The sequence below is a fragment of the Centroberyx gerrardi genome, chromosome 1, assembly GCF_048128805.1.
Source record: "Centroberyx gerrardi isolate f3 chromosome 1, fCenGer3.hap1.cur.20231027, whole genome shotgun sequence".
NCBI lineage: Eukaryota > Metazoa > Chordata > Actinopteri > Beryciformes > Berycidae > Centroberyx > Centroberyx gerrardi.
In genome coordinates, this window is record NC_135997.1 from 11,339,165 (window position 1) to 11,479,115 (window position 139,951).

Consider the following 139,951-nt stretch of genomic DNA (forward strand, 5'->3'; position numbering starts at 1 on the left):
GGCTTTTATTGCAGCTCCTAGAAACCAGCAAGAAATGGATTTGGGGTGAAGATAAAAATGGATCCATTTATGATTTTCAAATTTCAAATTACTGAAAAATGGAACTGAGAATTAAAGTAGAAGTCCGGATACTTTCACAATCACAGCAGGGAATTTTCAGCTTTCATCCGATTGAGGAACTATTGGGTCTAAAGTAAACATGCTAATAAAGGATTTAAATTTGTTTTACATTGCTTCCTCTGTAGTCACAAGTAGGTGAATGTCCTTTGTTGGAAAAAACCTGGTTGAAATATGCCAGCAGAATGTAGCAGGGTCCTGATAAGTCTTGGAGAGCAGCATTAAGGCATTCGCTGCGTTCCTTCGAGGGTTTCTGCACACCCTCGTGAATTGATGAAAGCCATCAGCTGACTGGCCACAGAGCGCAGACACTTTGCACTGTGCATGGGGCTGCGCGTGGAGCCTCACATGCTGCTGCTGTGTTGCAAGCTATATCTACTGCTCCAGATCATATATTCGACATATCAGTTGATCATTGCAGTTTGATTTTTGATTCACCCACCACTGTCACTACTATATCAGCCAACTGGATATTTAAAATATATAATAGGACCTTAAAATGGTTGGTTACCCACAAAAGAGGCAGGAAGACAAGTCACAGTGAAGCATTTCCAGTATTTGGCTTGTGGTTGGTGTTATTTTCTCACCCTGCGTGTAACCATTCAAAAGCTGTAGCTGTCCAGTCCTGCACACAGCATTTTAAGCACTTTTCTGTTTCATTTGCCTTGAAATTGATGTACCAGACTGTGACATGAGGATGCCTGTATTACTTTTTTTTTTAATCCTGCAGAAGGCCTAGGCTCGTGCTTAGTCTCTTTCTCCAGTGAATTATGAATTATTACACTTTTTGTGCATTTTTGTGTCATTATATAAACGTTGCCGTTATGGATGCCATTGAGGACAGTAGCCAGTTTAATAGGTTTCTGTACAGTATTATGTTTTGGCAATAGAGAGAGGAGGGTGAAGAGGAGGAGGAGGAGGAGGAGGAGGAGGAGGAGGGGAGGGGGGGGGGGGTGTCTCACGTGACTGGGCAGATCTAAAAGCTACTAGTTCACATGACGAGACATTCCTTATTCTGGGCATGACCGAGATCTAGTAACGGTAATGCTCGTTTTCTTCTATACAGCGTGCTCCAGACACAAGTCATGAATACGAAGAGGATTAAATAAACTGTATATGAGACGGTGAGTTGCCGCTCGGTTCGACGGCCCCGCTGGAAGAGCGACAAGGCGTCAAGTGCGTTTTCTGCCGCGCCGACCCACCTGCACCTGCCGCCTGTCCTGACTATCCTGCTGTCCCCGGGTTTATTTACCGTGACAACTCTGCCGTTTGAACGATGGCACGCTCGCACGCTTTGGTCGCACTCGTCGCCTGGTTTGCGGTTCTTCAAGGTGAGTGATTTGTATGTTTTGTAGGCTACGACATCCTGCCGCTATACCGCCGGACAAAACGACGTCACATAACTCCCGGCGTTATGTAGCTTTATTCCTCACATGACCGTGATAGCATGAGGCAGCATGTACATGTTCATATAGCCTGATGTGATGTTATATAACTATATGCTGTGTCTATTATCTAAATCTATCTATCTATCTATCTATCTATCTATCTATCTATCTTTATGCACCTTGCTTAACAAATTTCACTAGTTTAGGAAATTAGATTTATTCTCGGCATTAAATATGAACAAATAAACTTGTCATCCCCCATAAGTGATGCAGACCCGTTGGGCCAATCAGTAGACGCCCCAAGTTGATCCAAATCGGACCAGTGTTGTAGCAGTTATGGCCTTTCAAAGTTTACAGTTTTGATCTTTAATTACAGCGCCCCTATTAGGCCAACCAGAGTATTTTTTTTATTTTATTTATTTTTTTAAATCTGAGCGAAGATTTATCATCACTCCATACTGCTTCAAAATCAGACCAGGGGTGTCTGAGTTGTCACCTGAGATATAACAGCCCCCCCCCCCCCCCCCCCCCTCCTCTCTACCATTTCAATAGTGCCATCAGTGACTGTTCATATTATGGACAAGCAGAGACACGCGCTCCCAGAGCCGCTGCATTGTCTCCATTTGAGTGCTTCACGTGACCGCTTTGAGTCGCTTTGTGTGGATGAACAGTGGGCCTTCTGAGGGTTTTAGTTTATGACCGGTTTAATCCCCCTCCCCTCCCCTAAAACACACGCACGCACACACACTCACATGGCGCTGCTGACACAGGAAAACAGGCCAATACTGTCACAGCCCAAACAAAAAAATCATAATACTTCTATTGGGCCTCCATAGTGAGTTTATAGCTACCTTATCTTACTTTATAGTATTTAGAGTATTTTTTTTGTTTACTTCATATGGTATCACTTAGTTTATTTGCCTAATATCCTTCTAAAATGACTTAAAAAATGACTTCTAAAGACTTAATTACTGTGGATTACTGTTGGTGTGATGTTTGTTGTCCCCTCTGCAGCCTGTTGGACTCATCCACTGAAGGCCTTCCAAGTTGGCTCATTAGCTACTTTTTTTCCCCTCATATTTCCTGATAACACGAATGTCAGTGGGATAGTTTTCCAGGCTCGTATGTTCTCTCTCCAAACACTGACTGAGGGAAAGGCTTGTGTCTGTAGTACACTGTGCAAACTAAACCCCCCTTTTTCACTTCAAGTAGCCATGATCTGATTGCTGTGTTGTGTCAGTCTGTGTGTGTTTACAGGGTGAATAGAGAGGTGAAAACAGGGTCAAGTTTCAGCCAGGCGTGGAGGGAGGGAGGGAGAGAGTGTGTGTGTGTGAGTGATAAACAGAAAGTACCTGATTGAAGCACAAGCCACTCTCCATGGGTTATATTAATGGACGAGAAAGCTCGGTTACTGCACCAAGCCACATAGACATCAGTGGAAACAGGATGCACTCAAGATGGAGGGAAGAATAGAGAGGGAGACGGGGGGAGGGAGAAGAGAGATGGAGTTTAGTCGGTCTGCTCTGTAATGGAGTGAAAGTATTATCAGTAGTGTTGCTTTATTGATCCCACAGCGGGCAATCCCTTTATCACTGAATCACCACAAGTGAAAACACAAAGAATAAAGCACTGCTCACATAGAAAGCACAGAACATGCTGGTAACATACAGTGGAAAACAATCAGCGTCTACGCTACTGGAAAGTCAAATAAACCGGATGGTTCAGCGTGTTCGTTCCACAGCCTCTTCACACTCAGAGCAAACCGCTTGAACCTCTTTGTAGACATTCTGGGAAGTGTAAAATAACAAGTGAAACTACTTCTGCATTGTATTTAGTGTATTGTAAAATGGGTGGGAGAGATTTTCCAGGTTGATAGGAGCTGTATGGGGTTAAGGTGTGGGATCAAGGTCTAACGGTTGTTAATCACACTGATTAAAGCATGATTTATATAGCACCTTTCACAGAGCAAAGCCACAAAGAGTAAAATAGTTGAAGTAAGACCAGAAAACAGTAAAAAACAGTAAGACATAAAAACATAGAAGACATAAAAAGACACAGAACTACAGACACAGAGGCTAAACAAATGCCAGTCTGGACAGATGAGTCTTTAGCTGCTTTTTGAAAGTGTCAACAGAGTCCGCAGATCTTAAGTCCAATGCTGTGTCTAGGGATTACAGCCACCACCATCCACACACACACACACACACACACACACAAACACACACAGAGGAGTGAGTTGGCAGCTTCCGGGGCAAGCTGGTATTAATAGCCTGCAATGCAAGTGTGTGGGGTGCCAGGCTAGGCCGAGGTGGTAAATACTGTTTGGTAATTCTGTCAGTCGGAGCCATGCTCAGGAAGGAGGATGGGAGCGGGGAGGAAAAGGAGTTAGGGAACTTTTTTTTAACAAGCATGACTCCTGACTCCATCACTCTGGGAGAAGTTCAGCAGCACCTGTCACAGGTCTGGAGTGGAGCAGCAGCTCTGGGATAATAGGCTCATACTTCTTTGTGAAACATAAATATGAGTGTGTGGGTGCGGACTTGGTCTCTCACTTGTAGCTGTCCAGAGCCCTCTGCTGGTCGCTGGTGTGAACTGCTTTATCGTGTAGCTGGACTTTGACATCATGAAACCGGTTATGTTGTAATGATAATAATAATAGTCATCGTCATCATCATTTACATTTTTATTTAACTAGGCAAGTCAATTAAGAGCCCAGATAACTAACACTTATTCCACATAAAACTGTATGAGCTTGCATCACAGTAATAAACTTGGTTACACCCAGCAATTACAGTAAATGTGTTTTACTGCCATCCAAGCATGGCAATTCTGCCCTAATGATGTCTTCCTCTACAGGTTTCACTCAGGCCGTTACTCTGGAGGTGAGGGAGGGGAACGCCACCTGCATCAAGGCCGAACTCTCTGCCTCTTTCTCCATCACATACGACACCTCCAATGGCACGGTGTGTACAGTGACAGCAATACTGTGGCTTCCATCTGTGCAAGCACTTTCGTTTCTAAATTGTTTGTTTGGATACACAATGCCATGATATCCCCTTTGATTCATTACCAGTGCTGTATCTGTTACTGTAAACACCAATATGTATCTGACTCTAAATCAATACTGTTTCCCCTCTCCTCTCCTCAGAGCACAGCGCAGGTTTCCCTCCCGAACTCCACCACAGTCGACACCAGCAGCAGCTCCTGCGGCAGCGATGGCAGTTCGCCCTGGCTGGTGGCCGTGTTCGGAGCGGGCCACGCGCTCGGCCTGGGCTTTTCCACCAACGGGAGCCTGTATAGTGTTGCCAACCTGACGCTGCAGTACAACCTCAGCGACCCCTCGGTCTTCCCTCAGGCCAACAGCTCTGGTGAGAGCAGCACTGCACGACACACACACGACACACTATACAGTAAAGTGTAATAGAATCAGCATCAGACTCAAGTTATTAGCCAGGTGCATTTACATGTACCTGGTGGTTGGTGCAGACAATCACGTACACACCAAAAAGATGTAAACACTAAGGTAAATGTAGAAAATGTAAAATATTGCATTATTTTATTATATTCTGATATCAACAGTGTAATGAAGGTATAGGTAGAAATAGAAGAGAACACATCTATTGTTCACAAGAGGTGGAAATTTGCCTTTCGCCTCTATTGGCATTATTATTAATTATCACAGAAGGTCATGTAAAATATGCATAAAGGAGTCATCACAGTGAGTTCTTATAACTGTTACTACATGTCCCACATGTTGATCAAAGGTTTAAGAGGCTGATAGGATTTGGAACGAGTGACTGGCAGCAGCATAGAAAATGTGTTCATGTTCATTTAATTATTACAGTGTGGTTCAGTGGGGTAGTGCATCGCTGAGGATCATTATTTTCTGCCTCGGATTTGGTTGCAATGAACTGTCTGGGTGTTATCAATATTAATTTCATTTTAAATGAATCTAATTATTGGTAACAGACTTCTCAAGCCGGTGTTAGTAACAGGGTTCCCACACCTTTTCACTGATGAAATTCCAAAACGTTTCCATGACTTCTCCCCATCTCAAATTTCCATGGCCAAATTTGAATGACACTGAATTAAACCATCAACTACACTAACTTTAAGCATTAGTTTGTTTTTCACTTTGAAATCAAGGATTATAATATTATTTGAACTCAGCAACAGTCAGCAGCAAAAAATAGTTCAATATATAACAATAGTTTCCTTCAACAGGGAGGTCTAGACTGCTTCAGAGCCAGCCACAGCTTTTTGTGACATTGTATATTACAGAACAAATGGGCTATAATTCCGCAGGTATTTTGGGTTTCTAACTAATTTTACTCATCATGGTTGTTTGCCCTAGATGTGGTCACTGTGGTGTCGACCTCAGTCGGGATCTGGGCGAGGGTCAACACCACCTACCGCTGTCAAAGCCCCGCCTCTTTCGGAGTAGGCGGCGCCACTGTCACTTTCTCTGATATGAAGATGGAGGCGTACATGCCCGGAGACGATCTGAGTCCTACCGGTACGACTGTGTGTGTGTGTGTCTGTGTGTGTCTGTGTGTGTGTGTGTGTGTGTGTGTGTGTGTGTGTGTGTATCTATGTCTGTCTGTCTGTGTCTGTGCGGAGCTGATGGTTTGGTCGCTGCTCTGTTGTCCGATAACATGATTCTGCATCTTGTCTCCCTCACAGAAAGTGTATGTGTGGCAGATCAGGTCAGCACTACAGTTCCACCTGCCCCTGCCAGTACGACGGCAGCCCCCGCCCCGGTCCCAACCCCTCCAGGAACACCCGAACGGGGAACCTACTCTGTCGCCGACGGCAATGGCACTGTATGTCTCCTGGCCCAAATGGGACTGCAGCTCAATGTCTCCCACTTCTCCGTATCTCAAAATAAGGTATTACTAAACTTTACGGGCAAGAATAACACAAACTAACATCAGTAGATAAATCAGTATTCAGTACATATTATGTGACAAACTTACTACATGCAGTGGATTGTTTCCAGAGTCACAATTTTAATTGCTTGAGACTTGACTTGATACACGACTTGAACTTGGGTTCTGGTGACGTGGGACTTGACTTTGACTTGTACTACTATACTACTAAAGTTATGAGATTTGTTCCACCAGACAGTTGAACTTTAATTTGTTTTGAATGATTGAATTTATTGAAGTTTAAACTGATTATAGAAATCAAATCATGATGCACTTACCAAGTTTTCATACTATTAAAACGATACTGCACTGAAAAGTCCTAGATATTTTGTTTTCTTTAAGATATTAAATTGATAAAGGACTCTTGCTTTGTTCTCACTTGACTTGGTGTTCTACATTTAGACTTGAGACTGACTTGGGACTCGAGCAGAGTTGACTCAGTCACACCTCTGATTGTTTCAAATAAACTCAGATTTATCTTTCTGTCTACTTTGCCAGACTGTCCAAGACATTGTGAACCTGAGACCCAATCTGACAACGGTCTCAGGATCATGTGAAGCCAGCAGCGCTACCTTGGTGTTGATGCAGCAGCGAACCACAACGCTCAACTTCGTCTTCACTCTGGTAACTTCATCCCTCTCCTCTGTGTATTTAGGTATACGGACGGATGTTTCTGTGTGCGTGTGTGTGTGTGTGTGTATGTGCGGGGGGTGTGTGTTCCTTTCCCCTCTTCCCTCCCTCACGTTGTTGTTTCTGTCTGCAGAACTCCACGACCAACAAGTACCACCTGAGCAGCGTCTCTCTGCTCGCTTCTTGGCCCGATATGGCTGGTAAGAACTGTCACAAATAACATTTTTGTCGTAGCTCTGAATTACATCAGTATAAGTAATGCTGATCCATCTCTCTCCCCAGTTCCTTTCTCAGCCAGCAACAGCAGTCTGGACTACCTGCGGAGTACGCTGGGCCGCTCCTATATGTGTAATGCGGAGCAAACTCTGGTCGTAGTGCCAGCCTTCTCTCTCAACACCTTCAGACTGCACGTGCAGCCCTTTGGAGTCACTACCAGCCAGTTTGCTACAGGTACACCTCCCTTTCTCACCTCTCAAAACTCTTATTTGCCTCTGCTCTTTTCCACTTTTTCCCAAGTTTTCTTTGTTTGTTAGCAGCTAGCTATAAGTCACTCTGAACCCCACCCCCCACCCCAAAAAAACAAACACTGCATGTACAGCTGTGGGATGCAGAAATCCAATAGCTATGATGTTCTCAGCTAACCAGACTGGTGCTGTAGCTCTCTTGGTAAAGCAGTGGTCTAATTCCCAGTTACTGGCAAATTGGGCTTTTGTATTTGGTTTCACAGAGCCAAATACGTCGCAGCTTATCACAAATTAAGTGCTTGTTTTCCCTCCATTTTGAGCGCTTGTTATTGACCGCTATTAGTGATACAGTTTGTTAGGAGCAGGTGGTAAGAAAATCTAGGGTGAGGAAAATGAATGAGTAGCCTAATGTCCTCCCCTCCCACAACAACTACTATTGCTGAACAGGACATTTAACCCCTAACTGGCCAACAATAAAAAGTTATGGTTGAACTGGGCCGCTCCCAGTGATGTGGGGGTTGCAACTGTATGAATGTAGAGCAAGTTATTGCAGAAAAAGAAAAGTTCCTGGATCCAAAATATTTGAGATGAAACTTTCTCTTTCTCCTCTGTTCTGTTTCCCTCCCCTTCACCTCCGTCTCCAGCGGAAGAGTGTCAGATGGACCAAGACCAAATGCTCATCCCCATCATAGTGGGAGCAGCGCTGGCCGGCCTGGTGCTCATCGTCCTCATCGCATACCTTATAGGCAGGAAGAGGAGCCATGCTGGATACCAGACCATCTGAATGGACCTCATGTAGCCTCAACCTGACTGACTGACTGACTGACTGACTGACTGACTGACTGAATGTATGGATGGTGTAGAGATGAACCATCGTGTGTGTGTGACTGAGTGAGTGAGTAATAGACTGTGTGGATGCAAGCATGAGTGAATGAAAGCAATTGTTATTCTGCAGTGTGCGCTTTTGTTTGTGTGTGCGTGTGTTTGCATTGCCTATGTGACCTCTGAATATTTTTTTCTCTTTGACTTTGTCCATGGATGATGAAGAGAAGCCCACTACCTGCTACTACTAACCCCAGTTTAGTAAAACCTAGCAGCCTCTATTGTAGATAGTACACTGTTTGCATCCTGGGGAAGCCGAGGAGACTAGATCGAACTCTCAAATCTGCTGTAGCGAGTTCACCGCCACCTGTCTGCCTCTACTGTACTCTGCCCTGTGCTGTTCTTGTTTAAATATGTTCTTCAACTTGGTTGAATTTGCTTGAATGTCTGTTTTGTTGTTCTTAGTTGTGTATTTGTTTTGTAAATGAACCTTGAATATCACATACAGTTAAGAGGCGGAGAGGCAGCGTTACCATTCCTGGCCTGAATGGTAAATTATTTTTTAGACATAATCAATATATGGGTCAGATCAAACTGGGTTCCAATCAACCCTGTCCAGCCAAAAAAATATTTCCTGTCTGTTATACATTGTTGTGCCACTGCAGTCAAATGAGCTGTAAGACAAAGATTACTTTTTCAAAGTGTCAATTTCATGGCTTGCCTGCTGTTGGTCTGTGGTTTGCAGTAAACAATGACATGAAAGGAAGTCTTTGCAAGTTTAAAGTTTGATTTTGCAAGGTCAAATTGGGTTATTTTTTTATTTAATTTTTAAAAGCATCAATGAATATCTCTCACCGCAGTGTGCTCACTCTATTGTTTATTTTTAGTGACCATGAGTTTACCTACAAGGCCCAATTACTCGATGAAAAGGGAAACCTCTGAATGTCTATCATCCCCTGTCACGTTCCTCTGCAGTGGAAAATGATAGAAGCCTGAACAACTTTGCCATGGAGGCACAGTTTGATTGAAGTAGTGGAGCAGGGTTTCATAACTAAGGTGATTAAAGCATGCAGGTTGCTGCTTTGTGTAAACAAATGTATTGAACAGGACAAGTGGACAGGTGCAGGGGCTAGTTTTAATTTTCTTCAGAGGCTGTGTGAATTATTGCCCCCCCCCCCCCCCCTTCCCATAAAAATGTTAATATGAAGTGTAGTGATTTGATCTTTTATTTTTATAGGAAATGCTTTGATCTCGTTTTCTATTATGCATCTTACTGAAGTCAATAAAAAAAACTCTAGCATTGGTTTTATGGTATTTCTTGCAATAGTAGTCAATATAAAAATTATTTTAAAAACTGAAATGTTCCCTTTTGTGCTAAATACACACGGCTCTTTACTGAAAGCTATGTCATTTCACAGAATACACACAGCTGGGCTTGATATCAACACCAAGGTTATTTTTGTCCCATGCAACAAAAATTGATATCAGTGCTGCAATACTTTCAAGAAACCGAACCCAAACACAACAAACAGGTCACACCACTGTTAGAAAAAGAGAGCAGCCCTTTTAATTGTGCTTGAATCATTTCACCATAGTGCACTTAAACGGACACTTGAGATCAGGACCTACAACGCTTCCCCAAGCCAGACTGAAGACCGAACCACATTGTGTGTCCGACACTGGCTGGAAAAACTACTGCAAGCAAGCTCAAACAGCTGAACAAAACCTACAGACTGAGAAAAATCTGATTTTGAAATGTTTGAAGGAATAAAAGTTTCTGTCGTAAAGTCAGTATAATTCATATTTGAATAAGACAGCAAGTACACCATGTAGTGACGTGAAATACAGCAGGTAGGTTCCTCTCGGCTTCCAGTGTGCAACACAGATACAATTTATCCAACCTGGCATAAGCTGCCAAGCTTTATCTCTGCAGTGTCTCACTGCTAGGAGTAAAGTGCATATTTATGCATTGAAACACTTTCACAGAAAAAATATGTTTTCATTTAAGACAAACCACATGGTCAAAATGTCAGTTTCAAATGGAATCTTCAGCTCATGTAGACGACGTTGCTGAGTGTATACAAATATACACATATATTTACACTTAGGCTGTACAATTGTCTCCATGTATGTTTAAGACGCACTAACTAAATGCAGCAATCACTGTGACAATAAAGTCAGTTATAAACAACCTCAACACTCTTAAAAAAAAAAAAAAAAAGGTGAAAATGAGGTGTTGGGTGGTCATCCCAAAAGTCAGAATCATCTCTCTCACCCTCCCAAGCTCATTCGGGACAGAAAGTGAAGGAAGACGACGGTGGAGTATTGGGATACAGCGCTGGAATGTGTAGTGAGTTGGACTGCCAGGACGTCAGTCACGGGGTCAGGACTCTTCTGCCATGATGCGGGCACGACACGCTGCCCGGAGCTTAGTTACGGTCGCCATGGACAGACTTCCCGGTTCAGCGAAGATTTTCTAGGAAAGGCAAGAAACAGACGGATTATAGGATTAAAGACAGCAATAACCAGGGAAACCTCTTTTACTCTCACTGACACCGTATCTCAACTAGATACGGTGGAAAACTTTTTTTTTTAACCTGCATGAAAGCGTGGCATTCTTCGACAAATGGTCCATGTGTGATCTGCTTGAAGTTCTGGCAGACGTCCGGCAGCGACTGGGCCTGCTGAATCAGATCCTGGTTGTGGTGGATCAGTGTCAGAGCTACACGGAAGAGGATTTTAGAACCCTCGTAGAACAGGCAATCCCAAATCCGCAGAACTGTCTGTGAGAGAGGAGGATCAAGGGGGTGTGTCATACTGGTGAGCAAAATCAGACTGACCTGTACAGTGCCGAGCTAAGGTACTATACTCAAGTGTTGGCACAGTAATATCATCAAAGAATTTCACGTGAGATATGAGAGTGTGGAGAATATTTTGAAATCTGCTTGTGTAGAATGGTGAATGATGGGCTTCTACATGGAGCTTTCCATGTATGAAATGTTCAAAGCGGATTTTAACAACAAAACTAAGTCTGAGTGTCTTTTTTTAGATGTAAAGCACCTCATGGATCCTGAAAGTAACTCACTCGCATACTCATTCATCTTCACCAATTCACTCACTCCCGGTTAGCCTATCTGCCCCTAGTGGCCGTTAGGAAGCATGGCACACAGGATGCTGAGAATCACTGTTTGGTCTTCAATACTGCTGGACTGTTCGTGTCTATGTTTTCACATCTATCTGTTTTGTGTATAGTCCCGAAGGAAGCCATCGCATCAGAACCCGTCTTTGACTAGCTGCCTCTTGCCACACAGTATGTTGCCAAGCTTTAGCTTTCCAGAGGTTTTGAATGGGTCACATTCAAACTCAAGATGCAAGTAACTGCAAATAAACTGTGGCAACATCTTGAGGCCATTTGAGCGAGAAGCAAGGCTCCCCGGCTGCCCCCACCACAACACACAAACACACACACACACACACACTCACCTCTGTTGGCAAGATGTCTATGTAGAGGCAGATGAACCATCGGGAGACCACCAGGGTCCACATGACATTGTGCTCCACCATCGTCTGCCACACTCTGGGGACTTTAACTTTCACCAGCTCCCCCAACACCTCCTGGTCCGTCTTCAGCCCCAGCATGGCAGGACTGTAGTAGTCTGGTGACCGGACACATTAATGTCAGTAATACAGTTCTCTTACTTAACCGTGAATTGACGTACACAAATCCTGCACATTTGGAAAAAATAAATCCGGTAGAAACATGTGACTGAATACTGTGAGTATTTTTCCTTCTAAATGTCAGGTCATTCTCCATCATGTTCACCTGTTTGGCCTAAGCACAGTTAATAGACTTTAATGTGTGCATGTGTGTGTGTTTGAGTGACAAGAGAAAAACGTAGGTCTTAAGCTACAGACAGATAAAGACCATGTGACCTCCTACAGGGTTATTCTTAGCGCAGAGCACAGCAGACGGCCAGAACACCTACACGCGCACACACACACACACACACACACCAAGAGATCAGAATAGTGATGCTGCTACTGATGGTGCAAGAGTGTACACACACATACACACACCTGGTAATATCCTGCCCAGTAGTGCATCCATCAGCCAGAAGGATTTCTCCTCATCTTTAGTGATGATAAGTAGATATCCAGCAATGAAGTTCATCCCCTGAACAAGAGAGCGAGAGAGAGACATTCAGGTTACAAACACAGCAGGTCACTTCAATAAAGAGAAGAGTGAAATAGGCATAAGCAGAAAATACACACCTCATCATTTATGTCCCTCTGGGGATTAGGAGAGAACAAAACCAACAAAAGTCTATTCAAGCTGAAATAGGCTACATCAGTACGAATGGAGATGAGTGGAGCCTAGTTTGACTGTATGAGAGATGAAACCATCAGATACAGACAGTCCTGCTGCCCGTTTGAATTGCAAACCAACTTGCCTCTGCTGTGGCACACAAAATCTGCCTTTCAAATGCTAATAATTAATCTATCTTGTACTACACCGCTTTCCCAATGATACAGACATAGGCTTTTCATAAGGACATGCACTGACCCACCAGCACAGCACATGGCTTTGCCTCATAAGCCATTCAAACTATAAAATGTCCTTTTAGGAACACAAAAAGCAGATTGAAAAAGGCAAAGATTCATAAATAAGTTCGTAGTTCACACTATGAAAATAGAACATATATTTGCCAAATGTGTCACAAATGTATATATGGCAGGAACCTCAACTGGCCAATTACATCAAGTTTTTGTTTGTTCTAGGTGACAGTATTTATCTGAACAGGTTATAGGTATGACCTAAAGATATAAACATGTATGTATGTACATACAGCAGATACTATGAGTGATGTGGAATTAAATTGAAATAGTGTACAGAGTGACTGTGACACCACGACTGGTAGTGATGTGGAAACAAAAAATATGACAACAGGCAATGCTAAATTTGCCTTTTAAACGTCTTGAAATGCTTGAATAGCAGAACACTGCTCCTATGATGTTTGGGTGAGCATCACAATCTATCACAATCACTGGGGCACCAGAATAAACTGACATAGCAGATGGTTAAACAGAAGCGCTTGTCATTCAGGCTCTTGTCTGAAGCAAACAGGTGACAGGTGATGAATTTGTCTTTTAGTATCTGACTGAACATATGGGAGAAAGCATAGACTAACAGATGGAAAGAGGGAGAAGTTCAATCAAGAAGACAGACATGGAGTGGGAAGGGAACATTGAAGGGAAGGGTGGAAAGCAGGGATCAAGAGAGGCACAGGGCAAAAAAAGGCTTTTTAAAACCATATAATAGGGCTGGGTGGGAGAAAAAAATTATACACCAATACACTGCCATTTTAATTTTTCTGATACAGAATGGGTTCTGTAAACCCTGTTATTAATACTTGTAACCCCACTGTTTTACAGAAGAGCAGGTTCTGTTTTTCAGTTCTATAAAGACCTGTGCTCATGCAGGTATGACTCTAGCACACAAGGGACCTTTGTTCCCTGAGTTACGACTGGAGGGTAGCCGCCTCCTCCAAGGCGGCCAGCCATGGGTGCTGCCAACAGACAACAACAACAACAACTTAGCTATCCAAAAGCCATGTGGCACTGTGCCTTGCTCATCTCCTCAGCCAATGATTGAGCCTTATTCTCCCCACTTGGTGAAATGGTTGTAAATCTTGTCAACTGTTTTAACTGTTTTATGTTAGTGAACGAGAACTGTGTTGAGAACATATTAACTTGATAAATCGAGCTAAAATTGTCTACAAACGTGAACATGTGGCCTAGCTAGCTGCTAGCTGGCAAGGCTTCGATAATGGCAAGGGTGTTGTTTGGAGTTTGGACCGCTCGGGGCTCAGAGGCAGTTACAGAATCATAGTAGAGGGATCGGGGGGCATCTTCTCATTTTACATTTCAACAGCAAAATGCAACAGTTGGGTGCACTTTGATGGGTACATAGGTCTAAATTACGCAGCACAGTGAACACTTTGAACAGCAGGTCTACAGTAATGTATTGTAGTGTGCTGTCAGTCTTATCTGTTGCTGTCTCTCCTCATTCATCCCCTTCTGAATTCGGAACGGACATGTAGTGGGATCTAAAAATCGCAGCAGGACCGCTCACGCCAGAAGCTTTTTTCTACTCAGCCCAGCAGCCTTCCCTGAGTAAAACGCACTACACCCAGGAGAAATGTCCCATTAAAATTGGCTGCATTTACATTATACTCCAACAGCTGAAGCAACAACATCCCAAGCCTCGTCTTTGTTAATGTTGTCTTTATAGAAGCAATGCTGACAGTCATATAGCTCCCTGTATTTTTTCATTTCGGTGATGAACGTTACATCCTCCATCTTTACATCCTCTATCTTAACTTTCTACACAGACTCTTGTGCATCAAAGCAGTCACATGGATTTGTTTAAGATTATTTTTGACTTGTAGTTACAATCTCTCCATCTCTCCCTCCCTCTCTATTTATATTTATTGACTAAACATTTAATCTTATTTTAGTGATAATTCAATAGCAGACCCGAAGTTCAATTGGCACGTAATATTTAACAAAAGAGGCGCTGCTCATCATCCCACAGTGACTCTCTTGCTTTTAAAATCTACATCAGTGCACATCTATTAATCAACAACAGTAAAGACATTGGTAGGTTGATGATTATATGACTGTATGACTGTGCTTCTGTGGTGATTAGATGCAGATATGACCATTTACAGTTTATTTCCACTGTGTAGTTTCTGTGAAATGTGCATGGAAAAACTAGACTACGCCGAAACTATTGCTGCAGCTCCGCAAGCTTAGCTCATCGTATACACCACTCTGACAGCTTTTGGTGAGGAGGTGAGCTGCCCATTCCCCCACCCCCCACCCTCTTCCCCTGGTCACAGTCAAGTTCCACTCCCCCTGCATATACATGTAAGTTGAATTCAGTGTGTATGCTTCCGTGGACAGTTATTTCCATCCACTACAGCACACAGTGTGCATTGTTAACATTTAATTTGCCTAATAAAGAGGAATGGAAATATTAAATAATTTTTTTATGTAAATATTAAATCATTTTTGTCCCATAATCCATAACAACAATGCACATAACCCTTCACTGCAAATTTTATATAATCTTGAAACAATGTATTGCATTGTTTTGTAACCCACAGTATCAATACTTGACAGTACCCAGTCCTACCAGACATTTTTCTTGTAAAGAGTTAAAGATAAACATCATGTTATCAAGAGACAAATCCCTGAGACTGATTTTTTGGACTCATTTAATGTTTGTTTGAGCCTTCACACCCAAATGAACCTTATTTCATAGTACTAATGAAAGAATGTGCCTAGATCCCTGTAAATAAATAAAAACATAAGAAATAATTACCTCATTAATTAGCTCACTATGCCCTCAAAAATCAGCCACACACTCAGCTCTCATTTCCAGATTTGTGGGACATATTCATGTAAACAAGTCTGGGCTCAACTATCCAAGGACATAAGAATGGTATTATTATTATTGGTACAAATTCCATTTTTGGGTGGATCGTCCCTAGTCCAGCATTACCTGGCAGTAGCCCACAGCTGGATTGTGGTGACCATAAGCTAGCAGCACATTGTGCAGAGCTTTCTGCAGACATGGGCTGGACGTCTTGCGGAACTGGACATTGTCTGGAAATGTTCTGTTCAAGTCTGAGAGAAAGAGACCACACAGATACACACATATTATATTTTGTGTTGTGTGTTTGTATGTATATGTGTGTATATGCATGACAGCGAGAGAGTGAGAGAGGAAGCGAGAGAGAAAGAATCCCCCTTTACACCTGACATTAACATCAGTCTCGTATTCGGATTGTGTCTAGATGCAATGTAGCTGAATAACTTTTATGCAAACTTCAGTCTCCGGTGTCCACATTGTAGTTAGATAGCTTTTTCATTCGCAAAGCGCAGATTGCTGCACACATCACTTCCTCTTCCTTCCCAGAATGATGGCAAGCGCTTGGGAGGTCACATTAGTTTATGCATTTTTTCTTACTTTTCAAACAGCAGAAGAAGTTGTTTTTGACAACAAGTACACTACTGCAGGTATAGCTGAGGAGAGGGCAGTTCTATGCTGCTTTTGTCATCACTATTAACAGTTTGGTCAGGCCAAACCGACAGCAGAAACACAGCCTTGCTTGTTCCATGCATGACCTAACTATCCATTTTGGATAAGTTACTATTTTCAGGGTGGTGGCTCAGTGGTTAGCATTGTCACCTCACAGCAAGAAGGTCCTAGGTTTGAATCTCTGTCTCTTCTGTGTGGAGTTTACTTGTGTTGTTGTGGGTTTCCTCCAGGTGCTCCAGTTTATGTGTTCGCCCTGTGATGGACTGGTGACCTGACCAGGGCATTTCTCTGCCTTCTGCCCAGTGCATATAAATGCCAAGATTTTGCTTAGTATAGTCGTCACGTATTACCATGTCAATAAACAAAATAGAGGATACATAAACCAATGTCACTTAAAGTTGGAGATGAAGTTATCTATGTACAGCCACTGATAAGCCTTCTATTGGGCTACAGTACACCTACACTCTCAAAATGGTGCACTAATGTTCCTCACGGTACAACTTCTGTTGTTCATGGAAAAGCAACGCTAGATTATTGTGTTCACTTACCCATACATAAAACGTAGATGGGCACAACGCAACCGGCAGACCGCTGTGGAACAAGAACGGACCTGGTGTCGCAGATTAAAATGCCGTGCTGCAACTGGGCCGCAACAAATTCAGATACACAAAAGTTACGCATGCAGTCTAGTTTAGGCGTTACTCAAGGACACATCAGCATGGCGGCTGCTAGTTGACACAGGGGTTTGAACCCAGGTCCGGATGAAGGACAGTCTCCCTTACTCACGATGCCACCTTGCAGCCCATGTGTTAAGCTCTATCCGAATACAAACTGAACACCCAAGGTAATGCCAGGTGTAAAGGAGGTCAGAGTGAGTGGATGAGTGAAGGAGAGGGACTGTTCACAGCCTGACCTGTGCAGATGGTATCCACCAGTTTGGGGTCGTGCTGGGCGTGCAGCAGGGACTGGTAGTAGCCTTGGTTCTTCTCCAGCTGCTCTTGAGCTCCGCTGGCTGCCATCCAGATCAGCGCCCGGTGCTCATTGGGAATCCCCTTGCGTACGTAACGCTTCACTGAAGGAAAGGTACAACATTTCAATTTAGTACAAAGTTTTATTGTGTCCGAGAAGAGAGTTTGTGAGTGTATTTGTGTGTTCGGTTGTCACACTCACGTTTCACATTCTTCTCCACCTTGCCTTTGCCCTTCAGTAGTTTGGACCACTTGATGGATCGTCTGGTGAGCACAACTAGATACTCTGACATCAGCTCCTCATATGACTCATAATCGAAGTCCTCTGAGCGCACGAAGCCGTATGGATCCACACTAGACCAACAAGCACAAAGTCAGAAACTATTGACAGCATTAATAAAATTACTGAAAGTAAATAAATTATATCACAATTCACATCATAGCATTATAAAACTGATGTGTGCCTAATATTTCCTTATTTCATTTTAATAGATTTCTTCAAAACTGTTAGTAGACTGCTCTTTATAGTATTTTTTTTTTATATTTAGAAACTTTTCATTTCATTATTTTTGAAAGCATCTTCACTTTATGGATTTTTTTTTTTTTTTACATGTGCCTAAGACTTTTGCACAGTACTGTAAATTCCAAATAAGTAGGTGTTTTATATTTCACTCAGTGTTATAAGCCAGTGATTGTATGAAAAAGAGGTATTTCTTCTTTCCTTTCTTTGAAGACCAAATATTATTGGCCTTCATAAATCCATTATCAGTCAACTGTTACGGTTCACACAGAGTTTAGGCCTTGTCATGAACACTTACTGACTGCTTTGATCAAGCATAACTAGACTGGACAAAACCATTACAGCACAAAAGAACATTACAGCACAAAAGAAAGAGTAGTAGTTCTGTTCTTTTAGTGCCATGTTTCACATAGCCTTTATCTCCACATTGTGTACATCTAATATCTGGCTCCAGATAAAAAAGTTGTGGGAGTAGGTGTCTTAACCCAACGCCTTAAAGATGCTTATGTAACACTATAATCTTGTTGCAGCTTACCCTTCACAAGAGCGAAAGAAATGCATGAAGAAGGAATGCACCTTACATACCAGCAATGTGGTAGCCTGCTGTAATAGATTGTTTTGGACATGTTCAAGCACAACAGCCTTTACAGCACTTAATTACCCTACACACAGTCATGGACTTGGCTTGTATGGATGTGCAAATACTGTATGAAAATAAAGGTATGCAAATGTTATGTTCCCCAGCAGAGAATGCCCTTGTTGCCAAAACAAAAGCAAAGGTACACATTAGAGATATCCCTGTGAATGTGGTGCCTGAATTTCAGGTGTTGGGTTGCGTTATCACAGTTTTTTTTAACAATGTACTGGCCCTTCTCATACTGCAAAAAATACATTTCATAAATACTGAATATGTGCAGAGATAAATGCAGTGCAGAGATTTCAAAAATATATAAAATGCATTATGGCCAGAAATGCATTATTTCTACATGTAGCCTAGATGTGTTGCACTTGTCAAGAGTCAAATATATATAGGATATAGGCTACGTCTAGATATATGTTGTCAACAGCTCATGGGAATAAAACGTATTTCAAGGGTTCACAATATATTTCAAATCATTGTCTAAATGTACAAACAAATGTCTGGCAAATTTTAGCACATGTTGAGACATCTCTAGCATAGGCTATAGGCCTGTATGGCTAAATTTGTCCAACTTCTAATGAAAACTAGACACCAAATTAAAACGTGACCACACTGTTCATACACTCACAGTATGAACACCAACAGGCAATAAAGAAACAATAGAGAAAGTAGTTATACTTCTCTGGGGGTAAGTCATAATAACCTGAGTCAGTTTATTCCAGTGACCAAGCTATAAAATGCAGTGTTGGGAAGGAATGTTGTTACTCTTTCCCTGTAATGAGTAGTAGTAGCCTATTTGTCCCATCTAAATAGCAGATTGAAGTTGAAACAAAAAAAGTATCTGTTAGTGGTTGAAACAAGTTAACTATCCACAAACTCTTTCAACCCTATCGTCCTCTCTTTGACGCAGGCACACACTGAACTAGTTAACATGAGAAATGGAAGAAAGTTTACTTCTTGAAGTACGTTATTCCCACTCACTTGATTTTAAGGAGCAAACGACTGATAAGAACTTTGGACCCTCAGGGGAGTTGTCGCGATTTCGGAAAGAATGAGACGGTGTAACCGCCAATTTTGGGAGTGTAACGGAAAAGTAATTTAACAAAGTAAATGAATAAACTAATAAATTACTTTTGGAATGACTATTGGCTAAGTTAGTGAATTACCTTTTCAATAACGAGCTCCCAACACTGATAAAATATGCTTTTGAGTTTGAAAATGACACAAGACCAGAGCCAACAACATTGTAGGCTAAGTTACTAAGCTAACCGAGTTAAAACAAACCTATGTTAACGTACCTGTCCACTCTGTCTTTTGCTCTACCGTCGGGGGAGCGGGTCCCGTTCGTCGCTTTGTTCCTCTTCTGCTCCATATCTTCTTCTCCAGACGGTTAATATGTCTTGGAAATCCGTGCTACGGTCTCACTGGACAGCCACCTTGCTGTTTTTCTTCAAGAAAACAAAATCTTGCGGTCCTAACGTTTACAACAGACATTCTCCAAGTCAGTGGTTAAGTTGCACTAACTTTCTCCATGTGTGCGCACAGGCAAAACGGGACAAGCCGCTGCTTTTACTCGGACTTACATGCTGCACTGGAAAGCCATCACTCGTTTTTTGTCCCCCAAATCAAGCAGTTGTTCTAGTTTGGTTGTTTGGTTCTTTTATCAATCGACCGATGCACAACAGTGTGGAGAGCGGTGGATTTGTCCTGAATGTGAACACCATCGACATGCACCTGTCGCTAGCCCCCCCGCCTTATAGCAGTACAATAACACATTGGCCTTGAGTATTATTAACAACATCCAAAATACAACGGCTGAACAGATGCCATATTTTCACATAAAGTATCAAATAAAGGTCTCTGGCACTCTTCACCTCCTGCTCGGACTCCGGAGTTCTCAATAGGAGATTTCAGAGCCGTGTCGAACCCCGTGACGTCTTCCCGGGACACACGTCAATCAAGCTTAATGCTGCCTTCGCGTGCTTCTCGTAAGCTCCCACTTCAGAGCTCTTATGGCGTAAATACGACGTGTCTCGTCGCTAATCGCTGGAAATAATAGCACAGTCGACCTTGTAACAACAGCAGTTTTTGGTGGCTGTTGTTTTATTTTAGAAATGAAGCGGCACATAGGTACATTTAATAGAGGTTATAAGTACTTTAATAGCCACAATTGTTGTATCATACATCAAGTTTACAATCAGATGTCGTGACACCGTTTCCATGGTCTCTGCTACCTAAACATCACATGTCGGCAACTTCGGTATCATAGAAAAATCCGACTTTCCCAGTCGTTCCGCTCAACGTTATTACAATATTTCCGACATTACATGAAGGCAGCAAAAAATAGTATGTAGCCACGCCTTCTCTAGCCACGTAGGCGTAACTACCGCAAATAAACCAGCCATCCTCTAACCTGGTCCACTGCTGGACCAACATGGCAAATCTTACGAAAAATAAAGTCTCACGCCTCACACACTACTTAATGGACTTACGAGCAAACCATGAACAAACTACCACGCAGATCATCAACCCACACCCACATCAACCCAGGCAACTGTGGACGGAAGCATATTCTCCTCACTCATGATGTCTGTACATTGGTTCCAGGTGCAAGGAGAAACAGACAAGCAAATCTGAATTAGCTGACTGCAAATGTCAAAGCATAAGCAGGCAGTTTCATCCAAAATAATCTGTAGAACACTTCAGCAAAAGGGATACTGTGGTCAGGTTGTGGTCCATAAACCCCCTTTTACAAGCATTTTTTTTTTTTTTTTGCAAGTGAGGTGATGCAGTAAACACAGGCAGTCTCCTGAGCAGTGGAAAAAGTCATATGGTCAGAGTTTTTCTTCTTCCTGCTCCTTTTTGGCCATGGTACATATATATACTGTATAGGTATAGGTATGTGTATATAAATGACATTAGAGTTGAATATTTTGTGTTTATAATGCATATATGCTTGAGTTGGATTATTATGGTACACAGCCTTGAAAGAAAGAAAAAAAAAAACATCAATCAATTAATATGGTCAGATATGGCATCCTGAACACCATCTGCCGTCTAGGCCTAAAAACAGGGGGGTGAAATCACCTAGTGAAGTCTTTTGCTGGAATGAAAACCTGCATGGCACAGCAGAGCAATTCTGAGTGAACACATTCATCCTATTGTGAAGCATTTCCATCCTGATGAGATTTAGGTTTTTCCCACGGCGCAGCCAAGGGCATCACACGGCAAATTCAGGTCATGCATTCAGTCAGTCATCAGTCAGTCAGGTAGTCAGTCAGGTAACGCTTAGTGAGATGTGGCTTCGTGAGATGGCCTCTAGAGGGCATCTCTGACTAAGAGATGGCCTAGAGGGCATCTCTGACTAAGAGATGGCCTCTCACCTATGGGCTAAATGCCACATTCAGTGTCATACACTGATAATGCCATATTGGATCTCACTAGCCCCGAGTCTGTTGACAGAGGAAACAAATCTAGGCTATATCCAGGGGGTCATTGGGCCGGAATGCACCAGTATGCCATTCCGGGAGTGAATTTGATGACGCCGTTCCAGTTCTGAAAAAATAAATACAGAGCAGTACCGGTGGTTGTACCATGGATGTATTAAACTAGGGTTGTACCTGTTTTAGGAGCTTAAACTACTGGCTCGGTTCGTTTTATGACCAAAGTTTTCTGGCTGGGCGGTGTTTGGACCTTCGAGCCAATCACAGTGCTTAAAAACGGAAAACTCCACTCAACTGGGAAGCCGGTCGACATTAAACAATTAAACGCACAATCAAATAACAGCCACAGACAGTTTACTCTGAGCCGCGGAGCTGACAGGTTGTGTTGTGAAAATGTCGACAAAGAAGAAACGAGACATTCTTTCCTATTTTCAACCCAATGTGAGTGATAAAACAACATGTTCAAGTGAATTTAACTTGTTTCTATGAAGTAGCACCGTTATGAGCGAAGCTAGGCTGCTGTATTTCTGCCTTTCCATCATGTTGATGTTCCAAAACAGCCCAATGGACAGAAATCTATCCGTCAATAATTCTGTCCATTTTCCAACGGATCAGTGTGGCCGCAGCTAGTGGAATTCAACACACGCGCCGTGGGCCTGTACAGGATCTGTACTTGTTTACAATGTCCCCATCCCCAGGGCATGAGAGGTTACTGAATGGTTTGATGAGCATGAAGATGATGTAAACCTTATAAGCTACCAAGGCCATCCCAGTCACCAGATCTCAACTTAGTTAAGTATTTAGGGGAGATTCTGGAGCAGAGCCTGAGGCAGGTTGTCTCACCACCACCATCACCACCAACACTTTATTGCTGCTATTACAGTGGAGTTTCAGACACTTGTTGAATCTGTACCAAGGTGCATTGAAGCTGCTCCGGTGGGATGTTGCTGTTTCATTTGTTTTGGCTGTGGCCTTCTTACTGTATTACTTTTTTGGGGAGATTTAATTAATCAGTGATTTTCCAGAGGTGGAAAGAGGGACGATTATTTCATGGGGGTTGAAATGCGGTTACTTGAAATTTTATTCAAGGAGTAAGAGAAGACTACTTGCTGAGAAAATTGCTCAAGCAAAAGAGTTATAACTGAAACGTTTTGGGTGGTCCTTTTTGGAGACGGTCCGTTTTCTCATTATATTTTATTTGTGTAAGTGACAGATAAAAAAAAAAGTAGTACTACTGAAAACAAAGTTAACAATAACTACAGCAGTTGTAATTAGTTTTTCAGCTCTGATTTTAGGTGAGAAGGAACATTACTGTTTGTCATGAACAGCCCAGGCCGATCATGACACTAAAAGACAAACAGAAAAGAGAAAAATGAATGATAAAATTAAGTGTGTGTGTGTATATTTATGTGATGTCTGCTTTGTATGCTGCATGCTGTGTGTATGTTGTTTTAACCGGTGTTATTGGAATGAGTGTATACACTAATCCACCGGGACAAATTTGTAGAAAGTCATGCGTAGCCCTACCTAAATTAAATTACTATAAATTAGATTAAAGTGATTCTGCCCTACACACAAACACACACACACAACAAAAACACCGCAGTCTACTCCTCAGCACTCATCACCATAACGCTTATCAGGATAAAGCCTTGGGATGGACAGATGATGGATCATGTAGGTCTACACCTCTGATCCTCTTGTGAAAAAGCCAGAGTAAGGCCAAATGCAGGCTCATGTTCCAGCAGTGTAATCCTCATCCTTTGATCCCGCAGGCGGGGCGGGGTGTGTGTGTGTGTGCGTGTGTGTGTGCGTGTGGGGGGGGACTGTAAATTGGATGCTTGGCACTGCAGCACGTAGCCATTCATCTGCTCCGGGCTGTCATCACTACGTCCTTTTAACAAACACTCCCAGTGTGTGTGTGTGTGTGTGTGTGTGTGTGTTTGTGTGTGTGCCAGGTACTGTGTCCACTATTCCACAGGTTGGTGCACAAGGTCATCAAGTCTTTTCACAGTCTTTTCTGCTAAACTATTACATGAAAAAAAACAAAAAAACACCTCTTGGGACAGCATTGGCAGATAAAGAGCTGTTATATTTACATATTTTGGCTTTATTCAGATGGTCTATTTTTTTTATTTATTGTGTGTTAATCTATCACTGTTGTCATTATTGATAAGCGTAATGTGTTTAGCTTGTGTTGGTTTGTTTTTTACTGTCTATGTCATTCAACTGCTGGCTACAACAACTGAAGTCCCCTTCCGGGAAAGTTATTCTATTCTATTCTATTCTATTCTATTCTATTCTATTCTATTCTAAAGTTCAGTTGTTATGGGCAATACATTGTTGTCTATGCTTCAGGTGTGTGTTCATCGTAACGTCTGTGTTCATAGACAAAACATGTTGCTTCCTGAAATGGCTTTGTGACCTTTATGAGCATGTAATTGGGCAATTCTCCGCACAGCGCTCACTCTGTGATAGTGTTTTTAATTTTCTCACACTGCTGAGCTCATTTTATGATTTGCAAGTCAAGTGAGATGACCATATTCCGCTGTGATGATCATGAGTGAATTAGGCAGCATTTATATTATGAGACATTTAAGAAGTTTGTTCTCAAAACTTAACAAGCTACAGTCATTAAAATAGAAACTTATGTTACATGTTAATAGTTAAAACAGAGCCAATTAGAATAAGGATTCTAATTTGGCAGTAAAATTTGAGTTTTAGGAGTTTTGCCAGTAAAATTGTTAAAGATTTATTTAACCAGAAAAAGCCTCATTGAGATTAAAAATCTATTTTTCAAGAGTGTTCTGGCCAAGACAGGCAGCAGTACAATTAACATATTACAGACAGACAACATGCAACAGATTACAGACAATATAAGTTACAAATTGCACAAATGAATATAAGAAATCACACTCTGAGACATTAACAGTAGCTAAGGATAGGCAAGTCAACATTGAGTCCAGGAAGACACAGGGGGAAATAGACTAGCTAATTAAAACATCAACAACCTGATGTGCCTGCCTGCAATTCCTTCAACATAGCTTTAAATGCATCTAGTGAAACCAGCTCCTCGAGTTTTAAATCATTTTGCAACAAATTCCAAGCCGAGGGAGCAGCACACAAAAGCCCTTTTCCCCAGTTCAGTACAGACTTTGGGGACAGATAGCAAAAATAAGTCCTGGAAACGTAGACAATAACTTCCAGCACTTCAAGAATTACCTAGACAAGAATGTACCAGTAATTAAGTCTACAGGTGGACAATGCAGGCCAACCAACCCGAGCATACAGGGTGCAATGGTGAGTAAGAGCTTTAGAATTAATAATGAACCACAATGCTCCATGGTAGACAATATCTAATGCATGAAGGCACTGAGAAGATGTATGCATGTATATAACATCTCCAAAGTCAAGCACAGACATAAAGGTAGCAGCAACCAGACTCCTTTTAGCCTCAAAAGAAAAGCAACATGTATTTCTAAATTAGAAACCCAATTTCAGCTTCAGTTTTTTCACAAGATGCTGGATGTGAGGCTTAAAAGAGAGGGAATTATCAATTTTAAGATACCTGGATATTTGTATACAGATACAGACTCAATCTTATTGCCCTGAAGCGTAATAATAGATGGAAGGTTAAGTTTAAGGTTAAGGCTTTTTCTTTGAATTTGAAAACATCATGAATTTGGTTTGTCAGTATTCAAAACAAGTTTCAGAACATGAAGGGTGTGCTGAACAGTATTTAAAGCAAGTTGTAGCTGACAAAGAGCCTGATTCTGTATACGAGCAGAGCAGTAAGTAACGCTATCATCGGCATAAAAGTGAAAGTTTGAATTGGGTACATGACAGAGATCGTTAATATAAATAGTAAATAAGAGTGGTCCTAGGGCCGAACCCTTGGATACGTAAAGGGAGCTAGAGGTGATGCCTTCAGCTTGCACACACCGTGATCTGCCTGATAAATAATTTTCAAACCAACAGATAGTTTGTTCTGACACTCCTATACTGAGAAGTCTATGCTCATTATTACATGATCCACAGTATCAAAAGCCTTGGATAAGTCAATGAAGAGGGCTGCACAGTGGTGCCTGTTATCTAAGGATTCAATAAAATCATGAACTACTTTTAAGGCCGCTGTAGTTTTTTTTTCTAAAACCTGATTGATAAACAGATAAAATGTCTGTAAATAAAAACTCTTTTAGTTGCTCACTCACAAGGGATTCCAGAATCTTGACTAGGACCGACCGTTTGGAGATGGGCCTGTAATTATTTAACAGTGTGGGGTCTCCTCCTTTTACCAGGGGAAGAACAAGAGCAGATTTCCAGATAATTCTCAGATTTGGGTCCAAGAGACAAAATCTCATCAAATGGGGGTCCGTGGCCCTAATGTGGACTAAATCAGGGGTCCTTGATATGAAAAAGGTTGAGAAACACTGTTCTACTGTACAGTCTTCAGTTCATATTGTGCAGTGTGAATGTTTGTTCTCGCCCAGCCTGTAGGCAGCCTGCTGCGTTAACAGTGTTGACACAGCAAGGAGCCATTTCAAAACCTTTGCTGCAAGAAGAAAGGACAATGTTGATTCATTCCTGTGAATGAAGATCCATACAGATTGGTCTCCAGACAAATACACTAAACCAAGTTGGTCCATATTTTTAATGCATTTTAACTTACAGAAAAGTTATAGCTATTTTGATACGCCGTACTGTATGCAACAACTGAACCTTGATAAGCACTTGCTCAGCCAGTTTAACTGCTGTAGGTTAGTTGGAGGTTATCGCTGCTGTTAAAAAATCACTGGTGAAGTTTTTTCCCCATCCTGACATAATAAATCCTCTTTATGAAGCAATATACAAATACATTTCTCTGATCTATGAAAGGCATTTTAATACAAGCCCATGTAATGAAAAAACAGCTTTAAATGAAAAAGATGTTGCTAAATGTAACACTGAATAAATGTAAGCGACATTTTATTAAATAGGTTTTTGACCTTGCAGGTGTGGTGCATTGTGGTCCACTGATTGTACAATCGTATATTAGCTTTCACTGTGGAGAGAGATTGAGATGAGATTCTGTTTCACCTTGTTTTTCAAAGCAACCTAGAAGGTAAAAGTGTCAGTAAAACGTATGATTTTGGGCTTATATGTGTGTTTCACTGAAGGATCCCCGTAGTTTATAGTTCTGTATTTTGGTCTATCCTTCTGCTTGTTTGTCTGAGATTGAATCTGATTAGGTAGTGCCAGGACCGGGGTCTTGCTTTCTTCAAACAATGCCTTAGTGGTAGGGATCTCAGAAAGTCTAAAACTGTGCAGCGCATCTGTATCTCTCCTGTCCTCGGATGTTACTCTTCCCTCTTTTCCCTCCTCTTCCTCGTCTCTCTCCTGCAGTTCCCCCTCTGCTGCTTTGTTTTGTGTTGCTGTAGTGAGGGTTTGCACTTTGATGTCAGGATGGTGTGAGTGGAGGGCTTTTAAATTTCCTGATGTCATGCACCCAGTGTTAAAATCAGTCATTGAAGTATCAGAGGTTGAAGGCAACATGGTGACCACAGTATCTTCAGGGTGCGGTGCTGATTGGGGCGAGGAGTCAGTCTGATCAGCTCCTTGTAGATGATCTAATCCATAACCTCGCGGGATGAGGTACTTGGGCAACCGTCTTTGAGTGATCACAGCTTGGGGTGGATCCAGCTCTCCCATTGCCCTTTCTAATAAGGGGGTGTCTGAGGTTGAATCTGTGTACGTACAAAGTCCCTTGCTTTGGGGTTTTGTAGTGCAACTCCCTTGACGAACTCTCGCAGAAAGTCCGCATGTGCTTGCCTCCATGTGAGAGCACTGCAGGGCCACATGAGGAGCTTCTTTCACCACGTTAGGTATGTGTTGGTCAGGTGAGTTTTCTGAAGTCCCAGGTTTGGGTTCCTCGAAATATTGTTTAGTTGAGGACTCGGCACAAGCCAAAGACCGCACAGAAGGGCAGGGCAGGACGGTTGTGCTTGCCTCCATGTGAGAAGACTGTAGGGCCACATGAGGAGCTTCTCTCATCAGGTTAAGTGACTTTTCCAAGTGTGTTCTCGGTGTGTTTTCTGAAGTCCCAGGTTTGGGTTCCTTGAAATATTCTTTAGAAGAGGACTCGGCACAAGCCAAAGACCGCACAGAAGGGCAGGGCAGGACGGTTGTGCTTGCCTCCATGTGAGAAGACTGTAGGGCCACATGAGGAGCTTCTCTCATCAGGTTAAGTGACTTTTCCAAGTGTGTTCTCGGTGTGTTTTCTGAAGTCCCAGGTTTGGGTTCCTTGAAATATTCTTTAGAAGAGGACTCGGCACAAGCCAAAGACCGCACAGAAGGGCAGGGCAGGACAGTTGTGCCTTCGTCCTTGTGAGAACACTGTAGGGCCACATGAGGAGCTTCTCTCATCAGGTTAAGTGACTTTTCCAAGTGTTGACTCAGTGAGTTTTCTGATGTCCCAGGTTTGGGTTCCTCGAAATATTGTTTAGAAGAGGACTCCGCACAAGCCAAAGACGGCACAGAAGGGCAGGGTGGGATGGTTGTGCTTGCCTCCATGTGAGAACACTGTAGGGCCACATGAGGAGCTTCTTTTGCCAGGTTAGGTATCTTTTCCAAGTGTCGACTCAGTGAGTTTTCTGATGTTCCAGGTTTGGGTTCCTCGAAATATTCTTTAGGACAGGGCTCCACACAAGCCAAAGACCGCACAGAAGAGCAGGGTGGGACGGTTGTGCTTGCCTCCATGTGAGAACACTGTAGGGCCACATGAGGAGCTTCTTTTGCCAGGTTAGATGACTTTTCCAAGTGTCGACTCAGTGAGCTTTCTGATGCCCCAGGTTTGGGTTCCTCGAAATATTCTTTAGGGGAGGGCTCCGTACAAGCCAAAGACCGCACAGAAGGGCAGGGCAGGATGGCTGCCACACACCAGTTCACTGAGGCCTCTACTTGGGGAGAAAGCCTCTGAGGCTCTGGGAGTGACCACTCCACGACAGAAGTTGGACTGAGCAGCTCTAGACGCCCGTATTTTAACTTGTTAGCGATGCTATGAATTTCCTCAACTGCGCCCTGAATTTCACCATATTTCCCTGAACTCCAAACCTTCACATCCTTATCATAAACTTGACCTTTTACATCTTTCAAGGAACCACAATCTTCAACCTTTCGATCTGAAGGCTGGTCCCTCATGTGCTTTGCTCTCAAATTAATTTGTCCTCCCTGATTTGAATTTTCTCTTGCTGAAACATCTCCTGGCTGATCTGGTCTTTGTTCTTTCCCGTCTGTAGTTGAATGATTTCCTTTTACTTGTTGTCCCACAGATTTACTTTTCATGTGCTTTTGCTGTCTTTGTTTCTGGACAGTTTGATCGACCTCCTGTTGGTGCCCTTTTTCATGACAAGCTACCATCTCTTTTATATAACTGGTTACCTTGACTCCTCCAGAAGGCCTTTCATTCGAACTTTTCAAGTCACCTCCCTTACGTACAGTTGCCATGGTTTCAAACTTCTCCATCAATGAAGAAAGAAGGAGCCCTTTCCCAATGAGTCTTGTCTTGATTGGCTGTTGCCCCTCCATATTCACACCCATTTCCTTCTGCTCAGCCGCGGCAAACCTGGCCACCATGTCCTTCACACTGCCCCCTCTCTTCAGTCCTTGCCCTCTTTTAGCCTGGTAACTCTCGCCCTTGTGCACGGCAGGCTCCCCATCTTGGTTCTGGTTCCCATTACCGCTCTCTCTTCCTCTGGAAGGCAGAGCCCCCACCTTCCTTTGGTGGGTGATGGGGGGTTTGGGTGTGGACCTCGTGAATTTGGCCTGGAGGAGCTGGAATGAGGTGAGGCGCCGGGGTGTCATTTTCCCTGCTGTTTGATTTCCTCCATACTTGTCCGGGAGCTTCTTTTCTCTTGGATCCAACCCACATCTTCTAAGGTTCTTTGCACCCGTCCCACCAGTCTTGCCCTGGGTCAGTTTCTGTACATCAGGGATCTGAATGGCAGTGGAATTTGTTTTAAGTTGAGTCTGTTTCGTTGGAGCCTCAGCCCCCAGACCAGGCCATTCTCTGTTTCTTGTGTTTCTTTCAGCTTTAATACCCAACCCAGGCCTTTTCACATTTCCATTCATGGTTTTGCGGTCAGGCAGGTCCTGTGTTAGATACTGCAGGAGACTCTCCAGAATCCCTCGGAGCTCTGGACGGCAGGTCCGGTCTCTGACCAACTTCCTTGCCATACTGACATCAGGGCCGATACTGGGTTTCTGGTAATCTGGTCTGTGGAGAATAAAAGACACGCACAACTAAATCCCTGGAGCTGTCTTCAGCTATTACCAAGTATTACTGAGAAAATAGTTACAGATGTTTTACAGCGGAGTGGAGGGATGCTTTTCAATTCATTCAATTACCTGAACTGTTGTTGGGAAATAGTGTCAGTGTTCGGTGCATGTTTGTGAGGAGAACATGTTCTTTTATGTCAGCAGAGAAGAAGAGATAAGATGTTTAGACTTGAAGTATTCTGGCAGTGCAGAAGCTGTTATAGCTGATTAGTTCAGGGGAAGGCAGGGCGGGTGGGGTAAGAAGAAGGAGAAATAGGGTAGAAACTGAGGATATGAGGAGAAGATGTCAGTCAAAATAAATATTTTACCCTTATAGTTAAGATAAAGAGAGACAGGGACTTCGAGAGTGGTGTATAGTTGAGTCCATTTTAATCTCATTTCATATTTAATAATCACCATGTAACGGGGACTTAACAATTTACAGTACACCATACATAAGTGCAAATAATAACTCATCACAGTATAAGAAAATTTAATTACTACAGTCTATGCAAACAAGTTTAAATCATTTGAAAATCTCAACCAAATGTTACATGCAGTGATCAACTAAAGATAGATAAGTTGAGTCCAGAAAGAAAAGTATTGATTTTATAAAGCACCTGAGATTCAGGTAATATTTATTGTTACAAGCTTCTAATAACCTTCTGAGGACAGGGGCTTTTATTAAAAACTATTAGGCTTCGTCAAAACCCTAACCCTAACCCACAATAGACAAATTAAAAGAATTTGCAAAAGCTTTTATGCTGGTTTTCATGATCAAGATATTCCATCAAACACCATAACTGTATGTGCTGAATGTTAATACAGGTTAGCTTTAGAGGGGGAAAAGGTCAGAGAAGGAAGTTATTGTCTGGTCGTAACTACTTTGAAAAGTTAACAAGGATCCGGTCACTTTTTCCCCACAATTCTATCATTAAATATTAGCGGGAGTCATAGCAACGGAGCTATTGGAGCAATTAGCAAAAGTTATTTTATGGTACATCCCCTGCCATCAACAGAACATGATATTTGTGTAGAGTAAACTGATCCCAGATCCAGGGCTAGACAGACGATCTCACAGAAAAGCGTAAATATCAGAACCAGGGCTGCAACTCAATACTCTAAATGGTCTCCCTTTGATTGTTTCCTCTCCCTCACATCTACAACAACAGGAGTATGCTTTTAACTTTCCAGTTCATGTTCGCAGATCTTGGAGTGCAAACAAAAAGGAGGAGAGGAGGAAAAGAGAGGAGAGGATAGGATGCCACTTAAGACTATTGAGACACTACCAAGGAGGACTTGGGGGGTGGGGGGGGGGGCAGTGTGGGACAGAGGGAAGCAGCCTTTTAGAGTCATGTGCAGTTCCTCTGATAGCCAGTAGGGTTCAGGCCAGTGAAGAGCAGGTTTACTTCTCTATGCACTTCTCAGCAGACGCTGCCTTGTACAGCGCAGCTCCCAGCTCTTCCAGGCGCTGCCGTTTGTCCAAATCGTGGTGCAGCCCTGTGGGGACCTGGTTCAGGCCGTGGATGAGGCCGTAGAGACAACCTGCTATCAGACCCGTGGCTTCACCCTCACCTAAAACAACAGAGTGTGTTACAGAAGTCACGCTAAGCAGGCAGCGTGTTTGATTTGGCTGTGTTTGAAAGTGTCTTGCAGTTGCAGGACGCCGTAGTAGCCCTCACCTCCGTGGAACATGGCCCGTCGGCAGAGGTCGGCCCAGTCGCTCCCTGCTGCCAGAAGCGCGTCGTAGGCAATCATGGGGGCGTCGTGGCCCCTGCGGCCCGCACGGCCCTCTGAACTCCAGCGCTTATACATCTGTATGGACAGGGATATGGAGTATAGAAGGAGCATACAGGTTGAGAGGGAGAGAGTTAAAGAGGAAAGCCACCCATTTTAAGAATTCACATATGCTATTCCTCTGCCCCAGGACAGTTCAGTTAATACTTTTGAACATGCACTGCTCTTTCCTAAAGCTAGAAAGTGGAGAGCAAACCCTTGAATTTGTGAAATCGTGCCACTGTGATGTAAAATCTGGCACTGCTCCATAGACAATGAATGGGGCACTGACTTTGTGGAGTCATAAGCTTTTTGTGTGAGTTCTTGCACCCAAATGAGGTTTAAATTCTGGTTCACACCTGTTAGCAATGCTAGAATATGAACTTCCTTAACATCTTATGGCTCCACAAAATCAGTGCCCCTCATTCTCATTCTCTCCTGACACAAATTCAAGGGTTTTCTCTTATTTCTAGTGGTGTAAGTTGACCAACATTGACTGTACTGTCCTGGGGCACAGAAACAACATATGTGAATAATTAAAATTGGTGACATTCCCCTTTAATTGTTTAAAGGCCCTGACACACCAAACCGACGGTCGGCCGTCGGCCAATGTCGGGCCGTCGGTAAGCGTCGGTGTCCCTAGTTTTTGCGGTGTGTCCCGCACCGTCGGCACTAGTCGGACCCTGTCGGCGTCTTTTCGGCCGATTGAGCATGTTGAATCGGCGTCGGAGCCCGTCGGTGAGAGAGATCACTCTGATTGATAGTTCGTTGTTTTGCCTCTGGATGATTGGACTGATAAATTCCTTCAACAGGTGGAACAGAACAGGAAAGAGCCGAGCGAAATTTTTAAAATCGGAGGTTTCATTTATCTCCAGCTCTCGACACAGGTTCGGGAAAGCCCCTTGAGCCTGTCGCTGGAGTAACGTTATTCATGATTTCACCCATTTAGTGCGGTATTATTTATTTTTCGCCTCCGCCTCTTCCTTTCTTCTTCCACAACCAAAAGACCAAGGGCTGACAACGCCAGTGCCATTTGCAACTTCTTATCAGACATATGGTTATTTCCCCTCACGCAGGCGCAGAATGTACGTGCTAGTTGGCCGTCGGCTGTAGTCTTTGCGGTGTGTTCAAGTGCAACTTTTTGGACCAGACGCAGGCGACGTGAGGCGACGCAACAGTCGGCCTTCGTCGCCGCTGGTTCTTTGACGTCGGTTTGGTGTGTCAGGGCCTTAAGAGTTACCTTGTCTGTCTCCTCGGCGTCGTAGCGATCAGGGAGCAAGGGTTTGTTCTGCCCTTCCTCCTCTATCCCTCTCTCTTCCAGGTAAAACTGCCACTTGGCCTCAAAGTAGAACCAGTTTTCCTGGTACTCTACACAGGAATGCACAATTACAGACATCACAGGTGTCAGCTGAGATACCTACACTGGTCTACTGATATTCTTGCTCTCTCACTCATACAGCACATACATACTGAAGCCTTACATAGATGCACAAGACACACACGTACTAATATTACAGATTTTCTTATATATATAGAAGCTGTAATCGGCCTGGATTAATAAACCAAACTAATAAAATGATCTGCCTCTAGTACAAACACACAGAGAAACACAGTCTGACCTGCCATGTGTCGTATGGTCTTCTTGCAGTACTCCTCAGCCTTTGGGATGACCTTCATGAGCTCGCGGCCCCAAGTCACAGGGGGTTTCCCCTGGATAGCATAGGATGCGAACAATGCCGTTGTCAAGGAACCTAGGAAGCCTGAAGCCAAGAGTCTCACCTTGAGTCACTATGGCAACACTGCCTACTGAGAACTCAAACTCATCGATTAAATGACAAAACCATGAATCAGCTGTTTACTGATAGCTGATGATGATGTTAACTGATGGCAGAATGCAATCAGAGATACAGACAGGTAATCGTCAAGACAGTTAGTCAACCATATTATAGTCGGACTTGTTTGGCTGGGTTAAAAACTGCCAACAGTGTCACCTGTGGGGTGGTTGTGGGTCATCCTGCCTGTCTCAACGCTGACCTCCACCAGATTGTCCAGTCTGTCAGGTTGCCAGTACCTCATACCGACACACATCGACTTGGCGGCTGCCCCAAACCCAGACCCTGGACACACAGACACCAATGTGTGCACATTCAGACACAAAGCTTTTATATTATTATCTTGAAAGCCTACTCATAAAATGTTATATTAACATATGAACCAGGGTTGGGGCCATTCATGAATTGAATTGAGAATGCATGGTAAATTGCAATTCAATTCCTGGAATTGGAATTGTACCCAGTTCTAAGGAAACAGAATTGTAATTGAATTGGAATGACATGAAACAGAATTGAATTCCATGAAATTCCATGAAATTCCACTTCTAAGAGAGGTTGTCTTGATTTGCTAAATATTATAATATATTAAACAAATCAAATACATGCAATCATAATGTATGTATTATAGCTCCATGTTATGCATCAAATACCACCTGAAAGGTACCTTTAACATTTTATGATATTGATAATATAAAACACTACATGTAATCTCAGATATGTGGTAAGAAAAAACAAAATTCCAACACAATTCCAATTCTGTTTCCTGTAGGTTTTTTCAAATTCCAATTCTAATTCCTCCGCTTGAATTGGGTGAATGAGTTCATTCATGACTTGACCCCAACCCTGATGTGAACAGGCAGTGAAAAACAGATATCTGAGATTTCCAGTGACCTTTTTCATTGAAGGGAGTATGCCAGGCCAGCAGGAAGTTGTGAGGTTTGAGGTGAGCGCAGCCCTCCACTGTGGCAGGATCAGGGGCTCGACCCTGGAGAGACACCATGGCCTCCACATAGAGACGCACCAGCTCCCGGTACAGGTCCTCTAGGCACCAGTAGTCTGGATACACACACACACACACACACACACACACACACACACACACATATATAGTGACTGAGAGTCATTCATGATTGGCATGCAAGGCAAGATGAGTGGAGCTGTGGTGGGCTAAGTTTAGCCTCGGCCTGCTGGACCGCAGATTAGGAGCAGAATGCCTGCAGAGCGAGTGGAGTTGTTTCCAGACACCATGGGCTCCACTGAGATCCGCCAGCAGAGCTTACAGCCGTCCTGCTGGAGTGTGTTTATGTGCGTATGTGAAAGAGAGAGAGACAGTCTGTGTTGACAGGGAAGCATCACTTCTAATTTAGCGGTGTAGGACTTTGGCGACAGACAGGGGCTTTCGCTCTGTTGACTGGGCTGCGATGCAGATGGGTCACAGAGAGGTTGAGGGAGGATAGAGGGCAAAGTCATTGATCTATGCTTTGATAAATACTATAATAAGTGTGTGTAGTATAGTCATTCTTGTTTTGTTTTGTACTACCTTATGTTCTCAATCCCCTATTCTATACAAGAAAGTATAATATGCCCTGACACTGCAAAGGGCCTTTCACGCACTGTTTTTAGTGGCTGATGCTTTAGTCATTAAAATGCCTTTTTTCTACCTTTTGTTGTGGGATACAAATAATAAATGTAATATTGTCAGTACTGGTGTAAGCTTTGATCCACGGAAAATTTGTTTTCACATACTGTACTTCTGTATGTTGGTAGATCCAACAAATACTGATATTTGATAACATTCATTCCACTCTGTGTTTTTTTCTGGTTACTGTGTGTGTATGTGTGTGTGTGTCTGTGCACATTTGTGCGTGTACACAGTGTGCTGGCATGTCGGAATGCAGCTAAGCAGGGCTTCCTAATCTCAAAAGATGTCATCACCATTTCACGGGACTGCTGTCGCTGGCTTTGAGCCGTATCCGCAGCCAAATATGATACTGGTAGATTATGGAGGAGCTTGGCCTGCTATTGTTTAGCGACCAAGAGATGAGGCTCAGGTTTTCCGGATCATTCTATTTTGGACTCTTCTGTCCCGGCAACTCCTGGCCAGCCTTCAGAGCTGCTTGAGACGACATTTCAGTGACGGCATTTACATTAATGCTGCCGTTGGGATTTTGTCTCTGATGATGGGTCGTTTATGGCTGCAAGGATTATGGTGTGTCGGCAGGTTTTGCCGTAAAAGAAATATTGTCCCAGGAAGTGATTAGCAGCTTCCATGGACTCTATACAAGAAGTTATTCTGGTCCTTCTAAATGCAGAAGGATGAAAAGCCCAGTTGGACAGGTGTGATGCTGTGAGTGTCTGTATTTTAGGACTGGATGGAGGAGTGAATGAATGAGTATGTAAGACCTGCTAAAGGTTGTAAAGATGGATGTAAAATGAAATTAAACAAACACCTTGGAAGAGAAAGGCGTGTTAGTGTATATAAATTTACAAAAGTGCTGGGTTAGTCACAATATGAATTATCTTTTCTTTTAGCCCCATGCAAAATACAATCTCTTCCTTGCTGTAATTGTCGTTCTGCAATCTTCATCTCAGCAGACAATAGTCTTTCTCACTCTTCTCAACATCCATGTCCCACCTACCTGTTATAAGTGCCTCTGCTGTGGTCATGTGCATCAGCGCTCCGTCACTCAGGGGCCAGTTATCGGGGTCCAGCTTCAGGGCCCCCAGACCCCCCAGAGAGGCCAGCTCCTCCTGGATCTGCCGGCCTGATGTGCAGCCTTCCCAGCGGCCTTTTCTGTACCCCAACGCATCGCCAACAGCACCCAGAACCATGGCCGCCTGGAATTTCTCCATGATGCTGGGCTCCTCTCTTTTTACAGTACTCAGGACACGCTGACTCACCGAGCTAAATAGGACAAGATCTCCTGAATGAAGCCGTCACACCTCTTCTGTGATTCAAATTGTCCTTGTCACGTACAAATACAAAAATCTGAACACCTTCAAGCTATAAGTCTTTTCGAGAATGCTCCACCACCACTGATAGCAACTTTACAAGCTGAATCCAGGACTATCCTACCACAAGTTCAACTTCCAATAACTTGTGTTTTCGCAAAAACTCTCTTGCCCCAAAAACATCCCCCAAGGACCTCACACAGCCTCTCTAACGCTCATGCTGTTGCTCTCTGATGATGAGATTTCCTCTGGATGTGGAGCGACCACAGACTTCTGTCTCTTCAGCTGGACATAATCTCTCTCTCTAAAGCTCTACCACCTTCCCAGCCCCAAAGCTCTCTTCAAGTCGCTCAATTTATCAACGGTCTCTCACGAGCCTCTATCAGTCTCTCACAACTCAAACACACTCTCTCTGTCCCGAGGGTGGGCGTACACACACACACACACACACACACACACACACACACAAACACGCAAACACGCATGCATCATCTTATCAGCCGCAGCTTCTTTGTATTGGGCGGCAGCGAGTTCAGCTGTGATCAGGTGTCTCCTAAAAAGGCAATCCCCATGGCTCCATGAGCTTCGTAGCCTAAAAGCTGGATGGCTGGGTGTGGAGTGGCGGTGGGGGCTGGACAGATCAGCCTGTGGGGGGGGGGATGCTAATGGGCTGCTGGGCTGGAGTGCAAGTCCGTCAGCTGGTGCTGCTGGAGCCTGTTGACACCCATGCCGCCCCATGGGAGGAGGGTAAGAATGGAGCATCATCCCGGCCCGGCCGCCGCCCCGTGCTCCTGCCTGCCTCCCTCCCTCCCTTCATTGAAGCTCAACTCTCTCTGATCCTAACCCCACTATTTTAAACTTCTTGTATTAATCATATCCTGTCAACACAGCTAATCTCCTGTACTGTGCACCGCATCCAAGAGTCACCTCCCTTCCGTTCTTTCAATCCACATCTTCACCCAACACCTTAGCCTTTTAGCCGTCTGTCAACATCGAATCCCCCAAATCACTCAACTCTCCTATCCACACCCCTCATACTCCCACTGCCTCATCTTGGTCCAACCCATTCTTTTCTCTCAGTTTCAGTCTTTTTTTCATTTTACTGTGTTGGTGAATGTGGCCCTAAACGTACTCATTGTAACAGGAGACAAAGCATTACCAGGAGAGCTGATGATGATGATGATGAGATGCAGCAGGAATGCAACCTGATAGGGGTCAAGTGTTGCCATGCTGATATTTTACACACACACACACACACACACACACACACACACACACACACACACACACACACACACACACACACACACACACACTGTAGGGCCGTGGCTCTCAGCTGTGTGCCATCGTGACCCAAGAGTGTGCAGGTTTTCATTCCAACCAATCATAACACCAGGTGATTTCACTGTTTAGTTCCCCCTCTCTCTGGTTGCTCAGAGGAATAGACAGAACCAATAGGTGGTTACTTTGACACTCAGATAACTGAGTCACTTTTATCTATATTAGATGTGTTTACTTGTTCTTAGCTGGGCAGTTGTTGTTACTAGTTGTTTTGTCACTAGATATGTAATAGATGTCACTAATAAGCTGTATGTGACAGGAGGTGTGTATGGTGTTTGTATGTCAACAGTATACTTTTGTGTGTGTGTGTGTGTGTGTGTGTGTGTGTGTGTGTGTGTGTGTGTGTGTGTGATAAGTATATACACTTATGCTATGAGTTTTATTTTTATTTTTAATCTATTAGGACTTGGCTGAGAAACAGCACTTTTGGAGCCGAAGACAAATTTTCCCACAGGGAAAAATTGAGTATATAATATCCTTTCTTATCTTATCTCTGGTTGAAGGTGTGCAAATTGGTGAAATCAGTGGGTGTAGTGTTTGGATGGGATGAAAACCTGCATACTTTTGAGCCTTGATGGGACATGACTGAGAACCACTGCTGTATGGGGCATATAGTAACACATTATTACACTTGCATTCATCATCTCCAACCAACTCACATGAAAATGAGTTTCTGAAAACAAAGAACACATTTGTTGTCAGGTGTAACTGCTATACTTGGTAGATTGTAAACATACAATACAGATGCCATACTTTGTTAAAAACAACATGCTTTATTGACAACCTTCTTTTGCCAAAACAATGTGCTGTATGCCTCCATGACAAAAGATAATATGCTGTCAATATTTTTTTCTTGCCAGCGGAAATAATACTGATTTGAGAAGAATGATCTGCATATGACTAGAAACACAGTTGACAACACGTTTGACAACTAAAAACGTACCACATGTACCATTTTAGGACAACGAGGGATGTCGCCTTTCCCTGCTGCAGAACCACAGACGTTCTCTGGTCTTAAGTCAACTACAATCAACTGGGGAAAGTTTTCACAAAGTCTTGCTGTCTTGAACAATTTGTACACAGCCTTGTACTAGATGGACAGACCTCCTTTGAAAAGAAAAGTTGCAAAGTAGTCAGAAACACCTGAAATATTTCGGTGGATCAAAACAAATCTCACTGGCTGTTTACTTAAATTAAAATGAGCGATACATTTTCCAGCTTGTAGAGTGACTGTTTTAACAGTCACAACAGAACTGGTCTCTCCGCACCTCATCTGCATCAAACCATTGACAGTAGGCGTAATAAAAAATAATTGCCTTCCCACCTGATTTGCCAACCTCTTAAAATCTACATTCCTGCATACTCCCCCAGTTTAAGACTGACGTAGGTATGTATATGTAAATGAGAGAACTCTGATTCTGTCAACCTAACGGACAGAAAGGGCAATTATTTCCCCTGTAGTTAGCCGCTGACAGGGCAAACAAATTAGGTGCATATGTTACTGTACAACAGGGGTATAACTTCAGTCACCCCTTGTTTCTCTTCAAGACACAGCATAGGTTTGACCCAGTGTATCCATGGCAACAAATAAACAACTGGCAGGGCAACATCAGTGTGGCTGGTTGGTGTTTAGCACAGAGAACATAGCAAACACTGATGTAACTACAGCAAGCCTCCTGTTGCTCACTGAGGCTCGGAGAGAACTACTGGTACCTGAGTTCTATTTTATGTCACACGCTTTAGCCAAGACAGGATTGAATGCATTTAGCATATGCAGAGTTGTTCAAGTGTTTATAATCCTACTGAAGTGAGATATGGTTTTCTCTGTAGTAGTGAAATGGTCTCTTCACATGCCACCACTGCCCCGCTAGCTAACACCACAGTGTGGACTTAGTTGTGAATCCATGAAAAGCAACAGACCGAAAACTCCGAAAACAGTGTAAACAAAACGTTAAAATACTTTGAACTAACTGGGATGTACACGTTCATTTAAAAAAAGTGTAGGATGTGAGTGAAACCTACTGTCATGTAAACTGAATAGCTCTGTAGCTGTGTGCAGTGCTGCCTGGTAAAAGACCTACAACAACATAAAAAGTGTCAATCAGTGCAGTTTGTAGAGTTGGCAAGTACAAGACATCACCTGGATATTAGAAAACAGTCAATGTGCCAGTCAGTTCCTCCTTGTGTACAACAGTTTACACACTGCAAAACCAAACTGAACTAAAAATTAACGCAGTAGCGTTGTAAAAACTGAGGATCTCATATGCTTCTCAGGTACTCATGATGATTATAAATTTAATTTCTTATTTTCTCAGATATATATTGTCATTCTTCTAAAGCTCTATCTATTTTTTTAGTCCTATGGGTGCAGTATCTTAGAACTGCAGCAATAGTGTATCTGCTGGTGCTGAGCTCAAAAAGCATGCTGCTCTGTCCAATTCTCAATCTGAATACAAAATGTGGATCTGAACTTTTACACTGTTGCTCAGTAAGAGTGGATCGTCATTTCGAAACTTCTTCGCATAACAGTAAAACCAAATGAGAACTTTTTAACATTATGTCGTAAAGAGGCAGAACCTTGAACCCACAAAACACACGCATACACACAAACACACAATGGCAAGCAAGCACACGTTTTCTCTGCTCTCCGTGTGATTGTATGAGAGCCACACATTCTCAATCTCAGTGAAAATAATGTAGATTAATCCTCTGCAACTTCCATGGCACTGCTTAACGCTAGCTGACAAAAACATGCAGATTTTAACATCCTATTCCATTCACATTTGGCAATGCGAGAGGCCACATCCTGCTGCGTCTTGATCACCTGCTTCTGCTGAAAGCTCACTTTCTGTTATTGTCCCTCTTCACTGTGCCAGGGGGGCAGGAAAGGAGGGTGCAAGGAAGCGAGCCAAGTCCACAGCAGCGGTTCTAAGCCACACCCATTTGTGGTTTGCTCATGAGTGAGGAATATTAGGATAACCATCATTGCCTTTAGCAATTCCAAAGTCCTTCCTTGTCAGTCCACTTGCAGCAAACTAAAAAAAAACAAAAAAAACAAAACACTCTTCTCCTGTTGTTTCCCCTCCCACTTTCCTCTCTGAACTGGCTGTCCCAGGTCTCTCCCCAACCAAGGTCTCTTATTCAGTTGGAAGAACAATCTCACCGACAACCTGCAGACAGGCTTATTGAGAAGTAGTCTCTTTTTGGCTCATGTGTATAAAAATCCTCAGTCAAAAAAAGAAAAAGAAAATTGGGAGAAACACAAACTCCACCCATGGCATGGAGCTGGGACGGAGACTATATGGTTTTGCGCTTGCTCCCTGTCACGATTGGCCGAGCAAACTCCACAAAGTCGTCTATGAGGACGGGCCATGCCCCTGCGGAGAGAGAAGAGAACACAAGATTAGTTACCTTTCCAAGTTATCTAGTACAATGACATGATTCATCCAAGCAGAGTCTAGTGATGTGGTGGTTTGGACCTCTGCCAAAGCATCCACAGACGCCCCCTGCTGGCCTGGAGGTTGCCCACATTGGATCCTTATCTACGGTGTTTATCCCTTTTCCCGACATCCCTCTTATTGTTTTTGTAGTTATTGCTTTGCCACTGGTGGAGGAAATACTTGAGTGTACAATACGAATAATAATAATAAAAGAAAAGGTTGAAAGCTTGCTGCTTTGCACTGGTTGCGCAGCTGCATTCAATCTTTCTATTGGGCCAGAGGCAACAAAAAACAACTGCATGCCGCATACGTATGAAGAAGAAGTCTTACACGCAATACTAAGTAACTTTGAGTAATCAGATTAAAGTGGTAGTTTGAGTGAAGTCCAAGTAATTCGATTTCCCGCCCAATAACCAGGTTTACATGATCTTATTTGATAGTTTACTCAGAGAAGGACGTGATGCAATGAGATCCAACCCATAGTCATCTGGATATCAGATGAAAACTGTTGGAACATTTTATCAGAAGGCATTGATGCGCTTACAAAGCAACTTAGCCACTATTCTCACTGCAGAAGACGCCGTAATGTACTCATGCAGCACACAAGTGTTGATTGTCTAAACAAACTGTCAACAGGGACTTTTTGACACATGCACAAAAATCAGGCTAAGGTCAAGGCTATGGCTACGGACAAATACATTTAAAAAAAAGGTGTTTACATGACATTGTCTGAGACTGAGTTAATCAGGATAAGACTAAATTATCAGCATGAATTCAAACGTATCCATTGATTGTTTGGGTTTAATTAATGGGCCTGACAGCAAGACACGGCTTCATCATGGAGCTAATCACTGAACTGTATCTTGAGGGACTTCATCAGCTCACCTTCCTCATCATAGTTTGACATGTCATCTGCGATCATATTGCCAAAGTCCAGAAGGAGGTTCCATGTGTCCTTTGGAATTGACCGCTTGTGATGCTCCTGAACACAGAACAGGGAGAGGACCAGAGTGAGAGTTCAACATTATCATCAGCAGAAATACTGTCAAAAGAACATAGAGATGGGAAAGGACAGATAGTGTGTTTTGCTCTTGCAGATCTTCACTTTGACAACTAGAAGGCACTTGGAGAGCGCAAACCTCAGGCAATGCTGAGCAATTCTCAAAACTTGTCATTCCTATGACTTGAATTTTAGATTAAAAGGAAAAATCCTGAAGGGATTTGGAATCAAGACTCTAACTCCATTAGTTTAAAAGTTATGGCTAAAAAATGATAATCGTCTAACAGAGGAAATCTCAGATTATGATCACCGCGAACATCTAATAAAATTGTCCTTTGGCCCATAGCCTATCTGTCCACCAAATTGAATCAAAATTTTTGAGATATCCTGCTGACAGACAGACAGAGAAACAAACAAACTAACAAGGGCCCAATCATAACCTCCTTGGCGGAGGTAATAAAAAAATCTTGGTAGATAAAATAAATCATAATTTGTTCAGGGGCTCCACACTCACCAGTAGGAAGCGGTTCCAGAGGTCCAAGAACTTGAAGCGACCTGTCAGAACTAGATTCCAGTAAGCCACGGCCATCTCTAGGTCTAGGGGAACAAAGTAGAATTAGAATTTCAATGTTTTGGAAAAGGAAAAGGACACAGATATCACACCACCAAGGGAACCAAGCCATCAGTGCTGTCCCAAAGGAATTCAACATCTGAGTTAGGAAAACAACACCAACTTGGTGAAGTCTCTCTCAAACAGCGCTACCTGGCAGTACAAACTCAACTCAAACAAAAAACTTAATTGCAATGATGTCAAAACCATTATTTCTTCTATTTCATTTAGAAATATTCCAACTACTGCTGTGCAATGCCAACATGGGGGCTTTCTTTTCTTGTAGCTTTAACCTCGCTGCCCTCTCCTACATGCTCGGCTCGTCTATGCTCACCTAAGCCCTTCTGGCCGGGGTTCTTGGCAAAGTTGAAGGTGAACTGGTAGAAGTCTTTGAACTTCCCCGTGTCTTTCAGCTCCTGCTCTAGTCTGGGAAGGATCGCCTTGAGTTTCTCAGGACTGTCACAGCTGGAGGAGAGATTGAGGACACACAGACAACAAAATCAGATTTCCAAAATCCTACTATTGTAAAATTATACAGTGATGGATTGTACATGCTATGAACTGTGGAGCTGGTAGACCTAACTTTAAAGCCCAATCTGAAGTTTCGGACTATATAAACTTAGAATATAAGTTTACTACATATTTATGTAGTATTAATATTTGATGTAGTGGTATATAACATGTATATGATGGTATGTAAAGCCCTTTGAGACATCTTGTGATAAAGGACAATATACATAAACTAGACTAGACTAGATATCCAAATTTGAAATTCTTGTTGGTTAGAAAATGCTGTTTGAGACTCATAATTTTTTTGGAAACAACAAATTAAAAACATTTAACTTTAAAAACTCATATTAAGCTGATACCTAGTGCTACCCTTTTTATGGAGCAGTGTCATTCAGTTTTAAGAATGCTGTAGTGTCTCTGATCCAATGTTTTAGTGTAGGGCTGTAGCTACCCTTTTGTTTACATTTAACAAATGTAATAACGAATTGTGGCTTTAACGCTGCATTAACAACAGTCAAGGTTTGTGGCGTGTGTGGCACCAACCGTATCACTTGTTGCTCACCCAAGCTCAGCCATGCCGTCCAGGAACTCTTTCCTGCTGAACTCGCACTGTGTGGCGGCTCTGAACTTCCATGCCACCACCAGAACACTTATGCTGGCCGGGTCCAGGGTCAGGTCATCACAGAACTGCTGGATCCCATCGATGCCTATCTTGTTTTCATCCTGGGGGTCTGCAAAGACAGTCAGAGTAAGCAAAACAGCGCAGAGAAGTGCAACACACAAAACGAACAAGACAGCGCTGGTATAAATACATGTCTTGCTTTGCACGTCAGTTCTGAAACACAAAAACAGACACTTGAAGCTGATCCCTACAGCTTGCCTTTGTATCTGTTGTAGAGCTGTTCCAGCTTCTTGCGGTCCACAGAGGTTTTCATGGATTCTTTATAGTAGAGGTCTGGGTTTTGGAAGTAGTTGTCTGTGGCAACTTCTAGTTTCCAGTCATTCTGTGTCAGGCAGTACACGGCTGTCCTCTCGCCTGCCTGTGTGAAGGACATGAACTGCCGAACCTTGTCCTTCTGTGATGACTTCAGCTTGTGCTGCGAGACAAATCACGCACACAAGTAAATGGGAGGGATGCAAAGACAAGCATGTGGAGTTTGCATAGCACATGCATGCACACACACACACACACACACACACACACACATACATAGACACCCATAAACTTTCTGAAGCTTTGAATCTGAGTGCAAGCTTAGCATTTACATGATAAAATTATTTATTGCAAACTTGTTGCTGTCATCCATCTGTATACAAAACAGTTAGATGCGCATACTCATTAAATGGCCCGCCAATACAGACTGAAGTGTCAAGAACACTACTGTTGAAAATATCGGTTATGTGTGCATGCAACTCACAAAGTAAAAGAACCATAACAAGCTTGCTATGTATTGGCATAAGTTATTTTTAGGGAAAACGTTGCTACTTGCAAATGCACCGCCACAAGATTCCGTTTGTTTACAAGAAATGCGTCGGCGTGCTAATTTAACCTAGATGGCCATCGTGAGAATTGCACCGTCTTTGCAGAATTGCAGACCTGACCCACCCGATGATCAAACAGCAATTCACCGTGACAGGCCAGTCTTTGGCGACCCAGTTTCCAAAGCAGGGGCGTGTGAACCAGCAGGCTGTCTCTCCTAACCCAGGGCAGCATAGGCCAGATACCAAAAAGGGAAAGGTACGTGCCGCAAGTGCGGGTGTCCGATCTCAAAATACCAACAACTGACCTTCCATTTCCCTCATATTCCCTTAGTGAACGACACATCACTCTGACAATGCGACACTTAGCAGAGGACACCCCGCTCCCCCACATCTGAGTGTCCCCACTCCGTACATCGAACTACTTATCAGTATTTGCACTTGTTTAACAGGGCTAAAAATGGTCTGGGTTTGTCATTTTTGATCTTACCTACCATTTTATCACCCGCTGTTTTGGCCAACTTGATATCCAATTACTCCTGCTACGCCTGCGCGAAAAGCACTGCGCTACTGTAGGACACTTGAATGGTGGGGATTGTAGTTCCGTAGCATTGCTTACAACCTAGGCCTTGTGTTTTGGATGCCCTTGGGTTAATGTTTACACAGTACAGACAACTGTCTCAACAAATGGATTTGCTTGATTAGTAATCAAAGCACTTCTTAGTTTACCGAGACCCATTTAAGTTAAAAAGATCACATTACGCATCACACCACCGGTGTATCACGATATAAAGACGTGAATTTGAGTGTACCAAAGGATGTAAACATTACTTTAAACTACTAAAGGTCTTGCATGACTCTAACGTATTTCTTTTATGATTTGTATGCAACCATTTAGGTGTCTCGACATATCATTAACCTCGCTAACGCTGTCAAAGTTTAGTGCACTTGACACGGACGAGCTAAAAAAAAAACACACCTGAAAACTACAACTCCCATATCAAATCAGATAAAGACATGTTTCGGAAGTAAAGTTAAGATGATCAAAGTTATAATCGTTTCGCGACAACCTAAAGGAAATATTGTAACTATCGCTAAATTTTTGATCCATTTTACTACGTTATGACATGCCACAATGACTCGTTTCCAAACAAGTTGCCGGAGTTTACGTAGCGACAGCTAATTCGCTAACGTTAGCGAAGTTAGGGTTAGCTTAATGTTGTGTCATGGAAGTCCATGTCAACTCAGCTGGCTGGAGCTGGTCTGACAGCTCTCAGGAATTTGAACCTAGCTTTAGTTAGCGAAGACACTGCTCCAGAACAGAAAACAAGTTGAATTTAACACAAAAACTGCTTCAACTCGCTTGGTGTTTCACGCTAGATCGTATTCCAACAGTTAACGTTACTTACCGGATAGACGGAGCCTAGCTAGCGCTAACGTTAACGGCGGTTAGCCGTCGAAGTAAATATGAAGTTGGTCGTCCAGAAGTAGTGAACGCCTGCCCCGACGCTGGCTTCAGCTATGTGGCAGGGGAGGGGTGGAGGTGGTGGTGGTGTGGTACAACAGCATGATTGTTCCCTTCTTCAGTCGTGGAGTGGAGTTCAGAGCCAAGACAGTGCAGATATTTCGCAGGTAGCTATAGCCTCCGTTATTTATCGTCTACGCGGTGTGTTTATAAACTGTTGGCATTGTAATTCCCATTGAATTCTAATCTGTGTTTTGGACGTTGTACAAAATAATGATTTCACTGCACGTTACTTCCATGTAGTCTCTCTGAAATCCCTCACTGTGTGCATGTGTGCGTGCGTGTGTTTTAAACTTGGTACTGAGGTAAACGTGCTATAAAATCTGCCCTATGGAACACACCTAATCATGAATTGTCTTGATTTTCAGTTTAGGCATTAATCTCATTTCCATTTCAATTTTATCCTATTTACATTACATGTACATTTTAGCCGTTTTGCTGATATTCATATCCAGAGCAGTTTACAATGTGTGCATCAATAGGATGAGCTTCAGTTCCTAGATTACCAAAAATTCAGAAGCAACCAAAATTAACAAGTGCAAAGGTCCTTAGTGCCCTTACAGTACTCCTGTGGCCATAGAGCAATCCTGCAAGAAATAGAATAAAAGATAATGATAGAGAGCATGTAGAGTTTTCTTTATTTGGTGTATGAAAATGTTGTCTGCTGTCTGGCATAAAGGGTTGGAAATATGTGTAATCAAATGTCAGGAACTTATATTGAAGAACCTGAACATTTTAGGGGGACTCAGGTCATTATAATGACTGTGATGTGTGTGTGTGTGTGTGTGTGTGTGTGTGTGTGTGTGCCCGCCCATTTTCTTTTCAGCAGGCAAGCTCTAAACAGTGGTGCTATTGATTATAGCAACAGTAGCGGAGTAGCTGCAGTCCAGTCATACGGAAAGGGACAGAGGAGTGGTTTGGAAAGTAAACATCACTCAGCCTGACTCATGCTCACAAAGGTGCGGACTCAGCTGGATCTAAATTGAATTCATTCAATGTAGGATTCAATCATTATGCATGTGTAGTAAAATGATAATGGGCAAGTGCATGACTTGTCAGGATGGGGAGGACATGCAGTTGACAGTAAAAAGGTTTGTCAAATTGGCTTCATGCTTTGTCTTTTGTGTTCAAGGCATGGATGAAGATCATAGTGAGTGCTGGCAGAATAGCAAGCATTGCACAAATTTGAATTCATACCAGTGACATGCCCATTCAAGTCAAGTGTACTAGACGGAGTGCTACAAGGTACTATTAGCCACTTAAACCTGAAAGTATGACAGGTCACTTGTATGCAGGTGTGTTTCATCCGGAACAGATAACACAGTCAGCAACCTAGTTGGCAAAGCTGTTCAGGTGTAGACCACACCCAGTCTAAACAATAGCCTTGTCTCTTGAGATTGCACTCAAGAGCAAAAGCACTCACATTGTATTGGAATAAGATTATCTAACACTGTCACATGAAGCCTTTGGTAGAGGGAAAAACAAGAAACACTGTCGCTGCCTGTGCTGTCGACTCTCCTGACATCTGCTCTTCCTCCTGCTGCCTCTCCTTAGTCACTGCATTTTGACGTTTTTCTGTCTCTTTTCATTCTTGTTCCCTCTCCCATGCCTCATCCGCCATAATCTCACTCGCTGTCTTTTTTTTCCATTTGTCTACCTGCTTCTCTGTATCGATCCCCACACCCTAGTGAAGACAGACACAGAGGTTTGGATGCAGGTTGTGTGTTCACTGCTGTGCCTTGGCCTGGTGGGGGCACTCGCTGTGCTGCAGAAGGACCAGGTGGCCCAGCATGCCATCAAGCTCCACCGGGGCCGGGGGGCCACACACGGCCACACCTGGGTGGCCAGCAACTGCAAGCGGCTGGTGGGCCTCCTGCGGCAGAAGAACGTGGTGGTCAGGAAGCTGGCAGTCGCAGCAGATGCTGTCGGACGAGACCGGGCCCTCTCAGAACCCGAGAGGCTCTTCCAGGTAGGGAACCAGGCTCAGAACAAAAGCAAAGACCCTCTGTTTGTATCCCAGTGCAGTGATTTGTTTGCCACAACTTAGCTACGTTTTTTCATTCTGCCATCATGGTACATGTTGTGTGCGTGTGTGTGTGTCAACACATTCTTGTGAACACAATAACTGAAGAACAATACATGATAGAAACTTCATACTTACACCACAGGTTACGACCGACCATACGACCGACCATACGTTCGACCGGTGTTCAGTCTGTGCTGCCTGCTCAGGATGAGCTACCAGTAGTTCAGTTCAGTTCTGATAAACTGAGCTTCTCACTCGTAATGACCTACCCAGAATGGGCTACTACCTGTATAAATGTGCTTAAGACTAGGGTAGCCCATCCTGTTGGGTAGGAAAATGTATCAGAATAGGCATGGTGTAAAGCTTCCATGGAGATACTGAAATGCGCACATTCTCATAGCACGTTCTCTTTTTTACAAATAGGTCTACTAATTTCTGTGGAAATAGTGGCCGTGTCTTCTGGAATGTTTTTTCACCCTTTAAAACACACTGTGCATGCACACATCATCATGTTGGTAGCTCAATCCGAGTGATAGCTTGGTTTGTCAGAACACTGGTTGAACGTATATGATCTGATTAAATTTTGGAGCACCTTGCTGCATACATTTGCATAATAATGAAGAAAAACTGATTTTCTTGAAACTACTATTTCATATTAATACCGCACATGAATTATGTGATGATAAGTATGTTGACATATTTGCTAATTGATGCATTAATTAGCTTAATTAATAGCCTCATTAGCATAAGTGGTTATATTTAATATATCATGGTGATTAGAGCGGGACATTAGGCAGCTCAAGTGCCTCTTGTTAAATCCATGATAGAGCTTTTCAAGCCAAAGCAAGCAGAGTTTCTTTTTTTTTTTTTGGTAAGATTAATGACCATTCTACCGTTGTTCCTTATGTTGTCCACATTGATTTTGCCCCATTTTCAAATCCCCATCCCTGCTGAAGATATGTACATTGTATGTCTCCTACAGTGTTTCAAAATGTTGCGTGTGTACCAGGCTTCAGTGAGAGATGATGTCAGATATCTTGCTGTTTTCTGACTGATGACCTGCGTCTCCCTGCCTGTGTTCAGGTGCACACTCTGGAGGTCTTCCAGAGGGAGCTGAATGAGAGCGAGCGCTTGGTGTTTCAAGCGGTGCACAGCCTGCAGAGGGCGCTGCAGGGAGACTACAGGGATGTGGTCAACATGAAGGAGAGCAGCAGACAGAGACTGGAGGCCCTCAGGGAGGCAGCCATCAAGGTGAGATGGAGGGAGTCATGGTGGTCAAAAGTATTTCATGGATATTTCCTCGGTTAGACTAGAACAGGACAGGAGAGATGAGACAAAAAATATCAGATGGTAGACAAAGGCGAGGTTGTTCCAAGGTAAGGGAACAAAGTCAGTATTAATGACCATAGAATAGTGTTCCTGATCTGAAGCATGATAGTAATCTAAAGTAAGTAAAGTGTCTATATATAACTATGTATATGTAGTGAATAGAACCATTCACATCTTGGCAAAGACAACGACTGCCTTCATAAGAATGCCTTCATTTTTTTTAGACAGGGGACTGAAGAGTAGGTCCACAACACAGAGTTGAAGTTTCTGTTTGTATAACTGTGTGTGGAGATAGTATTACTTTGCACAACTCAAACATCTCATCTCATTGTTTGTCTGTCCTTGCCCTGACATTAAAGACCCCAATAAAATTGTATCTTTACTTCCTTGATTTGATGTATTTCCTGTTGAAACAGGATGTCGGGGCAGGACATAACACAGGGAGGGATCATTCAAAAGTCTAAACCAATGGGATATCGGTCAGGGAGAGAAAGGCGGAGGGGCAGGATTGTTCAAAAATCTGTGATGGTTTTATTGGTTGGAATTTGCAGTATGAGGTCAGCATTAAAGATACTCTGTTTTCCAGGAAGTAAAAGTAATAGGAGTTCATTTCATGGGGACTTTAAGTGAAGAGTGATTTTTATCCTTTATGTCCTTTGAGTGCATCCGAATATGAATTTTCTGGGTGTGTGAACTGTAAGCTATTGTGTGTGTGTTGCCTGAGTGTATGTCGTCACATTTGTCTCTGTTAATATGTTTGCATGTCCTTGTCCTGTCTCACACACACTTGGCTGTGGGTTTGTTCTCACCCTTCAGGAAGAGCAGGAGTATGTGGAGCTGGTGGCAGCTGAGAAGCACCAGCAGGAAGCGGTGAAGAGCGCTCTCGCCCAGAACAAGACTCTGTCCATGCTGGATGAGATCCTGGAGGACGTCAGGAGGGCAGCAGACCGGCTAGAGGAGGAGATCGAGGAACACGTCTTTGACAACAACAAACAGGTCAGCAGAGAACAGCAATGGCTCTGCATGAGGTTATTGGTTTTTTTTTTTGGTTTAGCTGATTTTACACACTCTGAGATTGAATCCTACGAGGGTAGTCACGATACGAGCACCAGTACAGAAAATCCTGCCATTTAAAATAGGTCCCAGCAAGTCTTTGCACAAGCTCGGTCTTTATGTAACACATTCCAAAATAGCAAAATAAGTGGGGCAGCCGTGTGGCGTAGTAAGTAGGGAGACCACCCTTCAGCTGGAGGATCTGGAATCAAGCTTTGGTGTCAAAAAGCATCCGCCCTACTGAAGTAAGACACTGAATCCCTACCAGCTGCTTGCGTGCTGCTCTACAGCTGAAAAGAGCATAACCCTAACCCTAACCCCAGGGATCAATAACGTACCACATTATGACTCCCTCCTTACGCTGCTCTGCTGTGTAGATGAAAGGAGTGAACATAGAGGCCGTCCTGAGAGTGGAGGAGGACGAGGAGGATGGAGGGAAGAGGAAGAACATGTCCAGGCGGAAGGAGGTGGAAGACAACCTGGGACTGAGCATGCTCATTGACTCCCAAAACAACCAGTATGTCCTGACCAAACCGCGAGACTCCACGATGCCAAGAGCAGACCATCACTTCATTAAGGTCAGATATTCTCACCTCATGTTACCTGAGACTGTAGTACCCACCACTTTATCCAGGTTCATCTTACCTCTGCCCTTTAACCAAAGAACTCACCTGAAAACTCATCTCACATCTTCATGAGATCAGAATTGGAAACTTCAAATCCCTCATCCCTCAATATTTACTTGGCTAAAGCCTCAATATTAAAGAATACAGAGTATTATTAAGTATATTTCTTCTAATTTTGTGCTGTGTTTGCTCTGTGTGTGTCCAGGACTTGGTGTCGGTGGTGATGCTGTCCCTCCCTTGTGGTTGGCTTTGCACTCTGATGGGTCTACCCCCAATGTTTGGATATATTATATGTGGAGTCCTGCTTGGTCCCTCTGGCCTGAACAGCATCAAGGTGTGTGAGTGTGTGCAATGTCTGATCAGACTAAACACTTTGAAAAGACCAGGTGCACTGTCAAGTAGCCAGCAAGCCTCTTTAGGCAATTGTCGCTACACTAGCATAAAAAAATCCAGTCAGTCAAAGTGTGGTGCATTGCATGTTGGACTCAAACTGGTTTCAACTTAACAGCTGCATGTTCTGCACTGCAACATTACCAACATTTGTGAAGTATGCTATTTATGGTCTAAAACCATAGAAAGCGCCAGTTGATTATACACTTCTGCTTCAGCTTGTCATCCTGAATGCTGCCTAATTGTATCTTGCTCTGTGTGTTGCAGTCGATGGTGCAGGTGGAGACTCTAGGGGAGTTGGGCGTCTTCTTCACTCTCTTTGTGGTCGGACTTGAGTTCTCGCCTGAACGCCTACGCAAGGTACGCAGCAGGGAGAGGGATGGGGACTCCAGTTTGAGACTCGCACTCAAGTCATAAAGGGGTCAGAAAGAGATGAGTTGCCAATGCCTGACATATGAATGGCTCAATAAGGCATAACGTAACCAGCTGGCTGGTAAATTTCCTTACTGTGGTGTAAGCACACTTGACTCAGGCTTTTGACCAAAGACTTGAGGCTCGACTCAGACTTGTCCCTCAAACACTTGAAACCTGACTTGAACTTGAATGAATGAACTTGTGAGTATCTTTTGTACACAATACTGATGTTATTCGTTCAAGACCTGTTTCTTCCTGACTTCATTGTTTAAAGAGAGCTGGTTTCAGTTATATACATCAGTTGTTTGCATTGCTTTACCACTTCAACATGACACTAACTTCTGTAAAGCGTGTTTTTTAATAGTGTGTTATAAAACTCATACTGATACTCTGTGTGATTATTGTGTGAACATAGGTATGGAAGATATCAGTGCAGGGGTCGTGCTACCTGAGTCTGCTGATGGTGTCGGCCGGTTTGCTATGGGGACAGGTCCTGCGTATTCGACCCACCCAGACTGTCTTCATCTCCAGCTGTCTCTCCCTGTCCAGCACTCCTCTAGTGTCCCGCTTCCTAGCAGGCGGGGCCAGAGGGGAGAAGGAAGGTAGCTGTGTGTATCTGTTTCTGTACTTGGTCACCATTGTGTTTAATTTCTGATTTTGGGGTTATTCTCAACTATTTGGGGTAGTCAGGGTATTTGGGGTTATTCACTATCTCTACTATTCTCTCTACTATTCTCTATTCTCTACTCTACAACTATTGGAGCCATGTTTACATTAGTTCTGTTCAACCTGGCAGGGGCCTGCTGTGGTTTGTTATGGTTTGATAGGTGTCTCCTTTGATTACCCAGCTAGCCCAATTACAGCAGGAATTAAAAATGATGTGCACATCTTGAGCATCCTGAATTAGCATGAAGTTTCAACACTAAACGGTGAAACGGTAAAACTGTGGAGCAATTGACACTATTAAAACAAATGCTGTGCCAAACTTTGTTACCTTATACAGGATGCATTCTGTTAGAAACAATTACTAGTAATCTTCAATTATACAGTTGTATAGTAATGTGTCTCTGTGTGTGTTTGCATGTTTGACAGGTGACCTGGACTACAGCAGTGTTCTCCTGGGGATGTTAGTGATGCAAGATGTTCAGCTTGGCCTCTTCATCGCTGTCATGCCCACTCTTATCCAGGCACAGAGTGGAGACTTGGACAGGTCAGTTAGCCTTCTTATGCTTGCATGACACACACACATACACACACACACACACACAGTGTTTTAATCTGGTGTTCCCTCTGTGTCCCGCAGCTTTCTGTTTGGGGGTCTCCGTGTGCTCGTCCTCCTGGCTCAGGTCCTGGTCTCTCTGGCTGCTGTGCTGCTGCTGTGTGCGCTGCTCAAATCATTCCTGATTGGTCCCTACTACAAGAAACTACATGCTGAGAGCAAAGGCAACAAGGAGATCCTGGTGCTGGGGATGACCGCTTTTGTCTTTTTCATGCTGATGGTATGCCCTTTGCTTTTTCTCTCACTGGTTTATTCTTAGATAAAAAGCTCAGTTTTCAACTCTTCACTCTCTACATGCTGTATCTCTTTCTTTCCTTCAGATTTCTTGGATTTTTCTACAAATACCAGATATGCGTCCTCCAAAGTAGCATTATTTAACCTCCCTTGAAGAAAGTTAATTGTGTTTATTTTCCTACTACTGACTGTTCCCTAGGTGACAGAGTTTCTGGATGTTTCTATGGAGCTGGGCTGTTTCCTGGCCGGAGCGTTGCTCTCCACCCAGGGTCACATGGTCACTACGGAGGTCATGGGGTGCATCGAGCCAATCAGAGATTTCCTCGCCATCATCTTCTTTGCCTCTATTGGTCAGATCCAACATAGCAATTTAGCTTTATTGTCACATCATACCGTCAGCACCATTTATATTGAGACTTACTAAGACTTGTGTGTTTGTGTGATGCTGCAGGTCTCCATGTGTTCCCCACATTCGTGTTGTATGAACTCACCATCCTGCTGGTGCTAACACTCACACTCGTCATCATGAAGGTACAGCGGTTTTCTTTATTTCGCTCTCTCTCTCTTTCTCTAGTATCTCTCACTCATTCACTCCTTTCCCCTCTCTACTCATTTTCTCCTAGTTCCTGATGGCTGTGGTGGTGCTGTCGGCCATCTTGCCGCCAGGCTCCCGACACATTCGCTGGATTGTGTCAGCCGGCCTAGCGCAGGTCAGCGAGTTCTCCTTTGTCTTGGGCAGCCGTGCGCGTCGTGCTGGCATCATCTCCAGAGAGGTCAGTAGCACCTGGTAACCAAACTGGTGAGATAAAAACACAGGGATTTTAGCCTTTGCACAGAGAGAGCTCAGGTGGTGTGAGGTGCTACAGTCCCTTTGTTATATTTTGGTCTGTTGATGAGTGTTGGGCTGAGGGTGATTCAGCCAGAGTGCCAGAATATTTTTATTCCAGTGGTGGACTGTAACACAAAGCCTACTGGTTAAATTAAGTTTAAGTTTATTTAACAGGGACCATGCACAATAAGAACATAAACCTCCAAGAAGTCTGATGCATTGTCTGGTGAACAAAAGCACAACATACATATACAGCAACAAATCTTCAAAAATAGGATGAAATATACCTAAACAAACACCTCTCTCCACCTTCCTCCCTCCTCCCAGGTGTACCTGCTGGTTCTCAGTGTCACCACTCTGAGTCTGCTCCTGGCACCGGTGCTGTGGAGAGTTACCACACACAGATGGGTTCCCCGGACTGAACGCAAGACAGTCACCTGACCAGACCGGCTGCAGGGCTTCAAAAGACTTCCCCACATACTCCTGCAAAGGCCAGAGCGGCGTCACGAGAAGCAGACGTTCGGTTCATTTGGGCATTCAAAAACGCCTTCACGCCAACACACAAAAGAGTGTGATATGGCCTGTTGTGTGTGTAATCGTTTCACATCCTATGGACCAAATCTTCCTCTTCTCCTTCTTTGGTTTAAAGACTTTGGCAGATGAATTACCACCAACCCCTGGATCTTTTGATGAATTACCATGCTGCTTAATGAGAGAATCTGTGGAGGAAGAGAGAAAAAACACTTAAACCTCTTCAAACTAATCTTGCCTCCTACTCATTACTCACACATGGACCTGAGGTTATGGAAATTTCAAAAGGCTCTGAAGATCTTCTGCCATGAGTCACATTGTCTCCATATGAGTTATTTCATGCACATCTGTCACATGGAGAAACGCACCTCCTATATTAAATGAAGGAGCATCCATATTCTTGACCAATATCGCATCCAGTTAGATACAACAGACATGGTCTCGCTTGATAACTCATACTAAAATCATTTCAAGTAATGACTGCATCAAAGTACATCACTGACCCGCTTTCCTCTTTCACTCTTTCAATATAAATCAGCAATCTAAAAGGCTTGAAATCATCTACAACTGTAAAGAATCTACCATTGTGTACTCAGATAGGAACCCCACCTTTCATTAAATAGAGAAGCAGAAAACAAGACACTTGTTATCCTCACAGTTCTGATACTTTTAATGCACTTTGAATCACCTTTTTTACTCGGCAAGTTTATCCGTCACAACCTACAGAACTGCATGTGTATTAACAAAAACAATTTCCCTCTCCACAATCTTCAGTCCCACAAGGATGAATCATCATTTTTGTTCGGTTTGCCATTGACGCTCTTCATTCTCTCACTCTTTCTTTGATCATCATCGTTTCTTTCATCCTTCATTCGTAATCTTTCTTCCTTGTACCAAGCAGGTGGACCAAATCTGAAGGTTAGACTCCAGATATTGTTGTTGTTTTTTTCATGTATGGGTAAAATGTTAGGATTTTTTTTTATTAAGAATGCACTTGTCTATGTCTTAAAACAGCTTCCATTTTCACTATATCTGACCTTTGTCCAATGTGTTACTGTATCTGCCTGGTTCAAATTTAGGTGGATTGAAAATGACTGATTCTGATTGAGCACATCTTCTATCTGCTGTATTTGATAGATGTTACTTGTAGGATTTTCTCATTAATATGCCATTGGGGATTTAGTTGTGATGACACATTCTAATGCTATCTAAAAAAGGCTACAACTATTGCTTTGACAAAGAGTATGACCTGCTTTATTCTCTCATTTTGTCGAGTGGAGCTCCATTTCTTGCAGACGGTCACAATTTACTCAGCAATGTTATAACTAGAGGAAATCCTGCACAGGCTATCGTAGAATGTCAAACTGATGTGCCTGCTACCAAACACAGACCTACAAATAAGACTTTCAGATCTTAACATATGCAGGGTGACGCTCATTTGGCATCCAGTGCTGTAAATGTTCTTGTCTTATCATTCATAATGTGCAATGTAAATGTATGTAGCACAGGTCCATGTCATTTTGTTTCATATTTAATGTTGTTGTCAGTTTCTTCTTGGAGTGTGTTAACAGAGAGGGTGTTTATCTTTATTTTGTCAAAAGGATGAGTTTACATATTTATAGTGTGGGTGGTCATGAGTGAGTCCTCCAGGGCGAAAAGAGATGCTATTTTCATCAAAATGTTGTACATCATGTATTTTCAGATTGTTGAATTGTTAATTCATTTATTTATTAAAGGTGGTATGACTAAGAAATATCTAGTCTTTGTGTTTTGAGATGCAGTGCTTTTCCTGAGGAAGCGAGAACATTAACTGCCCAACTGGGAAGCATAGTTACATATCAGAGGTCTTAAAGCCACGTTCACACCAAACGCGAAGCGAATCTTCGCCTCTCGGAGAACCAAACGCCGTCATGTCTGGGTTCATAACATCATCCGGAGGCGCACACAGCTCGGTGAATTTCATTTGCGTCGCATCATCCACGTCATACACGTCATACGCGTCACCCGGCGTGAAATCGTGTCTGTTCGCATCTTTGCATTGACTTTGTATGTAATCGCGCCGCGCGAAAAATTTGCTTCGCTTTTGGTCTGAATTGAGCTACCTCGCTGCCTATCTGTACTGCTTCACCTAGAGGGCGCTGTCAACACAGAAAGCCTTTGTTTTGCCGCTGTATGTGCCACATGCATTTACACTATTTCACAATCCTATAATCTGGATATGCAGTAGCCTGCATTTCCTAATCTCTGTCTCATTCATCTCATCTCATGTTGGGAGTCACAAGTGTGGAGAGGGAAATTGCTAAATCAAAGGTCCCTGGTTTTAATCCAGTATTAAGGTTGTGTTTGTCATAGGTTAAGAAGAAATAAATCTTAACAGTCTTCAAACTACTAAACAGCTACTTTCTGATGAAGGCATTTCTCCTCCCTCTTCATGCCTCCTGTACTGAAACAAAAACACAGGAATGGGCGGTTTGATATGAGCGGATCCATGTGACCAAATCCTAGTTATCGCATCATACAACAAAATAATCTCCTTTTTCAAGGAAACGTCTGGCTTCCAAGATCTCTAAGTTGACCAAACTCCTTCTAATAACCATCTAATAACCACCAACGACGAGACGGCTCGTGTTGGAGTGTGTGTGTGTGCATGTGTGTGTGTGCTACACACATACTACGTAAGCTGATAACCCACAAAGCTTGCAGTCAGCAGAACTATGAGAACCCCCATCAGCCTCATCATCCTATTAGCGGAGGTGTAGGTGGAAGGTAACTAGTTACAGCTACTTAATGTACTTGAGTAGAGTTTTAGAGTTATGCTACTTTTCTCTAGTTATTTCTTTTCTGCACTGGGATCTGGCATTTACAGTGAAATAGTCACAGAACTTCATCTCTCACTGATACTTTCAATTTTGTTGATATGAGCTAAAAAAAAAAATCCTAAACCTTAGACCATAGCAAAAAAGGGAAAGAATTACTAGTATTACTACCATTATTATTATTATTGCTAATTAGAAATGTTAATTCAGTTGCATAAACTGTATGTACTTCACGGGATAACCCTCTAAGGACACACTCTGTACATGTTTAATCCCAAATCTACCTCTAGAATGTATTTGATTGATTGATTGATTGAGACAAATGAGCACTCTCTCTCTCTCTCTTTCTCTCTCTCTCTCTCTCTCTCTCTCTCTCTCTCTCTCACACTCTTTCTTGCCCTGTGTGTGTATGTGTGTGTACACCAGGTTCCATAATAAGCATTGGATTTTAATGTTTAATTCAGTTATGGAAAAAAAAAACTGATACAGATTGTAACATGAATCAGCGAAGCAGGACAAATCATGTTTATAAAAGCACCACATTCGGCAGCCAGATGCATCTTCACTGTAAATATTCACGCATTCCAGATTTACAAGTGGGCCTACAATGTTAAGTTGAATAATAGTAGTTATAATAATGCTGTCAAAGAATAATTCCAGTCACTATTGATCAGTAGAGACCTGATATATCTTTGATACTGATGGGTAAGTTGTTATTATGGGGTGTCTAAGTTCCCCTTTCTGCCCTAGCTGTTCTGTTTCTCATTTCATAGCCTTGAGGTAGAAGGTGACTTTTCCCTCGTAGGGGTCGTAGAAGTTGTCGTGGAGGACCCTGTCGGCGACCGCTCGGCACTGGATCTTGGCGTGCTTCTCCCCGATCAGGCTGATCCGAACTGCCACCAACGGGTTGACATAGCTGGGCTGAACAGAAGGAGGAGAGAGGAAATGCAGACCATTACTTATTAACTTACTCATTTTTTTAATCTTTTCCTCTCATTTACCAGGACATGCTGCTAATATTTCATTCCATAATGGGATATTCACCATTTGAAAAATCTGACACCTACTTTTTTCTAGTTTTTGAAATATTCCAGGTAGCAAACAAAATAGATATAATAGTGGGGTTTTTTTTTAGTGCTTTTTATTCTCATCAAATTCATTTTTTATAGTGGATGTAATCAACTCAAAACCGGTTCCTTGACTCTTACAGAGAGGACATTTTAATGGGATACAATAGATTTTCATGTATGACAAATATCAATTCAAGGTCTTGCTAGCACTCATGTGTATGTTGTGGCTTTGGGTAGACTTGCTACTTTCTTCGACTTTCTTGTTTACCTGAGCCAGTCTGCCGTAGTAGGGGAAGTAAGAAAAATCCATAATTCCCTTTTCAGGGAAATACTCCATTTTTGCCACATTTTCTTGTCCCTCCTACACACACTCACACACAGAGACACAGATTGTCAGCAATACATGTTTAGACAGTATGTAAAACCTCAGATTCATTTTCTTGAATGCATGTGATTGAAATCATTTTATGCATTTGTTGCTCACCAGCACAGTGCAGTTGACATACGGGGGCTGGCCAGTGTTATTGGAAGGCAAAAAGTCAATGATCTGGAGAAATACAACATAAAATTAGTACCTTCAGTCCTGGTTATTTGTATGTGTGATGAAAAAAAACCCTATATTATAAGTAACTGCCCATTTCCTTCATAAGTGAGAATGGTCCGAACGCACCCTGTTCATCTTAACGATGAGACAAGGCATGGTGCAGTTGTAGCCAAAGGTTGGGTCCTCAAGTCCTGAGCAGGGTCCCAGCATGCTTTGAGTGAAGGGGCACGCCCACTTGGTGTGATGAGGGGCAGAAAAGGTCTTCTGCATGAAGTACTTTCCCTTAGTGCAGTTGTAGGTGTTACATTCCAGCTGCTTGGTGTCGTTGTATGCTGAAGGGTGGAGGTGGGCAGGAAGAAGAGAGAGAGAGAGGGGGAAAGATTCAGAAATAACACGTTTGTGGAGGTTGGGCAATGTCTTGTTAGGTATTAGATTATAGATAAATGCCCACTGGGGTGATTTGAGTGACTACTAACGCTTCAGGAAGTCATGAAGGCAGTTGGCCTTCTTCATCCAGCTGGCCTTGTCTGACGTGTTGTAGTTGATCTCGAGCACCTCCTCTACGTAGCTGTCTGGCCACACCATCACCCCTGGACAGACACAGACACACACACACACACACACACACACACACACACACACACACACACACACACACACACACACACACACACAGAGAGAGAACTGGTTGAGGAGTACTGAGATCTGGTTTAAGTCACTGCCTTAACTCCTTGTTGTTGTGCTTGTTACCCGGAGATTTGAGTCGATCCTGGTAGTCCGGGGCGTACGGGTCCAACGTGTACATGAGCACCCAGATGGCCAGAGAGAAGAGTCCTGACATCACTACATAGAAGGCCACATAGTACAGACTGATGTACACTGTAAGGGAGGGAGAGAGAGAGAGAGAGAGAGAGAGAGAGAGAGAGAGAGAGAGAGAGAGAGAGAGAGAGAGAGAGAGAGAAAGAGAAAGAAATAAGTGTTACATGATCATGGGGTATTCAAGTAGCCCTTTCTGCCCTATCGCCTGTCTGGCACTGTAGTATTTCTTATTTCAGAGCCTTGAGGTAGAAGATGATTTTTTCCTGGTAGGGGTCGTGGAAGTTTTCATAGCTTATTATGCAGACTGATGTTCACTGTAAGGGAGAAAGTGAGCGAAAGAGAGATGACACATTGCTTTGTTAAATGCTTCCTGTTCTTCCACATTAGCAAGGCAGTTATGCTTAATGCGGAAACACTCATGCCACAGAGAGGAGTGTGTGCTGACTGTGACTGTGGTAATAAAGGTAAATGTCTACACTGCCAGAGGTCAAGGCGTCCTCTGTCGATGTGAGCTCAATTTAATCTGATTGTAAGATCAAACAGAGGAGAAGGAGTCTCACAAACCCCAGAAACCACAGCTTACTTATCACACCGCCCTGCTTATCTCTCTCTGTCCACACACTGAAAACACACACAGCTCACTGTGGTGATATTAAAAGGACATGAAAAGTCATACAAAGTGGTACGCACACGAGTGCGTATGTGTGCTGGATATGTGGGTTTATATGCGTGAGCACACAGGTGTGTGTGTGAGCTCACGTGTCGATGCGTGTGCCTGTTTAAGTGTGTACACACACACACACACTTGCATCTATTTGGTGCATCATTTAGATAAGTCAATTTAAAGCCTAAAAAATCTATGGCCATGAATCACGATCCATGCAACCCATTACACACATATTAAACCTGCACAGATCCCCTGATGGTTCTGTTTCTAAGCTTTATTATAATATAGCGCATCACATCAAGTCAAGTCAAGTTTATTTATATAGCCCTTCATCACAAAGCATGTCTCAAAGGATTTTACAGAGAACAAGCCTGCCGAGATATAACTAATCAACAATCAACCACAAAACAAAATGATGCAATACAGTATGCAAACAAAATTAAACAGAAGGAAACAAAACAAAGCACAAGACACAAACGTGCATGTTGGAAAGACATAACAGGCCGACCTAAAATACCTAGGCAAGTCTAACCAGCACCACCAACCTTCGACCCTCAGTGAAGACAAGGAAAAACCCCTAAGAAAACCCCTTTAGGAAAACTTGACTCACTTGAATCAACTCATCAGTGATTCATTTGAGCACACTTTTGCAGGTCTTGGCGTCAAATATTGGACAAGCATTGGTCTTTTCTGATCATTTAATGTGTCATGTTAATGCTTCACTTATATTTCAATGTGGCATGAGGGAAGTAAATCAAGGGGGTCTCAAATATTATAAACAGTATTTTGAGGGAGCCTTCTTTTGTTCCTACCCCATCTCGCTGGCGTTCTCCCCATAAACGTCCCATTGTCCGAGTTCCAGATGAAGCGTCCAAAGTCTTCACAGCGCTGGCCACAAGTCCTCTTCTCCTTCAAGGTGGCCATGTTGAAACTCTATGCTGACCAGGATCCACAGCAGAGTTCTTCTTCTCTCTTCTGTACTCTACTCAACTCTACTGCTGCACTTCTCTTCCTCTCTGTTCTTCTCTTGAATCAAGAAACTAATGTTATTATGTGTCTCTATTTCTCCCCTCTCTCCTGTCCCTCCCCACAGATGTTGAGGTGCTTTCAGCTTTTTGTGCTATTGTCTTGCACCCTATCTCAGTTTCTTTTACTGTAAATGCCAAAACTCACTCCCTGGATCTCGCCGCGGAGTGTGATGCACGTGTTATCTCTTATTCCGTATTTATAAGGCCAAGATAAGGTGGGCATGTAGCAGGTACGGAAACTCAGGTTGGCTCAGCATAGAAACATGTAAATTTCCCTCCTTCAGCACCAATGTCCTTCACTCCTTCTCAGAGGATCACCTTGAGCAGCCAGAAAGTCTTCAGGATACACCAAGAATACAACAGGCATCTTGGTTACTAATCATAACAGTCAAGGCCAAATATATGACCTGCACAGACATAAATTGAACTGAAATGAATTGAACCCATTTATACAGGGTAAATGATTGGTATACAGATATAGACAGCACTTTCACAGCACAGTTCCAGATCTAGGAGACATTAGTCGATGTTTTCCTCAGAGTATTATGGGGTTGGGGTCAATTAATGAATGAACTCATCAATTCCAATTCAACTGAGGAATTGGAATTTGAAAAAACCTACAGAAAACGGATTTGGACTTGAATTGGAATTTCAGGAAGTTTAATTTAATCCAAGGAAATTCTGTGTTTTTCTTAGCATATATCTGAGATTACACATAGTGTTATATATTATCAATACTGAATATCATGAAATGTTAAAGGTATCTTACAGGTGGTATTTGATGCATAACATAATCATAATACATACGTTATGATTGAATGTATTTGCTTTGTTTAACTGTCTTTTGTTTGATTCATAATGTTTGGTTTATACTGTTTAGCAAGTCAAGACAATCTCTCTTAGAAGTGGAATTTCATGGAATTTCATGGAATTCAATTCTGTTTCATGTCATTCCAATTCAATTCCAATTCAATTTCCTTAGAGCTGGTTGCAATTCCAATTCCAACTGAACTGAATTGGAATTTACCATGAATTCTCAGTTCAGTTCATGAATGGCCCCAAACCCTGGTAAAAAGGCCAATGCTCTCTGCAGTTGATTTGGTGATATGCGCCTGCATAAGCATGATGTTATCCACTATGAACATTTCTACTTTGACAATGGCTGCTGTGTGGCTCTTACAATCTATCTCTCACATTCACTGCATTCCACTCATTGCCAACCCACTACATGAATACCACATCTCTCTCTCTCCCTCTCTCTCTCTCTCTCTCTCTCTCTCTCTCTCTCTCTCTCTCTCTCTATCTCACTCTCTCTCTCTCTCTCTCTCTCCCTCCCTCTCTCTCTCCATCATTTTCCCTGCGTCTCTATTAGTCTATCTTCCGTCGTTACGTATTGTTTTGCAGTGTGCTATGGGTTACTACAGGATCAGGTATTAGTGCTAGTGGATAAAGCCCTTAGGGTAAGGTGATGAGTCAGGCAGATCTGCATCTGCAAGAGACGGGGGGGCAGGGGGGTAGGGGGGGGGCTACACCTTTGAGTCTCAGGTCCTGTGATAGCCTTAGTGAGGGAAACCCTGAGCGCTCACTGTCCCATGCTGGCTGTGACTGTCTATCTGTCAGGCGGACAATATTCTCCACTCCTGACTCACTGGAACAAATCGGGAGCAAGACGAAATCCTCATCCTGTTTCTTTCCTGTCAGGACTTGAGTCATCCATCCATCTGCCCCTGTCTTCTCTCTCCTCCATCTTTTCTCTACAGTGAGACTTCCTTACACTTCTGTGTGATTTTCTTCTGTAACTTATACTGCTTTTGCTTTTGCTTGCTGTTTCGCCTACATTTCTCCCTCCCTCCTCCTCACCTCTCCACTGTGTCACCATGGATATTGGTGGCTTGACGACAGTGGTGGCCAACTCTGCCTACATCTCGGCCCGCGGGAGCTTTGATGGCACCGCCAACCCAGCTGCCAACCGGGACAAGAAGTACCATGCCTGCCTCAAGCTCCCACACATCACAGTGTGTGAGGGTCTGAGGGAGACTTTAGACCTCGGCTTCCAGACAGTCTGTGTGGACCAGCCCATCGGCAAGCGTCTCTTCCAGGAATTCCTGGACTCCAACACTGAGTATAAGGGCCCTTGTCGCCTGTGGAAGGATATTGAGGAATACAACAATGCTGAGGACAAGGACCGGGTCCATAAAGCCAGCAAGATCTTGTCCCGGTACATGGAGCCGGGCGGCAAGTACTTCTGTCCCTTCCTGCCGGAGAACGGCATCACAAAAGTAAAAGAGAAACACCAGGAAGCTGGAGACGACCTTTTAAACGAGACGCTGGACAATGTGATGGACTTCCTCAAAGAAGTGCCCTACACTTTCTTCCTGGAGAGCATGTACCTCAAGAGGTTTCTGCAGTGGAAGTGGCTGGAGATGCAGCCCATGGCAGAGGATTGGTTCCTGGATTTCCGTGTGTTAGGGAAAGGTGGCTTTGGGGAAGTGTCCGCCTGTCAGATGAAGGCCACAGGGAAACTGTACGCCTCCAAGAAGCTCAACAAGAAGAGGCTGAAGAAGAGGAAAGGCTATGAGGTGAGGGCAGCGAGGCGGCCCAGGACAGTGAAGTGGTGGCTTTGAGTTCTGTAGATGCATCTAGTTCCTAGGAGTAAAGAGAAACTAGAGCTTTTTGTGTAGTTCTTATGCAGAGACTTGTTGACATGCAGTCCTAACACAGACACAAACACCTTGACCTTCTGCAGAACATCTCAGCAATCTAGATTATGGATCTAATTGCATAAGGCTATTATTCAGGGCTATTACACAATGCAATAATTGTGGACATTACATTTGTCTGGAACACATTTTAATGATCATGAAGTAGAGTTGTGGTCTTGGCATGGCAAATTAGTTTGTGTCTGCCTTGTCCTCCAGGCTTTTTGCATGTCTGTGTGTTCCTTCCCTCCAAACAATGGCCAGCAGTTAGATGTTGCAGAAAACATTATGGACCTTTGGCTTATATGATTAGTGGCCTCAGCATTAGACCGATTTGAGCTCCTTATAAAGCGCCAATCCGTCCATGCTTATAAATGGACCAGCTCTGGACTGGTTTTCCTTCTCTCCAAAACAGAAACACTAATAATAATAATAATAATCATGATAATAACTGATAGCTCTCCATCAGAGATGGAATGATAACCTTCTCAACTTTTTTTCGTAAAGAAAACAGGCCAAAATGACAGTTAATCTCTACGTTGGAGGCTTCAATAGTGTTATGTAATGGTGAAACTGAGGGAGGCTTATTATCCTTACATACTGTATATCTATATATATATATATGTACGTATATCTTTAAGAGAATTCAATTGTGGCCATTCTTTGAAATAACCATTCATGGCCTTCTGATATTTCAACATCATTCAAAATGTAATTTATTGTCATTGATTGGCCAACCATTTATATTTGGCTTTTCTACACTGTCTCTCCATTGAAGGACTATGCTTACTGAATCAGGGCCATGGGTTTGGTTTTGATATTTTAAACATAGTTATTAATAGATGTAATTAAGTCTTGGCATATAAAGTAATGTATGGAGAAGTATGTCTGTGTGAGTGTCACTGCTGTTTCTAACATCTAAAGATGATAACTTAGTGTGCTTATGCCATGTGTGTACTGTACAAACTGGTCCTGCTCATATCAGATGCTGTCTCTTTGTGTCCGTGTGTATTGTAAACTTTTACAAATCAAGAGTCAGTCGAGTTGCTCCACCTGAGATCTGAGCTAATATGACAGCAGCTTTCCCCTCCTGTCCTTTAGGGGGCGATGGTGGAGAAGAGGATCCTGGCACGAGTCCACAGCAGGTTCATCGTCTCGTTGGCTTACGCCTTCCAGACAAAAACAGAGCTCTGTCTGATCATGACCATCATGAATGGAGGAGACCTGAGGTTAGATCACACTCCTGACACACTGACCACACCATCCCCTTTCCATATTTGTCTCTTTGGTTTTCGTCTCTCTTTCAGCCTGTCCTTTGACCCTACACCTTCTCTCCCACATGACTAGGTATCACATCTATAATGTGGATGAGGACAACCCAGGGTTCGAGGAGTCCCGGGCCTGTTACTATGCTGCTCAGATCATCCAGGGCATGGAGCACCTCCACCAGAAGAGAATTATCTACCGGGACCTCAAACCAGAGAATGTGCTGCTGGATAACGAAGGTCAGACACTGATTTGCAGGAAAGATACATCTAGTTTCTGCTGTTTGGTCCTGAAGTGCAACCTGAAGACTTTTTTTGTACTAGTTCAGCTATTCCTGCTGTATCAGTGGTATTTTGTCTATGTCTGTACAGAGCCTGCAGTCAGCTTCATCAGTCTGAAGTAATGTAACTCTAGAGTCAAGCCTGTAGTTGGCTCCCCTATTTAGAAGTAATGTATTAAGGCAAGAGCCAATCCCGGCTCAGCTGGCTTGGTCCAACATGGCAGTGCGACTGTGAATTATGTTGTACTGTCCGATTTTGAACCATTCGATTATTGAAACAATGAAACTGAAACCCCTAATTAACATCACATCTATACATTTTAACCCAATTTTAAACCTTTAAAACAGATTTGCTAATTTATACTTTTACTGGCATAAGATTGGCATTAATGTGTGTTGGGCCCGGCCCCTACTACAGCATTCCCCTGCTTGTCAAACCTTGACTTTAAAAATATGCCCCCTTCCCGGCCGCCTGAGGTCAAAAGACCCCCTCCACACACACACACACACACACACACACACACACACACACACACACACACACACTGGTCTGCACAAATACATTGAAGCACTCCATTACATATCTCCTTCACACTTTGATCCCCTCTCACTTCTAACACAAGGACATCTTTGAGTTATCGCGCTCCTCGAGGCTCATGAGTCAGAGGCGGAGTGTGTGGGCCAACATGCGTATCTCTGTGACGTGTGCAGTGCTTGGCATTGGCCTGGTGTTTACTCTCACAGGTAACGTCCGTATCTCTGACCTTGGTCTGGCTGTGGAGCTGGCTGATGATCAGTCCAAAATCAAAGGCTACGCTGGGACTCCAGGTACAGTGGACACTTTACCATCTCACCAATTCCCTGCCCCTTACCTGCTCTAACAAGAGAGAGGTAAAGCCTCTACAGACCCCAAATGTTTACTTTTCTCACTCTACAATTACCTTATACCGTAACACTCAGGTCAGTTTCCTCCCATACTGTACAATACCACACTCTGCAACATATGCAGTACATTGTGCCTTAATTGTTATTACCTGTCTGCACATGAATCTGTTACCAGAATGGCTTGAAACTATTATGCCATGTTATTATAGAGTTCAGTGACTATTAAAGCAAAAATCTACCCTAAAATAGAATCTGTATATGCTTTTAGCATTAATTATACTTAATATACCTGCTACCCTTTTAAAAAAAAGTGCCATAAAGCTTTTTGCACATAGTGGAAAACTCATTTTGGAATGAAACTTTGTTCCATCGACAACAAACAAGAGACTTATCCCAGGCTAACTTTCTTGAGATTTGGGTACATGCTGTAGTTTGTCTGTTATCACTAAAATTATAGAAACAAACAGTTATTATTATTACTTTTAGTAGTAGTAGTATAGTAGTAGTATAATAAGCTTATTCTGTATTGTTAATAGAGCAGCTCCAAGAAAGTGTCTCATGATAACATTACAGATTAGATTCTTTGATCTCTTTTGAGCTTCGAGAGAGAGTTGTTCAGATTTAAGTTTTGATTATAATACTGGCTGAAAGATCTTTAGAAAAAGTGAATTTAAGATCCAGGTTACCATTTCAATTGGAGATGGAAGAGAGGTTGTTTTCAAAGGATTGTTATTTGACATGACAAGGAAAGGTCATGACCTTTTCCGTCTAACCTGCAGGTTTCATGGCACCAGAGCTGCTGAAAGGGGAAGAGTATGATTACTCTGTAGACTATTTCACTCTGGGTGTCACTCTGTACGAGTTCATTGCTGCCAAGGGACCCTTTAGGAGCCGTGGAGAGAAGGTAAAGTTATATGAACTGTTTTTTCCCCTTCTCAATCCCATTTTTAAGCTGTTGTCAAACTTTGAACATGCTCTGTTTCTTTTACTGGATACATTGTCTCTGCCTCATTCCTCACAGTCCTCTAGTTTCTTACCTCCCTCTGTCATGTGCTATTTAAACCTGCTTTTGCTAAATCTGTTTGACAAATGCCTCTTTCATTTGAATACAGAAACAGTCTTCCATGATTAGATAGCTCAACCATGCCCACTTGTGGCTTGATGCTGATATTGCTATGAAACACAAAGCCCTAACCTCTTATAGGTTCATTAAACAAACCTGTCATGCCATTTTGCTGACTGATTTTATCTAAACGGCCTTACAGTACGGTAAGTGCATACATTTTCGCATTAGACATGTCGTGTATGTACATAAATATAGATTTTACATTACAGAGCGTTTACAATGGTGTTGTAAAGCACTGTAATATCAATATGCATTAATATTGATCTGAATGGCTTGAATCCAAGCATGGCCTGACAGAGGCCGACTGCAGATAAATAATTCTGGTGTTGTTAGCAGAGCTGTGCAGGTGAAACTCAACCGGTGAAGGTCTGGATTTAGTTTCTCTCCTTCCCTACTTAAAAAAAAAAAACTAGAGGAAAAAAAGGCTGAGGCAACAGAGGAGAAAGAAACTTCAAAAGGTCGTAGAAGAGGAAACAAGTGGAAATACTTCATAGATCACAGATTCAGAGAGTTTACTGAAAAAAGTGTATTAGACCACTGTGACACCCAAGCCATGGACAGGTTTCAACCTGAGTTTAAACCTGAGAGTAGGCTAACCCAAGTGGGATATGGAAGTGCTGTGAAAGTGTGTTTTTGGTGTGAATTCATCTCTACTGCTCACTGTGCTGCTTACTGTCCAGGTGGAGAAGAACGTGGTGAAGAAGCGGATCCTGAACGATCCGGTCATCTATCCAGAGAAGTTCAGTGAGAACACCCGCTCCATCTGCGAGGGTCTGCTGTCCAAAGAGGTGGACAAGCGGCTCGGCTTCAAGGACGGATGCTGTGACGAGATCAGGGCGCACCCCTTCTTCAGCGAGATCAACTGGAGGAAACTGAACGCAGGTGTGTGTGTGTGTGTGTACGTGTGTTTCAGAAAGACAGAAATGCAGTGTCATGCAGTGTGCCATCAGACACTTCCACTATCTATTTCACAAGTCATGTCACTTCCAGTCAGTGTTTTGTCCGCTTGCTTCAAATTGCACCAATTCACATACCTGCTTCTTCAGTTTTCACACATTGATATATTTACTTTCTGCATACTAATAATATTTTTTTTCATAAGGGTTCCGCTTGGTTTCATACTGTGTACATATTATTTTTTTCATATTTTACAGTGTCGTGTTTATACATACCTATATTTATACACATATTTATAACAAATATGTTCCTTCAAATATGTTACTTATAGATCTATTTTTTGCTCTTATCATGTGAAAATATCTGAAATTTTGGTGCTTTAACTTCACTTGAAGGATTACAGGGTTTTGCAAGCCTTGGGCTGATGAAACCCTTCCAAAACCCCATTGGATAAATTCAAAAATTGCATGGTGGTCAAGCTTAAGACAACAACAACACACAACGATTTTCTTGAAAAGTTGATATTTTGGAAATACGAGGTTCATGTACCTGCAACGTCCAGGATTCGAATCCCACCTGGGGCGTTTGTCACATGTCATCCCCCTCTCTCTCTCCCCATCTTTCCTGTCGCTCTCAGACATCTAGTCAAATTAAAAAATCATCTTAAAGAGTAACTAAACCCCAAACCCAAATCTGTGTAAAGCCTGACATCTAATGGTAAAAAGAATGCTACTGAAATGGCCATCTGCTATTGGCTGATCTTTTGTGTCTGGTGATGTCACTTTCTAGAGTACAACAGGTGGTGACATCACCTGGCACCAAAGATCAGCCAATAGCAGATGGCCATTTCAGTAGCCTACCATTAGATATCAGGCTTTACACAGATTTGGGTTTGGGGTTTAGTTATTCTTTTAAAAAAAACAAGTGCCTGACATCAGCACCCCACTATGTTGTGTCTCCGTAGGGATTCTTCCACCTCCTTTCGTCCCAGACGCCAAGACGGTTTACGCCAAGAACATAGACGACGTCGGGGCCTTCTCCACGGTCAAAGGCGTGCAGCTGCAAGACCCGGACAGCGAGTTCTTTGACGAGTTTGCCTCGGGGAACATTACTATCCCCTGGCAGGAGGAGATGATCGAGACGGGGATCTACGGCGAGCTCACGGTCTGGGGGACCGGCGGGGCGTTGCCCAACGACCTGCGCCGCGAGTCCATCCTGGAGCAGCCGCCCAAGTCTTCCACCTGCAGCGTGTCATAAGACGGCAGACAGAGGAACATTTACTGTTCATGGATGATTCTGCACGACCTGTTGGTTCAGTCAGAGGGGAGCGGTGGGGCGGGACAGGTTTGGTGATGCGTCAAAGAAAGAAAAGAAAGTGGTGAATTGCAAGTGGAATGATCGCAATGTTACTGATGATGGTGAGGATGAAGTTAATTGAAAGGGTCTGTTTACCAGCAGTGCAGTCCTAATTGGTAATCAGATACTCATGTATCCATCATGAATCCTTTTTCCCCTTTTTTTGCTGCAATGTATGCTAGCCAAGTTTGCACAGTTCAGTTTTATAATTCATCAAAGTCTGCTGAATGCTTTGACAGCACTTTACTGTGAAATCTATTCAGTTCGGCTTTTACTATAGTGCACACTTTTTCTCTGCAGTGCTTTTTATTGCATAATCTCACTGCCTGTATCTAACATTGGATTTTTGTTGGACTTTTGAGGTCTGGTGAGTGAGTGAGCAATTACTGAAAGAGAGAGTGACTGAGTGAGAGAATAAGTGAGTGGTGTGTGTGAATGTGTGTGTGCAGTTAAGTGTGTGAGTGTGTGGGTGAAATGAAGCTGCAGATGAACTGAGGTGGTTCTTCCATTCACAAGAAATGTAGATAGTGCAGAAGTCATAAACTGGTTTTATCTGGCTGCCGTGTGCAGTGACTGCTGCTCTCACTCTTGTGCTCGCCCTAAAGCTCAAGTCATAACTCTGTCAGATACGTTTTATATCAGAAATACACTGAGGTAACAAGCTCCCTTCTCCGTATCTTGTTTTGCTATATACACCACACACTTAACTACACATTTGTTATATGTAGTACAAAGTGTTTGTTCATATTTCCACTGTTTGCTTCAGCAGAGTGTATATTATTTATACCAATCATTTCACAGGAACCTTATGCGAAACAGTGGTTTAAAAACATCTGTATTTAAGAATTCCTATAAGTGAATGTATATACCAGCTCCAGAAGTGTAAATAAGCTTGTATCAGTGTTGCAGAGATGTTTATAAGTTCAAATAAATATTTTGCCATAAAAGCACAAAATTTGTTTTTTTGTGCCTTAGATTTAAAAGACGGAAAATAGGATAACCGTTCACTTCCATTTATTCAAAGGATCCCATTATGCTTTTTGCTAAATGTTATCCTATATCCTAACAGTGCAGAATAGGGAGGAGTTGCAATTCCCTCTATGGCCGATGGAGGGCGCTATTGACCCATATTAGCTACTATTGGCTCTCTTTTCAACATCATGACCAGGAATGAAGTAGGCTAGGCGGCAAACCCACCAAAACTCAGTTTTCGCAATTTTAAGGGAAAAGGTAGAAATTAAATGATTGTTCTTTATATTGATGGTTGTTGGCCTAATGATGATCACCGACAGGAGGACACCTACCTTTTTCTTACCTTACCTACCTTTTTCTTTAAACACTACATCACTGATCATGACCATTGATCACCTTAAACTGAATCCTCATATTTTATTTTAGTAAGTATTTCATCCATCAGTCTTTAACCGATCCCTTGTATCAGTGCTAGAAATGTTTCACTGCTGACAAGACTTCTGACTTGTGTGTGTATGCATGTGAAGAGTCCCAACAAATTGCTTATTTATCATTGAGGTGAATTCTGGGAGCTGATTGGATCCGGGCTCACCTTTCCTCTCTCTCTCTCTCTCTCTCTCTCTCTCTCTCTCTCCCTCTCTCTCTCTCTCTCTCCCTCCCTCCCTACACACAGTTGGTCGGAGCCTGTAGGAGTGTCAGGGTCAAAAGAAAAGTTGAGATCTTCTGCCGGTCAGACTCAAACGTGCCGCATTCATAAGAAATCACACTCAGGAAAATGTTTGGATTATAATATAAACCCTTTAGGTCGCACCTTGGTACCTGTGGCCGCGTTGAGGACGTCGAGGATGCGGATGCGTTGAATCAACAGGGTCAACGACTGCCTCGATTAAGACACTGACGATTAGCTGAGTTAAGGTTTTTCATCCTTACCTGATCTCCTTTTAATTTAGGGATTTAATTCATCCCGATAAGTCGGAATGCAGCAGCCAACCGACCAACAGACAACTCAACAGACAACCACAGAAATACAGGATCCGACAGGTATTGTATTTATTTACAATTATCCCCTACTCCTCGGATAAATTAACTTTTAACGTTTCATTTTGTGAATTAACTGTTCACTTGATTATAAACGCATGACCTGGGAAAATGCACAAGGTTCTAATTTCACTGTTATAGCAGCATCGACTGAGTCATTACAAAACGAATTATTACAAAACATGAAGAAGTATATTTTGTGCTTGAGATGAATATACTGCTCTATTGAAACATCAGACTTAAATGTTGTGTGTGTGTGTGTGTGTGTGTGTGTGTGTGTGTGTAGGCTACTTGTATTTCTATACTTGTTAGGACCAAATGTCCTCTCAAGGATGGAAAAATTACAAAAACCCTCCAAGAAAAAGTGAGGACATTGTGTCTGTCCTAACTATTTCAAGGGGTTAATTTAAGCTTATATAGGGGTTTGGGGTTTTGGGGTTTAGGGTAGAATTAGGATTTAGGTTTAGCCTAGGCATGTTAAGGGTTAATGTTAGGGTTAAGGGGAATGAATGTATCAGTCCATGTCCAAATGTCCGCACAAGTAGGCTATCCAATTATAGGACTGGGCGATAATATCATTTATGGTCTTTCAGTAGAATCATACTGTGATGATGTGGTGATTTGGGGATATCGTGACACACAATTGTGCTGTCTTAAATGATGAAAACAAGCAAATTTTATTTGAAAACTCTGACAAAGTAAGGTATGAAACATTTTAAGGAATATTATTGGAAAATTTCAGTTTTGTTTGACATCACACCTAACATTACTATTCAGTTGGATGAACATTCATTTGATTAATTTGATTATTTAACATGTGATTTTGCATACATGAGCCAAATCGTGATATATATCGATATTGAAAAACATCCTTATGATGATTATTGTGATATTGATTTCAACCATATTACCCAGCTCTATATCCAATCAAGTATCTGCTCTTCCCCCCCCCCCTCCCCCCCCTCAGTCCAGTACCTGAAGCGGAGGAAAACAGCGCTGTATCTGACCGTGGGTCTGCTGTTTCTGGCCCTGGTGGTGCTGGGAATTGGCCTGGTCTCTGCTACACGGACCGACAATGTGCCTGTTGCTGGTTACTACTCCGGCATCACCGTGAGTCACAGTTACCCACACCTCTGCCTTTACCCACATTCCTGTCCAGATCCTCCGTTAGTGTGATCCTTTTTTTGTTCTGACACTGAGAATTTCATATCCTGAACCCCTTTTTGAATGACAAAGATAAGGATGATAAATTGTCCATTCTAGTGATTTTAGGAATCACTTTTATTACACAGATTCTGTGATTGTGAGATGGTATGATATTTTTTTCCTCATTGTTTCTCCATCTCCCCTTCCTCTGAATCCTTCTTTTTCTTCTCTTTTCAATTTCTCTTTCTTTCTCCAGCTGAGTTTTGGAGCTTTCCTAGGTATTGTTGGCATCCACCTGTTGGAGAACCGCAGGCCCATGGTGAGTCCGGTTCCCCAGCTCTTATGTCTTCTAGGGCAATATCTCACCACTGATCTAATGGCAATAGGACAGCAATTGTACACCATGCCTAAAACAAAACAGAAAATTAGTCCATGCTAGTAATAGCATGGTGGTTTCAGCTGCACTGCTCTGCCAAGCCAAAGAGTGTTAACTGTGTCAAAATTGACTCTGTAGCAACTGATAATGTAGTAATTGCTTGGTAATATAATACGCTGTCTAAATGTAATAAAACATCACTCTAATGGGTCAAAATGTCAAAATTCTGACTTTTTTCTGTCAGAATTCTCACTTTTTTCTGTCAGAATTCTGACTTTATTCTCAGAATCTCAGAATTCTGACTTGAAACTCAGAATTCTGAATTTAATCTCAGAATTCTGAATTTAACCTCAGAATTTTGACTTTATTCTCAGAATTCTGAGATTAATATCAGAACTCAAATAAATTTTTCACATGTGGCCCTAATCCTCTTCCGTAATTATTTAGTAGCATCCACGGGTAAATTTCTTTTGTTGATAAGAAATCTAACCCTAGTCATTAATTTTGACCTTTAAAACTGCTGCTGTTAGCCTTTATAGGGCAGTATAGTAGTCAAATGGCATGCAGGGCACATAGATAAATGTAATGTAGATAAATTAATAATTTATTTTATGTAATTTAATTGCACACTCATACAAATTTGCGTACATCTTGGTTGGCTTCAATAGTTGTACATTGCCCTGGAGCACTTGGCTTAGGGGGTCAAGTGGCACAGGTCTGTTTTCCTGTTGTTATAGTTAGTCTTTCCCAGGTAAAACGTGAATCAGTTAGTTAATCATTTCAGCCATTTGTTTGTTCTCTCTCTCTCAAGGTGACTTGTGTCATCCATTTGAGCTTCATGTTCATTTCCTAAAAATGGGTCGTTGTTCTGGGAAAATGGCACATACATACCATAAATAAAAGGGTTATGTTACAGACTTTGCAAATTCACTAAACTGTTTATGGGAAATTGCTCTATTATGAGCAAGAAACAAATCAGATTACTCTATGCCAGTGTAATGCGCTCTTGGTCCTTGTGTCCTGGTCAGTGCACATGACTGGATTTGTGGTCAGGGAAGTGAATGTGATTGGCTCAGGATTTCAATGACAAGAGAGGAAATTGCGTTAGTATTGGCCAGTTGCTGACAGGGCCCCTTTATTTTAGACAGGGACATAGGTATAATAACATCGCCTTGTCAAAAGCAGTTCTCTCTAGACTAGGGGTTCCCAAGATTTTTCATGTCAAGGACTCCATCGTAAAGATGCTTTGGACCACAGGCTATGAAAAGATTTTAGATTTCTGCCTATAATGTAAGTGGGGAGAGTGTCGCCTCTGATCAGAATAGTCATTCTTTACTATCTCTCATAATGCTAACTTCTGCTGAATGAAGTAGCAGTGAAATTGAACTAATCCTCATTTTTCTGGGGTCCCTACTCCTCTAAAAGAATATTTAAAAAAAAACAGTTGGTGAACAATGCAGTAACCGATCTGAGATTTGAGTAAGGGAATCTGCATGAACTGACCTCCAATCAGCATCTAAAAGTGACTTCAGCCGGTGTTGTGACATTGGCCCAGAGACACGATGACTGCAAGGCCAGCGGTTACCAGAAGCTGAAGCTGTAGCTCGGTGTTACTTAAGTTGTGTCATCGGTATCGTCTTCGCAACACATGAGACCCAGCATGAGGATTCTTTGTCCTGTTGGCTGTGGAAAGTCCCCGCAAGGTGCTGAAGAAGACACAAGTGGCACAGAAACTTCAGGGGAGATTACGAATCCTTGTTCTCTACCACTAAGTGCGCACTAATCGTTCAGGAGGTTTCCAAGTTGAAGAGTATTGTGACAAATGTCTGAACTGGCGCTATGACACACGTATCATGTATGACAAAGGTTTTTTTTCACATCCCAGTTCAAGCTCTTGTGAACATGTGATGACACACCTCTCCTTTATCCTTCTCGATTTGACGTCAGAAATCTCCTAGGTGGAATATTTTTTGCTTTCCAAAGGGAGAGCGGTCCACTCACCATTAGCATTTTTTTTTTAGACTTTATTTAGAGTGTGGGAAAGTTGTGAGGGAGACAATATACGTGAGAAAAAGGAGAGAAAGCTCTAGCAACATTCAATCCTACTGTAGGTCAGCTGGGGGACTTTAAGTACTCAACTATATCTGGGCACTGCTCAGTAACACTGAAAAAAATGTATGGAAAATAACACTGAACACATAAGGAGTGTAACTCAAAGATGTCCTTGTGTTAGAAGTGAGAGGGGATCAAAGTGTGAAGGGGATATGTAACGGAGTGCTTCAATGTATTTGTGCAGACCAGTGTGTGTGTGTGTGTGTGTGTGTGTGGGTTCTGATGCCGAATAATGTTTATCTTTTCTACAGTGACTTTCCAAACATTTTAAAGACTTTTACAGACTTTACTCAATACAGAAAAATAGAATATTGGGCTTAGCATGACAAAGTGATAAACTTGTTGACTCTACCTGTTTTCTTGACTGTGGTATATGAGAGTTGATAGTGTGTGTGTGTGTGTGTGTGTGTGTGTAATGTAAATTTTTCATGAGGTGTCCAGGGTGTTGTGTGCCTGGTCGCATCACTTTGTCTTACGTTACGCTACAGTGTACCGTATCTAATGTGGCCTACATACATAGATACCTTTCCCAGAACTGTTCATGGGTGTGGAGAGAAACATTATGTGTGTGTGTGTGTGTGTGTGTGTGTGTGTGTGTGTATGTGTGTGTACATGTACATATATAACTAACATAGCTCAAAATTAAGCATTGTTTCAGTGTAATAGTTTTAATTGAATATACCCTGCTGGTTTTCACCCCTTCTGCTCTCACACAGTTTCCTCCCTGTCTTGTCATTTCCCATGCTGTGTGTCGGTAAGTGTGAACTACATAGAGAGAGAGAGAAAGAGAGATTCAGGGCCTGTAGTTGGCTTCTGTCCGCTTCTCCGGCATTAGTCCCAGTTCTGTGCTTTAAATTTTAATGGTGCGATCGCTGCCACACCAGCGCACGGCTACGATGTCCCTTATCAAGCACACACACACACACACACACACACACACACACACACACACACACACACACACACACACACACACACACAGGTACCTTCTTCCCTCCTCTGAGTCTGTGGCTTGTATAGTAACATGATAGGAGGTTGGCAGAGCAAGGTTGCTCATTAAAGAACAACTAACCACACCGCACAGTGCAGCGGACATCTGATCGGCCTGCAGCATCGCTTACTTCCTGGATCTCACAGCCCAGTGCCCTCTGACCTCTCATAAGCAATAGATGCATGTTTTGAAGCTGTGTTACTTGTGAATAATGGTACTGGAAGTTGCCGGTTTGAATCCCCAGATTGGCTGGGAAAATCTGTCAGAGGAAAGTGAATGAAAAACATTGATCCCTTGTCTCAGTGTCTCCTGTCGAGGAGGCTTTGATCAAGACGCCCTCTGCTGCTCCAGTAGATCTTCACAGTGGCCAACAGCAGAGGACTGGGTGTACTGGGAAGCTCCCAGTTGTGAATGTGTGTAGCTAGCTCCAACACAGTCTCATACAATTTTGTGAAATGAGCACAAATTCTGAAAAGCAGATTGTGGACATGAATTATGTGAAGATTTTGTTTATCCACCATGAAAGGGTTATATGACAATAGCATGAATGGGACACACAGTTTTCACCTCTTTGTCATGTGAACAGGTTAACTAATAGTTCGGTTTAGGCAAGTAAAACAACTTTGGTTATGGTTAGGGTAAGGCTTAGGAAACTGTGTGATTTTGGTCATGGTTAAATGAGAAAACTATAGATGAGAAACACTAAAAATTAAAACTTCACTCATAGCAGAAAAGCTTCTTGGCATGAGTTGGGAATTGAACCCAGGTCATCAGAGTTGAAGGCAGATATATACGCCCATCCACCACCCAACACCCTTACTTTCCACCATGCTACTTCAGTGTCAAACTGCTGCCTGTTTACCGGATGTCGTGTCTCCTTCACATAATCCTTCACATATTTGCATTTTAAGACATTGTGCTCATTTCATGAAATGTCGAGAGACCAGGCTCCTGTATGAATGTGAGGCGGGGTGTGGCTGAAAAACACCTTTGCACGCTTAGTCGACTTTCCCTGGATAAAGTTAAAAAAAAACAACTTAATGGAGGTTTGAGTCCTATCTCTACTTCTCATCTTGTCTTATCTTGTCCCGCAAAATGTTTCAAAGGATTGTTGATTGAGCGTGAAATTCGGTCTTTTCCACAAATGAAACTCCCGTCCTCTCTGCCAGGCACCTGTAATAGTCTTGACCAGTCTGATACACTGTGTGGTCGCTTGATGACTGAATGCATCATGTAGTTCATGTCCGCTGCTCCGGTGGGCTCTCCCACAGTGACCGGTTGTATTTCACAGACTGCCGTCCTCTTGGTCACCTTGCGGCTGGAGAGCAGAACAGCGGACCTTTTAAAGGGCCGTATTTTACCCAACAGGCCATGGGACGTCCAGCCCTCATTACAAGCGTGTCCGGCTGCGGTCATGATTGGTCACTTGACCACTCAGCAGTGGACGACCTTGGAGCGGTCAGCGGCTTTAGTTACGTTTAGTCATGATAGGTATCTTTACTCTCTGCTATATAATTCCTCTTTGTGTCTTTATCCCTTTGTCACTAATTCTCTTCCGCTGAATCTTAAACTTTTATACCTTAATTTAAAAGTGTAAAGTGAAACGTGTTTCAAGGAAGGACAGGGGAAGGACAGGGGAAAAGAAAATTAAAGAAAAACATATGGGTTCACTCACAATGTGCATCTAAAAGTGGGAGTATTTGTTGTGTTCTTTTATCTTTCTATTTTACTTGATTTGATTCTTTTAATGCAATGCATTTTGCTTGTTCTTTTATATGAATTTTATCTTTTTATCTCTTTTATCTACCTTTTATTGATGTAAAGCACTTTGAGCTGCATGTTGTGTATGAAAGGTGCTATACAAATAAAGGTTATTATTATTATTATTATTCTTTACCTTTGGCATGTATTTTTCCCCGTCTTTCTAATCTTTCCATACGTCAGTGATAATCTCGTTCTTTCATACCTGTCTCTTCATTTATAGCTCCCTCACTGTCTGTCTTTCATTTGCATTATAGAGTATTCTCTCTCTCTCTGTATCTCTCTCTCTCTCCCTCTCTCCGTATTCCTCTCTCTCTCTCTCTCTCTCTCCCTCTCTCTCTATCTCCCTTCAGTTGTATCAGGCTCACATGGGTAAGAAGGGGAGACAAGGGGTTTGGATGGGAGAGTGTGTCGGGGTGTTTTATGTGCTGGCAGCTGGTGCTAAGGTAATGTGAAGTAATGCAGTTGTCAGGGTCTATTGTCTGCGCTGCTCAGCGCTGGCCTCATCTCCCACTTGCAGCCCATAAAAGCAGAGTCATTTAAACCGCTAATGAAGTGGAGAGTCTGGGCCGGTGATAGATAAAGCCCACAGAGGAAAAGCTTGTTTTCTCAGGCCGGTTCTTATTCACTTTCACTGAAGGAAATTCATTTTTGAGGTCCCTCATTTTACACATGCACAGTTTGTCATTTTCTATATAACACTTATGCAAGTAGGCTAGCTAAAAATGACGCTGAATAAAATGAATTTGTTGAGCATACTTGATCTGTTTATATTAAAAAAAAATTTACACCACTGGATTAAAAACCTCCTTAATTTCCTCCTTACACCCTTAATATTTTTGTTTTTGTTTCAGGGGGGCTGAAGTTTTAGGCTCTTTGGCAGAGTGATAGACTAGCAATAAAGAAACAAATGGAGAATAGAGGGAATGGGATAAAAACACACAGCACAAAGAAATATTGAGCAAAATACCAAGGCAGGTGTTTACATTAGTTAGTTTGTGAGATAGATAGATAGATAGATAGATAGATAGATAGATAGATAGATAGATAGATAGATAGATGCATACATACATACATACATGCAGGCAGAACGAGAGAGAAAGAGAGTGTGAGAGAGAAAGAGAGAGAGAGAGAGAGAGAGAGAGAGAAATAGAGAAAGAGGAAAGAGAGTGAGAGAGTTTCATTAGTTATCTCAGGTCCAGTCCTGGAGGAGGGATTGGCCAGGCAGTAAAGGATGCTCAACGATAAACTTTATGATCAGACATCTGTGATCAGCCAGCTGGGTCTGCTGGGCTTTGGGTTGTAGCAGTTGACATGTGCACGTGTGTGTGTGTGTGTGTGTGTGTGTGTGTGTGTGTTATGTGAGAATGTCATTCTTACAGTAAAAACTGTATCTATAAGACTTTAGCAAGATAGGGTTGAAGAGAGAGTGGTGAGGCAGGTGATAAGTGCGTATGTGTGTGTGTGTGTGTGTGTGGTATTGACTGACGTCAGGTGATTAAATTGTAGTGTGTATTATGAACACCGATTATACCATTAGGCCTCCTTCAGACAGACAGAAAGACTTAATTGAAAAGTAAGGAGTTTGATTTACTGATGTGAGATAAGGCAACAATCTGGTTTTGATTGTTCTATCTAGGCCCATGTGTGTGTCTGTTAGTGTGTGTGTGTATAAGTGTGTGTTTATATGTCTGTTAGTGTGTGTGTGTATCAGATTGGGGGAATTAGATTGACCTTGCTGGTACAAAAGGTTGTCCCTCTGTCCCACGTTGCCTCTGTGTCTGTAAATTACCCACAAAGCACCTCTGGGTTGGCGGAGCAAAAAGCTGTACGTTTTCTTTATTGTCCTGCGCCCCAGACACCGCAGTCAGCCAATCAGAACACACACCAGGAGAGAGACCAAGGGAGCTTATGTACGTGTGTGTGTATGTGTGTGTGTGTGTTTTGTGTTTATGAGAAAATTTGGACTTTACTTGTGAATGCAAATCACAAGCTGACATTCAAATAATCAATTTCTCTACCACTTAAATTTTGTTCTCTCCTTAATTTTGTGTTATGTGGAAATACTTTGTTTTTTATAAATCATTGCTCATAAATCTACCCTTCTGTGCCCTTTCTTCATCTCCATCCTTTGTCCTTCCTTCTCTTCCTCCTCCTCTTCTTCTGCCCCCCCAGCTCATGGCAGCCATCATATTCATTAGTATTGGAGTCATCGCATCTTTCTTCTGTGCCATTGTGGACGGGATCATCGCTGCAGAGTTCATAGTACGTATCACACGTTAACGCACAGATTCACATGCTTTGGTTGAAAGAAAGCAAATAAAACAAATGACCTTTTTTCTCTTCTAAACAAGCACACACTCACACACAACCTCACCCATACACCCATATACTGAATTTTAATCACATAAACACACAAGGATTTCACTAATGGTGCCCATGCCATGTAAAGAGACACCGCACTTACAGTATCAACATACACACATTCAGAACACACCGCAGGAGTCAGGTTTTCCTAATGAAACTTTGTGGATGCAATCAGACAGAACTGTCACCGCCGCTCCATCATGACTCACCACTGGACAGTTAGACCAGACCGATCCATCTCAGAGCCCGACCTGCGGCATGCTGGGTCGTCCGAAAATCTGGGGCAAACATTCAGCAAAAGCAGGGCTGATTGAATTTGTCCTAAAAATTCCCCGTCTTTCTTCTAGTCAAAGATAAGTCTGTGCGATTATCATGCGAGGCATATCCCATACTTAAGGGGGTATTTAACCTATAATACGTCTTCTTTCAATACACCTTCAACTGTATTTCATCCCAGATTTTGGTGCAATTGATTTTCTTAGAAAGATTCTTTAGTCTACTAACATTTTCATTTCAGTGAGTTGTATTATCACGGAATAAGTGTTCCCCCGAGGACATCAAATTCAAACTCTTTAACTTTCAGTAGCCTAACTCAAATTAATTTGTGCAAAACTGTTTCAGGATAGATCTGAGATTATGTCTATAACAAATCAGCCTTGCTTTTCGGTGAAGTGCCCCTTTAAATCAATACACAGTCTGGTTGTTTTGAAGGGGAACTGGGTCATCCAGGCCTGCGCATTTATCAGAACCACAGATATCTGAATTGACCCTGGGCATAATAACTAGAATATGCAGAGCTGAGGATGTGCAGGGTGTTTTGGGATGTGTGCATGCATACCAATGCACCTCACTTTGTCACATCAGCTTGCTGAATTTTGATTAAACTTAGGGCGAGCTCATCAACTGCCAACTGACTTACGGGCCTGTCGCCCCAAACCCTATCTGGTCGGCCATCTGTTTAAAATGTAAAACAATTACAAGTCTAATTCTAATTTAGTATTTAAATAAATTAAAGGGGTATTAATGAGTCTAAGACTATTAATAGCCTCTATTGGAGACCAAGGAAGTGCAGCAATATTGACAGGTATTGACACAAGCTAGCTAATTAGAGCAGAGATCCATCAGAAACATCTAGTGAAGAGGTAATATACCATGATGCAAAATACTGTAATAATACTGTGGCTTTGAGCAATGATGCTACTTTGAGCATTTGAAAAGGAGGGGGTGGGTGTGGGGTCTAAAACAGAGTCCAGGCCCGTTTTAAAAGCCAGTTTTAAAAGCCAGACAATTCAGCACCTGGCGAAGTAATTGTCGAGTCACTGGTATTGATCAATAGCCCTATCAAACCCCCATAGATATATTATGATCATTTTGTGCTATGGGACAGTACAAATCTTATTTATTGCACCTTTAAACTTTTGACGACAAACATTCAAATTCTTTTGATTAGTCCCATGTTAAACAAAGTCCTATGAATTTTTAATACTGTAGGTCATGTATTCCGGAGCACTGGACCGTTCTGACCAGTCCCACCTTGTAAACCTCCATGTCTTAAGGGTTTGGATTAGCACGCTTCTTCTACTAAACACATTGGTATACACAGACAAACATGTGCTCTGTACAGTACACCAGACACAACACACTACATCAACAAGACCCTTAAACAAATGAGATGCACTCTAAAGGGTTATCGGTTTTAATTTTCTGTTTTTTCTTAACTTGCCTCTTGTTTTATGTCCTTTTGTAAAGCATTTTGTAACTCTGGCTTGGAAAAGTGCTATATAAATAAAGTCTTACGTACTTACACACACAGATATTTAATAACACATTATTTGATTAGTTCTATAGCTGCTTTGAATGTTTTATTAGCTTATATGTCATCCAACTGTATCATAACCATCATGTATCATAATGTCTCCACTTTGCTTTCTTACTCATCTTTCTGTGATGCTCACACAGGACAGAGGACCTTTGCTGGAGGGCAGATGTAGGTTTTACGCCAGTGGATCTAGTTACGTCTACGACAACTACTATACTGAGGTGATTCTGAGCCTACATACATTGAATCACACACACACACACACAGACACACAAACACACACGTATACCATGGCTTATCTTGCACAAACATCTGGAGGAATTTCTAAATCAACAAATATATGAACAAGAATAGAGAATATAGAACAAGAATGTACTTGTGGCTTGAAGATAGCCTTTACTTCTGCCTGTGAAAGTTATGAGGCATATCTTCCCCTTCCTACACGCTGCTTTACGTTTGCTTTATATGAGTTTTCAATAATGTGTGTTAGGTTTAGGGTCTGTATGGTTTTAGATAAATGGGTTTTGGGTTAATGGAGTGTTATACTGTGCACTTTTGCAGTGTTTTGGAGCAGAATAGACATGGTAGTTTCACTGAGTGTGTAGTGGCATCTAGTGGTCAAAAGATGTTACTGCAGAGATTTGCTGGTACAGTGACAACACTGTAGATAGCCTTGAGCAACATAATGCGATCTGGATGCTATCCAGTCTACTCTTCATCAAACCAAATTAAATTAACAGTCATAAAGTAGAATACACTCCTATATTTATTTGTCCGAACTGCAGCCAATTACTGACTGTGTGGCTGATGTATCTGTTTTCATAGGGCTGATGAAGCTTTTACAAATGAATGATGCTCAACGCACTTCTTAAACTCATTACACCTCTAAAACCGCAGGTGACGTGCCGTTCACTCGACACTTCATGCAAGCTGAAAGTGAGGAGCAACACCTGTTACTGCTGCTACCTGTACAACTGTAACAGGTGAGATGCACTGGAGGCCGTCGGAGTAAAGACTATGCACATTAGGGGTCCACCTGAACCCATTGGAACACATTAGAGAGCGAATCTTTGTGTGTATGTGTGTGTGTCGTGTTTGCACTATCCTCGATTCAGATGATTCAGCTCACACTCCTCTCTTCCATCTCTAGCCCAGACCGCTATGCATACTACTATGAGTTCACAGGGGTGAATAGCTGCTGGGATGTGATCCACCTGCAGCGCCTGCTGTGGGCGTCTGTGGTGCTCAACGTGTTGGGCTTGTTCCTGGGCATCATCGCCGCCGCCATCCTCGGCGCATACAAGGACATGGTGAGCAGGAATCGGATGTGGTTTCCTTTCCTCGCCGCCTAAAGGCCAAATCTGACACCAGACAAACCCAATCCAACCCTCACATCGGTTTCTAGCCTGTATGTACAGTAACACCTCTAGGGGAAGGCACCTAAACCACTTATCTCCAATATGCATCAATATGTATGTTTTTGGAATATATTATTAGAATGACAAATTCGTCTTTCATTGGAGCTCATTATAAAGCTGCCAAATGGACACAGTTCTCACTGAAACTCTTTGAAATCACTTTTCCTCGTTACCGTTGTTCCTGTTGTTCCTGGGTTTACTGTGACTTACAGGAAATATGTCCAAAACCACAGAGTTTCAGTGCATGCATAAGAAGACCATGTGGTCACATTGTAAGGTGAGGTGTTTTTAGGCTTTGAACTTTTGATATAGATTACTTCACTAATTGTGTTTTGCTCATCATTACTCAAGATATTTTGAAGGTCCTATCACCGAAATGTAGTTTATTCAATGTCCAACTATAGTGCATTCGTTTACTTATCAGTGCAAAATTTACTGCTCACACATGACAGTACTAAAACAAGTTCCCGAAAAACTCTAAAAGTGATACATATATCCACACTTCTCAGGCATGAATGGTAGTCTGTGTCTGGTAACCTATGTCATGAAGACGTGAAAATCTCTGATCTTATCTTATGAATCTTAAGATACTAATTTTATGCATATTGTTCCTACATTAGGCAGCTATTATAGTTTATTACATCTTATACATGTTGCTTGTTGTCCTGCAAAAACCTTCTAACTTCAATTTGATCTGGTGATTTTCATGTTTTAACTTCAGTGGAAAGATTCCCCGCTCTTCTATGGGCTGAGAAAATTCTACCATACTTCATCTTGGGAAACCCTTTCGAAACCCATTGGATTGTATTTGATGTGTGATTCGTGCATTCACCTTCCAGCTCCCTTTGAACGACTACACTACCAGTCATGGCTTCCTATTCGCTTTATCTCGAGATCACATACACACATACTTGTTCACACACTTTTTCACACACTGGCTTTTGCGCTGTCTCTCATCTTCCAGTCTTATCCCTGACATGTTCCCTGTTTTCCCCGTCAGAACCCTACTCCTCCGACGGCTCCCAGCCCGGCGCCACCGCCCCACATCCTGTACAACCCCAACCAGCACATGCTCACCTACGCTGGCTTCTGTCCTTCAGGGCAGACGCTGCCCGCCTACCCCAACTATCCAATACCCATGCAGGTAGGTTCGCCAAGGTCTAAAAATCTTGAATATGGTCAAGACAAAGACGAAACAAGACTTGACAGCTATAAAAATGTTTGGCAACCACGGGAGCAGCACTGGATGAGATCCCTTTTTGTTTTGCGGCCAGCACAGCTGTTTTTATTCCAACATCAAAGCGTTTGGCCAGAAGGAAAGCACAAAGCTATAAAGTACTGTTCTGGAGTGCTGTCACATGTCAGGCTACTGAGCGGTTTATATCTGCAAAACCTGACTAAAATCATGTATCCCCAACCTCAAAATTACACCTCAACTGACCTCTGTCCACGCAGGTTAAAGGAAAACTCCTGTTATTTTCATGCAATATTGAGATGGTTTTTTTTGGTCAGAGTAGTCAAAGAACCTGGTGGAAACTTAATGCATGATTTGCCACACAATCAAAAATTTGCCACCACTACTGCTAAATGAATAGGAGTCATAGGGGCAACTGTGGCATAATGTAATTCATAGCCAAACTGATCTCCTTAAATCAACAACTGCATTGGTTTTTTTTATTATGACTTTGAAATTTGAAATATGTTGTGGTTGTCTCTGACTCACATTCATTTAGTGTTAGCATTGGCTGAACTTAACTGATATTTATGTGGCTACCAGAGAACCAAATCTTCCAGAAAAAAAGTTCCAGTTTCAAGCCAAAGAACCACCAGAGCATCACATGATATTAACAGGAATTATCTGTTAGGTACTTTTTGCTCTAACTTCCAGATAGCAACATACCACACCCTCTTCTCTCTTCTCCCACAGCATCACAGCACCTATCAGGCTTCCTCTACACCCCAGCCGGTCCCCGAGGGAGGCCCCGACTCCACCGCCTGCCCCTCCGACGAGAGCCAGCCCCCCTCCCAGGCTCCCACCCAGCCGCCGTCCCAGGGAGGGTCCCAGGAGCCAGGGGGCTACATGCTGACACCCAACGCCCCTGTCCTGTACGGAGCCTCCTACGGCCCCTTTGAGAAACCCCCGCCTTACGCCTGCTAAGCCCCCAGCCAAACATACGGGCCGTTGTGGTGACGGTCCGGAGAACCGTCTCTTGACCTGGTCAGAGAAAGTAGCACAAGACACTTCATAGGCAACGTTGTAGACTAGTCTGCACTCGGTGAGCTTCAAGACTTTACTGTACTGACGTAATGCTTCATTTCATGTGTCTGAAGGGTTGCGCTGCAAGGAAAGACACCAACTTATAGCTATTTAGTGTGTTTATATATCCATTATTATGTGATTTCATGTGTACTTATTCTAAAGCCACAAGCTGGCTTTCAGACTGTTGCATATTACATATAATTGAGCGTATAGTAGAACAAAGTTGTTTCTGTAATGTTGGATTACAGGTCATCCTGTGTATCATCTCACTGTACTAACTACTGTACAAGCAATTAAAAGGGCTTTCTTGAAATGTGAACTGTAGAATAAATAACAATGTAGCTATATTACTTTAACAGTTATCTTTGTGAAGTTCTCATTAAATGATTCACACAATCAATACATATATATACAGTATATATTATTGATGATGTATATGGACTGATTCTGTGGCTGCTGGCTCCAACTCTGCTACGTAGTTTAAGAGGAATGTTAAGGAACAAGATACATTTGGAGTAAGGATTTTATCAAAACCTCACACTTAAATTTGCATATTTAAAAGTGTTACTAGTACTTCTACCAATACCAGGTGTTAAACTGTATTGTTACACCTTAAATGAAACATTATTTTTGTTGTTTGCCTGATAGTCCATGTCATTAGCAACATAATTGGGCCAGATGGGAAAAGCTGCCATTGACATAATCACACAGCATACAAAAACAACCTCAAAACAAGTTTTTTTTAAAATACAATTTTACTCTATATTATCTTCATACAACTGCCTTTATTTTGTTTTTAAATAGGATTTTCACTGTTGAGGGAAGTTAAAACTCAAAAGGCAGACTTCTCTCAGCATCGTACACATACTGGCAGTTAAAGTGAAAAATAAAAAATAAAAACAAAGGGAAGTTCAATATACAACACGTGATAAAAAAAAAAAAAAGAACAATAACATGTCAAGCTCTATATTCTGGCATTCATTCATCAGCTCACTAGAAAATGATACATAACAGAGGGAAGAAAAATAATACTGGAGCCCTTTTGGCATTCTCAATCACAATGCTCCACTGACATTCTTTGTTTTGATTTTGGATTTGCTCAGCACCTATAAAATCTAATTCAAAATTCAACCTCAAAAGAGTTATTTTGATCCCTGGATAGCTCTCAGCCCCAAAAAAAATAAGTTTTCAAGAGAAGAATCCTGGATTTGCCCCTTGGACTTTTAGCTAAGAAGCATTTCAGGCGGCAGGAGAACTAAGTAACTTCTGAGACTCTCCGTTGTTCTCCCGGATTAGTTGGTATCTGTGTTTTTGGGAAACCAAGACCTTGAATCAACTGAAATGGTGCAGGTAACCTCAATGAGTATAAGGTAGTGTTTGTTTTCTGTCTTCTACAAAGCATTGTACAGTCACATTATTTACATATTCAGTATATTACAGCGCACTCTTTTTACTCTCAGTAGCTTGTATGGTGCGATCGGTGCAGTGCTCTCTTTCTCTCTCCTTGGCTGGAGAGGGCCCCTTCCTGTCTCCCTGTGCTTCTGTGACTAACGTATCGACATCTGACGATTGTCATACGGCAGGTTATTTCCCAGGTATTTAACTGCGAGTTGGTGATTCTGAGGGAAAGGAGGGGCCTCAGTGGGAGTCAGTGAGTAAAGATTATTTCATTATTTCATTTGGAAACAGGGGTGTGATCGAGCCGAAAAACCGCGATTCTGCTCAAAAAAGGTGTAACACTCCAAAACGCTCGGATAGAAATGCATAGTGTTGAACTGCAACGAGTACAATGTATCTTCAGGAGAAGAGTTGGCTCTGTTTTTATGTGACAATACCATCCGCAGCGTTGTAAAATGTTTCACCCTCACTGAACACACCCCTGGCTGGAGGGAAGCTGTAGAGAAGGTTTGGTTGGTTGTTCTTTGTAGGCACATGGTTGATTTTTAAGGTTGCAGGTAGACACGGAGTGCATCGGTAGAGAAGAAAAACAAGAAAATGGCTTTACATCACAGTCCATTTCTATCTGCAACAATGTGCAAGGTTTCCTACAGAACGCAGCTATGTGCCTAATACTGAATATCGCCCTCGCTACCACACCTCCCTGCTTTGGTAAAGGGGGGATTCAGCTTGTTAGGGGCAAGGTAAGTCTGGTTTAGTCCCCAATCAACCCCTAAGTCTTTATGCACCTAACACTTGTGAAGATCTGGGCACCTATTCACACATATTCTGAGTAGGAGAGCTGATCTAGGATTATTGATCTGGTCCCCTTTCTTTTCGGTCTTATTGACTGTGAACAAAAACTGATTCTAGATTAGCACTTCTATTTGAAGCTTTGTGAATGTGGGCCTTAGGTGAACTGGATGTAAGCAATATGGCCACAATTGCATTCAGCCAAGTTGTTGCAGCTAGTGTCACACTGCCTACAAAGGTCCAGTCAGATCTGCATTTGTGCACAGGATGCCAGGCTTAGCACGCTGACCCAAGACAAACAATTTGACATTGACCTGGATAAGGCCCTGCGTGTTCTTGTGGGCTTAAAAGGCTATGATACATCGGCAATTTTTGAGGCAATGTTGTGCAGCATTTATTCCCATATCTTCTTACTGGACTTTTGAGGTTCTAGCCTAGTACTGGGGATGTTGCTCACTGGCTAACTAACTAACTAACTAACTGAGTCACAATACTGAAAATACAGTGAAAATCCCTGCAAATGCCTCTAGGTGGCAGCATCATCACGGCAAAAGGACAAGGTGAAGGGTCCAGCTGGACCAGGAGTACTGGTCTTGTTTTTTTACATTCCAATCTAATACATTATATTTCCCCATTGGTCAAGGCTTGTTTTATGCAACATTTCCAAAGTCATCTACATTGCCTCAATGAACTGCATATGCATCAGGTTTGACAGACCGATGGCAATGGTCACTGGAGAGAGTCCAGCAGGGGGCAGGAGTGTGAGCGGATGTCGTTGTGTTTATGGATGGCCTGGTCCAAGTCCAGAGGCTGTCCGTTAACACTGACCTCCATACAGCCGCTGTAGGGTGCTGACACCAGAGTGGACACCAGGGGAACATCTGAGGGCAGAGACGACACGTGATCCAGCAGAGAACATGACAAACAGACTGTAGGTGTGTGGGCAGAAATGTAAATACCAGCGTTTCCCCCAAATGTTTATGGAGGAGCTGAATTCCCAAACGCCACCACTAACATCAGAAAAAATTAATACTTTTTTCCCCAATAAAACATCAGATTCAAAACAACCTTGATCTAAAAAAGTGAGATGCGGCGTGTTCAGTCTGTTCAGACTCAGCTCGGGAAACATGTTAACAATGATTTGATTTGGTTAGGCCTACCAGCACATATTCATGGCAATTTTCATTAAGGCAGCAACTAGCAATTTTGGGGAAAAGAATGAAAGTTTATTAACTTTTCTTTTCCAGTGGTCACTACAGCAGTGATCACTATAGATCACTACAGTGGCTGGCTGGCTCCCCCCTTCTGTCAGAACGACCGAATCACTGCCCATCTTTCGGCGGAGACTAAAGACACATCTCTTCAGGTTACACCTGGACCCGTCTTGAACTAACCTATCTTCTTACCCTTCTTCTATATTAAAAAAAAAAAAAAAAATCTATGAATGCTACTTATTCCTATTAAAAGGCTTAGCTGATGAAGACTGTGATGCACAGTTGGTTTCACTACTGTTGACAAAATGTACTTATTGTAAGTCGCTTTGGAGAAAAGCGTCTGCTAAATGACGTAATGTAATGTAATGTAATGTAAAATGGAGCAGTGAGTTGAAAAACAAATATAAATGGTGACAATTTTGTAGAAATCATTTCCCTCCATCATTTGACTTAGGAAGAGAATGTATTGATCACAGGGATGATTTGTAAACACACAGGCAGAGATTAAAGTGTGCTGTGGCTGAGAGAGCTTTCCTGGAGGTGCACTGCACTAATTATAGGAAGGATAACTTCAATCACCACATGAAGACCGAACATCATGAGGCTTGTGTTGGCTTGGCAATTTTACAATCTACAAGTATGTACTATTTGATTTAGTGTCCCTGTACACCCTCTGGACCAGGCATTTTTAGATGTGAAGTCCCTCATGGATCCAGATAGTAACTCCCTCAGATACTCATTCATTCATTCATTCATTCATTCGTTCACTAACTCAGTGTTAGCTGCACCCTAGTGGCCGTTAGGAGGCATGGCAATGTCTACAGACGACACACTGAACCAGGATCATTTACTCGCCTCCTCTCTGCAATACTGCTTAACTGTGTAGGCTGCTTCACATCTATGACACTGTGTCCATGTTCTTAATTGAGATGAGATAAGTGCAAATAGCAGGCAACAATTTGTGTGTGTATGTATGTGTGTTATATGATTACATTTCTGATATATTCAGTAGGAATTTCTTATTTTAGATGTGCCAATCCAGGATGCATTTGATCTGGCCATCCCCAATAAGTATGTGGCCATTACTGTGGCTTTAGATGCCTCTACTAGCTTATCAAATTGCAAAGCTCCTTGGTTGTGACTATTCATTATTCGCACTGCTACCACCACTAACGCCTCTCCTGGGGGGAAACCCTGTATACTGCGTGAATAAATGCATGTGCGCTCACCAGGGAGGCCTCCTATGAAGGTGCTGGATTGCAACTGGAGGTCAACAGGATCTTGGTTATCTTCACTACGTCCAGGATGGCCATCCACCAGCAACAGGGTCTGGTTGCCTGCGATTACCACCTGGATCACATGACTCTCACCATCACACAGGGGGGCTGGAGAGCTGGCGATGATGACATCACCCACTGACACAAGAACAAACTGAAGACACAGAAGTTCAGTTCAGACAAACGCACACAAACAAGCTGCATCAATCTTTTTTCTAACAACCACATATCATTCTCAGCATCAAACTGGGCTCATCTGTCTTCTAACAAACTTGAACCACTCTTACACACAAACACAGGTTGATTGTGCTGTTGTAGTGTACACAGAAACACATGTAATGTACTCACATCTCGCCACTCGTCAGTACCGGGGTGATAGTCAGCCAGAGCGATGGAGAGAGGGACGCTGTCCTGGTGAACAAGTGCAAACAGCACTCCAACAGCAGAAGTGGGACGCAGGGTCATCTGGACACTCAGGTTCTGGGACTCTGTGACGTGAGGAGGACAGGAAAGAGTGGAGAGGATAAGAGGTCATGCACTTTACGTTAAAACAAAAATGAACCAAACTGTTGACAGATGTGTAGGCGATGACAGACTCACATTCATCCAAATAAATAAACTGACCGATTACCTCTGTAACATTAACATTGCAGTTATGCAAGCCCCAGAAATGCTATCCATAACACACATATATATATATATACATACACACACACACACACACACACACACACACACACACACACTAGGACTGGGCGATATACTGAAAATTTACGCCGTGTTTTTTTTGTCGGCATGTTTGGTAAAAACATTAGTCAAGTAGCCAATGTTGCACAAACAGTTTCATTTGTGTTGGTTCAGTTAAAGTGAGTGTCGCGCTTCAAAGTAGTATAGCTGGTGTATGATCGGCTGCGTCTAGCCAGAGATGGACAGAATAAGAATGAAAGTAAAGTGGTTTTACCTTCAAAATAAAAGCATACTTTTTATATTCATGACGCTAAAGATGAATGTAGTATTTCTGCACTGGGGTTAGAAAAACACATTACCGTTTCATTTATTGTTATCGTGGTAAATGTGACAGTATATAGAGATATGAATCTCGTATCGCCCAGCCATAACACACACACACACACACACACACCATAGCTGATGTTGAAGAGAGCGAAGCCTGAGCCAGGATAGTACACCCCAGGGTCCTCAGCGCTGAAACACTGCATGTTGTCATTGGAGCGGATGGTTTCCTGTATGGAAGTATCTTCACCCGTCAACCAGCGCCACTCCTTCATACAGCCGTCCAGACGTGGGTTCACCTGCACAACAACCACCACAACATTGGAGAAATACATACAGAACATCCCCCTTCCACACATGTTCAAGAAAACCCAAATGCACAAATACGCGCACACACATACACACCTGATTGACGAGGCCGTCCTCTTTAAAAGGAACTCCTCCCACAGTTAGGTTGAGCTCGTGCATGCCCTTCTTCAGCGTGAACAGATCTCCATTTACTGCAATCTTCATCACTGCCTCCCTGTCGATCTTAATCACTAGGCTCCGCCCCTGCTCCTCCACCGAGATCTGGGAAGAAGACAAGACAGGATAACTGAGAAGAAGCTTTCAATCAAGATAAGCGTGCTGTGAAGAGGCATTTCCGTAGATAATGTAGACAGTGTATTAGCGTATCGACCCCTAACAGAAACCGCCAACCTTTCTCCACTGGCCGTCGTTGACTAAAGGTCCGCTGCTGGTGACCCTGCTGATGGTGCCGTACTTCAGCTGCAGCTCCAGCTTCCCATGGTGCATTGCCAGCACAATCCAGGAGCTGTTTAGGTGACCTCCGGCAAAGAAGATCACCCCCTCAGGATCATAGGTGCGGAAGTCAAACTCGGCTGAAAACCTAGAAGAGGAAGAAATGGAGAGCAGTGGTGGTGGTGGAGAGGAGTTTGTGTGTGTGTGTGTGTGTGTGTGTATTTGAATTAGTCCGTGAGTGTGGGAAGAGTAAATGAGAATATATGTGAGAGAAAAGAGCGGGAGAGAAACAGGAAATTCCTTTTACTGACCAAAAGAATTTTATCTAATATCAACTTGGCACTAAAACCAACTGGGTTGCATTTTCAAAAGCTGGTGCAGAAAGCTTCCTTACCTCATCTCTACTACAAATAAGAATTATTTTTAGAATTCTTCTTTGTGAGTGCAACTTCATAAAGTGACTATGTATGGTAGAAAATGCTTTTCCCTTACAGACATCTAACCAATTCATTCTCAGGATTGGATTCACACTTTTAGGGACTCTTCAATCAGTTCTGTCATTGTATTAGACTCCATTACACCACATTATACTCCATTAAACACAGAAACATGAGCAAGGATTTCAAACAGGAGTTGGCTGAAGCCGAGTTTTCCTACCCAGTCTGAATCCTCCTGCGGAAACGCAGCCTCACCACCGGCACACCGCTGAACATACGGCCCAGGTAGAGCGAGCGAGAGTTCCTCTTCAGGGACAGCGACATACAGGGAGTTACAGGCTGGAGGAAAACACACAGAGAGGAAAAACATGGAGATAATGCATGCTGCAACTTCATGAGAACCATATTAGTATACAACAAACAACTTGACTGATTCAAAATGATTTATACAACAGTTACTTTCAGTCGTGAAATTTGATTAGACAGGAGGCATTCCACGAGTGCTGATATACAGTATAACAGCACTGGGACATTTTACTACTACTCTGCTTTACAGGTGTTCTATTATAAACAGTTTATGTGTTGCTTGGCAACACTTGGTAGTGGAATCCTGAGGGACGAATAAAAGACAAAAATCATAATCTGTTGTCTTACATTATCATTACTTGATCAATAGCTTTGTTTATAGAACTGTTGTATAAAAGCAATATCACATTCAAGGTTGTGCTGTTATACTGTATATCAGCACTCCCTCTTGTGTGATATTGCAGACAGAAGCTGAACAAAGAAACAGCTGGTTAATATTTGCTACAATGAATGTATTTCACCTTACAGCTCCTGAGGTCCTGGCCCAGCTTCATGCCCTGACGACCATCACAGAAGCAACGGAAACTCCCTGGTGTGTTCATACACTCCTCTGCACACACACCCTCCTCACACTCATCCACATCTGATAATTGACAGTGCAAGGGGAATAAATTAATGGAGAAGGAATGATGACAAGGGGAGTAAAAAAGGGTTACAGAGAAACAAAAGTTCATGAAATGAACATTCCCATCAGCTAAGGAATTTGTCAAAACATGAACTCAAAGATCTCAAAACATCAGCACCACAAGAATGCAAGAAAAAAAATCAGATGTCATTCCTATCAACAAATCAGGGAATGCAAACAACACTTGAGTTAAGTAGCCTTTGACGTTAGCTGGGTGGTATCGCCCCTCTCCATATAACCTTAAAAGGCTAGAACTAGGTTGGCTATAATAAATGTTAATTCTTGGAAGAGGGAGAGCGAGGTTATGAATAGTTTAGTTTCCACTACAGAGCCAAACAGGGCACACCAGTGATTAATGACTATATCATTTAAGTCTGTGACTCTTTTTCCATCTTGTTGCCAACAGATACAATGTTATCTTATCTTATCAAATACCAGGATAGTGCTGTTGATTAAATGTTATAAATAAATACTGTTGGCCTTATCATTGACAAGGCTTTCCTACCTACTGTATAAAAGTGTCTGTTGAGCACTAGTACTACGCATCTTTAGAGGAAAACATATGGGAACAAACTTGTTTGACAAATAAAAGATCAGGTTTACATCTTGAGTTCCTAATTACGTTTCTGGAGGTTCAAGGCCACTTGAGAGTTTGGCAGGGCCGACGCTGTGCAGATGGCCATCATGGTGTTTTCAAATCAGACTGCATGTTTAATGTGTAAATCAAAGCATGATTTGCTGTGCTTAGAGCTGTCTCTGGCAAGCAACATACACTGCTCTAACTTGTAAACCTATGTCACCTCTTCTGTGTTTGTGAATAGTGACGGCATTTTACCTTTTACCTAACGTCATAGGACACATTTCTCAATGGGGGCCTCGAGTGTACAATGATCTAAACTAAACAGCCAGAGTAAATGCCATGTCCGAATCCTGCAATTTTGTTGTTATTGTCCCATATCTGTTGTGACCGGAAAAAGTAATTTTCAAAACTCCCTCCGGCAATACCATTATGTACCAAACATGAGTGGAGAACAGGGTCAGTCGCAGTATATTACCCCTGAGGTTAGCTGTTTACAGACAGAGCCTGATACTTGTGGAAGTTGACCTGTTACCTACTTCCAGAGAATTTCTTCAAATGTCTCTAGCATTCCATTCCTGACTCTGCAACACAGCTGCATCAAGTCCTGCTGAGGCTGAAGCTGCTCCTCAGTCACTTCCCATGAAACTGTGTGTGTGTGTGTATTTGTGGGTGTGGGTGTGTGTGTGTGTGTGTCTATGTGCTTACCAATGCAGCTCTTGGTTTCGTTGTCGTAGACATAGCCAGTCTCACACAGACAATCATAGGTCCCCTGCTTGTTCACACACCGTGCAGTTCCACACACACTTGGGTCCTCACACTCATCCACATCTGAAACACACAAAACATGCTCAGCTAGACAGATCAAAGTGGTGGAATTTCAACACTGCTGCCGCTTATAATGATCAGGAAGAATACAGAGAAAACTTTAATGTACATGCGTGAAACAGAGTAGAAACTATGGGTAGTCTACTATGACACCATGTATTTCTCAACAGAACAGGACCATTCTTAAAACAATGTCAGCAATAGACACCAGCACCTAAACCGGATTAATTTCATGACACAGTCATGAACCACCAATGTTTGTATTTGATACTGTTGGAGCAATACAGAAAATCCTGCTGTGGGATTTCTTTAGTACCTCAATATTTCATGAGGTAAAAGAGGACCATGCACTTCCATGCTTTTTTTGGGCCTTGAAGTCTTTGATTACAATTTCACACAAATTCATTTCAACAATTTTCAATGCCTCAATGATGATGGTCTGTTTTCATAGTTGATTTTCACTCCAGGTACAACTGTGAATCAGAAATTCAAAGATGGGGTCAATTTTAAGTTCTGATGCAAAGCCAGCTGGTGTTAACTGGTTTTGTCAAATGACTGTCCTTCTTTGCAGCTAGTGACTTGACTCTTCCGTTAGACATTTGCAAGCCATAAACAAAGTGCCTGCCATGTATGACACACAGTGTATGTAAGCATTTGGCTTGTTGCTTACCCTCACATATGTGGCGTGCTACCAACGTGTAGCCTTGGTGACAGGAACAGCGGTAACTGCCCATGGTGTTGTTGCACTCATGGTCACACCCTCCATTCCTCTTGCTACACTCGTTGACATCTGCAAATGAACGTAGGAAGAAATATCATCATGGGCTGTGTACAGTATCACGTTGTTCAGCTTGCGTTAAGGCTTCAGTTCCTAGAAATTCAGGATTAGCTTATGTTTAAATGTACCAACTGTATGAATTTTGAATAGGGGTACACAATGGAAAATGGCAGTTTGATACAGTTTGAAAACTGTAAACGCCCTTGTATGCAATGACTGTATGTTGGTGAGGCTGTGTGTTGCAGCTATGTGTTTAGGAGGAGTGCGGTTGTCAAGTGGAAAAGGCCCGATCTCAGGCCCAGTCAGACTGACTCTGTTTTGGTTTCCTCTCACAGTAAGGTGGCAGGATGAGTCACAGTGGAAACGTGTGGACGGCTGCGGCACAAGGCAGAGAAGCACGTTTCTCTCTCTCTCACAGTGTGTGTTTGTATATACAGTATGTGTGTTTTCCAGTTCCAGTTTATGAATTTATGTTTTTTCATTTCCCTTCTTCGAGTGGAATCCCTCGCCAGATCCATTTCAAAAGTGGTGCACCCCTCCCCCTTTTATCTATATACAGCAACTAGCTATGACCTCTAAAGAGACACATGGATTCCCGCTCTGGACTGGATCGTGGTTCCCGTACATCTAGTCCATATTGACCTGATACATCACTCCATCATCAATAACAACCGCAGCAGCAGCATAATGCTTGCTAATTAAGTGGGCATGTAAACAATCAGTGTTGCAACTGGAAGATGAATAATTGAGTTTTGTGAGGTGAAACTAATTTCAGTGTCATTAAGATATCGACCGATATAAATTGATGAGAAACAATGAAGCTATATGACAAATATATGATGACCAATGAGGGAAAAGCTACGTTATTCATCAGCAGGAAGGAACAGGCAATGTCTGGCAAGGTCACAGTGACGAGGGAGACACCTGTCCACGTGATGTGCTGACGAGGGAAATGCTAGATATGACACAGAGTGACGCTGCAAAAATTCAACCTCTACTGAGCTCCAACACACAGCGTCCAACTGTATCTCTTGCTCTCCCGCAAGGCGAGAGGGTTTCCATAGTGATGACGGTACCTTTCTCACACCTGGCTCCTGTCCAGCCTGTGAAACAGTGACAGAGGAAGTCGCCCTTTTTGTCCTCGCAGCGCACTGTACCTCTGGGGTTACAGGGAGAAGGAGAGCACTGGTCTGGAATATCTGAATAAAAAATGTAAGAAAAACAGACAGAGACAGAGATAAAGAGAGAGAGACAGACAAACACAGACAGAGGAGGCATTATTGTTTTAAAACTGAATATAGGCATGCCAGATGCATACCATGAGTGTAACTGTATAGTGATACCAGACACAGGAAGGGCATCTCTTGAGCTCTGCATATCAGGAGTTCAATATAAATAGCCTAATGCTGGCTAAGCTCCCCTGCCAGAGATGCCCTAATTCAGCCCTTCAAAGCATACCTGCCTTCTAGCTCACAAGAAACAGGATCAAATGCATATTCAAATGTCTGTTCATTTTCTGTTTGCCCTATTTTGCTCTTACATGTTTTCATTTCAGCCCTCTCTCCCACCCCTGTCCTGTGTTTGTTAAGCACATGTGTAATTCTTTACTCTCCCCCTACAGTTTCCTTTTCCCATGACAGTACCCCGACTGAGTTGAAGATCTTTTCACTGCTAGACAAGTCTGGGCATGTTAGCTGAGGGTTTAGAGAGAGAGGAAGAAAGAATGACAGGGCCTGGAGAATGAGGGGAGCAGGGGAGAGATAAGCAAGCTGATGGAGGGCAAAGGAGTAGATAGACAAGATGGGATGAGTGAAGGAGATAGAATATAGGGGTGGGTGGGTAATATGGTATAAATTTCATGTCACACTATTTTCCATTATTCTGGATGATAATGATATGATATCCAAACATATATACAAACAAAGCCTGAATCGCAACCATTCAAAGTTTAAATTACAACTGATTATTTATCAGTTTATATTACCACAGTGTCACACACAGTAGTTTGTGAAAATGTAGACATTTGTATATTGACAATTAGGCTCACTATGACAACAAAAATACACATGGATGCGAGATGCATGAACAGCAAAATCAAATCAGTATCCATTATAAACTATTCAGATCCATGAAGCTAAATCTGAAGTGAAAATGTTTTGGTGCCTGTGGCTACTGACAACAAAATTCAAGGTTAGACGTCTCTGAGATTGACATATTGTGACAGACATTGAGAAGAGATACTAACTGTAGAGCTTCAATTATAAAATAGATAAAGGGCTCTATTAGTTATAGACTGTGATGTAGGACTTTCAACATTACTGAAGCGAATTGGTTTTTTAAATCAAATGTTTCAGGGTATGGAATGTCAGTACCAGGCAAAGAGATTATCCCAGCGATTGAACCATTCTGACTCTGAGACAAGAAAAGTTCACAAAAAATTGAACTGCAAACTTAAGAGAACTGACTAAGTTCTGTGAGCTACTACCGTTTAAAATATACATTGATGGTGCATAATCATGTTAAACTGTTCTAAAGAAGTGCAGCCCTGCAATGAAACCGATCAACCTGGCCGAAGCTCCTGGTCAGTGGTCACCTGCATATAGTGATCCTTCAGGAAGCATGGCTAACCGCATGAGCCTCACTTGTTTTCTCTGCTTGGCATTTCACAAGTCGCTTGACAGCAGGTCTACCTTTAATGTCATTTAAGCAAACCACAATCAAACCAGGCCACTGCATTGAGTATTCAGAGAAGCTTTCCAATGCTACTGTTATGGAAAATTCTGTTGCTGTTTACACAACAGCAACAACAGAAGTAGTATGTATGCTTATGTTTGGAAAGATTTGTTTTTAATAATTTACAAAGAACTTATTTCCACAGACTAATTTTCAAAGCACGCAATCCTGCTGACTGCAGACTTGGTTAATAGAAGAGAGTAGGAGAGTGGGAGACTGAGTGCTGTGTAATGTGCTTGCTGCCAATCCAGCACATTCTGGGAAAATGTGTACAAGTGGGAAAGTGTTGCAGAGAATCCAGAAATTAAACATTTTAATCAGCAAATAAGCTAGGTCAACTGATGCTTTTAGGGGCATTTTGGTATGTGGAAATATAGCCAACAGTACATCACAATATGCCAAAATTCCCATTAAGGCATGCCATGATCCGCTTTGATACTGGCACACCACCCAACACTAGTCTGCAATGAGATGAGAGAAAGATGGGGAGAGATTTGCAGAAAGGGAGAGAGAGAGAGAGAGAGAGAGAGAGAGAGAGAGAGAGAGAGAGAGAGAGAGAGAGAGAGAAGACAGATGAATAAAACCGTAAAGAAAGAGAGCAGCCGTATCTTTAAATGCCACAATGCTGCAGCTGAGTCACTGCAACCCCCCGGTTTCCTCAGCCAATTGGAGTGAAGCCGGGCTGGGCCGGGTCTCTTGTATCCTGATGCAGCAGAAATGTTGCGCTCCACTCACGTCAGGCTGCTCTTTCACGTCACTCCACCGCTGAACCGGCTCATAGAAAGGCTGGTGCAGTCAGCCGGTGCGTGAGTGCGTATGTGACGTTAAAAAGGGGTGTGTCACTCATCTGACGCACGGCATCACGGCAGCAAAGTACTGCAACGTTACTCATATACCTGGGCACTCACGCACATTCAGCACACCCACTCACAGATTGCTTCAAAGTCATGAAACCAGTTAGCTATGTCACGCTGCAAAAGCTGACAGACTGACCTAGAGGTGCCAGAGAATGGATAATTGACTCATCCTCTTTCTTCTATACCTTTTAATCATCTTCCCTTCCTCTTCCTTTCCTCTCTACTTAGAGAGAGTGCATGACAGCCTGAGTGTGATGCAGAGATACTGCAGTGCAGCCCAGCCTCACGCTACAACTGGGTGCCCCCCTCAGCAACTATTCACACACTACAGAGAGAGTGGTACTGAGGAAAGGAGGACAGAGAGGAGTGAGAGAGGGACAGTCTGGGAAGTACAAAGAATAAAGAAGAGGCCAGTCCACAGTGCTACAAAGTCAAGTCGACAGACAGATAAGTGGGTGTCATAACTTACTGTGGACACATGTGACCAGATCCTGTCTCTTCTTCTCTGAATCTCCAAACTTCTCCACACAGGCTGAACAGGAATGAGATGAGAGAATCACAACCTATAATCAGTAAACCCCCTCATTCACATTCATGTGTTATGATTAGAGATGAAGGGTTTTAGGATGAATGATAACTTACCTAAATACTTGGGATAGAAGTATTCCTAAAAAACAGAGATGGAAAGAGAGAGGGATTAAGTTACATACAGAGGTTTAGAACAGACTATCTCCTAAACAAGAACAAGATAATCTAAATAACTAACTTCAATCAGTAGGGGGATTTCCATTAACACATGATATAATCTAGGATTAGCCTTGTTTTATCCCTGTACTCTTGGGAGTGACTTTAAATTACTCAATAGAAAGCCAATCAAAAACTACCACTAATTTCAACTAAGGCATTGAGTCAGAGAAACTACAGTACATTTCAGCAAGATTTTGCAAAGAAACCTTTCCAACAGCATTAATCTTGAATGATGATTCAATGTCTCAAAGTGCACTTGAAAGTTTATGAAGAGTTGGTTCTCAGTTGCTGTGTGTGTGTGTGTGTGTGTGTGTGTGTTTAGGACGCAGATAGAAATTATGATATGATTATGCCACTATCTGTGTCTCTCTCTCTAGTGGGTGTGGCCCAGTAGCCAGGGGCTTCCTGAAAATTCTCTGCATTCCTGTTTCCTCAGTAGCATCCCTCCTGCCTCCTGGCTGCAGTACTCTACATGTAGGTCAAAACCTGGGAGATCTACACATGGGCGGATTGAGTCTGGGATGACAGAGACTCTAGAGAGCCTCTGCTGCAGTAGGAGCCAGATGGAGCAGGGTGAATGTGGTGGATGAAGCCAGGAACACTCAAGCAGAAATAGACAATGTGTCACCTATCGAAGGTAGGCTAAAGGAAGTTAGGACAATTACTAAGCTTGATCCCAACGGTATAGATAGTTGTGACGCCATTTGCTATCTGTTGTATCCCTCTGGACAGGACACCTAATAGATGGGGGGCCAGAAACGTAATAAGTGCGTGCATGTGTGTTGCCAGGAGCAACCGCAGGTAACCGGGAACACCCTCCGCTTCCTCTCTCTCCCTCTCTCTCTCTTTCTCCCTCTCTCTCTCTGCAGAGCCAAAAAGCTGCAGCAGAGGAAAATGCAGAGTCAGAGATGGGCACGTTCAGAATGAATAATGCATCTATGAATGAGACTGCAGTTCTGTGTCACGACACTGTGGAGACTACAGACACGCAAATGCTCTTCTTCCGGTGCTGTGGGTCCGGCTCACACGTACGAGGGCATATGCACACACAAACTCTCTCAGCTAGAGGGACCTCACCCCACTTCACCTTTTCCCTTGAGCACCAGCTCAACTTCTCCTTTTCCTACTCAATCCTCTTTCAATCTCTGTGTCTCTCCGCTTGGCTAAACTTACTAGTAATCTCTGGGTCAGATTCTCCCCCATTCATTTCCTCTCAGCCACAAATCAGAAAGCCGAAACATAAAGAGATACAGTAATGGCTGGGGAGCTCAACATCATCAATACAAAATTAGCGATCCATCCCTCCAAATACAGTAGAAAACTTTGATTATCTGAATCTCAGACTTCCAAATCAAGCAGGCAAACAAATAGGCAACATGCAAGAACATACTGAATTCATTGTGCACAATTATTGGCATTTACTTGTTGACAAGCAGTTACACTACAAATTAAACTGTACAGAGCATTTCAGAATGCTTGTGTATATATATATATATATATATATATATATATTCTATACATGGTCCTGTATTTCAATCTACTCGTTTCTTCCACGCGTTTTGTTTTCCCGACAACTTCTATTTCCGAGGGGTTTGTATACAGGAGGCTCTACCGTACCTGGCACAGACTATCACCTAGCTTACTGAGTAACACTCACACACACAAGCAACACAAAACACACCAATGTCTGTTAAAGGGCTTAAAAGTCTGTGTTCCCAGCCAATGACTGTGCCTCTCAGTCCTATAGCCCATGTTTCACGTCATAATAATCACGTTTTCTGACACATTGGGTTATTTATAGGTCCGGAACTGCTGGTTTTGCATATTCAGCAGGTGTAATACATATTCAATAGGCTTATGTATTCACATGGATGGAAAGGCTGATCTGCACATTCATGTCGGGCAGAACTGAAACTAATCTAAATATCCCTACAGGGATTCAGAACACAATGTGACACGTTTTTTTTTTGTTGTTTGTGCACGTCAGATGGAGAGAGAGAGACGTATACACATTAGTAAAACAATGTGTGTGTGTGTGTGTGTGTTGTTCATTTGCATTGGAACAGTGTCCACACAAAGAATCCATAAAAACAGCAACATACTCTCAACCAGTGTTCACTCTCTAACAGCAAACAGCCAAACTCCCAAACAGAGCAATCAGAATCAAGGGAGTCAATGTTTATTTGCATGATTCACATGCATTTGTATGTAAGTGGGATATATTTACATAACATGGGGATGGCAAACCCATGCTCACGTGAAAGAAGCGGGTCATTAGGGAAAGCTAAATGACAGACCAGGCATGCATAGACATAACATACAGGGACACAGACTGATTTTCGGCAAAGATAAGTCAGAGAGAGAGAGAAAGAGAGAGACAGAGAGAGAGAAGAAAAGACATCCAGGTGTTTCCCATATTTGAAAGCGACCATATGTCTAAGCCAAGCAGGCCTCCAGTGGATAGAGCTACATTTTATCGAGCAGAAGATATATTTTATGCTGGAAGGTAGGAGAGACAGAGTGACTGCGAGTACGTGCACGTGTGTGTTTGTGTGTATGTGTGTGTACGTGTGTGTGTGTGTGTGGGGTGGGGGGGTGGGGGGTAAGGATGGGAGCGTCTTCAGTTAGACTATATTTCATAAACTAAGGCTTAGTCATACTGACTCAAGGTCTGTTACACGCACAGAAACAAAAACGTAAGTCCTTGACAAGGCAATTGTATGCGCTTTGACAGCTATCAGCACTCTGCAGTTACTGGAGCATGAACACCAGCCCAGACACTGAATCATTAGTCTAGTAGTTCACTACAGTCATCAATTTAGAGTCAATATGAACATGATGCAAGTAAACAACTGGCCTTGCAGCCTAGCGTTACCTCTGACAGTAGTTTTGAGTCAATAAAACAATAAAATCTCACCTGGTTGAATTAGTTAATAGACTTCACTACTACAGTGGTTCTCAACTGGGGTCCAGTGTTTTGGTTGGAAGGAAAACCTGCATTCTCTTTGGACTTGCATTGGCACTTGGATTGAAAACCACATCTCTGGTGGGATTTTGGGGGCTACTCACCGTTTCCGGGTCGTTTTCAAACACTTCTCTCGCCTCCTCTTTGGTGCACCTTTCCTCCACACACTCCCTCTCCAAGTGTCCTTGTTTCGTCTCCTCGAAAACTTGATATGCTCTCCTGTGTCTGCTCAGGAACTGGTTCGCCTCTTCCGCAGACAATGAAACTGAAGAGGAAAAAAACCAATACAATCTTATTCATGCACCTACAAGACCAAGAGAAGGTCACTCCCTGGTTAACAGACATTTTTATGAATCAGTGTAACCATAATCCTGGAGTTGGGTAACGTTATGTGCCCGAGGAAGAAACATTCAGCAACAACACAGCTTGCGAAACATCTATGCTAGTACCCGTTAATGACGTTAATAACGTTGGCATGTATCATCACCCGCAAATGTCAAAACGGGGACTTAGCGAGCTAGTTAGCTAGCTACCTAGCATGTAATTGTTTACTTACTGCTGTCGGACCAGCAGACAAATAGCAGGATTAGCAAGGCTCCAGATGAAAAGGACTTTGTCGGGGTCAGCCGCATTGTTTGCCGCTGTGTGTCTGCGCCAAGCTTGAGAAACTTTCTCCCGTACTGTCTCGTAGTCTCTCTATCTTTCTCCCTCTCTCTCTCACTCTCTCTCTCCCCGTATCTCAGTGTTGTTGCAGCAAGACCGATCCGAGGCTAGTGCGAAACACTGCAGGCATTCAACTCTCACCGGGGGGAAACGCGACCGTTGGCCGTAACGCTTTTGATTTTTAAACGGTACAAACGTCGCGAGCTAGGCTGTTGTATCTCCCCACATATCATTCACAACACAGCCGACGACCGTCCCGTTTCTCTGCGGTTCAGCTCGTCCCCATCGCGTTTTTTTGGACCCTCTTCTCTTTTAGCTCTCTAGTCCGACTTCAGACTACAGAGGAAGACTGCACGCTTCTTTCTGCTGCTGCTTCAGGAGGGGGAGTTGCTCAGAAAAGTACAGGCAGGAGTTTGCAATGATGCAGATATTGCTTTGCCCTCCACACACATATCTCTCTCTCTCTCTCTCTCTCTCTCTCTCTCTCTCTCTCTCTCGGTGTGTCTGTCTCTCTCCCTCTCTCTCTCTCTCTCTCCCTCTCTCTCCCTCCCTTGCACTCGTGTGTGTGCGTGTGTGTGTACGCGCACTCAAGCACCTATTATCACATGTAACGCACTCAGTGAAGTAGGAAAAAATTAAAGGTCAATATTAAAGCCTTACCAGCCATATACTTGGCTACTTAATCATCACTAAAGCATCAAAATGTGCTCTGTACTGCAGTCTCATAAACAAGCATTGCTGGGATCTTTTTATTTTCCTCATTGGGTTTTACTGAATCAACTGGAAAAAAGATCAACCTCTGCTCAACTTGTATCAACATCACACTGATATTTAATATCTCACCTCTCCCTTCACAGCAGTTCATTTTAAACCCACACATTCCTTTCACAAGTCCTTTTCCTTTCTGTTTTGTTTCCAGAAAATCCCTCCTGTATAACTTGAAATCTGTTTTTAGTCTCATCTCCCATTGCCTGTTTTCATAATCTCACTTCCTCGCCCAATTCAGCCCACATCCCTCTTTTAACTGTTTTTGTCATTGACTTTCTTTTCCTGTGTATTTCTCTACATTCCTAACTCTCTATCTGGGTCATACTGTGTCAATTACATTTTAACAAACTGTGTTTCATCCTCATAACACTGCCAGTTCCCGGTACACAAACTAGTTAACTTTGTGCAAGAGAATCTGAATCTGATAGAGCTTAGAGCAATTGCACCCCAATAGAGTATTGTATATTAAATTCATATCAATCATACTGATACTGTGATTGTGAATATTGGCTTTATTTTTTAAATTTGTGTTTATGGTACATGTAATCATTGCGTGAAGTAGTGAGGATGCATCAGAAGCATCTGGCAAACAGACGCACTGGAGTGAAAGCCATCAGATGTATTCCCAACTAATGTTTTAGAGTTAGTTCAAGTCTTAAAAAAACAACCAAAAAAAGGAATATAGACATAAAACTTGAGACAAATTCTAAAAACTCTATTGCAAGTCATATTACAAGTGTAATGACTGTCACAATAATCATAATGACATGATATTTTGTCCATATCATCAAACCTTACACCCAAATCAACATATTAAATCGACTATTTGTCCCAACCTGGGATTACAGCAGAGTCAAGATGATAGTAGTCAAGATGATAGTGAGTTAATTTGAAACGTCAGATTTTACTAGCATTTCACAAAACACACAGAAAACTCTGAACAAGAGATGAAAATCACATGACGCGCAAGGAAAACAGACCTGGGTCAAACAGTATTTTGTAAATAAGCTTTATGATTTGTTGTGTCCTCAGATGCCATGTGAGTGGGATTTTGTCACCAAGGACATTACAATGTGATAGAAAGTTTAGACAGTCACAGGAAAGAATTTGGAAGTGAGTATACTTTGTATACTTTTCTGTCGACCATATGTCTGACACTATCTGAATTATCCTGATGTGGCAATATAATGTTTTCTGTAATTCAGATCAACCTCCTGCCTTGAGCTACAACACAGAGAATGAGAGCTTTGTGGACTCATGTTTTGTTTGTCTGAACTTTTAGATAAAAATAGACCTTGTTAAGTATGTTGTCAAGTCCAAACCACAAAATGTACAATTACTATCAGAAAATAATTTTGACACAGTTATCCTTAATTTGAACTTCATTCTCTATGGAGAAATATACCTGTGTGCCCTTAAAGATTAACAAGCAAGATAAATTATTCTCTTTTATTTCTGGCTATGGCAGGCCAGTACAAATTAAACTGTCCTAAGGCAAAATAATATTATAACATATTTCAAGGATGAAATTCAACAGTATTCCATTTCAAAGATTAAAATAGACTTTTATTTTATTAAAACAAACATAAAACACTTAACCAAACACAACATTGGACAACTACATTTAAGTTATATATTAAAGAGGGCTTGTTTTTATATACAGGGTGAATTCTGAACACAGCCAGAGGACGTTGGGAGGACTGTGAAGATAAGCACAGAAATAGAAGAAGTAGAAAATCATCGGTCTGAGAGAGAGAAAAGATAGAGAGGTAGAAGAAGGAAAGAGAATGAGAGAGATCACAGATTTGACAACTGGAAAAAAGATGTAGGTGGTCTCGCAAAGCCTGGTCAGCAGTGACCATTTGTTTATTTTTCTACACAAACATAACTCGCCATATGTTATGTGTGCTACAGAGCTCAGCTCTTTTTTCAGAGTTTCTAGGAAATAATATAATTCATTGCAACAAACTGCTACAACTACGTCATCCAGCTTCTGGCTGGCTCACTGGCAGCCAGCGTTCATCATGGCTCACTAAAGAAATTGAATGAAGTGCTTCCCAGGATGGGAGCAATTGTTAGGTAATGTGGATGAAAGGAGTAACACAAAGCTAAAAATAAACCCATCAGAGAAAGTGGACAAAAATGACTATTTCACTCTGCCACTATCTCCCCTTGCTGTCACTTCTTTCTTATCTTCTCCCCTCCTCTCATCGCCTCTCCTCCTTATCTCTCTTTCCAAAAAATAAAAAGAGGATCCCAAGACGAGGAAGCTGTGAGATGCCGCCTATTGTTAGGGCTTGTGGATATGGATCTGGGTGTAACGGAGGTCACTTTCTGTGGTGGGGTGTGTCAGAGTGAGTCTCAGGGGCAGAGAAAGGAGGACAGGAATGGGACTTAATACTGTTGTGTTTGCTGAGTGCCTCGTCAAAGTCTAGCTGCTGGCCGTTGATGGAGACGTCCATACAGCCGTGGTAGAAGGCCGTCACAGGGGTGGCAGGTAATGGGACCTCATCTGAGAGAGAGAGAGATGCAGAGAGAGAGAGAGAGTAGGACAGGGACAGGAATGGTCAGTGGGAGTGGTGATAGTAGGAGATGATGGTAAGGTGGGTGAGTGGAAGATAGGTTGGGGAGAAACAGAAAAGAGAGAGAAAGAGTAGAAGAAGGGGAAGGGGAGAAGGAAAGAAATAGTAAAAAATCATGTACTTTGTCCTTACAGTCTTCACAGTCAGAATAAATATCACATTTGGTAAGCAAACTTAATGCATCACTCGGCCTGGACCATATTTCCCCATCTTTTTCTATCATACCAATCGATTCTGAACAAAATCTATGACTGCTCGCTCTGTATTGAGAAATTTTCCCCCCCAAAATTATCTGGAGTAATGCCTTTCTCGTAAAGTTTTGGTGCAACCTTGGCCAATGCTTTCGCACCTCCTTGTTTACTCTATTCTGTCCGGCTGCAGCTTGTGCCACTCTGTCCGGCTGGAGCTTGTGCCACTTGTGCAAAGTTTTCAGGTCATGGATATGCTGAAAATTAAATATGTATGTGTCTCATTGCAGAGTGAGCATCAATATGTTGAAAAACACAAGCTTTGGGTGCTTTTGGGGTCGATTCTTTTGAGTATCAAGAGACAAGTAGCTCTACAGTGAAGCAATCGAGGAGATTTTGGTCAGAATCGATCAGTATGATGGAAAATGATAGGAAAATAGGGTCCAGGTCCAAAATGTCCGGAGTTACGCTTCAACCAACCTGGTATCCCGCCAATATAGGTGCTGACGGGCTTCTGCATGGTGGTGTTGAGGCGATCCAGCGCCTCTTGCAGGGCATCGAGCTTTATGTAGTCAACAGTCGAGGAGTTGGCTGAGATGCGGATTTCCGTGGGAGTGACAGTCAGCTCCACCGCCAGACGGTCGGGGTAACACAGCATCAGTGACTCCAGGGTCGCCACGGAAACACCATCCAAGAACACCTGCAAGTTCTGGAGCAGTGAGGGCGATAAGGGTGCAGGGTTAGTGTGTGTGTGTTTTTGTGCTTGTGTGAGTTCCTGAATTTCCCCTAGGGGATCAATAAAGTGCAATATTATCTTATCTTATCTTGTGTCCTTATCTCCGACAAAAGCGTGAATGAACTCACCGCATCTTCTACTCCCTGCGTGACCACAGAGACCGACAGAGGGACTGTGTCGTTGTAGACGAGAGCGAAGAGGACACCTGTACTGCTGGATGGACGAATGTTCAACCTCACATCCACTTTCCAGCTCCCAGACTCATCTAGAGACACATACACATACACATACACGCACACACACACACACACACACACACGCACACACACACACAAACAAATTGCTGTTGTCAGGGTGAAAACTATGGAAGCGTATTGCATTCACCTGCAAAAATTCAGCCAGTTTTTTTTTTATTTAATGACATCTTTTCTCAGAATTATGAGAAAAGATGTCATTAAATAAAAAAAAACTGGCTGAATAATTCTGAGAAAAGATCTCATATGACACAGGTATTTAATTTAATCCAATTTTATGTCTGTCTTGGTTTGAGACACTGGGAGATACAGCTGTCTTTGAGTAATATAGATGGCACTGTCATTAGTTTGTTGACTATGCACAGGCACCTTAGGACTTTAGGGTTGCACAGGTGGAAAGTCAACTCTGATCTGCTTAATAGTAGATGCGTTACACTGCCCAGAATAACCAGAAAATAAGACTTTGAGTTTGGGCATTTAGCCTTCAAAATAAGAGTGCAGAAATATACCTTTAAACCAATTTATTTGTATTTCATCATTACAACCAATAACCGAGCACACTGATGTATATTGTATGTCATAATAATCATGTGAAATACCATAATATGTGGCATTTTTTTTTAACTATAAAGGCTGCATGTATTACACTGTGCAGCAGGCATACTGAATACTGACTAAATTGGACACTGCACAGGGCACCTTTCATTGCTAAAGCACAAGATCTATGTCAAAACACTCCTACCACTTGGGCCTACATGTTAGTGTGTTGTTAAGAGTGTTTTGACATATATCTTATGCAGTAGCAATGAAAGGTGACCTGTGTAATGTTTAATGTGTGTAGCCTATGTAGTCCAAAAATGGCAAACCTCTGTTAAAATGTTGAGGGGAACTTTCAACAAAATGATTAGAAGAATTATTCTCATAGAAAAACATTGCATGGCTGCATGCACAGTATATAAGCCTTTTTTGTGTTCGTACCTTCCTCACTTATACGCTTTTGTTCATTTGTGCACTTATATGTAGTAAAACAATTTTTGCATTTAAGGTACTTACTATCTGCTTTTGATTTACTGATTGTATAGTTGTATTTTTTGTGTGCAAAATCAAGTTTTTTCGTCAACATTTGCGTGCATTAAACATTAAGTTTATTTCTAGAAACGATGCTTTTATTCTGAAAAAGATCGGACCAGAAGTCTTTTTCTAGTTCATGACATTGCGTTATCTCCAGGATCAGTTGAGCCAATATGGCATGATTCACAGATATAAGGTTATGCTTCTGAAATGTATTCAAGCTGGCTGTGTGGTGACTCAAGACACTCAAGACAGTCAGGCAATTGTCACACAGCTGAACCTAAATCATACTCGTTCTTAAAATGCCCTTCAGACTCTCATAATCCACCAGTGTGCATGTGAAATATACCGCTACAAGCACACATCATCTCTGCCAAATTTATCAAGATCATTATCTCAGAATTATGAGATAATTATGTCAGAATTATGACATAATTATCTCAGAATTTGAGATCTTTTCTCAGAATTATAAGATCTTTTCTCAGAATTATGAGATCTTTTCTCAGAATTACAGTATAAGATCTTTTCTCAGAATTACAGTATAAGATCTTTTCTCAGAATGATGAGGTCTTTTCTCAGAATTATGAGATCTTTTCTCAGAATTATGAGATCTTTTCTCAGAAATGTGAGATAATTATGTCAGAATTACGAAATCATTTTCTTGGAATTCTGACAAAAGATGACCGCTGGGCTTATGCAACCCTTTCAAAAAACCTTTGAGTAATTTTGAAAATGCATGGTCATCAATTTAAGCCCCTGTTTCTCAATTGCTGAAAAGTTGAAATTGTGTCACTAATGTCGTCACTTCACACCAGTGATATGGAATATAATGGAACATATGGAGAGTTACCTAGTTTATATCTAGCTTCTATCCATGCTGGTCTACATTACTCACTGTAGTCGATGTTGAAGTTTGCCAGTCCTGCCCCAGTGAAGTACGACCCTCGCTCCACATACACAAAGCAGTGTTTACTCTTCTTCTCCTGGATGACCTCCTTGACCCCAGAAGCCCCCTGGTTCATCAGGTTCCAGCCCCGGATACAGCCGTCCAGCCGAGGGTTAATCTAAGACAGACACACACACATACACATACACACTGATACCACCACTATGGCTTTTCCGTCTTTACTACATCTTTACTATATTAGTTCACTAAAGCAAATTCCTGCACATTCATGGTACTCTGTTACTAAAGTCAGGGTTCCCACATCTTTTCACTGATGAAATTCCAAAATTTTGATGACTTCTCCACGACCCCTTCTCAAATTATCATGACCAAATTTGAATGAGACTGTATTAAAAAGTAACAGTCAACTACACTAACTTTAAGCATCAGTTTGTTTTTCACTTAAAAATCAAGGATTATGATATTTTAACTCTGTCAACAAAAAACAGTCAACAACCAACAATATTTTCCTCCAACAGCGAGGTCTAGACTTTTTTGGATTTGACAGTATTCAAGAAAAAAAAAATCAATTTTCAATTGAATTCAATTCAAATTTCATGACTTTTATCATTTTTCATAACTTCTCCAGGCCTGGAAAACACAATTTTAAAATCCCATGACTTTTCCAGGTTTTCCAGGAGTGTGGGAACCCTGTAAAGTAATTCTGAAACAGTTATCACATATAAGACATAATTAAATTCCATCACGACTGATGGGTGGTTGCTATGTACATATGCCTTTGGGACAGCCTGCTTACAGGCTTGATGACGTTGTCGGTGCGGTTGGGCAGACCGGCGATGTAGACCTTGGTCTCCAGTTTGCCGTTAACGGAAGTGAAGAGACTCTCGGGGCTGTTGATGCTCATTACCGCCTCCTTGCTGATCTTCACACTGATGCTGCTCTCCAGCTCGTCCACAGAGATCTACATGATACACAACATAGTACTATTATCTATACTTTGTGTACAGATAACTGTACTCAAATTATACATACTTCTTATATATCTACACCTGTACAGCATGTCTGAATGTCTGCGTGTACTGAAATGTTCATGTCTTGTGTTGTTTTTGCTTTGCTTGTAAATACTGAAAACTTTAAATAAACTTAAAAAAAAGAAAAAAGAGTTTATCTACTTGCACTCCAGCTCATCCGCAGCCACTATCTCAGACATGAGGGACAGATTTGCGAGTATGTAGAGACAGCTCTTTCTTACCACGTGCCACTGTCCGTCATTGATGGCTTTGCCTCCACTGGTGACCTTGAATGTGTGCTGGTTCTTGAACTGGACTTCGATGCGACCGCCCCTAAGCCCCAACATGAACCACGAGTCCTGGGAAGACTCGGCGTACAGAACCACTCCCTCCGGGTCAAATGTACGGAAGTCAAACTCTGCAGCGAACCTAACAGTCAAAAGGGACAGAGAAGTGAGTCTGCAGAGTCATCTAGCCGGGATGCATTAAGAAAGTAAGTACAGGACTACTTTTTCAATGTGTGTGTGTGTGTGTGTGAGACCCTCACTTTGTGTTCTCTGGCAATCGGAAGCGCAGATAAATGACAGGAAGACCAGCGAACTGCTCCCCCAGGTAAAGCATCTCGGGGTGTTTGTAGTCGTACAGCTCCACACACACCGGGATTTTCTCACAGTAGCGTTCATCCTCCGCCAGACGGAGACCCTGCCGGCCGTCACAGTGGCACACGTAGCTGCCCACTGTGTTTATACACGTGCCGTCACACGCACTCAGCTCGCACTCGTCCACATCTGTGACGACACCAATAATAAAATCTGTGATCTTTGATTCGATTTCTATCATGCTAGTCTTATTTAATGGGAGATGTAAGCAGGGTTGGGGCCATTCTTGAATTCAATTGAGAATGCATGGTATATTCCAATTCAATTTCTGGAGGTGGAGTTGGAGTTGCACCCAGCTTTAAGGAAACAGAACTGGAATTGAATTGGAATGACATGAAACAGAAGTGAATTCCATGAAATTCAACTCCTAAGAGAGGTTGTCTTGACTTGCTAAACATCAAACATTATGGATCAAGTGAAAGACAGTTAAACAAATCAAATTCAATCAATCATAATGTATGTATTACAATTACATGTTATGCAGCAAATACCACCTGAAAGGTACCTTTAACATTTTATTATATTCAGTATTGATAATCTATAACACTACATGTAATCTCAGATAAGTGAAGGAAAAAACAACAACAAAAAAACAAAAAACAGTATTTCATTAAATTAAATTCAACTGCCTGAAAGTCCAGTTCAATTCGGATTCTGTCTCCTGTAGGTTTTTTTCAAATTCAAATTCCAATTCCTCAGTTGAATTGGAATTGGTGAGTTCATTCATGAATTGACCCCAACCTTAAATGTAGGATTATCTGTGTACTATCCAAGGGATTCCGACAAGCCAATAACTGGCTCCCTGTACTCAGTTCTGTGACCTGTTGGGAGTTTTGTGAGTGAGATTACGTGACTCCATGGTGCTCCTTGTGGTGAGAAAGCTGCAGTACTGTCAGGTCTCACCATTGCAGATTCTGGATGTGAAGTTATATTTGAATCCCGGGGGACACTGGCACTCATACATGCCGGGGGTGTTGACACACTTAGCCGGCTCTTCACAGATACTGGGGTACATTATGCACTCGTTGATATCTGGAAACAGTAAACAGAGAGTGACAATGACTAACTATGTTTAGGAGCCCTTGCAGTATGAACTACCAGAGAGCAGATACATATAAAATACAACTGAATTGGAACTGAATGCCACTAAAACATTAGTAGATGGAGGAAATGAAGACATGTGACTAAAATTACATTCTAAGTCTCCACAACCCATCAAACAAAATCTGAGGAGAACAAATTTGTCAAACTGACTCACTCCATGTTTGTGAAGACTTTGTACTTAACAAGCATTCAAAAGACAAACATTGAACTGCCCGCAAAAGTAGGGCAGATAGAAAAATGTGCAAATGAGACAAGAAGAATACAAATTATAAGCAGGTGTTAATAGCCCAGGGGTCCCAGGAGGCTGATGGTGTGTTTACAGCAACAAGGATGAACCATATTTTCAGAGGTTAGTGAACCCGGGGCTTTCACATTCAATTACATAAGAGTTCAGCTCAGGTCAACTATCTTCCCCCGTTAGAAATAACAAATCGCTCTGGGAATGAGGAAGGCAACAGCTGGGAGAACAGAGCTTTTGTTCTGAAGTGCATAGGGTTCCACCATCTATATGCATAAATAACAAAAAGGGGGTAATCAAGTAGAATAATACACTGTCTAGAAATATGTATGTGTTTGCTCAGCTGCTAAGCAACACTCTATAGGAGCTGCGTTTTCCCCACAGGCTTAAATTGCAGCATAACTAAAACAGCTGGTTGCCTCTATACATGCCGCATAAACCAGATTCACACGCACACATAAAGCAACTCCTTTCTCTCAGTGAAATCAATTCACCCTTGAATGATTAATAACATTATTACACTGTTTACATCATTAGCAGTTACAGAAATTGGAAGTGAACTGAACTGAGTCTTACCTATGCAGTTGATTCTGTCATTGATGAAGTAGCCGTCGTCACACATGCAGCGGAAACTTCCAGGGAAGTTGTAACACTTTTGGTTGCATCCTGCTACATCTGAACACTCGTCGATGTCTGCCGAGTCAACAAGTCATTGCACAGTATGTATAAACAGCCAGCTACATCATTTCGAAAAGCTGAAATAATCAGTTTCAAAATGAATGATTGAGTCTGATTTGACTTGAACAGCTCTTTGTAAATATGGGTGAATTTTTAACTCTTGGGTGCAAAATAAGTAGATACAAAATTAAAAGTAATGGGAATTCTACAGCATGTTTGCAGATCAAGTGCGCATCATTTCAAATTACTTGCTGTGTGTTTATTTGGCCATTGGAAGATGAGACTTGACATCAGGGCTGGGCAATAATTCAATATTATCATTTATTGTCTTTCAGTGGAATCATATTATGATGATATGAAGACAGTTTGATATCGTGACGCACAATTCTGCTGTGTAAATTGATGACAACAAGCAAATTTTATTTTAAAACTCTGACAAAATGAGGTATGAAACATTTCAAGGAATATTACTTGAAAATGTGTTTTGTTTGACATCACACTTAAAATTACCATGTATTTCAATGCATGGAACATCAAAGCCACCCTTTGCCTTGATGGAAAGGCAAAGGCTTTGGAAAGAAATTCATACATCAGGCATCAACTTCACTATTTATATTTGTCTAAGAAACTAATTTCAAGCATTTAAGCATAAGCCTTTAGATCAAAATGGCTTTAAGATAATGAAAAACTTGGTACATTCAATCAGGTGTGTCCAAACCTTTGACTGGTAGTGTATATCGCCCAGCCCTACATGACATGATACAATAGAGACAGAAAATCCAGTCTCACATCAGTCTTCATCAGCACTCACCATCCTCGCAGCGCGGCCCCGTCCAGCCAGGCTTACACACACAGGTGAAGGAGGCCTGGCCGTCCACACAGCGCTCTGAACCCTCCTTGTAGCATGGTAACGGCAAGCACTGGTTACTGATCTCTGCCACGCAAAACAAAGAGTTTGGACACACACACACACACAGGATGTAATCAAAACATACACAGGACTCGCCAGTGTTTATGGTACGAACAAACGCATGAGGGATAAAGGTTCAACAAAAAAGGAGTAACCGTCAGAGGCAAATCACCTGGAAATGTAAGTTAACAACAATTCAACAATTTGAATGGCTTGAGACTTGACTTGACTTGGGTTTTGGTGACTTGGAACTTGACTTTCACTTGTACTTTGATGAGTTGAAAAGGTTTCTAAAGTCTTGACAAAAGATCTTCTGTTTGTGTAAATGACTTAGATTGAAAGTGATGAGATTTGTTCCACCACACAACTGAGTTTAAATTCTGTTTTCTGAATTTGTATGGAATGATTGAATTTATTGATTTATTTATTAAGTTGAAACTGATTATAGAAATCAAACTAATGATGCACTTACCAAGTTTTTATACTATTCAAATTATATTGCATTTAAAAGTCCTAGATATTTTGTTTTCTTTAAGATATTAAATTGATACTGGACTCTTGATTTGTGACTTGACTTGGTGTTCTGCATTTAGACTTGAGACTTGACTTGAGACTTGTGCCTCAAGACTTGAGACTGACTTGGGACTCGAGCAGAGTTGACTTGGTCACACCTCAGTTGTACCCAATTGGTGGCCCTGAACCCAGAGGTACCTCACAGACTAACTGACAGAACAATACGAGGAAAGCAATTTATGACTTTTTTCATTATCATTGCACACTGCATAAGATGAAAACCATGTAACAGAAGTGCAAACATTTTCCACTGAAAGGATGCATACGGCCCCTCACCTTTCACACAGGTGCGCAGGTCCGATGGGATGCTGTCAGAGTTCTGGTTGTTGATGCCGACACGATGCGAACCCAGACACACTGCAACAAAGAAGCGTTATTTGTAATAGCGCGCCTGAAAAGGCAGAACAATAATGACACCGCAAATTTAACATGAACAAGAATGCGGCGGAAATAAATGAGAACACATCAGTGAATTCTGGAAACTTACCAACATATTTGGGGTAGAAGTACTCCTGAAAAAAATGAACAGAGTATCAACAAACTAAAGCCTTTCATTGCGCATTTCTTTTATAAGATTTTTAGAGTTCTACACTTGACAATAGGGTCAAGAAACAGAGTTACAGGGAAGATGAGAGAGGGTGAGTCAAGAGAGAAAACAGAGCCAGCTGTGCTCAGATCTGATCCAAAACAGAAACCTTAACAAAACATCTGAATGAGTCGACACTCAAAGGTCACGATGCATGTTTCTTTTTGTTTTCATTTTATTGGACAGAAATCAAATGTTTTAGCACTGCAGTGTTATTGCTGTCCTAGTTACTGTCTTACCTGATGACACATGCACAGCACACACACACCAGCCCCTCACCCACCCACACACACACACACACACACACTAACTGTTATCACTAGATACACAAGAGATGGTTCAGTGACTGTCTGATCTCTCGCTTGCATTTTCTCTCTTTGTCTATGCTCTCTCTCTGACTTTTCTTACTGTTTCTTGCCCACATCCTCCCATCCTTCCCTTTAATAAGCATGTGACTTGGTGACATGAAACGTCAGCGTTCCTCACCGTCTCCGGCTCGTTCTCAAAGATCTCCCTGGCCTCCTCCTTGTTGCACAGCTCCTCGATGCACTCTCTCTCCAGGTTGCCCTTCTTGCTCTCCTCAAACAGAGAGTTGGCTCTCCTGTGCCTGGTCAGGAACTGGGAGGCTGTGTTCTGGCTCAGGACTGGGAGAGCAGAGTGCACACACACACACACACACACACAAATAGTATAACAGTGACTGTAGAAGCACATGAAAAGATCAGTCATAGCTATCACACCATTATAGGACTGCTATAACAGACTGTTACAATACACTGTATTAATGCGCTGTTATAATGCACTGTTAACACCATGCTATATCAAAACTGATCAAAATAGAGATAGATCTGTTGTCTAAATTCTGTAAGTAATGTTTGTATGACAGTGGTACTTTCTACTTTGTGATTGATACAGGTGGAAAAATAAATCGTATCCCACATACAGCTACATTATAGTGGCACATGATTGATCCCAGAAGTGAAACTCTTGTGTTTACTCATGACTGGACAGATGGCCGATGTGTGGCTGCAGGACAAAGTGGACTAACGTTAACTCTCCTGTGAATTGGCCTAAAAGGATCATTGCGAAACCGTTATTTTTCCCAGAAATGACCTCTGGTTGTTGTAACACGCCGGTCATGTTCATGTCCAAGCGATTGTTTCACGGCGTCTTTATTAATGGAGAAAAGAGTCATGAACTATATTTGAACTGAGTTATAAGTTACAATCCTAAAAGTCTGGGGGAAACTCTCTGGTGTTTGACACCCAGAAATCTCCATCAGGCTTAAACCTGGTTCGTTTTAAAGCGGAACACCAAAACCCCGCAATGAATAAAAACAGGCTGTAACAGGCGCGTGAACAGTATTTTACCGTGTGATATCCCTAAACTAAACATTCCGGTATACTTACATCGATAGGCATCGATGAGCGACACAAGAAATACGAGACAAGCCAAGGATTCCCCAAGTGCCCGTTTCTTTCTCCACATAGTCGAGCCGTTCAGCTGCTAGGCCACGGTTTGGCTCTGAGAGGAGTTCAGGTTCTGCGCGAGGGGGGAAAAAAACTTTATTCTTCCCGAAAGTGTTTTCGCCTGCTGGGGAGAGAGACCGGAGAGCGCTGGGCCGCGGCCAGGAGTGAAGAGAGAGAGGGGAGGCAGCTAGGGAGCGCTGCACACACACACACACACACACACACACACACACACACACACACACACACACACTGACACGCACACTGCGCATACATGCTGCTGTATGTAGCAGCGCATGGTGACGGAGTTTGGTTGAGCTCATGCAGAAAATAGGTTTACAATACACACGAGGCCTCGCGCACAAAGGAGTTCTGGAAATAGCAGCCTACTCTCTCTCTCTCTCTCTCTCTCTCTCTCTCTCTCTCTCACTCACACACACACACACACACACACACACACACACACACACACATATACACTTTCTCTCTCTCTCACTCTCTCTCTGTCACACACACTCTCTCTTTCTCTCTCACACACATAAAGTACACATGTACACACACACCCACACAGCACATCTGGACATACATTCACACACACGCACACACCCGACACACATACACAGTAGACTGGACACACAAACACACACACACACACTACACAAGACAGAAACTGGACAGATGCACTTGCATGTACACACACACACACCAGACACATACACAGTGTAGACACACAGAAACATACACATGGACGCATGCACACACATACAAGACACGGTGGAGACACACACACACACACACACTTACAGGAGACACAAATGTAGCAGCACTCTCTCACATCACACACACACTCAGGTTTTAGAAGCTGTCACAAAGTCCCAGCGCTATTAATAAAAACAAATCTCTTCATATCGGAATCTGAGATATTAGCTTTGCTTGCCAAATGTGTTTGTCATTGAGCAAACACGCAAAAAGACCCAAATCCCTTTGTAAATCCTTAATCTGAAAATCAGAACAAAACGAAGCTCTTGAGGTGAGGCCCACTTCTTTAACAAAACACACAGACACCACATTTGCATTAATATTGTTTTCATTTAGTTATTCAGGAAAAAACACATCACATTTTCACCATTCATCCAACTGTTTTATGTACACATATAACAGGCTTATTTTAATACTTTTAAAATATTTATACAAAATACACTGTTCTCCCTTCATAAGTGTGTGTTTATCTGAGGAGGAATTTCACTGCAAAAGGTCAGCAGATATGTTATTTTGTGACAATTTGACTGGTTTATGTGAGGAGGGTGTTAATATTATTGCATGCTGAAACGCCATTATTGCATAAGTCACACATTTGTGGGTTTCAGGACCGAGGAGTTGTCTTTAATCTACCAACTCAACAGATATTTCCAGGAAGGTCATATTGAAAATGATAATAAATATGATTACCAATTTAGGGGATGAGTAACAGAATAATTTTGTGATTCATGTTTTTTTTTTACCCATTTGTCCCTCAGTCTTGGCAACAAAACATGCAGTGCTTCATTTCAAAACCCTGAGGAGAGTTAGTAACTGGTGGAAACAAACACTCATCAAAGTTCAGCGGTTAAAGCAACGCTGCTGTCTTTATGTTTCATCGATGATACTACTGCGTTATATACATGAAAGGTTTTGGGAGAACATATTGGCAAGGGTTCCTTCAAATGGAACGGTGACTCTATACAAGAGGAAAGGGGAGACGCAACGTATCAGGGCAGAGTAGAGGTCGGTCCACTGTAACAGTGTATCCACAATCCTACTACAGTCTTTATAATAGGCAGTGTGTGTTTTTTTCTTTTACAACAATTGAGACTCTGCCTTTCCTGTAACACTGGATTAATTCAATTGGCAATACAACCCATCAAAGTTTTTGTTTCAAACCTACACAAACTCATGTCACTCATGCGCATACTGAGAAACGCACACTCACAAACACACACACACACACACACACACACAACTCATTCAGGACACAACTCATTCATTCAGTTCAGATACACAGAGAGATTCCTGTATGACAAGACAAAGATAGAAAACACCGTCTATATGTTGAGAACGCTCCATATAGTTCGTGGAACAACATATTTGACGGAGAAAGAAAAAAAGATGTGTCATTGGAATAACTGCTCATCTGTTTTTAAAACAGTATTGGTTCTGAGATATATATATATATAAAAAAAAAAAAAAAACATATCTAAACGATGAATATAATTTTTGTTTTTGTGTGTTTTTTCCAAAAAAGAGAAATCCTAGAAAAGTGATGACTGGCACTGTTTGGGATCCTGTTACCACGGGAACACCCATGAGGCTACATAACTGATAGACACCCAGGTACTTGTTTTTGGAAATACAAAATTAGTTGTTTATCTATGGTTTGTCGTCACCTGGTCATGTGGAAGTCATTGTTTCGGCTTCCATCGCTGACCACGACTATACTATACATGCACTGATTTGGCGAGGGTGAGTGCCAGTGAGAGTGAGTGCCATTGAGAAAAACGGAGCAACGCAATGGGTTAACAACAATAAATCCTGTACCTTCAATAGACTCTGAGGGTGCTGACCAATAAGATTCACAGCAGGCAATTTCTCTGAGGAATGCATACAAATGGGTTTTAAGCTACTGGGAGCGTTTTCCAAAGTAAGAAAGAGCTGACTCACAAAGCAGGAGAGCTACATTATCAGGCAGCCAAGAGGGGCGAAACAACCAGCAATACACGGTCCAGTTCACTAACTTGAGAAGCCTGGTTAAAATATTAGTATACGGATTAATCAGAAATAAAGCTAGTAACCGTCCTTCTGTGTGAACTGGGAGGGCGGCTGAGCGAACACATAGCTCCTGCTTTGTGATATATAAACAAGGACACATGATACTCCAAACACAACAGAACAAGGCTCCGAATCAAAAGCTAAAACTCGAACCGATACGTCTGTTAGCACACGGATGATACGGATTGGTGAATGAGCGATACAATTATCAGTGGAGTGATTTTGATAGCTAACATCAAGCTGCTATGGGCTACGATTGGTCCCGACAATCCCTTCTTGTGCCCTCTTCCTTCACAGCCTTCCTGAGGAGGTTGGGGACAAAAACTCAAACAGATGCATGGGGACGACAACACCCGGCGGGAAATACAGTCCTTCCATCTAGAGTTTGGTCTGTGAGACTTGAAATACAAAGGAACATTTCAACAACCATTAAAACCAATAAAAATCAAAACAGATAAAATAAGCTTTTTAAAAGTGTGCTGCGAGGCTTGTTCATCCATAGATCTGGAGGCAATTAAAGTGCGTGGTCACTGTCAAAACTGTCCAGTGAAAACTTTTTTGTTCTCTCAGCACATCACAGAAAGGAGACCCAAACAGATGCTTGGTATGGTTCTTTCTTCATTCGTATCCCTCCTCCCATCCACAATTGTTCCTCTTTCTCTCTCGCTGATCTGAGGTCTGTGTCTCCAACATTTGGAGTGATGCACCTTGGGAACACTGCAAAAAATGTCCATCCAATCAACTCATTTGGTCTGGTACTGAGTCTTTAAATCTTGTTTTCCTTCAAACAAGTGGACAAATCTGCCAATCAAGTGAGCTAATTACTTGTTTCCAATTCGGTATCACCTGTTTCCAAAATGTATTCAAACAATTGACGATATCTTGAAATAAGGTGGATCACTCCACTAAGTTGACCTAACTTGATTCAAGAAAATTATTGAAACAAGTTGAGTTTCACTGGAAATAAGTGAAATTATCACACTCAATTGGCAATTATTTTCACTTGTTTTAAGAAAAATAAGATTTTAAGACTCAATGCTAGACACAAAGACTTGTTAAGATGGATGTTTTTTGCAGTCAAGTAAAATATGCTGGTTCTGGGCATCATGGAAACAGTAAAGAGAGCCGGGGCTAGATGGAGTAGGTGGAGCTCTCAGACTGCTGGCGGATGTAGCACTGAAAACTCTTGTCTCCGATCGGATGCTCCCTGGGAAAGAAAGAAAAAAGAGAAGAAATCAGAGGGCTGTTCCTGTCTTGCACGTGTTCATTACTTGCATTCCTTAACAAGACTAGGTCTGCCTAGTCCTGGCTGGTCTACTCTGGTTCTAGTATGGGCTAAGGAATTTTTGCCCATGTTTATTGTTTTTCTAGCATGGCCAACGGCACAATTGGCTGTATTCACATGTCAGCCATATTTGATTTATGTCATACTCAGGGTGGGAAACAATGGCAGACTCAACTGGCCTTTGGACAAAAAATAGAACATGTACACCTAAATTGTTGGTCCAAATCAAAGGTTACAGCAACTGCATTGAAGGGGAAAATGTTCAAGATCTGAGCTAAATGCATTAATAAACAACAAACCACGTACTGGCTGCCTATCTTTGTCTTCTTGAACTTGTCACGCTTGTACTTGGTGTGCTGCTGCTCCAAGGTCTGCACAGCCGAAACAATCAGCTTCAGGATTTTGTAGGTCTCCTGTGGGTCGTCAATGACGAAGCTGGAGTACTCCTCCTGCTCAGGCCCGTCGTACACAGACTTACTGCCACAGGCCTCTGCAGGATCAGACAGACAGACAGACAGACAGACAGCGTGAGAGACAGACCAAAACCCACACGCCACAGCCAAACAGGGAAAACAGGATGCTCACAAACACGCACACACAAACACTTCTGTCGGTGTCTGACCTTGCATCTTGACCAGTTTGGTCATGTATGTGCTGAACAGGGAATAGATCCTCTCAGTCTCTCTGTCTCCATCCACGTCCAGCTGGATGTTGGCTGGGAGGCCACTGAAAACAGACACATACAGGAGAATGAGAGAGGGGAAACACATGGCCAAAAGGAAAGGAACAGAGGGTAAAGAATCTGCATTTGTGTTTATTTATTTGCACAGTGAAACAATCATTCTACAAGACAGAAAACACATGAAGAAAAGATTAAAAAAAAAAACCTAGAGGCTTGTGAGGGGATCTCACCTAAACAAGACAGCCAAAAGAAAGTAATAATAAAGCAGTTTGCATCAATAAAATAAACAATGACATACTAAGTAAAACGAAATGATAAAATCTAAAGAATCTAATGTTAGGCTGATTTCCCCCAGCTGTCCTCACCCAGTGCAGGGCGTGCAGCCCGGGGCGGCGTCTGCAGACATCTTGCAGCACAGCCAGTGGCCGTTGAGGTAGGCTGACGGATGGTAGGTGCTCAGGCGCTTGCGGTTGCACTGGCTGACTTTGGTCAGGATGTCGATCCAGTCGCGCGCCTCGACACAGTTGTTGGCCTGGATGTACAGCGCCCTCTCCGGCTGAATGACCTGGAACATCTGAAAGAGGGCGAAGAGAAAGCAGGTGAGGACAGACGGATTGACTCGAGCAGTGATTTTGGGGGGGTCGTGAAATTAATTATGGGACAGAAAAAAAAAATCTACTATACAAATTTATTACCATATGTACACTACCAGTCAAAAGTCTGGAGACATGCATTTTTCTTTATTTTTACTATTTCCCACATTTTAGAATAATAGTAAAGACATCAGAACTATGAAATAACACAAAAGGAATTATGCAGTGGCCAAAAAAGTTTTAAACAAATCAAAACTATCTTATATTTTAGATTCGTTAAAGTAGCCGCCCTTTGCCTTGATGGAAAGTCAAAGGCTTTGGAAAGAAATTCATACATCAGGCATCAACTTCACTATTTATATCTGTCTAAGAAACAAATTTCAAGCATTTAAAGATAAACATTTAGATCAAAATGGCTTTAAGATAATGAAAAACATAGTTCATTCTTTTGAGTGGTAGTGTATTTTTTCTGTTTTTTCTCTAATTTTTGCTTTTTTCTTGTGAAACTGAATACTTTACAGCCTCTGTGCCTCCTCTGCTAATTGAAATAAGCTGAAAAAAGAAAATAATACTTAATATAATTTTCATCGTTTTAAGCGGTCACAAGCCAAAAACGAGAACCACTGGAATAGAGGGCAGTGGATTTCAAAAGGTGAGCAGGAGGTTTTCATCACAGGTAAAGGTGAATTCTGTGGGAATCTAAATACTTGTAGCGGGGGAGTTGGGGCAAAAGATTTCAAAACTGAATTTGAGAGGGGTTTTTTTTATTTGAGGTTCTTACATTTTTCATCTTGAAGGACTCCTCCTCCAGCCTCTCCACAGCCAGAATGTTCTCTATAGGAATGCTGCACAGAGCGCCCTCACCTGGAGGAAAAATTAAATACATCAGATGTGGGAAAAGACAAGGAAGAACAGAGTGGAGGAATGTGGAAAATGATTACTAGATTTGAAGTAAAAGACAATGCATGTAATGGAGATAATGTTAGTCTGTGTTGTTTTATGAACTGTGTGTACGTGAGTGTGTGTGTGTGTGTGTGTGTGTTTGTAGTAGAGTATTGTGTTTCGGGGTGAGCTTGTTTTGTTGCAGCACAAATTTATTGCCTGCTCAGAAACTTAATCTCTAACACGTGTGTGTTGGAAGCACTCCGTGTGCAGACTGAATGACTGACAAAAAACAACTCTCTTTCCGTTTTGCTGTTTCCCTCCTTCTCTCCCTCCCTCTGATTCATACAAACACACACACACACACAGAGAATGACGTAAACAGACAAGGAAACACTCCAACGTAACTGTAAGAAGATCCTAACAAACCTTTGGCGTTACCTTTCGTTTTGTGGTAGGTAAACTCATGGTTGGTGAGGCGGAACCATCTCTTCTTGAAGTTCTTCATACCAAACCGGTTTCTCCCCTGCGCTCTCTTTATCATAAATCTAAAAAAAGAGAATTGGGCGAGAGAGACGCTGCTTAAAGATCTTCACAGATTAGTTGCACAGAAATATATTTTAAATATATTCCAATATTGATATTTTTATGGCAAAAAGTTATTCCCCATATTATTCTGTCAAATGTGGTATCCCATCATGTTTTTTTTAATTTCAGTGAAAACAGTGCAGCACTGTAAGGTAGCAGGAGTATAAATAATTACTCATCTACATCTTATAAAACCTACTACATGTCAGTATTGTATTCCAGCTACGACAATCCAAAAGTTTAGACATTTAGCCTAATATTACCATTCCATCTACATGCTCATAGTTCCTTGTATTCATTGCTCCTCTACATATGAAAAAACATTAGCAGTACAACACTTCCCAAAGTTAATTTGGAGCTCACTCCAAAGAGGAGATGGGCCAGCAGTACAAGATCAAAGGTCAAAAGGTTAAGGGACGGAAAACACCAGGAAGTTTTTGTTTTACAGTTTCACAGTTTGAGGGCCAGAGGAAACACAGAATACGAGGTACTAGGCTTAAACACACCAATGTTACGTCTTTCCTAGAGGGAGACTTGTACCCTTTTCACACTACTGAGCCAAGGGCGTGCTGGTTGCACATCTACCAAAATGCCTGGGACTGTGCTGGAAAGTCCAATGTGTACGGTGGCGGATGGTCACAGTCTGGACAAAGGGTATCAAGGGTCGGGATGCGGGCAGGTGTGACATCCCAGAAATGTTTGTACAGTAACCAAGCCCTGCTGTCACTGTCATACCAAGCATGTCTGGCATGGCGAGGATAGGAAAAGGACTATTAGCGCTAGCAACGCCTCTGAGGTAAGCAGGCTAAAGGTAACACTTTACTTTATACCGTTATAATCATTTTACGCATCATTCTGCCATTTGCCATGTGAATACAATATGACAAATATCCATCACACATTGTCAGACAGTGTAACAGTCACTTGGCAGGTTAATGAAAGATTGCTACAATTTACTGACACGAGTCGTTTCACACTAACAAGCCAGATATAAAGTAAAGTGCAGCAGCATCTACAGTGGTGCATGATGTTGGTGGGAGAGAGGATGGTCGGCTCGGGGGGGGGGGGGGGGTTACAGTGTTCACAGTGGGGGGGTCACAAGGGCAAAGCCGTTACGTAGTGCAGCTCTTACCTGCCCTTCGTGCCTTTTGACCCCTTCCCATCAACCCTCTTTATAGTGAGTTTAACACTCCTGCGCCCGGTGGCAGAAACAAAAGAGGATGAGGATGCTGATGAGCCAGGTGATAGTACAATCTACTGTCAGCTGGAGACCCTCCTTTCATTTACAGCCTCATTATAAAAAAATCATTCAATCGGGTCAATCAATAGCCCATGTGTCATTAGTAAGGGCCACTCTCAACTCACAACCTCAAATTTATTTCTACCTGTTCACATGCTGAGGTCTGCCTACAAAATTAATCGGACTACAAGGTTACACATTCAAAGTTATGCTGTTTCTCTGAGTTTGGACAGTTCAGCCTTAATTAGTCAACATAACATTAAGACAAACAGTAAGTATTATCTACAGCTAGAAACAGGATAATGTCATCAGTCTTGATAATGTCATCAAGAGACAAATCTTGGAGCTGCTCCCTTAACAATGAATAGGAAACTGACTTTGTGGATCCAGCCACAGACAGTTTTAATAAGATACGGGCACATTTTCTTCACATGACTTTGCATGAAAGCTCATTTGGATGTAAAATCTCAACTAGCTTTCTATGAGTCTTCAAAGTTAGTCTGATATCACATATTTGAGCCTTCCTAGGAATGTCGTTGAAAGACAGTTGTTCATGCTCACAAATATTGATTGGTTGATTGGTCATAGGAATGACGTGAATTCTGATTTAGGGTGTTTTTTTTTTTTGCTTTAATATTAATATTACAACAGGTTGGTTCCTTACCCCTCCTTCAGCATGATGGGCGTCTCGATACTCTTCTGATCCCACTTCCCAGAGGAGGAGATCAGGTCCAGGAACTGTGGAGGGAAACAAAGCATGTTATATTTAATCTGGTGCTCGTGCCTCGTACCACATCTCCATTCTCATCAAAAACACATTTTCTCATCCTTTTTTATCTGATCCAAGTATATCATTAAACATCTGATAAGACAAATGGAAATCTTTAACCTAGTGTCTACAAACGAGGAAAGGTGTCTGTAAAAAGGAAAGAAACCGAACACTCACATTCTTCACAGCATCCGCATATTTCTGCTCATTGAAGTAGTCATAAAATGCAGCCATGTAAGACTCTTTGAAATTGGCCTTGAAATGGACAAAGAGAGGGATACAGAGAGAGATAGAGTGACAGAGAGAGAGAGAGAGAGAGAGAGAGAGAGAGAGAGAGGAAGTTGTGTTTGAATTAATTTGTGAAGACTGCAAGGCAAACAAAGGCTAGTTAAGGCACTAGTATGAAAATATTAAAAGCATACTTTGATATGAGAAACTCACAGATTTAGACTTGGCTAGACTTCCCAGGGTCTGGATGGTCTTGGAGATGAGGGTGAGGGTTCGTGAGGTGGATGGGTCCTAAAAACAAAAAAACAAAGATCAACTATCCCACTCGACACCACTGTCAGCATGAATTTGAGTGTAATATGAAATAAATAGTCTTAACACGATTAGGCCAACTGAACAAAAGTAACAACAACTTTTAATTATTTCCAGTAGAATCATTTCAGCAGTACTTCATTATTTTCAGTGGAATATATTGAACAAATTCAACAACATTGAATTATTATCAAGGACTTTAAGTGATTGTGTGTGTGTGTGTGTGTGCGTGCCCATGTATGTATACTGTATATTGTGTGTGTTTGTTTTTTTATACAACTCACTGGATGGTGTGGCCTTAGCTGGAACAGGTTGGGGGAGAGAATGGCTGGAGCGAAGAAACGCAGGAAGATAAAACTGCTCACTGCGGTGTATCGGACATCTTGGTCCACTGGAGAGTAAACAACAACAACAACAACAGATATTTAACACACACATTTCACATGCTTAAATGACATACACATACCAGTCAAAAGTTTGGACACACCTGACTGAATGTACTATGGTTTTCATTATCTTAAAGCCATTTTGATCTAAAGGCTTATGCTTAAATGCTTGAAATTTAGACAAATATAAATAGTGAAGTTGATGCCTGTGTATGAATTTCTTTCCAAAGCCTTTGCCTTTCCATCAAGGCAAAGGGCGGCTACTTTAAAGAATCTAAAATATAAGATTGTTTTGATTTGTTTAACACGTTTTTGGTCACTGCATAATTCCATTTGTGTTATTTCATAGTTTTGATGTGTAAAATGTGAAAAATAGTCAAAATAAAGAAAAATGTGTGTGTCCAAAATTTTGACTGGTAGTGTAAACCTGTACCTCTAAGACATTATTATATATACAGTATCTTTCAATCTCGCATAACAGCTTGTTACTCCTGTGACTGCAGTTCTCTGTGATGGCCAACAGGAGGCAGCACAGTATGACACTGGGAATACATAAACACGTGTAACCACAATCAATTTGTTGGAGGTTTAAGTGGCTTCAGGTTTGACACAAATGACAGAACACATAAAGCCTTTTTCCTGAACAAATAGAAAAGTATCCTTGGACCTCTTGTACATCCTGCTCTTTATTCTCTGCTTCCTGTCCTTTATCATCCGCTCGTTTTCTTTCTTTCCTTCCTGATACTGGTAAGTCGTGCAGGCGGTTAGTTACCTTGGAAACGGGTGGCAGCGGATTCTCTCAGAGAGAAGAAGATATCGCACATGACGGTGGGGCAGCGAACGCCAGAGGTGGTGATAACGTTGAAGATACGGTCTACATACTGGCGAAGGTTTTCCTGAGGATGAGAAGCAGGTCAGATTTGTCAGATAACACACACACACACACACACGCGCAGGCACACTCAAAAAAACACACACACTCGCACTTCTTACCCTATTGGTCTCCAGGTTTTCTGACTCTTTGAGCTTGACCGGGTCAATTTCACACGGTTTGTGTTCTGTGCAGATCTGTAAACATTTAGAAAAAGCATTGAAATATCCATTCATCATTGATTTTGCACTGATTTTGCAAAATATCCACAGAGAAAGAAATGTGGTAAAGAGATGAAAAGATAGAGACTGGCACTCAAAGAGACAGAAGTAAATGAAAGAGACATGGGAGTGGAGCAGCACCATACCTCATCTATGATTGGTTTGAGTGTGACTTGCAGGTAGTGCATCCCTGCCAGCTTCATGGTCTCATCAATGCACTTGGAAGTCAGAGAGTTCCCCCGGAAAATGGTGTTAGGATCCCTAACAGAGGGAGGCAGGGTGTGTTTTAGCACGAACAAAACCACTGTTTATGTCCAAGTGAGCACTAATAGACAGTAATACGTAAACAATATGCCTTCAGGGAGTCATTTAATATCCAAAGTGAATTATATTACTGTGGTTGCATACATTTTAACAAAATAAAAGCCCTAACAGTGTTGTTGTCAACACCATGCACACTCAACGGGATGGCCATACTTCTACTGTCACTCGAATTAATACTGTTACTGTTACTTCTTTAGCTAATTTATTAGTTAAACATCAGTTCCAAACCCCAAATATATAACATTCAGTTGGCTCATGTTGAAGATATTCACAAATATTTTTTCTATCTGCTAAAGAAACAAGTTTGTAATTTCTTAAATTCTTTGTAAGTTATCCAACATCTGAAACCTGCATCTTCCTCTGCTGTGATAAAAGTGCTTTGTGGGATGCAAACATAGTGTGAGATGGAAGCAACAGTTCACTAACCCTAACCCTAACCATCTCTCACTGACGCTGCACTGAAAAGTATAACACAATCACAACAGGTATTGGCTGACGACCAGCGGCTTCTGGCATTAACTACAAGGGATGCTAGCAGGAACAGATGCAGCAAGACACTCACTGTGTGCGGTTGACTTCGGCGTGAGCGATGGCGCTGAGGAAAGGCACAATCTTGCCATAGTGAAGAAAGAGGCGCACGAGGGGAATGGCCGCCTCCTGCTTCTCTCGACACACCTCCCCCAGAATATGAGCTGTGGACGCCGATACAGGCTGCAGAGAGAAGATGGAGGGTAAACATATAGTACACACACACACACACACACAAGCACAGACTTTCAGAAATGGGTGCTGCTGTCAAAACGTGTGCTAATTAATCATTAAAGTGAAAACTCTACATAGGTCCCAATGTTATATACCTGTTCAAACAGTTATAAAAGCAAAGAATAACCACTAGCAAGCACTTTACAGTTCACAGGGACTGCTTGATGCCAACATACACAACACATGAGTAAGCATGTACAAAATACTGTATATGATACGCAAGCACATAGGGAAGTCATCACAGACAGAGGAGTCGTCTGCTATAAACTGACACACACACACACACACACCTCTACGTTAGCAGAGTGTAACAGCAGATCTCGGAGGGGGGTGTAGTGCTCGGAGGGGAACACATGGTCCTCGGTGTAAACGATGTTCAGACGCAGGGAGCCGAGCTCTTCTACCTTCACCGACTTCCCTCCATTCTCCCTTGGCTGGAGGAAGTACCTGAAGAAGGAAGAAGTGGTGGTGGTGGTGGGTGGGGGGGGGTGGAGTAAGAGACACAGTTATAAAGGGAAAAGAGATGAGTTACGGCAGTGTTTTTGCTTCAATTTTTGTCAAATGATAAGAACTCAACAAAGGGAAACAAAGGGAGACAAATATGCTTTTTTTTAAAATTTCTATTCAGGGTTATGGGTGGAGGCTGGACATTTGGATAGTGTTGCTGCTGTAGCTTGTGTGGTTGGTGTGTTTTGGGTTTGGCCCCGGTCCATCCGTCCGTCACACACAATATCTCGGACAACACTGATTGGATCTTGACAAAACTTTGGGTAATGATGCGTGTCATTGCTCTGTTCCGGCATTTTCAAAATTACACCGATTGGCCAAAGGGGGGTGCTACAGTGTGAAGTTAATTGTATGTCACACACAAAATCTTAGATGCTGCTGATCGGATTTTAACTAAACTCATTTGGCCCAAGGGGAGCCAATCAGTAACAAAACGGCGTTTACTTTTTCAAAAGAAAGATACAATCCCAGACAAAATACAAAAAAGACTCCAGTGGGTCAGCCATGTCTGTTTTTGATGGTGACACTGGTTGCTATGGCTCTGCTGTTGCTATAGTTACTCATGTGCATTCTGGATAGCATCCCATAAAAATGGAAAACCAAAGGGTAACGATCCTGTGCCATACAGTGTCAAACCTTACCCAGGCCCAGCACAGGTACAGCACAGTACTTGTGCAGTCGAAAAACTCAAAACGCAAAATGACAGACAGATAGGAGGAGAGATCCTCAAACGGAGAAGCAGAAGCAGTGATGTTCCTCTCACCATGCGTCGTGGACCCCCGCCTGGCCCAGGACCCTGAGAGGAACCCGCACGCCTCCCAGGAACTCATCTCCAAACTTCAGGTTGCTGGCGTTCCACAGGTCCACCCTGAACACAACACACACACACACACACATAGAATGGGGAAGATGTTGAAAATGAAACCCAAGTTCAGGACTGAAACTACAGTCACACACACTGGCTGAGACAGCGGATCAGTGAATCATCGGCTTACCTCAGTGCCAGTTTGTCAACATCCTCTTCTTCAACATCAAACTGCCGCTTAGTGTAACTTAAAGGCCGTGTCACCTACAGACACAAACACAGACAACATTTAGGATTAAGTCCAAACTTCATCCTGAGTGAGTTGCAGCCATTTCTTACTGCTAATTTCAAAATCATAATAATACAAGTGATACATTAAGAAATGACCATTTATACACAAAATACCAGAGCATGGATGGGAGGCTCGCTTATAGCTCACTGAACAGTAAAAAAGGAACCGTGTCTTTGTTTCAGTAATCTGAACCTTGACCCAAATCACACTCTAAAGCTCACTATCTGGCAGGGCTCCACTCCATTCCTGATTTGGACCCAAATTGGGGACCCATCAGAGACCACAATGTGGCAAGGTCCACCGAGGCTTGGTGGAGAACAATGAGAGCCATTTCTCCCCCCCAAAAAAAAAAAAAAAATCCCCACTGCCCCATGACAGAAGCATGATAGATGGCTTGTCCGTGTGTGGAAGAGGATCTATGTGTGTGTCACACAGAGGGGGGCTGCGGGGAGTCGGCACCACAGGGTATGCAGCGTCTTGTTTATGTGGTGGGGGGAGAAAATGAGAGGGTCTTGTCAGATAGAAATCAATGGGGCAGATTGTTTGGTGGTTTGTCTGAATCAATCATACTCTTGTCCTGCTGTCTTCTGGCGGTGCGGAGGGGAGGAGGGGGGGGGGGGGGGGGGGAGCAGAATGTTCGGCCTAATGTGCCGCTGGTGAGCGAGGGTTAACAGGGGCAGCGTGCGAGAGAGTGTGTGTGTCTGTATGTGTCACGCATGTGTGTGTGTATATATGTATGTATATGTGTGTGTGTGTGTGTGTGTGTGTGTGTGTGTGTGCAAGGGTGGAAGTAACTAATTACGTTTACCTGCGTTACTGTAATTGAGTAGCTTTTCTGTGTACTTTTAAAATTTTACTTTTACTTACATATGTTTTTGCTGAAGTATTGCACCTAGCCACATTTTAAATCACATCCATTACAGAGTACAGAGAATGTGGTTCTCCATAAGCATCAGTGAGAAGAGTAATCTGGCTTTACTTACTTTATTTTGTAATTTCCAAACATCTAACAACATTCTCTTTTCTAAAAAGTAACCCAGTAACTTTTACTCCAAGTACATTTTAAATGAGCTATTTTTTACTTTTACTTTTACACTTTTACACTAGCACTTTTACTTCTACATAAGTAAAATATCAGCAAAGTAACAGTACTTCTACTTGAGTAGGACATTCTAGTACTCTTACCATCACTGTGTGTGTGAGCATGTGTGTTTATGTGTGCGTGTGTGCGGTGCATATGTTTTTACATGCATACATACATAAATACACACATACAAATTCTGAAACCTGGGATTTTTCATTCTAATAGCTGTTCAGAGAGTGGCAAATTCACTGATCATGCCTTGGCGTGTGGTATTTTGGGATGCACTGCCGTTTAGTCGACTTATATGTAACGACCTACTTGCTGGTTGTCTGTATATAGTGTCAAAATGATCAATCAAATGACATAGTAGTTGTGTTATGGATAACTCTTTGATGGATTTCCATTAATAACCTTGTAAGACTGTAAAATCTGTAAAGCCTGACATCGCTATCTCATTTGGTGTACTTTTCTGGTGGATTTTAATATTAATAGTGTCTTGAATAATAATTTCAATTATAAATTTAATTTAAATGTAAATATAAATTTGATTAGAATTTCTTTGATTAGAACTGTGAGGTTATGTGAACTGTTTGTGACTGAAGAAATAAAATGAATTATACATTGGTTGTAGGTGCTTGACTGTAGTAGCATTTATTTCTAAAGTTTTATTACATCAATTTCAACAGTAGTAAAGTTGTTTTTGGATGCCCCATTATTGCCTGAATAGACCTGAGGAGAGGAATCACTTATGATTTCAAGAACCACATGAAAAAGGTCGGTTGTGGAACCGATTGGTTTCAGAAAGAACTAGTGTGAAAAAGGCTTTTTAGAGAAACCTTTGGTTGCAACTGGTACTTTTTTTGTTAAGAGTGTGGTTTCGTTAGTACATATTAGTGTTTTAACTCTAAGAAAAAAGCTAATACATTCACACAATGTAATGCAACATAAAAACTTAAACGGATGCCAGCAGCATCCTGAGCATGAACGGACATCGGTACACCCACAGACAAACAGATTCATCTTTAAAGCATTTCACATACAGAAACCTCTTACCTCAAAGTAGAAAACCTCGTCAAACTGGGGATTGTTGGTTTTCCTCTTCACCTTGGTCTTCTTCGCTTCCGACCTGAGGGACGCAGAAAGGTAGAAGCCAAGAAGAAGAAGTCAAGCATACGCTACGGATGGTGACTGATAGATTAATGTAATTATGTCCTTTGCACCCCAGCAAAAGTATGACTGGAGTGTGTGTGTCTGTGTTTTGTGTGTGTGTGTGTGTGTGTGTGTGTGTGTGCGTGTATGTGTGTGTGCTCTCACCTGGAAGGTCCTAGGAGGGAGACAGCAGCGTAGGGATCACATTGGCCATTGACGATTGGAAGTCCTTGGCACTCCAACACTCTGTAAATACACACACACACACACACAAGGCATTAATAAACATGCACCTGTATTGGATTTTTATACACACCAACACCCATATCCATACACACCTGTACACAAGGGTGTGTTGAAAAAACTACATAACTGTATGTGCCGCCAGATGCTTATTTTAAAGGAATAGTTCACCCAAATTGAAGCTTTTTGGACCCACTGTGCAATCGTTTGGCTTCAGAACACAATTTTATGGTCTTATGGTCTTTATGGTCTTTTTGGAACTCTAAAGAAACGGTCTCCATTCACTCCAGTTGGTTTGGAGAAGGCTGAAATGAAGCTGCACCAGCTCGCTGTGTGTTATATTGACATACAAATCCCAGTATTTCAGAACCAGTATTTCAGCTGACATGAGGGTGAGTAGATAATGACATTTTCATTTTTGGGTGAACTATTCCTTTAATGCATGCATGCGTTCTTTCAGTATACACTATTGACAAACAGTAGAGGTGAGTTTAACTTTCCTCGACCACTGTCTCATCCTTCTCTCTCCATCATATCTCTACCCTGACCGCCCTGTCCTGTCCTGTCCGCTCCGTTGTCCTGGCCACAAAGTGCCAGGTGTGTGTGTGTACGTAGGTAAGAGAGGAATAGACCGAGAGAGATGGAAAGAGATAGAAGGGAAGTAATTCCCTTTGAGCTGCTGGCAAAAGGGTTGTGCCAGTTTTAAATCCTGCGTGATCCAACGACAACATGCAAACACAAATGCGCACATGGCACAAAGAACCCTCGAAACAACAAAATGAAAAGCAGAAGGGGAATGGGCAGTCCGGTCACTCTTAGTATTTTCAGATTTTTCAGTGAGACAGTGAGAAAGTAGAGAGGTGAGATGGAGTATAGGGGAGACGCAGGAGAGAAAGCTCTGGCGGGATGTGATCCTCAGCAGAGACCAGTGGGGGAACACATGTGGATCCAGAGGGGGACTGAACCACTCAAGTGTCTCTGGTCACAGAGGAAAAAAAAAAAAAAAAGTAAAAGTAAAACCTTGATATTTTACTTCCCGTTTGTGCATAACTTCCTTTGTTTTCACAGATCCCCTTGACACACACACACACACACACACACAACGATATATACACGGAGCACTGAGTCCCATGCTGGGCAGCTTAACAGAGCAGTTTCATTCATACACATACCAAAATGAGATATCCAACATTTAAATACAATGACACCCACTCTCCAATATTGACTGCTGGCAGGAAAGTTAAGCATATTATGGCTTAGTAATGAAATTAGGAGTCATCTTAGGACATTTGCTTATGAAACAGATTGTTTGAGGACAGAATCATTTGTGTTTTTCAAATATTAGCTGTTGAATTTCAGGTATCAACATTTTTTGCGAATGAAACCCTTCATTTTTAAATTTTGTATTTTTATGTTGTTTTGGGAGTAGTAACTTTGAAACATTTTGACCATTGAAAGTAAGCTTGATAGTAGATGAAAGTAGAGTGCCTGCAATCTATCTATCTATCTATCTGTCTGTCTGTCTGTCTGTCTGCCTGTCTGTCTGTCTATCTATCTATCTCTCTATCTCTCTCTCTCTGGGTTTATACCCTCGGCCTGTCTGCCCACGGCTGTTCTGGTTGCAGATGACATCATGGTGTAAGGGGATTAGCACCCGGACGGGACGGGACGCCCAGCGGGATGAATCACTTCCTGTGTGTCACGGTGATGCACGGCTAGTCACTCTGCATGATGAACTGCACAGCGAATCGCAGATGCTGCCGACAACCGACACACATGCTACAGCCTGGCTCCATCCTGCTGACACACACGCTTACACAAACATATACATGCCCACATGCACAGACACACACACACAGGTTAATAATAAGGAATAAGGAGTGGGCTGGGTTAAGCGTCACTAATGCCAGTACGCTTCCTGTCCAATAAGCTTGTTTATGTAACCCCCGCTTGGCCTACTATCTCTCTCTCTCTCCCCCCCCCCTCCCTTTCTGTCTTTCTCTCTCTCTGTCTCTCTCTCACTCTCTCTGTCTCTCTCTCTCTCTCTCTCCCCCCATCACTACTCTGAGCAACGACATGCCAGACAGTGATGAAGTAGACTTATTTGTTTTTGATTTGACATTTGATTTGTCAACATTACTCTTTCTGCTCTTTCTTCTCTGTGCCTCCGCTCCCCTGCGCTTTATCAAATAAGCCTGAGTAGAACCCCTGTCAAAGTGAATTTGACTCAAATAACAGGGAAATGAATTACATCACGCTCGAAACAGGGATGAGATTATGAGTCACTGTCACTGATGTGCGTACTATTTCAAGTGAATGAAATGAAACATTCAATTACTGAAATGAACTGAGTGCCCCGGCCTGAGAATCTTCCTAAAGTAATCCATTTGGATATTTTAGCGCTGACGCTTGTTAGCCTCTCATGTCATTCATGGTATTGAACCCACAACTCTATTTGCTGCCCGTCAGCGTTTACTAATCTCTTCTCTTCTACTCAGTGAGTTATGTAAACGCTGTCAAACTCTCTTGTGAAGCAGGTGCCCGCAACCGGATGCAGCGCGGTGTTTCCTCGTTTCCAAGCCGCTCGGTCGGAGTCGGAATAAAATCCACGCTGAGGTTACATGTGATGCATTAGTGATCTGACACACTGGCGTTCGCACCAATCCAGCTTCCATTTCGTTCAAACGTCTATTCACTCAATACTTGCGAAGATGTGTGAATAAAGGGAATTCTTTACGCCGGCCCTTTAAGTAAGGAGGCACAAAGCTAATAATTCCTCCTAGTTGGTTAAATTGATCTGTAGATCTGAATGGACAGATCCCTCTCTTTCTCTCTCTCTCTCTCTCTCTCGTACACGTGTCTTTCTAGAGAAATCTGACTGGACGACCTCTTCCTCTCTGCTCTAAGCTCCTTACCCTCAATGTACTGTGGGAACCGAGCCACACCAGCTCATCATCAGACTTTACTGCTGTATGTTACAGAATGAGAAGTGGAAAGCAAACACACACACACACACACACACACACACACACACACACACACACACACAAATCCATCCAGAGCTCACACATGCGTGTACAATCACATCATATTACACATACACCAACACACACACTTCCATAACCCACCCCCCCATATTATAAAGGCAGATTCACAAGTCAAACCCCTGCTTTCCACTCAGCTACACACACACACACACACACACACACACACACATCAATGCATTTATTCACAGCCCATTGAGAAGTGAGTCATTCTGGGTCAAAACAAACCCTAAACACAAATCTCCTCCCCCGAGCATCTAGCTGCCAATCAAAAGTTGTTGCTGGGCAACAAGCCATGCACCTTGGAACTGAAATAAAGCTACACAGTGACACTTTATACCAAGGTCTGCTCATAAGCATAACATACAACAACAGCAGAACGGTAAAACTTATCAGAGACAAGCGGATATCCCTGACAATAAATGGCAGACAATAAATGTCACAAAAGATTTTAAGTTGTTTGTTCTATTTGTTCTATCAGCGTCCAATCACCCGTTTGTGGTCCTAAACCCACGCCACTTTGCTGATTTGAAGATATTTTCTCACTGTTGAAAAACTAAGAGGAAACGGCTGACAGGATGTGACAGTAAGACTTGACTTGAATATTAAATGTATTATGAAGCTGTGAATTATGGAGTGACAGAGGGATCGGAAAGTTGTGAAGAAATTTTCCTTCCATCATCAAGTCACACAGCACATAATTGTACTCCAAAACATCCTGGTTTATATGTAAATGAGTAATAATAATACCTTTATTTATAGAGCATTTATCAGAGCAGTGTTACAAAGTGCTTTAGAAGATTAAAAAAATTTAAATGTAAGATAAAACGTAAGCAATAAATAAAATAATGCATGTGAAATTAAGCCGACAAAGACAAAGGTGTGTGTGTGTGTGCGTGCGCGTGTGTGTGTGTCTGTGTGTGTGTCTCACCGTGTGGCTAGTTTATGGCAGACGGCTCCACTGTCTGTGATGACTTCACTCAGACGCAGCTCCAGGTGCACTTTTCCCTGCAGGACACACACACACACACACACACACACACACACACACATACACACATAATTTAAATACTTTATTCACTTATTCACATAACAGCACAGGAATCAAAAGTTTAAAGATCTCTACAGGTGTGGACACGAAAGGTTAATTCACATCTACAACGATAACTATAACCATTAACTATAAAAAGATTTCAATCGTCCTAAGTAAATACAATGTCTGTGTTCCCACAACAACGATAACTATAAAAACATCTAAAATGATAACTGTTACCTGGGGTTTCTGTGATGCAGAGACAACAATAAAACATTTTCAACCAATTAAATTGAAGTTCTACGTAAGGGGGCGGGACAATTCCGTAGCTCACTGCAGTGAGGGCCTCGTTCGCTGAGGAACTGATAACAGATTAGCGCTAAAACAATTAGTCGATCGACAGAAAATTAATCGATTATAATTTCGATAATCGATTCGTTTAAGTCATTTATCAAGTAAAAATACCAAACATTTGCTGGTTCTTCATTTCATATCATTATAAAATGAATATTTTCGGGGGTTTTTTTGGTGGTCAGACTAAGTAAGCTAATTTAATAATCACTTTGGGCTCTGGGAACTCATGACCGGCATTTGTCATTATTTTTGACATTTTATAGACCAAATGAGTAATCGATTCATCTGAAAAATGATCGATAGATTAGTCGATAAGGAAAATAGTTAGTTGCAGCCCTGTAACAGATATCATTGTAGTGTGAACGCTTGAGCAACAATGTTTATAGTTATTCTTATAGGTATTGTTCTAGATGTTGAATGGGCCTTTAAGGGTCCAGGTGCCACACAGCCAGGCTACCAGCGACAGCCGAGGTGCAGCAGGATCTGGCCGGCTGCTCAGCTCTTCCTCCTGGCAGACCTGCACTCCTCAAGCCTCTGACAGA

The 139,951-nt window shown here is 42.3% G+C and overlaps 11 protein-coding genes across 14 annotated transcripts in view; 4 read left to right on the forward strand and 7 right to left on the reverse strand.

Moving 5' to 3' along the window:
• The first annotated feature begins 1,131 nt into the window (after positions 1-1,131).
• On the forward strand, positions 1,132-9,655 carry lamp1a (lysosomal associated membrane protein 1a). Its single transcript, XM_071904497.2, has 9 exons — positions 1,132-1,448; positions 4,362-4,468; positions 4,654-4,873; positions 5,860-6,021; positions 6,189-6,394; positions 6,932-7,057; positions 7,197-7,263; positions 7,346-7,513; positions 8,172-9,655. Exons 1-9 carry the CDS (start codon positions 1,394-1,396, stop codon positions 8,309-8,311), a joined length of 1,251 nt encoding a protein of 416 aa, XP_071760598.2. The 5' UTR covers positions 1,132-1,393; the 3' UTR covers positions 8,312-9,655.
• A 255-nt stretch (positions 9,656-9,910) lies between these two features.
• grtp1a (growth hormone regulated TBC protein 1a) lies at positions 9,911-20,463 on the reverse strand. Its single transcript, XM_071904500.2, has 8 exons — positions 19,883-20,463; positions 17,627-17,778; positions 17,370-17,528; positions 15,917-16,041; positions 12,427-12,523; positions 11,833-12,005; positions 10,947-11,132; positions 9,911-10,825 (listed from the first exon to the last, which is right to left on the reverse strand). The coding sequence occupies exons 1-8, from the start codon at positions 19,954-19,956 to the stop codon at positions 10,733-10,735; spliced, it is 1,059 nt and encodes a 352-aa protein (XP_071760601.2). The 5' UTR covers positions 19,957-20,463; the 3' UTR covers positions 9,911-10,732.
• A 4,487-nt stretch (positions 20,464-24,950) lies between these two features.
• slc9d1 (solute carrier family 9 member D1) lies at positions 24,951-57,248 on the forward strand. Its single transcript, XM_071904472.2, has 14 exons — positions 24,951-25,327; positions 48,473-48,753; positions 49,894-50,061; positions 50,956-51,135; positions 51,570-51,770; positions 52,024-52,152; positions 52,476-52,568; positions 53,038-53,224; positions 53,715-53,832; positions 53,926-54,121; positions 54,335-54,485; positions 54,587-54,666; positions 54,759-54,908; positions 55,292-57,248. The coding sequence occupies exons 1-14, from the start codon at positions 25,291-25,293 to the stop codon at positions 55,403-55,405; spliced, it is 2,085 nt and encodes a 694-aa protein (XP_071760573.1). The 5' UTR covers positions 24,951-25,290; the 3' UTR covers positions 55,406-57,248.
• On the reverse strand, positions 30,834-37,060 carry adprhl1 (ADP-ribosylhydrolase like 1). The gene is made up of 7 exons (XM_071904504.2): positions 36,567-37,060; positions 34,819-34,983; positions 34,087-34,212; positions 33,715-33,855; positions 33,336-33,463; positions 32,002-32,134; positions 30,834-31,894 (listed from the first exon to the last, which is right to left on the reverse strand). Exons 1-7 carry the CDS (start codon positions 36,778-36,780, stop codon positions 31,725-31,727), a joined length of 1,077 nt encoding a protein of 358 aa, XP_071760605.2. The 5' UTR covers positions 36,781-37,060; the 3' UTR covers positions 30,834-31,724.
• Positions 38,994-46,883, reverse strand: dcun1d2b (DCN1, defective in cullin neddylation 1, domain containing 2b). 3 transcript variants are annotated; one of them, XM_071904474.2, is made up of 7 exons: positions 46,669-46,883; positions 44,661-44,877; positions 44,343-44,511; positions 43,605-43,735; positions 43,175-43,257; positions 42,546-42,642; positions 38,994-41,597 (listed from the first exon to the last, which is right to left on the reverse strand). In XM_071904474.2, the coding sequence occupies exons 2-7, from the start codon at positions 44,833-44,835 to the stop codon at positions 41,518-41,520; spliced, it is 735 nt and encodes a 244-aa protein (XP_071760575.1). In that variant the 5' UTR covers positions 44,836-44,877; positions 46,669-46,883; the 3' UTR covers positions 38,994-41,517. The 3 variants fall into 3 exon arrangements, with proteins under 3 accessions (XP_071760575.1, XP_071760576.1, XP_071760574.1); XM_071904475.2 differs by lacking the exon at positions 46,669-46,883 and adding an exon at positions 45,750-45,910; XM_071904473.2 differs by lacking the exon at positions 46,669-46,883 and adding an exon at positions 45,754-45,775.
• A 1,825-nt stretch (positions 57,249-59,073) lies between the features above and the next one.
• On the reverse strand, positions 59,074-62,335 carry LOC139915795 (potassium-transporting ATPase subunit beta-like). Its single transcript, XM_071904507.2, has 7 exons — positions 62,224-62,335; positions 60,676-60,804; positions 60,402-60,515; positions 60,052-60,257; positions 59,866-59,928; positions 59,650-59,742; positions 59,074-59,232 (listed from the first exon to the last, which is right to left on the reverse strand). The coding sequence occupies exons 1-7, from the start codon at positions 62,333-62,335 to the stop codon at positions 59,074-59,076; spliced, it is 876 nt and encodes a 291-aa protein (XP_071760608.1).
• Positions 62,336-64,316: 1,981 nt separating this feature from the next.
• On the forward strand, positions 64,317-70,860 carry grk1a (G protein-coupled receptor kinase 1 a). Its single transcript, XM_071904471.2, has 7 exons — positions 64,317-65,018; positions 66,240-66,367; positions 66,486-66,643; positions 67,429-67,512; positions 68,349-68,473; positions 69,376-69,577; positions 70,557-70,860. Exons 1-7 carry the CDS (start codon positions 64,317-64,319, stop codon positions 70,847-70,849), a joined length of 1,692 nt encoding a protein of 563 aa, XP_071760572.2. The 3' UTR covers positions 70,850-70,860.
• A 2,037-nt stretch (positions 70,861-72,897) lies between these two features.
• On the forward strand, positions 72,898-87,106 carry tmem255b (transmembrane protein 255B). The gene is made up of 9 exons (XM_071904508.2): positions 72,898-72,961; positions 73,926-74,068; positions 74,361-74,423; positions 81,520-81,609; positions 83,671-83,751; positions 84,428-84,513; positions 84,681-84,840; positions 85,949-86,092; positions 86,876-87,106. The coding sequence occupies exons 1-9, from the start codon at positions 72,898-72,900 to the stop codon at positions 87,104-87,106; spliced, it is 1,062 nt and encodes a 353-aa protein (XP_071760609.1).
• A 215-nt stretch (positions 87,107-87,321) lies between these two features.
• On the reverse strand, positions 87,322-105,604 carry gas6 (growth arrest-specific 6). The gene is made up of 15 exons (XM_071904470.2): positions 105,111-105,604; positions 104,659-104,819; positions 101,485-101,509; positions 101,312-101,374; positions 98,329-98,451; positions 97,145-97,264; positions 96,355-96,477; positions 94,906-95,027; positions 94,299-94,417; positions 93,600-93,789; positions 93,306-93,470; positions 93,031-93,199; positions 92,238-92,377; positions 91,842-92,043; positions 87,322-90,279 (listed from the first exon to the last, which is right to left on the reverse strand). The coding sequence occupies exons 1-15, from the start codon at positions 105,184-105,186 to the stop codon at positions 90,128-90,130; spliced, it is 1,950 nt and encodes a 649-aa protein (XP_071760571.2). The 5' UTR covers positions 105,187-105,604; the 3' UTR covers positions 87,322-90,127.
• Positions 105,605-106,927: 1,323 nt separating this feature from the next.
• Positions 106,928-119,026, reverse strand: pros1 (protein S). Its single transcript, XM_071904495.2, has 14 exons — positions 118,891-119,026; positions 117,968-118,125; positions 117,383-117,407; positions 117,172-117,252; positions 116,224-116,346; positions 115,311-115,427; positions 114,296-114,424; positions 113,281-113,521; positions 112,976-113,162; positions 112,520-112,684; positions 111,712-111,880; positions 109,620-109,756; positions 109,236-109,464; positions 106,928-108,497 (listed from the first exon to the last, which is right to left on the reverse strand). The coding sequence occupies exons 1-14, from the start codon at positions 118,967-118,969 to the stop codon at positions 108,313-108,315; spliced, it is 2,025 nt and encodes a 674-aa protein (XP_071760596.2). The 5' UTR covers positions 118,970-119,026; the 3' UTR covers positions 106,928-108,312.
• Positions 119,027-120,026: 1,000 nt separating this feature from the next.
• The window catches only part of rasa3 (RAS p21 protein activator 3), a 36,380-nt gene continuing 16,455 nt past the window's right edge, over positions 120,027-139,951 (reverse strand). Inside the window, exons 5-24 of one of the 2 annotated variants that reach the window (XM_071904487.2) lie at positions 138,954-139,030; positions 134,901-134,981; positions 134,640-134,712; positions 132,401-132,474; positions 132,169-132,273; positions 131,189-131,345; positions 130,699-130,847; positions 129,959-130,073; positions 129,714-129,788; positions 129,493-129,616; positions 128,619-128,725; positions 128,236-128,313; positions 127,972-128,049; positions 127,690-127,763; positions 125,639-125,745; positions 125,097-125,179; positions 124,088-124,296; positions 123,663-123,766; positions 123,347-123,530; positions 120,027-122,962 (exon numbers count right to left, since the gene is read on the reverse strand). In XM_071904487.2, the coding sequence (XP_071760588.1) occupies positions 122,887-122,962; positions 123,347-123,530; positions 123,663-123,766; positions 124,088-124,296; positions 125,097-125,179; positions 125,639-125,745; positions 127,690-127,763; positions 127,972-128,049; positions 128,236-128,313; positions 128,619-128,725; positions 129,493-129,616; positions 129,714-129,788; positions 129,959-130,073; positions 130,699-130,847; positions 131,189-131,345; positions 132,169-132,273; positions 132,401-132,474; positions 134,640-134,712; positions 134,901-134,981; positions 138,954-139,030 (2,130 nt within the window). In that variant the 3' untranslated portion in view covers positions 120,027-122,886. Of the gene's footprint in view, positions 122,963-123,346; positions 123,531-123,662; positions 123,767-124,087; positions 124,297-125,096; positions 125,180-125,626; positions 125,746-127,689; positions 127,764-127,971; positions 128,050-128,235; positions 128,314-128,618; positions 128,726-129,492; positions 129,617-129,713; positions 129,789-129,958; positions 130,074-130,698; positions 130,848-131,188; positions 131,346-132,168; positions 132,274-132,400; positions 132,475-134,639; positions 134,713-134,900; positions 134,982-138,953; positions 139,031-139,951 lie in introns of both variants that reach the window. The other variant, XM_071904486.2, reaches the window with a different exon arrangement.

Bases quoted from the DNA above. Each gene is read 5' to 3' on its own strand.
- lamp1a (XM_071904497.2), top strand. From the start codon at position 1,394: ATGGCACGCTCGCACGCTTTGGTCGCACTCGTCGCCTGGTTTGCGGTT. The intron at 1,449-4,361 runs GTGAGTGATTTG...CTTCCTCTACAG, and splicing joins CTGGTTTGCGGTTCTTCAAG to GTTTCACTCAGGCCGTTACT. The intron at 7,514-8,171 runs GTACACCTCCCT...CTCCGTCTCCAG, and splicing joins TACCAGCCAGTTTGCTACAG to CGGAAGAGTGTCAGATGGAC.
- grk1a (XM_071904471.2), top strand. From the start codon at position 64,317: ATGGATATTGGTGGCTTGACGACAGTGGTGGCCAACTCTGCCTACATC. The intron at 66,644-67,428 runs GTCAGACACTGA...TTACTCTCACAG, and splicing joins TGTGCTGCTGGATAACGAAG to GTAACGTCCGTATCTCTGAC. The intron at 68,474-69,375 runs GTAAAGTTATAT...CTTACTGTCCAG, and splicing joins TTAGGAGCCGTGGAGAGAAG to GTGGAGAAGAACGTGGTGAA.
- gas6 (XM_071904470.2), bottom strand. From the start codon at position 105,186: ATGCGGCTGACCCCGACAAAGTCCTTTTCATCTGGAGCCTTGCTAATC. The intron at 96,478-97,144 runs GTAAGCAACAAG...TGTGTGTTTCAG, and splicing joins AGCACGCCACATATGTGAGG to ATGTGGATGAGTGTGAGGAC. The intron at 94,418-94,905 runs GTGAAATACATT...GTTTTCCTCCAG, and splicing joins AGGACCTCAGGAGCTGTAAG to CCTGTAACTCCCTGTATGTC.
- dcun1d2b (XM_071904473.2), bottom strand. The intron at 43,736-44,342 runs GTGAGCAACAAG...TCTCTCCTCCAG, and splicing joins GACGGCATGGCTGAGCTTGG to CTGTGACAGTCCTGAGAAAC. The intron at 41,598-42,545 runs GTGAGCTGATGA...CTCTCTCCGCAG, and splicing joins GTCAAACTATGATGAGGAAG to GGGCATGGCCCGTCCTCATA.
- tmem255b (XM_071904508.2), top strand. From the start codon at position 72,898: ATGCAGCAGCCAACCGACCAACAGACAACTCAACAGACAACCACAGAA. The intron at 74,424-81,519 runs GTGAGTCCGGTT...CTGCCCCCCCAG, and splicing joins TGGAGAACCGCAGGCCCATG to CTCATGGCAGCCATCATATT. The intron at 84,841-85,948 runs GTGAGCAGGAAT...TTTCCCCGTCAG, and splicing joins TCGGCGCATACAAGGACATG to AACCCTACTCCTCCGACGGC.
- pros1 (XM_071904495.2), bottom strand. From the start codon at position 118,969: ATGTGGAGAAAGAAACGGGCACTTGGGGAATCCTTGGCTTGTCTCGTA. The intron at 113,522-114,295 runs GTGAGACCTGAC...GTGTCGTCACAG, and splicing joins CACATCCAGAATCTGCAATG to ATGTGGACGAGTGCGAGCTG. The intron at 109,757-111,711 runs GTGAGTAATGTA...ATGTGTCTCTAG, and splicing joins AAACTTCAACATCGACTACA to ATGAGTCTGGGAGCTGGAAA.
- grtp1a (XM_071904500.2), bottom strand. From the start codon at position 19,956: ATGGAGCAGAAGAGGAACAAAGCGACGAACGGGACCCGCTCCCCCGAC. The intron at 12,524-15,916 runs GTAATGCTGGAC...TCTCTTGTTCAG, and splicing joins CAGCTGTGGGCTACTGCCAG to GGGATGAACTTCATTGCTGG. The intron at 11,133-11,832 runs GTGAGTGTGTGT...CCTCTCTCACAG, and splicing joins TAGACATCTTGCCAACAGAG to ACAGTTCTGCGGATTTGGGA.
- adprhl1 (XM_071904504.2), bottom strand. From the start codon at position 36,780: ATGGAGAAATTCCAGGCGGCCATGGTTCTGGGTGCTGTTGGCGATGCG. The intron at 34,984-36,566 runs GTAGGTGGGACA...GTGTGTATCCAG, and splicing joins AGCAGAGGCACTTATAACAG to ACTACTGGTGCCTAGAGGAC. The intron at 32,135-33,335 runs GTAACTCTTAAG...CTGTCCATACAG, and splicing joins ACGCCGAGGAGACAGACAAG to ATGTATAAGCGCTGGAGTTC.
- LOC139915795 (XM_071904507.2), bottom strand. From the start codon at position 62,335: ATGGCCACCTTGAAGGAGAAGAGGACTTGTGGCCAGCGCTGTGAAGAC. The intron at 60,805-62,223 runs GTAGGAACAAAA...CCTCCCTTACAG, and splicing joins GAGAACGCCAGCGAGATGGG to TGTACATCAGTCTGTACTAT. The intron at 59,929-60,051 runs GTGCGTTCGGAC...GTATTTCTCCAG, and splicing joins TCATCGTTAAGATGAACAGG to ATCATTGACTTTTTGCCTTC.
- slc9d1 (XM_071904472.2), top strand. From the start codon at position 25,291: ATGCAGGCCAACCAACCCGAGCATACAGGGTGCAATG. The intron at 48,754-49,893 runs GTAGGGAACCAG...GCCTGTGTTCAG, and splicing joins AACCCGAGAGGCTCTTCCAG to GTGCACACTCTGGAGGTCTT. The intron at 51,136-51,569 runs GTCAGCAGAGAA...TCTGCTGTGTAG, and splicing joins TCTTTGACAACAACAAACAG to ATGAAAGGAGTGAACATAGA.